This window comes from Sciurus vulgaris, assembly GCF_902686455.1.
Source record: "Sciurus vulgaris genome assembly, chromosome: 5".
In the NCBI taxonomy this organism is placed as follows: Eukaryota; Metazoa; Chordata; class Mammalia; order Rodentia; family Sciuridae; genus Sciurus; species Sciurus vulgaris.
The window spans coordinates 120,301,755-120,440,158 of NC_136465.1; the positions used below are offsets into that span (position 1 = coordinate 120,301,755).

The following is a 138,404-nucleotide window of genomic DNA, read 5'->3' on the forward strand; positions in this document are numbered from 1 at the left end:
GATTATCCACTGGAATCTGTAAAATGGTAATATCTAATATGGAGTGTTACTATGTGCCAGGTACTGTTCTAGGCATTTTACATATGTTAACTCATTTAATCCTCACAACAATCCAGAATTTTTAGAGGTGTGTTGTTAAAGTAAGTGTATCGTTATGTTTTACAGATGATGAAATAGGGAGAGTTTAAGTACCTAGCCAAAGGTTAGTAAGTAGCAAAGTTGGAACCCATGCAGTCTGACTCAGTGAGACTATATTGCTTAGGCAACATAGAATCTAAATACACACAAATCATTCCCACTAAGACTGCTCCTTTCTCCTGGGGCAGAAAGGGGTTATGCCTTTCCCACCCCATGAAAAGGAACGTGTGTAGGCGTGTCAAAGCACTTATGCAATAATAGACAGTTATTGACCAACCATTGTGCCCATCTCCCAAGTGAAACTGTGGAGAATCCTCTCATATTTATTCATATTCGCCCTCCCCAAGCCCTGGATCAGGCTTGCAAGACGCCCAGCACACCCGTGTATGTACCTGTGGCTTTGTCACACACAGGAAAGCACCGGCCTGAGGCCGCTGTTTTTCACGTTGACTTTCTTGCGTATTCACACCCCGCTAGTCAGGGATATGGAACAGAACGCGGGTGCTGTGGACACAGAACGTGAGTATTTGCTGGATGGTGCTATGCCCAACCCGCGGCCTGTGTGGCCGGGCTAAATAACCCAATATTTGTCTCCTTTGGGCGTTCCCCAGTGTGACTCAATAACAAGACGATGGTGTCATCATGAGGTCACCGCAAGACAAGGGGAAAGAGGCGGGGGAAAGGCTCTCCTTCGAGGGGAAGACCCCTTTCGTCCAGCTCTCGAAGCCCCCTTTCTTGCTCTTCACCTGAGCTTCTCCAGAACCTTCCACCTCTGATCAGCCCTCTCTAACCCAGACTATAGAAAGCTCCGCTTTCAATCCGGGCCTTTGAAGTTTAGGTTCTGGTGGCTATGAGACTGTCTAGAAACCCGGCCTCCAGTTGTAAATTTCATCCAATGAAGAAACTAAAGGAGGGGCTAGGAGGTGGGTCGGTGACGTAAAGCAGATTGATTGGCACTCAGGCCATCAACGTCCTGGATTAGCCTCGAGCTTCGCCAATCCAGCGATAGGGGTGGGTCTGTGCAGGCGCAGAGAATTAGTTTGGCTGTCCTCGATTTAAAGAGACAGAAGCTATCCGGGTCCTTGAAGACGGTCCCCCAATACCCTCCCCCTAAGTCCTTGGGACCACTTGGGTCCCCAGAGCTGGGGAGATGGTTTGCGGAGGCTTTGCCTGCTCCAAGAATGCGCTGTGCGCTCTCAACGTAGTCTACATGGTGAGATTTTTGAAGTGGGGGAAACTTCGGGGCGGAAAGGCGAGTGGGTTGAATCTCTAGGGGACTTCCGGTGGGGAGAGGGGTATATTGGGGGTTCCGGGAAGATTCCTATGAACTTCCGGCGAAGAGGGGATTCCTGTGGAAGAGCAGAGACTTCCGGCGATCAGGGGCCTTGACTGAGGGTGGAGGGAAAGAAATGAAGGCTGGGGGCATAAAGTCCTATCCCTCACTTCTGTGAATCTGCCTCTTTCAAAACAAGTGGTGGACAGCGCTAAGGATTCAATGTGTATATTACTTCCCTTGTCTGCCTACCCCCATCCCAGTCATTCTGACTACTTTGGAAAGAGAACCCAGGAATTCTGTTCCTATAGCACCTCCCCCCCCCCCCCGCCCGCCCCCATTCACGCAAATGAATTGTCCTATTTTGCCAAAGTCCCTTTGTGATAGCCTTTGACCGTGCTGCATTCCTGAATTCTTTGAGATGTATCCTGCTTTGTTTCCTATAGCTGGTGGGCTTGTTGCTCATTGGAGTGGCTGCTTGGGGCAAGGGCCTGGGTTTGGTGTCCAGCATCCACATCATTGGAGGAGTCATTGCTGTGGGAGTCTTCCTTCTCCTAATTGCAGTTGCTGGACTGGTGGGTGCTGTCAACCACCACCAAGTCCTGCTATTCTTTGTATCCTGATGTGAAATGATAGGGGTACCTGGGCTCTTGGGACATCTGTGTTGTCTAGGAATAAGTTAGAAAGGGTGTGGGACTTGGATTGTAGGGCCATCTCTTTGCCCTACATAATCTTTACCATAATCTGCAAAACAGCAAAAGCTGATGTTTTCAACTTGACATGATTGTGTAATTCCTATGAACACGAGACCAGGTGGTTATTTTAAATGGAACATGAAAGAATCTGGATACTGGGGCAGGGGTTGTAACTCAGTTGTAGAGTGCTTATCTAGCACGAATGAGGCACTGGATTCAATCCTTGGCGCCACATTTAAAAAAAAAAAAAAAAATATATATATATATATATATATATATATGAAGATCCTTTAAAAAAAAATCTGGTTACTTTATTCCATTAACTCTTCCTCAGTACATGATCATCCTTGGTTTGGTCTTCATCTTCCAGTTTGGAATCTCTTGCTCATGTCTGGCTATTAACCGAAGCAAACAGGTAAGGGAATGCCCTTTCAAGTATTTGCTTGCCTTTTCCCACCTTGCCAAGTAGGATTTTCATCTCTAATATACTGGTCTGACTCCTAATCTGAACTGTGCCCCTAAATCATCCAAGACTATTACTTCTACTTGAGCCATGTGCTTCCTCTGAAATATGGCTAATTCTCCATGAAGGGCGATCTAGAGGGAGGACCTGAGAAATCAGACATTTATCATTTTAATGTGACACACCTTCGTTTCTGAAGGATGTTGACTTCTTTTGCTAGAACAGGGAAATTGAAGCACTTGAACCAAGATCAGGATGTAGGGGGATAGGGATAACTTCCCTTTGCTTGTATTCTCTAGACAGATGTCATCAATGCTTCTTGGTGGGTCATGAGCAACAACACCAGGCATGAACTGGAAAGAAGTTTTGACTGTTGTGGCTTGTTCAACCTCACAACCCTGTACCAAGATGACCCCTCCTGCAATGCAGTGAGTTGGTGGGTGGGGGAGAACAGCAGGGAGGAAAGCCTAGGTAAAGACAGCACCCAAATTGGCTGATTTAATTGGAATCTCATTGTCTCTCTCTAGCAGCTTTTATTGGTGCTCTGCTGGCACGAGAAATGTACGTAGATGCTGGGGACATAGCTAAGTGGGATGTCTGTCTCTTAAGATACTAGTCAGATACTAGGGACATTCACCATAGGTATTTGAATGCTTTGAATTATCTGTAAACACATTTTTTATCCTCAGATCTGCAAGAACAGGAGTTCCACATGCCAGATGTGTGGAGAAAAGTTTCTTAAGCATTCAGATGAAGCCCTGAAAATCCTAGGGGGTGTTGGATTATTCTTTAGCTTTACAGAGGTAACATTCTCCAGTTCCCTCACATATACTTTCTCTAGTAAGTATATCCCCCAAATTTCAAAACTACCTTGTGTTTCTCTTTTTTTATTCCCATAGATCCTTGGCGTTTGGCTGGCAATGAGATTTCGGAATCAGAAGGATCCTCGAGCCAACCCCAGTGCCTTTCTATGAGACTATGGACCCTTCTGACTTTTCCCTGTTTTCTCTCAGCTTTTTATTCCTCCCTTTGGGAAAACCGAGGGTCTGTAGCCCTTTTTGTTTAAAAAAAAGGAAAGGCCCTTTGCCACATCCCCTAAAACTAATTGAATGGCTAGGCTTTATGTCCTGATGTATTCTGGAGCAAGATTAAAGAAGGAAGGAAAAAAAACTCCCTGTCTCCCCAAGTGGATATAAACAGAGCCTGGGAGTGCATTATGTGGGGTGGATTCATTCATAGCTGTTTCCCGTTTTCACTCTTCTACATGCTGGATGACCTCAACATGCCTTGCCCTGGCTCCAAGAGTAAACTGGATAAAGCCAGGGAGAAAACCAAGAACCCTTGTAATGTGCAAGACCCAGTTTGAGAAAGCTTAGTGAACATAAGCCACCTTAATCTCCAAAGGGCTCCACAGACTGCCGAGGCCCCGTGTAACTTAAGGAAAGAGTCTTTATGGTTGTGCAGGGAAGTTCCTTCTTTCAAGTGGTTTTTCAAATCACTTAATGGCAAAATCAATCAGAGAAAGAAACATTAAAAAAAGATCATATTTCTTTGTCTTGTTTTGTTTTCCTGTATAAAAAAGGACCCCAAATATCAAGGTAGGGAGGGGGAGGAGAGATAGACCCCTTAGTGTATAGAAATGGGGAGCGGGGAGGAGGATAAGCCTCAAAAGGAGGGGTAGGTGGAAAATGTCATTAAGGCAGCAAAATATTCTCTGTAAAAAGTTGGGGGAGTCTTCACTGCCTCAGAGAGAAAGGCAGAGGTCGCCTTCTCAATGGGGTTCTCTCCACTCAAATGTCCAGAAGGCGGATAATGGCAGCATCTCTTCCTTCTGTGGCAGCCACTCCAGTGCTCACTCCGGATCCTCTTCCTTATGTAGATAAGAGTGCTGCAGGGCTCGGAAGGCAGAGATTCGCTTGTGTGGGTTAAAAGTCAGCATTTCCTAAAGGGAGAGGCAAAGGTCAGAAAACCATGGGGGGAAAACCCTGCACCTCCGACTTCCCTGGGTTGGGCTACTTCTATGTCCCTTTCTGGCCAATCACAGCAGTAATAACTGCAGCCCACCTACTCACCCACCAGGTCTCATGAACTACAATGATCTGGGCTCTTTCCTACTACCACATTTCTCATCCCAATCCCACCCCATGCCTGTTCCTAGTACCAGGAGCAACTGAGCTCCAGACTCTTCCATCTCAGGCACCACTGACTGCACCGGGCGAGGTCCTCTGGGGGGAAAGGCTCCTCGGGGTAGAGATACATCTCGGGGCCAGTCATCCTCTGGAGGCAGCCCGATCAGGCTGTGGGGACAGGGGAACTCTGGTCAGGACCTTCTCCAGTTCCTCAGGGGAGGAGCCTGTTGCCATTGAAAGCTCAGCAGAAACAGGACTCAAAATGGGAAATCCTTTTCCCCCTTGTTGGACACTTACTCAAAGATTTTGCCCAACTGGTCAGCTTCAGAGTTTCCACAGAAGAGAGGCCTGAGGTGAAAAAACATACAAGGTAGTGGTCATTTTCAAAGGCAGTACTGGAGTGACTAATGCTAAGTGATATAATGAGTATGGAGAACAGTGATACTAAATTACTAACTATAAGAAATTTCAGTGTCTCTGATTATAGATAAGGTAATACTGAAGTAAAACAAAGGGCATATTGGGCTGGGGATATAGCTCAGTGATACTGCTTGCCAAGCATGCACAAGGCACTAGGTTTGATGCCTAGCACCAGTGGGGAAATAAGAACATGGATAGATAATGGCTGATGAATAAAAGGTCTGAAGAATTCAAGATGGTTTAGGGCTTTTGGGTCCCATACTTCCGACGAAACATCTCTGCAAAGATACAGCCAACGCTCCACATGTCCACAGGGGTTGCATATGTAGACTGCAGAAGAACTTCAGGAGCACGATACCAGAGTGTAACAACCTAAAGGGAACAGGAATGGGTGAGGGCACTCCCAGTTATCATGAATCACAGTTATTTGACTGAAGACATGAAGCACAGGACTTCTCAAATACTATAGGCAATCACTCTCCTACCACCAAGCAAAACCCATTTGGGCTCTCATCTTTCTACTGACCACAGGTGTAAGGGCCATCTGGTAGCTGTATATTCTGGCCAGGCCAAAGTCAGCCAGCTTGACTGTACCACCACTTGTCACCAGAATATTTTCTGGCTTCAGGTCCCGATGAACGATGCAATTGGCATGAAGAAAATCCAGGCCTCTTAGAAACTGGCGCATCAGATCCTGGTTTGGAAGGAGGTACAGACTTACTGGAAACAGGCACCATACCTGAAATCCCAAGCTCTATTACATAGATCCCAATCCACATTTCAAGTTCTACCCATAGTACTCACTTTGATGGTCTCAGTTGGCAAGCCAGGTGGCGGTGCCTTGTCCAGATAAGTCCTTAGGTCTTGGTCAACATGCTCAAACACTAGGGTCACCTTGATTTCCCGGTCAGTCCGGGAAGTGGCACAAACATCCATCAGCCTGGCCAGAATAAATGGTCACATACTGTTCAATCTCCTTTGTTCTGATACAGTTTCCCATATTTTCTCAGGTTGTCCACTCCTTTTCAAAGCACACATCCCACTTATAGATTATCTTTACCCATTACTCCCCACTCCCACCCTTCCACCTTCTCACCGGACAACATTGGGATGTTCAAAAGCCTCTAGGCGCCTCAGTAAGGCCACCTCACGAACTGTGCTGATGGGAAGGCCCCCTCCAGCTCCTCCTCCATTGGGGACTCTCACACTCTTGAGGGCCACAAAGTGGCCACTGTGGGGATCACGGGCTTTGTACACCGTCCCGTAGGCACCGACACCAATTTCCGCCACTGGTTCATATCGTGAGGTAGCCATTCTCAGATCAGGGAAGACCCTATAATCACAGAGACTTCTACCACCAAAATTTCCTTCCAAAGATAGGATGGTATGAGAGTGCATTAACAAAGCGATTCCCACAGAGACACCATCATCAGCATCCCATTCCCTTCCCAACCTTCCAGGGGCCGCGCTCAGGAAACACAATGACTCCACTAGCAACCCCTCTAGCCACAAGAAGCTCTGAAAGAAAAAAATTGCCTGTTTTCCTTTGGGGCCATCGTGCCGTGCACAAAAGAGATCACACATGGCCCATCTAGCATCGAAGATTTTACACCCCACCTTCCCACCACCACAAAGGCCCCACTTCCCGCCCTTGGGCGACCCTTCCATAACCAGCCCGCCTGGCGCACGCATGGGAAGCCCTGGGGGGCGGGGACTGGCACCCATTCCTGGGAAAGGGCTGCACTTACTTCACACCAGGCCGAGAGCTGAGGGGACAGGCCCGTTATCGGGACCCCGGAGCCGGTTCCTTTGGCGCCATACACTTGAGCACGGTCCAGGGCAGCTGGACGTTACGGGCGGGACCATAGACACAGGCCGCAGGCTAGAGAGGCCCCCTCACCCCCACCCTCACCATGTGACCAGCTGCCAAATAGGCGCGCGGAAACGGGGAGGGAGGGACGAACGCCGGACGTTCGGGACACGTGACCACTACCCATGCGCAGAGGGGCAGTCGGAGCCTCTGACTGAAAGGAGGGCGGTGAGGGAAGGGGGCCGAGGGGCGATAGCAGCCACGTGATCTGTTGCTATCACACGTGACCGCTTGACATTGCTCTTAGGAGCAGAGGTGTGGTTACGCAGCGAGACATGTGACTGACTGCCAAACCCGGGCTGCGGAGGGGGGGCGCTTGGGGGCGAGGGAGGGTGGAGCGGAAGGCGATGCCATGGCAACCTGGGCCACCCAGCTTTCGACTCCCGGCTGAAGGCCGAATCCCAGCGCATCTCCAGTCCCTTGCATGTCTCTCAGTCTCTTCCGTTTTGGTGGCCAGGTTGTAGTCAGGGTGAGGGTGAGAGTACCAGAGGTGGTGCTGTCATCTTTTCGCTCCACCGCCATGGGAAAACATATTCTCATTTGTGTCTTTGTTTCACTCATTCATTCAACAAAATTTTGCTAAGTGCTTGCTTCTAATTTGTAGGTGGTGTTTTTGTTTTGGTTAGGTTTTGGCATCTCAGTCACTAGCCCTCCGAAGTAGTGATAAGGCTGTAAAGATGTATAGCCAATAGTGTGATCTTATGAAATAGAGTAGACAATTCCCACGTGAGGACCAAAGTAGGATTTAAAAATGGACAGAAGGTAATACAACAATCTAACGGGAAGAGTGGCAAGGTAATGCCCTCCCCTCTTCCCAGCTTCCAAATTTCCCTGAGGGTTTTAAAGCGTTTGAGACCAGATGTCATTTTGGCGGAGAAGTTATTGATGAGTAGGAGACAGGAATATTTGACCTTAAAAGTTCTTTTCGGCTCTGAGATTCTGCGATTCTGTGATGCGTGTGTCGTATATAGACAGGTAGATGTAGAGGTGAGCATGCGAAAGGAAGTCACTCTCCCCACACACGACTACACTATGTGAAATGACTTGGGCCCCTCTGCAAACCTCATGACTACTCATTGAGCTCATTGTGCTTCCCTCTCTTCTTTCAGTACAGCTTTCTTAGCCTTTATCCATGCCCAGAAGTAGTAGTTGTTTTCAAAAGGCTTCAGTCTACAGACACCTAGATAGAGGTAGATTTCTCTGACTTCTCTTGTGCTATTGGTTCCAACTTTATTACCTCCCAGCCCTTTGGAGGTATGGGAGTAAGGGTCACTATCCCTTTTGTGGGAATTTGTCTAAAATCTGAAGCCATGTAAAAAATAACATTTTGGTGGGCTGGGGATGTACCTCAGTGGTAGAGCACTTGCTTAGCATGTGCAAGGCCCTGTCCAATCCTCAGTACTAGCAAAAAAAAATTGGGGGATGGGTGCTGGGGAATTGAATCCAAGGCATAGTGAATGGTAAGCATATGCTCTACCACTGAGCTGCACCCTCATTTTATTACCGCTTGCCACTTCTTTTATCCTAATTTGTAATTTCCCTAACTATCTGGCTAAGAATGTAAGAGTTCATATGAATAGAAATCATGATTCAGGGTAAAATGGAAGACATGTAAGTAGATCCCCCCCCCCCTTTTTTTCCATCTGATTCTTGTAGTTCTGGGTCCTTGCTAGCAAGGGCACCTAGGACACTCCAAAGTAAAACCTCCACAGTGGTATTACAGGGGTTTGCCACAATGCTGAGTAGGAGGATGGCAAGTTTGAGGCTAGCCTGGTCAACTTAGACCCTGTCTCAAAAGAAAATACACACACACACACACACACACACACACACACACACGACTGTGAATGTAGCTCAGTGGTAATGTGCCCTTGGGTTCAAACCACAAAAACAAACAAAAACACAAAACAACAACAAACACCTCCATGCCTGGGCTGGAGAGGTGACTATTTTATTGGCTACCTTGCTAGGGCTGGTTGGTTTGTATGGCTTCTGGAAGACTAAGATAAATGTGATTTTTTAAACTCCCTTCCTATATTAGTTCCCATTTCAGCCTTCCCTTCCCTCTCAGACTACTGCTGCTTACTGTCTCTAAAACAAAAGCTATCCTCTATATCTGTCTGATTCTCAGCCTCCTTTTCCTGATTCATTTATTTGTCCATCCAAAACATCTGAATACTTCATAAAAACATTGCCTCTTATCTGTCACTTTCTGTTGGGAGCCTTAATTTGGCAGTCTGTCCCTGGCTCCATCTCCTCCCTTCTCCTGTTAATTACTCTTTTACTAATTAATTTTTTCCCAGCATGTTTGACCCAGTGGGCTCCCCTGAAATCTCTTTTCCCTCAGCTTTGCAAAAGGGATGAGAGGGAGGATTTTAAGTGTAAGACAGAAAAAAAAAAAAAAAAAAAAAGAAAAGAAAAAGTAAAAGAAAGAAAAGAAAAAAGAAAGAACGATTGGGTAGAAGTGGTTCTCAGGCTCTAGACCCCCATAAAATCAAAGAGCTAAGTATGTGTGTGTGTGTGTGTGTGTGTGTGTGTGTGTGTGTGTGTGTATGTGTGGGGGGAGGGGGCGCCTTTAGTGTAGTGGAGGTGAAGGCAAGAGGGTACCAGGAAAAATACTACCATCCCTTTGGCACTCCTATTTGTCTTGCTCAGTCACCTCCCTCACGCGTTACAATGAAACGCTTCTCTGACACAATCCGATTCTACTCCTTATACACACACCTCTCTTTTACAGTCCAATGCCCAGCACACTTTTCAGTCTTTTGTGTAAGAGTGTCTATTGCTTGAGTCAATCCCTTGCTCAGCTCTTTGCACACTCGCATTTCGCATAAACCTCTCCCCTGGTACACCTGCATCCTTTGACCACTTACCTTCTCTTACATTCTCTCTCGCGCACACACACACCCACTCCCATACACACATCTATTCTCCTACCCAAGTGCACACTCCCCTTCTTCGGCCACTCCCCTCCCTCCACCCTCCCGGGGCTCGCACGCTTGCCCCGCCCCTGGGGACACCTGCTCGTGTAGGGCAGGGCGGGGATGCGCAGCCGCGGCCCCTTCTCCTCCTCTCCCCTTCCCCGCCCCTCCCTCCATCCCTCACCGGCTCCCCGGCTCCCGCCCCGCCCGCCCCGCCCGCCCGCCGCTCCGGGGGGGTCTCCGCCGCCGCCGCCGCCGCCGGAAGGAGCCGCCATTTGCCACCGCCGAGCGCACGGGCCGAGCCGAGCCGGATCCGGGAGCCGGAGCGGGACTGGGGCCCGGAGGACGGCGATGGGGGGCGGCCCCGCCGCAGGAGGACCCGGGCGCGTAACCCCGGGGGCCCGGCCCGCTCCGGACCCGGACCCGCGGGGCGCGGCACCCTGAGCCCCCCTCCCCGCCCCCTGCCCCGGCCATGGTTGTCCACCCCGCCACCCCTGGGCCACCAGCCCTCTCATCCTCGCGAGTCCCGGAGCCCGGGTGGTGTCAGCAGTGAACGGTGTTTGCAGGCCCCGAAGACCCCAGCCCGGCTCGGCTCTCCAGCGCGCGCCCCCTTCCCGGCCTTGTCCCTTCCCTTCCCCCCGCCGCCCAAAAACCCCCCTTGCACGCCGCCCCCCGCCCCCCGGAGCCCGGACGATGCTCAAGTCTCGGCTCCGCATGTTCCTGAACGAGCTGAAGCTGCTGGTGCTGACGGGCGGGGGGCGGCCCCGGGCCGAGCCGCAGCCCCGGGGGGGCGGGGGAGGCGGCTGCGGCTGGGCGCCTTTTGCCGGCTGCTCCACCCGGGACGGCGACGGCGACGAGGAGGAGTACTACGGGTCGGAGCCGCGGGCCCGGGGCCTGGCCGGGGACAAGGAGCCGCGAACTGGACCCCCGCCACCGCCCGCGCCGCCGCCACCGCCCCCGGGCGCGCTGGATGCCCTGTCGCTCAGCAGCAGCCTGGACAGCGGGCTCCGAACCCCTCAGTGCCGGATCTGCTTCCAGGGCCCAGAGCAGGTCAGGCCTGGGCACCTGGCTGGGCAGGGAGGGGTGGGGGCGCGCACCTGGGCTGTCTACAGAGACCGCGATCAAGGGGCGGGGCTTGAGGAGACTGGGCGGGACCCAGGACCCGGGTGGGAATGGGGTGAGGTGGGGCAGCCGGCAGGAGATTCCTGGAGCGTGTTTTGGGGTTGGGGTGTCGGGGGTCCTTAGGAAGAGGTGGGGCTTTTTCCTGAGAGGGCTCATGATTCCTCTCACCCATTAATGGGGACAGCATTGTCTCCTGCTCCCCTTAGCCAGTATCGCCATTGACTGAGGGGACCTATTCTCTCAGAAATGGACAGAAGGGAGAATGCACCCGTACCCATCTTGACGGGAGGGACCCAGCCAGAACCCTGCCTCACTATTTCTCCCGCTGGGGCACTTTTCACTTCATATTCTGCAACTTTCCATCTCATTCCAAAGAGCCGCCTTTGTTACATTTTATGGGCAAAGTTGTCCCGGGATGGTGCCAGAGGGTGTCTCTGTGTAGTGAGAAATGATTCCTTGACTAAAGGGGAACATGCTTCACTCCCACCTCCAAGATTTCCCCCCTTTTTTAATATGTGGAAACAGACTAGTAATCCATTCTAGTCCCCATCAGATCTATGAAATACTGTACTTTACAATGATGGGATGGGGGAATGAAGCCATGGTTCAGAAGCTCTCACCCTCCTCTCCCTCCACATCCTAGGGGCAAGCCTTCTCTCTCAGAGGTATTAAAAAGTACCTTTTCCAAGTTCTAGGGAAAAAAAGGCCCAGTATTCCCCCCAAGCCCCATCTCGCATCCTTTTGGTATGGGAAGTTTTTCTTGAGCTCTAACTTCCTTCTTTTCTGCTGCTGCCTTAACCTCTTGTCAGGGTTGGGTGAAAGACCTGAGGGTTTTTGTCTTTTTTTTTCTTTCCGGTTTTGGGGATCAAACCCAGAGCCTCGCACATACTAGGCAAGCGCTCTAACATGAGCTACCTCCCAAGTACAGGTCAGAGTTTAAGAGAATGACTGCCCTAAAGAGGTTTCCCTCACCAGGAGCACGGCAGAACGAAATGGGATGGTGATGACTGACAGGGCCTTTCCTCACACTTCCTCCAGGGGGAGCTCCTCAGCCCCTGCCGCTGCGACGGCTCCGTGCGCTGCACTCATCAGCCCTGCCTCATCCGCTGGATTAGTGAGAGGGGCTCCTGGAGCTGTGAACTCTGCTACTTCAAGTACCAGGTCCTGGCGATCAGCACCAAGAACCCATTACAGGTGGGTGCAAAGAGTGGACTCAGACTGAGGGCCTTTCTGCTATAGGGATCAGAGCCCCCCCCCCCCCCAGGGAGCCTATTTTATCTCATTTACTCATTTTCCAAAGACACCCCTCCCCATTTTGGAAGTTTCCTGTCTGTAAATCCTTCCTTCCTTTATTTATTTATTTGCAAAGACATTTATTGGGTGCCCCTTGGATCCCAGGCCCTGTTTAGACACTGGGACAACAGAAAAGGAAAAGATGAGAATATTGTTGATGATGATGATCATGATGATATCAAATGCAGTGTTTTCTGTGTAGCAAGCTTTGGTGAAATCAACTCTTTAACTCTTTTAATGTTCATAATAATCCTATTAGTTACATACATTATTTCCCCCATTTTACAGATGAGAACACTGATGCACAGAGGGATTTAAAAACTTACCTAAGATTACTCAACCAGTAAGGGATGGAGTTAAGTTTGGAATTCATATCTACATGTTTTGGCTTTATGGCACTTGCCTGATTCTGCTTTTCTAAGACAGACAAATAATATCAGACAAGTATCACATTTTAGGTTTGATCACGGCACTGGGAAGACAGGTGTTAATCCTGTGTAAATGATATGGGAAGGCTCCTGGAGCCTCCTCCTCTTCAGGGTTGCCCATTACCCAGTCCTCTGTCCCTTTCTGTGACCATTTGGAGTCTTTTCTCCTACACAGTGGCAGGCCATCTCCCTGACGGTCATCGAGAAAGTTCAGATTGCAGCCATAGTTCTGGGCTCGCTCTTCCTCGTCGCCAGCATCTCCTGGCTCATCTGGTCCTCACTCAGCCCTTCAGCCAAGTGGCAGCGGCAAGATCTGCTCTTTCAGATCTGTTACGGCATGTACGGATTCATGGATGTTGTCTGCATAGGTGAGGGCACCTCTCTCTCCCTTATGTGCTTAGCATCTTCCTTTTACTCACCCCCTTAACTTCCCTGTCCATCCCCTCAGTTTCATGGTTTTGTTTTCTGCTATGGAAGTCCTTAGAGGTATTCTGATATCCCTCCCTTACCTGCTTCTTCAGGATTCTTTGCAGCTATATCTTCTCACTCAGTAATGTGTGTTTAAGGACCTTTGGCCTCAATCTCAACAGCAGTTGATCCCAGATTTCTTATCCTTCTTGCTCAGGCCTCATCGTCCATGAAGGCTCTTCTGTCTACCGAATCTTCAAGCGCTGGCAGGCTGTGAACCAGCAGTGGAAGGTCCTGAATTATGACAAGACAAAAGACATAGGAGGAGACGCAGGGGGAGGGACGGCAGGGAAACCAGGCCCCAGGACCTCACGGACGGGCCCCCCCCACTGGGGCTACCAGCCGTCCCCCAGCTGCCCAGCGCATGCGGACGCTCTTGCCTCAGCGCTGTGGTTATACAATCCTGCACCTCCTTGGACAGCTGCGGCCACCAGATGCCCGTTCCAGCTCCCATTCTGGCCGAGAAGTTGTCATGAGGGTCACCACCGTCTGATCTGGATTCCAGGAGCAGGGATCTTAAGTCAATGCATCAGCCAGACATGAGCTCTCATGGCTGCTGGAGGTACCACCTGGACAAGGTGTTTGGGGCAGTGGCCCCCACCACTGAGGATCTCTGTGGGCAGCCTCAGGCTGGAGACATTGTCTGTTCTCTACTACCCATTGAGTAGAGACACCTGGATGACATTGTAGCCACCACTGACAGCTCATACTCATCCTGAGATGGTCAGTGGGCAGGTGGGGAGAGCAGCTTTTCTTCCCTGGAAAGAACCGTCTTTACCTCAGCTCCTAGGGCCTCCAGCCCCCCGCCCCCTCTAGCTCCATCATGGGGACTTGGCAAAGGGGGACCAATGCCAGAAGAAAGGGGTTGTAGACCCCCATTCCCCATCCCATGGCCATAGGGCATCTGGCAATAAGACTAGTATACATTGACCTCCCGTTCCCTGCATGAGGGCGGGGGACTTCCCCCTGCTCCATCCCCCATTGCATGGGGGAAGGGCATAAAGAATCATTTATATGCACGTGGAGACTCCTTTCTCATCTGGGGGTTTTCTGGAGGGCTGGGAGGTTTTCTGGAGGGCTGGGAGGCTTCTCTGCACAGGTTGCAAATCCCAAATGCAGCAGTGGGTTCTGAGTTGTGACTCCCGCTTGCTAGAAAAGAAGTCACTTTGGCTGCTAGATGGCAGTGCTCAAAGGCATCTAAGGAGGGTAGACCTGCCACCTTTGAGTTGTGTGATTTAGGAAAAAAATCTCTAGAGTTTTCCTGTCTACCTCATAGAGTTGGAATGAGGATAAATGAGGGACAGGTTGGATGCCATTGCAAAGAAAATCACTAGTGGCATAAACATTTCTAGACTAGTTGATGGTTCATTTATTTCAACTAGTAACTGGTATTTCAAAAATTCCAATGTGTTTTTCATCAGGAGTTGCACAGAACCTTGGAATTTTGTTTTGAACGATATAATAGATATGGAAATATGAGGGGTAATAGACACTGAAAATGTGAAGGATGGTGGTTATCTGTAAGAATGAGAACTCTTTGGGCCAGGGATGTACTCAGGGATAGAGCACTCGCCTGAGAACTCCTCAGACCCTCTGAACATTAGAGCCTGGTGGATGGGGAAAGGTTGGAGATGTCCATCTTGCTCTGGAGGTCATCTGAATTTTATTCTTCCCAGGTACTATGCTTCTCCAGAAAAGTGGTATGAAGCGAATATGGACTCATGGAAGGAGTCCCTCAATATTAGGAGTCTCTGTCCCCAACCTAAGCTATTTTTATGAGAGTTCAGGGTCACAGGTCTGATCCTGGTGTGCCCAGTTAGTAGTATTAAGTGGAAAGTATTGTGCTTGGAGGCAGAAGCATAGAGAGGGCTGCTGTTTTTAAAGAAAAGTTTGGGAAGGACTGGTTGAGATGTGGGCCAGAGGGGGTATAGCTGAGTGGTAGAGCACTTGCCTAGCATGCACAAGGCCTTGGGTTCCATTCCCAGCACTGAAAAAAGAAAAGAAAGAGAAAAAAGAAAAAAAGAAAATGGGTCAGTCTAAAGCCTGATCCCTTTCTCCTGAGGCCTGGGGGCTGTGTATTATATGAATGATGGTGTCTTTTAAGTAAACCATTCATCAATATTAAAATAATTCCTTCTTACATTGCTAAAGTCAGATCCAGAGACCTTTCTTATTATTGATCCTTCTCTTAGGGAAGTTTCTGTTCTTCCTCCTCACTGGGGGTGTTCTGGAGAAAAATCTTTTCTAAAGGCCCACATATCCTTGGGCAGGAAACCTTGATCCTCTTTCCAGAAGGGGGTCCTGGGTGCTGTCCATGGTGCTGGGATCCAGACACACTTGGGAGTATAGGAATTAAAGCTGAATTGGGGTCTGATTCACCTCAGTGTGGAAGCATATCACTTCCAAGTTCTGAGGAGATCAGAACAGAGAGAGTACTGAGGCTGAGCCCTCCATCTTCCCAGTGGGAAGCTTTCCCCAGGGACATATCCCTCTACAACTCCACCTGGGGGAATGAAGGGCCAAACTTTATACATTGACCATTCACAGAAGAGCTGGTAGGGGCCAGATGGGAGATAGCATATCAGAGTGACTACTAATACCCATACTGGCCAGTAGGGCTCAGGTAGGTAAGGCATACATGGAACTTCTGTGCAGAGCCTGAGCCATGTAGAAGCTTAGACACATCCAAGAACACAGACATGCTCACACAATCTCCATTTCCATTCTGGGCCCTATAGCCAGGCCCAGTGACAGTACTTCAGCACCGGTGGAGGTCTGTGGATAGGGGTTGGGACCAAGTCAATGTGGTATCCTCTCCTTCCCTCTTTTTTTTTTTTTTTTTTTTTTTTAAATTTAAAGAGATCCTTGTCCAGGAAAAGGGTCATGAACACTTCTTCATGAACCCTCTTCAAGTGGGCATTCTTTCTTACCAGTGAAGGAGTATGGGTGGGTAGGAGTCTTATCACTGATTCCAGGGCAAAAGGCCCAATAGTAGGCTGGGCTTTATTCTCCCTTATAGTTCAAATCTGCTAAAAATCAGTTCATTTTAAGTTCAAGTTGAGCTTGGTGATAGGGGAATATAAGTGGAGATTGTGTTTAGTGAGGTGTCTCTTGGGTGTCTGCACACGATATTGGGCATGCCGTGCCCCTCTGTAGATCTCACATTGTTCCCTCCACAGAAGGTCTTATGGTTAATGGAGTTTCCGTGGTCAGGGAGCCATGTCTAAGATGGGAGAGAGGTAGGACAGAGAAAAAAGACATGTGAAATGAAATCTCTACCAACACCCTGCTAACTGGAATCAGTGGCGGGGGGTGGGGGACAGGAGGAAGGGGCAAGCCCTGACAAGGGAGGGTAATCTGGGATGCAGAGGGAGATGCATAGGGTGTTGAGAGATTTATCTGAATGGAAGATGAGTTAACATGTATACATTACAAGGGAAGTACTGTGTCCAGCCTCTCTGGGCCAGAGTGCTGACTCAGAAACAGAAGCTTCCTTTGCCCACCCCAGTGCTCCTACCGCAGTGCCCTGGGGCTTCTGACCACCCTCACCCTAAATTTTTATGCTGTCAGATTCCACACTTTCCTTCCTGTGACCTTCTTTCTCTGAAGGAAATTATCGTGTAACTTTTTTCTGGAGAAGGCAGAGTAGCCATTCTAGGATATCCTTCAATTCTGGCAGATCAAATTCCAAAAGACTTCTCTGACCAGAGTCAGCTGCCTCTGCCCATCTCTGCAAATCCCTAGCTCCCCAACCCATTTCCGACTCATCTCCTACAATTACTTTTCACCACCACCCCCTTAATCTCTCACATGAAGCAAGACTAGACTTGGCTGTTCTCACTACAGACAGAAACAAGTCTGGCTTTGGGTCGCAAACCACTCTTCCAGGCACCCAGACCTCCCATTATTATGGCAGTCACTCCCAAGATGTAAGAATCCAAGGCAGGAGATGGGGGTTAGGGTCTTGGCAGGAAGTGGGAGTAAGAGTAAAGTAAGACAAAAAGTCAAGGTTAAAACATTTGGATTTTTTTATTCCAAAACCTAAGAATATGGGGCTGGGAATATAGCTCAGTTGGTAGAGTGCTTGCCTTGCATGCACAAGGCCCTGCATCCCCCCAAAAATCCCCAGCACCACCAAAAAAAAAGAAAAAAGAAAAAAATCATATATACACACAAAAAACCCAAGAATATTAAAAAATTTCAATATAAAAAAGAAAACAAGGCCAGCCCAAAGATACCTCTGCCTGGGAATTAAGTGATGACCAGAGAGGCTGGGCATGGTAGTGCACACCTGTAATACCTGTGAGGCTGAGGCAGGAGGATCATGAGTTCAAGGCCTGCCTGGGCAGCATAGTAAGATGCTGTTTCAAAAAAAAAAAAAGTGACCAGAGAGCCTAGAATTTTTTTTTTTTTTTAATCATAAACCAGGCTAGCACAGATTCATCTTCTTGGGGCAAGATGAAAGAAGGAAGGGGGGTAGACATAGCCTGGTAAGGAAGTTGTTAGTTGTTTATCCTTTGTGCTACATGGTCCAGTTTTAATCTGAGAATGTGTATGTTGTTGCCCAGTTAGATAGGCCCTGATACAGAATATTTAGACCAAATAAAGCCTCATCCCTGCCTTTTGAAGAGTTCACATATTTAGAGGGAGACCAACCAGGTGCAGAGCAGATGCACAATTACTTTGCTCGTGTTGTGAGAAATGCTTAGGCAGCAGCATCAGTGAGCACTGTGGAAGCACCAAAAGAGCAGTTAGTTGAATCCTCCCTCAGGCCACCCAGCATTACCTGTTAAAATCTGAGTTGGCCCTAAAGGATTTGTATATGACCAGGAAAAGAGCAAATGGAGAGATCATGGTTTTCTCAGGACCTATTGAGATAGGCCAAGTGCATGGGTCAGCTCTTGAGGCATGAGGCAGCTCTTGCACTTTGCTATGGTCATTATATTCAACTAAGTCAGGCCTTGTTCTCGAGCTGGTGTGTCTCTTGGTCTTCTGCCCAAAAAAAGCCCTATGATGAGAGAAATTTGTTGATGAGTGTCTCTTTCCAAGGACTATCTGTCCACAAACTGTAGGTTAATGCTTCTCTCAGGCACCAGCACAGTTCGGGTCATGGGTCTGACTGGAGGAGCACCTGGCTCAGGCAGCACCTCAAAATGGGTCAAGATCTGGAAAGGGAAGAAGAGGGCTATCACCATTGGGGGGATCTATAATGGTGGAATTAATTGGCAAAGGGCTTTATTAGTGAGAGAATGGGTGGGGTGGCACCTATGGCCAGTAGGACCTTCTTGGTCAGTGAGGGTAAGGGATTATAGAAGGGAAAATGATAGTCCAAATATCCTTGCTTACACTTCAGACCTATAATGGGATTGTCATATTTTCAAGGATTAGGTCTGTCAGGTCTTCCATGTTTTCCTGTGCTTACAGATGATGAGAGCTCACAGTTTAGAGGGTTTAGGTTTCTCAGGTTGGGGATAGAAGGTCTCTACCACTTACCTGGGCCAAAGCCATTTGCAGCTCAAGTTCAGCCAAGCGTCTCCCCATGCAGCTGCGCTTGCCAAAGCCAAAGGGAAGAGATGCAAATGGGTGGGGGGCTGGGCCCTCCCCCAGCCAGCGAGCTGGACAAAAAGAGTTCGGCTCTGGGAACTGTGCAGGATCCCTTGAAGTAGCATAGTGACACAGAGAGACCAGTGTCTGGTGGGGGAAGGAATCAACTGTGTCAGTTTGGACTCAGAAGCAAAGACTTGGGGTGGGGGGTGCTGTTATGAAAAAGAAAATCTACGGACTGGGTCAAAGTCAAGTTTCTTGTTGACTGGGAAGTTTTCTGGGGCTACTTTTGGAATGATTTCTCTGCTGCCCCACTGTACCCTAGAGAGGAATTCAGGTCAAAGGAAGGGTTTGAAGGCATATGAGGAATGTTTAGGGACAGGACTGGGGTCCAAGATAGTAAGGAATGGCTCAGCCAGAGGGCTCCATAGGCTATACTTACATTTGGGGGGATAATATAATCACCCACACGAATGTGTTTGTCTGGGACGCGGGAATTTCCAGGTACTACGGGGTACAGTCTAGGTTGCAAAGCAAAAGATAGGGGCAGCGAGATGAGGCCAGGGGAGATAGCCTCTTTCTCATTGCCTCCAACTTCCAAACCCGTTTCTGGCTAGCCATAGAATACCATTTTTCTGCCCTCTCCCTCCCTGCTTCCTCAGTCTTTCCTCTAGTTCTTCATCTCCTCTCCCCTCACCTTAGTACTTCCTTGAGCACAGCCTTGAGCAGGGGCAGCTGGGACAGAGCAGTGGCTTGCGGGTGGGCACTGGAGCCTGGGCCCAGGGCAGTTGTGATCTCAGAATGGAGTGCTCTCTGGACTTCTGGGTGCCGGGAGAGCTCATATAGAGCCCAGGAGAGTGTGTTGGACACCTGAAGGGGCAGGAGAGAGCAGCTTAGGAGTTAGGCATGGGATCCAGCAGAGGGGGCAGAATATGAAGCAGTCTGAGGCCAAGGAGGTGCTAAATCAAGGGATTAGTTGAGCCCCTACGTGGTAATAGGGGGGTCCCCTGAAGCAGAAAATTGGCCCGGAGACTGGGGAGGATAAATTCCGGAAGTGGGTCTTAAGGCCTAGAGGGAGAACCTCACCGTGTCCACTCCAGCCAGTAGCAGCTCGGTCACATTCCCCAGGATGGACTGGGCAGACACTTTCTCCCGGAAAAGGAAGTGGGTCAGATGTGCCCCAGTTGGCATGCCCTTTTCAGAGTTTCCGTGGTTCATTACCTCCTCGGCCTCTCGCTGCTCCACATGCAGCTGGGCTACATGGGGAGAAGACACGCTGATGCCTCACTACCCCTGGGAACTTGTGCTTTTCCCTATTCCCAACACTTTTCTGTGCCTTACCAAACGCAAACATCTGGTCCCAGTCTCGGCAGAGGCGTGCCCAAGGTCCTGGCACTAGGCGATGCAGCCAGTTGGGCATCGCCATGGTTAACAGCGTGGACACAAACACTGAGCCTACAGCGCGGATGAAAGTCTCGGTATCCGAGGGCACTTCAGCCTCCAGGCAGCCCAGGCGCGAACCCAGCAGCACTGCGGCTATGCCTGGCCGGGAGGGGGAGCTATAAGGGCACCAGGAGAGGGGCCGGGGTGCCTCCCACGCCTACCCCTATTTCTGTTTTGGGACTCACCCTCCAGTCCAAACTTGTAAAACTCTCCCGCCACATCCCGAACCAGGGTGGGCGGCCCGGTGCCACGTCCCCGCTGGCGCCTTAGTAGTCGCACAAGATCACCGACCACTTTGTCCAGGGTTTCGGCATAGCCCGCAGCCGCTTGAGGCCGGAGGAGGAGCGGGGCCAGAAGACTACGGAGCTTCTGCCATTCTTCGCCTTCCCTGCAGGAGTGCGGAGAGAGGGCTTTTCAGGGAGGTGGGGGTATCTGAAGATGGCTCAACTGGGGTGGCCAAGTGAAGTATTGGGTCTCCTTCTTCCAGGTTCAGAAAGCTGCCCCTCCCTGTGCCCATCTTCTATGTTCCTTCCTTCTTTACTCATTTCCCGCCCCTCCCCCCACGGCCCCCCGGGAGGGGAATGAATTCCCGGGTAACCTGAGCAAAAAAATCTTATGTTCTATCCAGATTCTGGTACCCTCGCGTTTTTCACCTGTTACCTCGGTTCCCTGGTTCTGGTTTCTAAGGAGTATGAGCTTTGGGGGCAGAGAGGACTCACGCGGTAAGTAGTCCACAAGCTCGTTGGTGGCGGCGACGGTGCTCCGCCCAGGATGAGAAGCTGCAACGCTCTGGCAGAGGACCCTCCTGTCTCAGCAGCTGCTCAACGAGTGCAGGGGCGGCCACATACACTGTGCGCATAGTCCCGAATCTGGCCAGCCACACCGGGCCGAAGCGCGCAGCGCCCTGCACCTGGAAGAACCCACGCAGCAACTAGGATACCCTGGACGAGCCCTGAGTTTGGCTTGTGCCAACACCAAGGCACTTGACTAGGCTTAGGACCCACGAGCTTCTCGAGTGCCCAACTGGCATATGGGCCCAATGCTTTGAATTCTTCTCTACCGCCTCGAAAGTTTGTGGTCAGCAACACGGAGGGACTTTGTGTAATACACAAAAACCTTCAGGGCTCTTTTTGGTCATCTGGGCAAAACCAAGGAAGACAAATCCCTAAAGCTCCCCCGACCCCCAACTGTCTTTCTCAGAATAAGTCCCCAACGAATGAAAAAGAACGCGTAGTTTTACAGCCAAATGCGCACGGAGAGTCCCCAGAGCTTCCTTTTCTGGCGTTCTTATCTTAGATGTACAGGGTCTTGGAGACGTTTGTACCGAGAAAAGGCTCTGAGTGCAACCCCTTGATTCCCCACCAGTCGAACCACCTACCCCGACCCCAATCCCAGCGAATCTTTTCTATAATTTATGGGCATCCATTCTCACCAATTGTCCTATGCTCTGGATTAGTCTGCCTTTGCTGGCGTTATCAAAGCCAGTTCGTCCAGCTTAGTCCCAGGAATAGGAGGTCCTTCCTTCCTACCTGCAATTCGTGTAGTCTAGACAGTCCCCCTTTGCAGAAAAGTTCAGCCAGGAAGCTAGGCATGGAGGGGCCGGGCATGTCCGCCAAGCTCCGGGGCATTGAGTCCGAGCCTTCGGAGGCACCCAACTCAGAAGCCCAGCGGTGGCGATGGAACACTCTGGAGGTGAACTTGAGGGTCTGCGTCATGGTGCAGTTCAGAGAATCCACAAGAGAGCCCTTCTCTGGAGAATCTCGAATGCTCGCCTGAACCCCTATTTAAGCCCTGAGCAAGGTAGTGGCAACACCCCTTCTCAGAGCTCCTTAGCCAATCCCTCTTTACTGAGTGTTCTGTTTCAGATTAGCACTCAGTAGTACAGTAGGCTGGGTCTGGGCTGGCTCCTTTGGAGCTCATGGCTGCAGTGACACTTGTGAGAGGGGAAGCCTGTCTCAGTTTCTCCTTGATAGTTAGTACCCTAATCCAATAGGTAAAGGTCTTTTTTGGGGAAAGGCTATTTAATATTTATTTAGATTACAGGAGAAAACCTTGGGATAATTCCCACTTCTCCAAGGAACCAAGTTCCTTTAGGTCCATCCTCAGTTACTCCTCATTCACCAGTTCCACCACAAAGGAAAAAGAAGAGAAATCTGGTAGAGGCATGGCTGCAACTGTCCCCACATTCTTGGCTTGCTGGGCTGCACCTTCTCTGTGCAGATGGGCAGAATTTCCCTGCACTAGCCAAGTCTCCCCTTCCCACTGTACCACACTTATACTGGGCAGGTGGCAGGTGGGTTAATAGGTTAAATTGGCTTCAGGTACCTTCATCTGTTTTTTTCAGGAGGGGTCTCTTACATCAGTAAGCTCCCTCCTTCCAGTCTTGGAAATCTGGGGTTTGAGGAACAAAAAAGAAAGAACTTTTTGCTCTGGATTGTTGGATAGAGTAAAGGCTTGATGCATGCTCTGAACTCCTATTGGACTCAGTCTCCTTGTGGGGCAGCTATCTGGTCAATTTCCCTTTTCCACTTTTAGCCTTATAATTCACCATAGTTTAGATCCTCACTCCTTACATCTCACTCCCCTTGCCATCAGTGTCTGGCATTGTGCCAGTCAGTCAGCTCTGAAGTTCTGGAATCAAAGGTCTACATGGAAAAGGAGAGGGTCTCCACCCCCTCACCCCCAGGAATTCTCCAGAGACAGCAACAATAAAGGGAGTGGAGATTGCCCAGGTCAAGTGTTAGGCAGGGAGAGGATGGGAGGAGGCACATGATACACAACCTCCCCAAGCCTTTCCTGAGAAATAGCAGCATGGGCATGTGTGAGCGCAGGCGCGCACGCGCATGCATGCACACACACACACACACACACACATTATTCCCCAGGACTGCAAAGTAAACACAAGTGGACAAGTAATTTAAGCTGAGTAAAGAGTTTAGACAGTGGGACATTGCATTCTTCACTCTAGCTGAGGAGAGACCCCACAAGGAGAAGGGAGTATTACAGGGAACAAGACCCCGCACCCTTCCAAAGTTCTCCTATGGTCCAAGGTCCTTTGTCCTTCCCAGTCATCTGCTTTTGCTTTCTGCTGGCATTGAAGGAATGAGAAAGTGAGAAGAGCTGGGGTAGTTGTGAACACAGGCACCTCCCCAACTTCTTGGAGCCCAGTCCCACCAGGTTCACCAGGCCCCAAAGGGCCTGATCTTCTTTCCTGTCCCTGGAAGATGGGGTCCAGCTAATGCAGGGTAGGTATTCAGTGACCAGGCAGGGTAGGATTGGGGGTCATTGTCTGGAGGGTGGGATCCTGTATTCTTCGGAAGATGGCTGGGAAATTCTTTCCTCCATTGCGTAGAACTTTCTTTCCCTCCTCTGTTGAGGTTCCTAGATGTCCTATAATGGGATCTTCACTCTGGAAGAAGGAAGGGTTCAATAAGTCTGTGCCCACCTTTCAGACTCCCCCAGATCCCCAGATTCCTGTCCCATCCTCCTGGTCCTGACCTGGGTCCAAAGAATATAGAAGCACTCTGGAAAGGGCCTGCTTCCTTACAATTTCCCCAGGCCCCCTACTTACCAGCTCCTCCAGAGGCACACGCTCGAACAGGGGATGGCCTTCAAAATGGGTGCACATCCAGTGGTGTAGCTCCAGCACATCAGTTGTGGTATATACCAGCCCCTGCATAGGCAAAATCAGCCTAGACAGGAGCTGCATGCAACTGAGCAGCAAAATGATGGGAGTGATGATGGAAGTGTCTAAATGCATTTCCAATTAATTCTTAGTGAAGATTCCAAGTAAGCCACTCACCCCTCCTCCCTCCCAACTCACCCCAACTCTTAGCACGTAGGCATATTCTGCCAGCAGTGTGGGACTGATGATTCGCCACTTGTGCTTCGTTCGCTTGAAATGTGGGTCAGGGAAGAGGAAGAACATCTTTGTCAACTGTAAGACAGACAGGCACCAATAGGGTTGAGACCTGGCTTCCAGGCCTGGCCTGCCTACCAGCCTAACCCACCAGGTCCCCTCCCCACCTGGCCCTTGTGGAAGAAGTTAGGAAGATGCTTCATGGCATTACTACGGAGACAGGCGATATTCTGGAAGCCACCTCCAGGAGCTGTGCGTAGGGCCCGAATCCGGTCTTGTACATAGTCTGAGACCTTCACACGTATCTCCAGACCCAGAATCAGAGTGTCTGGGAACAGTGGTGATAGCTCCACTGGGTACAGAAATAGCAATAGGATCATCAACCTCATACTATGGGAATTCAGCGGGGTCAACAGAGGAAAGGAGGACTTGATCTGCAACTGTCAAAATCAAGAGTAGGTATGGCATACCTATAAAGATCATTCTCTGGTGGAGGTGAGGTGGGGAGATACAAAAATTGTCATCAGGATTACAATTGGAAGGCTGAGAGTACATATACAATTTGCACTTCCTTTAGCATTTTCACAGTGATTTCACACATGGTCTCATTAAATCTTTTTTTTCCTCAGTTAATCTTTATAAGACTTTATGGTAGAATGTGAAGATGAGGACTCTAAGGGCCAAAAGTGCTCAAGATCATAGAGCTAAGAAGGAGTAGGTTGGAACTTGAACCAGGGTTTTCTACCTCTAAGTATCATGTCCTTCTCCCTGTCAGGCTGTTATCTGTATGGGAAGATCTAAAACTAGACCTAAAACTAGAAATGCATACCTGAAACAACACAGATAATATAAGAGGAACCCAAAAACATGAGCATGGAGAAGAAAGAATGTGACTAGTGAAGGTGGGGTGGGGGTTGGGGAAAGCGGTGGAATCCCCAAGAAAGACAGTTCAGGATCACTGGCCATAGCAGCTAATCTCTGACGCTTGTGCTGACCAGCTCACTGATCCAGCACCTGGCAGGTGAAATGGGGCTCATGTAGGGACTGAGGCCAGACAGAACAAATGAAGTTCTAAGAGGCATTTCAGGTGACCTACTCCCTTCTCCAGGGCAAAGGCCACACATCCAGAGTAGAAGGGAGGTGGGAGGCCCTCCACACTGATGTCACCAATGTCTGGAGGGGAAAGGTCACCTGTAGCCCCCATCAAACCTGCTGAGATGGCAGAACCTAGGCCTCTCCTCAATCCAGAGAAAGAGCCAGTGTTACCTAACAGGCCACCATAGCCACAGCCTATGTCTGCGAACTCCACTTGGGCCTGAGTTCGCTGTTCTTTCTTATCCTTTGGGTCATCATGGCTCTGATTTTGAGTGAGTGGGGCGAAGAACTCTGGGTATAGCTCAGACCAGTCCATTTCCTCTGGCTTCACAGGGCTATTGGAAAGAAGGCATAAGACATGTAAGAAAGTTGATCATACCATTTTTCAGAAGTGGTATTGCATGTGCGTGGGTGGGTGTGGGTGGAAGGTGGGTGGAGGAGGGTTTTTCAAAAATTCTGTAACACTGGGCTCTAGGAGGCACGATGGAAAGCCCCCTCACTCCCAATGTGAATCACAGGCCCATCATGAGACCCAAAATTGCTGACCTGCCCATCTCCACTTCTGGAGTTGATATGACCCTGACTGGGCAGCTCTCCTTTTTGGGACACAAGTTCCCCTTCTCCCAGTGACTGACTAAGGCACTGAGATACTCCTAGTTTGTGTGCTCTGCAGAGAGAGGGTAAGATAAGGAGTGTAGGATTGTGTATATCTTTTTTTTTTTTTTAATCCATCAAACAAAACTGAAAGATGGAAACGACAGCCTGCTTCTTCACTCTAGTTTCGGTAACTCTCTTCCCAGATTTGGCACCGCTACTAGGACGCCAAGCGCTCTTTCAACTGACCAACTCAGCCCTGTGCCAAATCTCTGATTCACCCCCAACTGACGTCAACCAGTCGGTCCTCCTGGGTCGATCCCAAATCCTCCCGACAATCCCAGCACAATTACTCTCCCGGGCTGCTTGGAGCATTCTGCCCTCTTTCCCTTCCCCCTGCCCCTCTTGCTCACTAGCACAGCGTATGATCCGCCATGGGGTTGGAGTGGGCACGTTGCCGGTAGTAGCGCTTCTGAGGCTGCGGGGCCTCAGCTCCCACTGGGTTCCCAGTTTCTACTCCCGCCATGATGCCGGGTCGCGGTTTCACTGAGTCCACGTGGGGACCGAGGCCCGAGGCGCAAGATAATGACGCAATCTGCAAGCCGCGAGCAGGTCTCGCCCCTTAAAGACCCAGGAGCAAATTTGACAGGACTGAGCAGGGAGGACCACAAGGGTCGAACGCCGGAGGTGACCTCCGCACCACTGGTTTCTAAGTTGCTTGGCAAATCCAGTCTCAGGCCATCCTCTTCTCTTGGGTTGTTTCTGCGTGGTCTGGTTGCCATGCTGGTTGCAGGTACTTGTGCACCCCACAGGTAAGAGGAATCTGGGAGCCTCGTCTCCTACGGTGGAATCAAGCACGTTTCTCTTTCCTCTCCCTGGTTCCGAGACATCTGGTGGAGATATATATATATGTATATATATATATATGTATATATATATATATATCTCTTCTACGTGGGTCCTGTTGGATATAAACTAGGGACCAGGGCAGGAGGGGTAGCTTCTCGTTCCACCTCCAGGAAGTCCATCCGGAGAAAGGAGGGCAGACTCGGGGAGGCGGGGCTGGATGCCACTGGGAATCTGAGACTCCGGGCGGCCCTCAACCTCTACTCCGCCACAGACTAGGGATCCGAGCACCCGCCGTGGCGCCGGGGTACAATCTTGGCCGGATGGCGAACTGCCGCCGGGATCCTGAATCAGAGCCGGAGTCAGTGTTCCCTCGCGAAGTCGGGCTCTTTAGCGACTCTTACTCGGAGAAAAGCCGGTTCTACTTCTGTGGGCATGTACTGAGCATCACGCAAAATTTTGGGTCTCACCTCGGGGTGGCCGCAGGCGTGTGGGATTCGGTGAGAAAAGGGTTACGCCGGTTGAGGGTACCTGGGAGGTCCCGACCCTGGATTCACAATCTGCCATATGGAGCCATCTCCGTCATTGTCTTTTTTCTCCACCGCCCCCCCGCCCCCAATCAATAGGCTCTGAGTTTGTGCAACTATTTCGAGAGTCAAAATGTGGATTTTCGAGGCAAGAAGGTGATCGAACTGGGCGCAGGGACGGGCATCGTGGGAATCTTGGCAGCGCTGCAGGGTGTGTGAGCTGGCATTGCGGAGGGAGGGTTTGGGTAACCGGAGTGTGGAGAAATCCCACTTCGTGGATTCTTGGGAGAGGGCAGTGCTTTGGATTCAATTCAGTCCCTTCTTTTTAACAACCCCGACCCGACCTGCATCCTGCCTGCTTCTGCGTCGCAGAAAGCGCTAATTGACTGTCAGAACACCCAGGATGGTGACATTCTGACATTAGAGGGCAAGAAATAAAAATTGGGCAGGTCTTATAGAAGTCGTTTTCCTTTTTTTTTTTTTTTTTTTTTCTTTTGTGGTACCGGTAATCGAATTCAGGGGTGCTTAATCACTGAGCTACATCCCCAGTTTTTTCTATTTTGTATTTTGAATTTTGATACAAGGTCTCAATTTGCTTAGGACCTCCCTATATTGCTGAGGCTAACCTTGAACTTGGAATCCTCCTGCCTGAGCCTCCCCAGTCACTGGGATTACAGGCATGTGCCACCAAGCCCACCTGTTTCTTTTTGCTCTCTGTAATTTCATGCTCTCTTTAATTTATCACTTAAAATTCCCTTTGGGCAGGGCATGATGGCCCATGCCTGTAATCCCAGTGACTGAGGAGGTTGAGGGAGGAGGACTGAAAGTTCAAGGCCAGCCTTAGCAATTTAGTGAAGCTTAAGCAACTTTGCCAGACCCTGTCACAAAATAAAACATAAAAAGGGCTGGGGGTGTGTGGCTCAGTGATAAAGCACCCCTGGATTCAATCCCCATTACCAAAAAAAAAAAAAAAAAAAAAAAAAAAAAAAAAAAAAAATCCTCTTTGGCTTGGATATGGTCTTCTGTCAAAATGCATATGTGGAGGTATCATGTAGGAACATGACCCGTGGGTATTAAATCTCATGAATGCATATGTTAGATTCCTTGGGTGTTTGGGAAGTGGGAGTAGGAATTAAGCATGGCAGACTTGGAAAAGGAAAGGGTAAGGAAAAGTTTGTTTTATCAAGAACCAGAAACTAAAAAGAGTCTTTTATAATCTAAGGATCATACAAACCCTATACTGAAAGCACTTATTTAAAAACTGTTTGTTTGTTTGTTTTGGCATTGGGGATTGAACCTAAGATGCTTAACCACTGAACCACATCACCAGCCCTTTTTTATTTTTTTATTTTGAGGAAAGGTCTTGCTAAATTGCTGAGGTTGGCCTTGAATTTGCAATCCTCCTGCCTCAGCCTCCCAAGTTGCTGGGATAACAGGCATGGACCACTATGCCTTCCCCAAAGGGAATTTTAAGTGACAAATTCCCCATGAAATCACAGAGAGCAAAAAGACAAACTAACTGCTGGGCTTGGTGGCACATGCCTGTAATCCCAGTGACTGGGGAGTCTGAGGCAGGAGGATTCCAAGTTTGAGGTCAGTCTCAGCAATTTAGTGAGGCCCTAAGCAACTCAGCAAGACCCTGTCTTTAAATAAAATACAAAAAAGGGCGGGGGCAGGGAGGAGTTGGGGGATGTAGCTCAGTTTTTAAGCACCCCTGGTTTCAAACCCTGGCACCAAAAAAACAAAACATTCATGAAGTCATGCAAATTAGCATGTCTTTGTTCATAAGGACAAAATTAAGTTTTGAATGTGTCAAAATGCATTCTACTGTCATGTATAACTAATTAGAACAACAACAACAACAACAACAAAACAAAAACAACTAGGCTTGGGGAGCCTAGTTAAGGTCCCTACATTAAGGGAAGTCTTCCCAGAGGCAAGCGTTCCTTCATCCAACCTGTATTCCAAGTTCCATAGTGCCAGAAATCATGCTAGGTATTGGGAATTCGACAGCGATTTCCTCTCCCTAAGGAGCTTGTGGTTTAGTGGAGAAAATGGGGTAAGATGCTACTGTTCAAGAGCTATGGTGAGGTATGCGCAAAGCCAGTGAACTTGCTCTGGCCATGTCTTCCTTGATTCCCTGAGAATCCATCAGGAGGAAGCTCTGTCAGGTGAGGAGGAGATGGACATTGTGAATAGAGGAGGCTCTAAAAACCAGGGAACGTCAATAGCAATTTTTCCATGAAGGATGAATGGGTAAGAGTCAGGTAGTTATATGAACATGGGAGAAAAAGCCATGCATATAATGGGAACACTTAACTTCACTTGCTACCAAACTGGCTTCTTTGCCTTTGATCCCTATTTACTTGCCAACTCAGAAATCTGAGTTTATTTATTTATTTATGTATTTACTTATTTACTTTTGGCATTGGGGACTGTACCCAGAGGCACTTAACCACTGAGCCACATCCCCAACCCTTTTCATTTTTTATCTTGAGACTGCTCCCTAAATTGCTTAGGGCCTCTCTAAATTGATGAGTCTGGCCTTGAACTTGCAATCCTCCTGCCTCAGCTTCCCTTGCTGCTGGGATTACAGGTGTGTACCACCACACCCAGCTCTGAGTGTTATCTTGTCTCTTTCCCTTTCCCTTCACTTCCTTGTAATCAGTCAGTCCTTGAATTATATACCCTTAGCACTTCCACAGTTATCTGCTCTTCTTCCTACCATGTTTTGTTCAGGCCATTACCATTTCTTGCCTGAAAAGCCTTCATACTTCCCCTCAGGAAAGTATGGGGAAGATTTTGTGATCCTCCCTCAGGCTTCCCCATCTTGGTGAATCAAACCACCATCAACCCAGTCTGCCTAGATATCACCTTTGACATGTCCCTGTTTATCACCCCCATATCATTATTCAAGTCCTATTGATTTTATCTCCTAAAAATCTCTTGAATTTTCTTATGTTTTTCCATCTTCACTAACAGCTTCTCAGTCCAAGCCACCATCACTTGCTTGGACTGCTATATAGTCATACTGGTCTTCCTACATTGACTTTTTGTCCCCACTTAGACTTCTGCCCATTCTACCTGGCAGTTAGAATGACTTTCAAAAATACAAATGTAATCACACCCCACCCCAGAATTTTCAGTGGTTTCTTATTGTTTTCAGGATAGAACAAATACTTTTAGTATGGCCTCCAATGCCTTACCTCCCTCTCCAGCCTTTTTCTTTCTTCCTCTTTTTTTCTTCTTTTATCTTTTTTTTTCTTTTTTCAGTAGGGAGATACTGGGAATTGAACCCAGAGCTTTGCATGTGCTGAATGAGGGTTCTACCATTGAGCTAAATCTCCAACTCTTATTTTATTTTGACCTTGAAGTTGTGGTCCTTCTGCCTCAGCCTCCTGAGTAGCTGAGATTACAGATGTGCACCTACCTCTCCAGCTTCTTTCTGTGCCTCTCTCCCATCTGTCCTCTTTGTGCTATTGTTGGTTCCACAAACCTGCTTTCATGTTCCCTTCCTTGGGAACTTTGCACAGGTTGCGCTTTCTGTCTGAAACCCTTTTGCTACCTGGTTAATGCATATGCATTCCTTATTGCTCAGCTCAACCATCACTTCCAAGGAAAGGCTTCCTTGATAATTCCACCCCAGGTCAGTTTAGGCCCTCCTAGTACATATCCACCTGTTTCTCATTGGTCTCATTTTAAATTTGTTTTGTTGACAGGTGGGTCTTAAATGCTAGCCTATGACACTTCCCTTTTTCTGCTTATTCTTCCACTCCCCTAAACATCTGTTTCTTACTTCCTTGTTCTTCAAAACTTTAAATGCCTCTTCCACTATCATCACCCTCAGGTGATGACTTTGTTTCCTATCTCCTGATTGCTTATATTTTCTCAGAAAATGTCCACATGTTCCTGTCACAACATCTGTTCTCTTGTGTCTGTGTCTGATACATTGCCTTCTGCTTTGTTGTTGTTGTTGTTTGTGGTACGAGGGATAGAACTCTGGGGCCCTCTACCACTGAGCTACATCCCCAGCCCTTTTTATTTTATTTTAAGACAGGGTCTAACTGAGTTGCTGAGGCTGGCCTTGAATTTGTGATCCTCTGTCTCAGACTCCCATGTAGCTAGAATTACAGGTGTGCACACCACATCTGGCTGCCTTCTGCCTCTTATCATGGATGAACACACTGTGCTAGCTATAATCAAACCCTCCATTTGTCTCAAGATTCTAAATTTTCCCACCAGCTCAAAGATACTGTTCCAGCAACAGCCCCCACTATCTCCTGCATTGATTTTTCCTTCTCTCTGGGTCTTATTCTCTTCCCCTCTCTCTATATAATTATATCTATTACACATAATTATGTCCATATATCATCATGTCTATCTATACATATTTTATATTATTAGATACACATACACATAAATATGCTGTAATTTCTCTTATTTCAGAAAAAAAATACTCTGATCCTACATCTTCCTCCAGTTACCAAGCCATTTCTCTTCTCTGCTTTAAAACAAAGTTCCTTGAAAGGGTTATTGTCCACTGTCTCTGCTTCCTCCACTCCTATTCTTTTTTCCATTCATTCCAATCCAGACTTTGACTCCACCATACTCTCTATTCCAATGGCTCTAGTTAAGGTTATGAGCTTAGGGGTTGGGATTGTGGCTCAGTGGTACAGCACTTGCCTCACATGGGTGAGACACTGGGTTTGATTCTTAGCACCGCATATAAATAAAAATAAAGGTCCATCAACAACTAAGAAAATATTTAAAAAAAAAAAGGTTATGAGCTTCACTTGCAACTTCGTGTTGTTAAACCCAGGAGTCAGTCATCAGTCCACCTCGGCTGACTCTGCATTTGACATTGCCACTCCCTCCTTGAAACTTCCTTTGCTTTCTAGAGCACCACATCTGGCTTCTGCCTGCCTCACTGGCACAGCTTTCCCTTCTCTTCTTTTAGTTTCTATTCATCTTCACAACTAAAATTTTGAGTACCCAGAGCTCAAGTAGTAGTCCTTTGACCTTTTCTTTTTTCTGACTACCTCCTGAGCACTCTCAACACTTCGTGGCTTTGAGTGTCCTTTTCATGCTTATGACTATGATTCTTCCATTTTTTATCTCTACTTGTTTGCATAAATGACTATCTATTTAGTATTTATGTGGTTGTCTGATGGTCATCTCAAACTTAATGTGTCCAGAAATGATATCATAATTTCCTATTCAAACCAGCTCCTATAGCACTACTTGTTCAAATGAATAGCAATTTGGTCTTCTAGTTTGTCAGGACAAACATCTGAAAAACATCCTGAACGTTCCCTCTTTCTCTGTTATATTTCATATTCAATCTGTTGGCAATTCCTGTGGACTCTACCTCCAAAATATATTCAGAAATATATTCTTTTGATATTTGAGCATATTAAAAATATATTCAGTGGGTACGTGCCTGCAATCCCAGCAACTTGGGAGGCTGAAGCAGGAGGATCACTTTTTTTGAGGCCAGCCTGGGCAACTATAATTGCAGCAACCAGAATTCGTACTTTAAAACATTAAATCAGTGTATGCCTTTCTTCCATTTAAAATCCTTCCATAGTATCCCATATCACACAGATTAAACGCCAGATTTCTCACAGTCTTCTTATAAGGCCCTTACTATGATCCAGTGCCTACTATTGTCCCCTTCACTCTCTGCTGCAGCCACTGTCTTCCCTCTGTTCCTCACCTATGTCAGGCAGCAGAGTCCTTCCTCAAGGTCTTTGTGCTTGTTGGTCTGTCACTTGGTAGACTTTACCCTGAGAGATCCACGTGATTTGCTTCATGCTGCCTTCAGGTATTTGCCCAAACATAATCTGCTTATGGAGACTTTCCCCAATCATCCAATTTAAAATTACATTCCCTGTTCTGACCCTTAAGCAGTTCTTATTCCCTTTCTCTGATTTGCATTTCACCATATCACTTATTACCATTTGACATACAGTGTATTGTATTTCATTAAAAAAAAATCTGTTTCTTGCCACTAGACTGTAAGCTCCGTGGGGAGGGGACACTCCTCTGGCTGGTCCACTCCTCTATCTCAACACCTGGCATATAGGCATATGATAAAAATGAATGAATGCATCCTTAGTACTTCCTACATCTCTTTCTATAATACTCATCATGATTATAATTAAATAATTATTTTAAATATATAGTTAGTTATTTTTGCACTATCTAGTGCATTTCTACCTCTAGAATGAAACTCAAGGAAAGCTGAGGTTCTGTTTTGCTCACCACTGTATCCCTAGCACTTCTAGTTTCTCAATTTATTGAATGAATGCTTTCTGAAATGCTAATCTGATCTTCACCCTGTTTCTTGTCTTTTTTTTTTTTTTAATTGGGGATTGAACCCATGGGCACTTAACCACTGAGCCACATCTTCAGCTCTTCTCAAACATTTTTATTTAGAGATGGGGTCTTGCTAAGTTTCTTAGGGCCTTGCTAAGTTGCTGAGGCTGACTTTGAACTCAAGACCCTCCTGCCTCAGTCTTTCAAGCTGCTGGGATTACAGTGTGCACCACCATGCCCAGCCTGCCTCTCATCTTAAACCCTCTTGCCCTCTTATGAAACCTGTATCTCCTTACCATGTTATGGCTCTCTTTTCTCATGTCTTGACACTTTTCTCTTCCAAAGCCTTTAAGATACAGCCTTCTTTGAACATGTCATACTCTTCTCTTGCCAGGCCTTCGTACTCACTATCCTCAGCTTGGAAAACTACACCTGACTAACTTTCTACTTGCCCTTTAGAACTCAGCTGAGGTCATGTCTTCTGGGAAGCTTTCCAGACCCCTGAAGGCAGGCTTGTGTCAGTGAGGGTGGGTGCATAGCCCATCTCCAGCTTAGTCGTGCCCAGGCTTCTGCTGACATCTGATTGTTGTGTTTGGCAGAGAGGTTGAAGATTAGCTCAGCGGGAATGTTGATGTTGTAGAATGTAGAGTAATGAGAATAGCAGTGGATAAGATGGATGTTAGGGCAAGCTAAAAGTCAAATGTGGACTTTGGGCTGTTGAGACATTGCCCTCTAGGTATTGAGGCCTCTGGACCTTCCAAGCAGGAGCCAGGAGCCCTCAGTTGGTCTCTCTGACTTGCATTTCTCCTCCTTGCTCTCTCTCAGGGGGGGATGTTACCATCACTGACCTGCCAATGGCCCTAGAGCAGATCCAGGGAAATGTCCAGGCTAATGTGCCAGCTGGAGGCCGGGTCCAGGTCCGTGCTTTGTCCTGGGGGATTGATCAGTATGTCTTCCCTGGAGACTATGACCTGGTGCTGGGGACTGACATCGTGTACATGGAGCCCACCTTCCCACTGCTACTGGGGACCCTCCAACATCTGTGTGGGCATCATGGCACCATCTACCTGGCCTCTAAGATGAGAGAGGAACATGGGACAGCAAACTTCTTTCAGCACCTTCTTCCCCAGCACTTCCAACTTGAGCTGGCCCAGCGGGATGAGGATAAGAACGTCAACATCTATAGAGCCAGGCACAGGGAACCAAGACCTGCTTGACGTCACTCCATTCCAATAAAGGAACTGCTATCTCCAAAGCTGTATCACCAGAGCCATAAACACGACGACCAAAATTAATAATAATAATAATTTCCTTGGTGTCTCTCTCTTCCCCTCTTCTTTCTATGTTCCCCCAGTTATGCTTGGGCAGATACAGGGTGGGTGTCTGCTAAGAATTCTAGAGCCCTAGAAATACTGGTTTGTAGAGCATAAAGGGGTTTTGCACAAAGGAGTTTGGAAGGGTTCCTAGGATTTTTGGAAGTAAGGAAGGTAAATGGGATATGAGAACAGTTGCCAGTCCTGCAGTTGTCTGTTTATACATAATGGACTTTAAAAAAAAAAAAAAAAAGATCTAGTTGGGCATGGTGGTGCATGTCTGTAATCCTAGCAATTTGGGAGGCTGAGGCAGGAGGATTGTAAGTTCAAGGTTGGCTTCAGCAATTTAGCAAAATCCTGTCTCAAAATAAAAACCAAGGGGCTGGGGATGTAGCTCAGTCATAAAGTGTCCCAGTATCAAAAACAAAACCCCAAATCTAAAATATATGGAGGGTCCCCCCACCCCTGAAGAGCTGGGGATAAGCAGCAGAGCTCTCTTTTGGGCTGTAACTTCTTTATCCTTTTCAGAGATGGAGCCCTAATCTCAGAATCATGCAATGCAGAACACTGGACTAAGTACTAGGTTCTTCTCACCTTTGTTTTTTCTTTCCAAGCTCCATTAGTCATTCTTTTCTCATGTGTTTTGCTTCATTTTTTTGTCTCTTCTCACTCTGGTTTCTCTGGTTCAGGATCTCTTTACTTACTGCTAAGGCACATAGTGACCTCCTCTGGACCCTCTGCCACCTTCTTTTGCCTTCAAGCCAGTCTGAAAACTTGCAATCTTCCAAATCAGCTCTTAGCTTCCATGGCTTGTAGAAGCAAGAACAAACTCCTTTGCTTGGAACTTCCATCTAATCCTAAATTACTCTTTTTTCATTTTCTATTCTTTTCCTACATGTATTGGGCCTCTGACCAAATTATAAAAGGTCTACTCTTCCTTCTCTAAATCCATACTTGGGTTCCTGACTTCTATCCTTTATGATGATTCCCTGCCTGGAAGAACTATTGCTATCTGTCAAAAATCTTACTCTCTGCCTCTTTCCTGAAAATGTTTTTCAACTGCTATTTGAATGTGATTTTTCCCCTCTGAGATCCTTTAACTGTTCATTTTATGGGACCTTACTTTGACTTGTGCGGAGATTTGTCTGATCCTTATTTTCCCACTATGGGATTTCCTTGGAGAGTAGAACTGTGGTTTATTCACGTCTAATTCCATGAAGCTTAGCACAGTTCCCAGCACACAAGGGTTACACAGATATTTTGCTCAGTTAACAAATAATTACTAAGTTTATTGGAGTTCTACCCACCTACGGGCCTCAGCGAGTCGTGGGTCATAAATGGATAATGAATACGAAAGTACATTGGAAATAAAAAAAAAAAAAAACAAGTTTTAACCACTCGTTTTTTTTTTTTTTTTTTTAGGTTTTTTTTTTTTTTATTGTAAACAAATGGGATACATGTTGTTTCTCTGTTTGTAACCACTCGTTTTATACTATTATTTTGTAACACCTTTATCCCTTGGTTTCTTTTATTTTTCCTGTGGCGGGTAACTCCCCGGTGAAGTGTCTGGATCTATATGTTTCCATAAGCCGAACCAAGGCGATTGTGTCCCTCCTGCCAGCAGGTGGAGCCCCCTTGTTTGCCACGTCCTGGGGGAGAGTTTTGACCCTTCCGCCACGCCGTAGTCGGTCGCTTCACCTGTGCGTCAGCGGGCGGGAGTGAGTTAGGCTAGAGAGATGTCGCTGCTACGGTCACTGCGCTTGTGCCTGGACGCGCGGACCGGGGGCCTCCCGGTGAGGACTCCTGGCCCGGGTGGTGACTCTGCCTTCCTTGCGCCTGGAGCGCACGCCTTACTTAGCCCAACCCGCGTTCGACTCGGTTCCACCTCCTCCACAGGCATTGACTCTTCACTGTCCAGCCCTGTCACTGCCCTTTCCACATCTCCCCAGCCCTAAGGCCGCCTCGCAGCTGGTGGGCTCTCCTTCCTCTCCCCGTGTCCTAGCTGCTTCCGGATTCTCATCCCTGTCTTCTTATCCGCTCCAGGCCGGGTCCCTTCTGCTTCAGTCGCTCCAGCCATGGCACACCATTCACGCAGGGTCCTGGCTGTCTTCCTCGGCCTCCAGAAAGGATCTCCTTATGAAACTGCGGCAGAAAACCGGCTACTCCTTTGTAAATTGCAAGAAAGCTCTGGAAACTTGCGGCGGAGATCTCAAACAGGTGGGAAGGGGATGCAGGGTCAGGTATTAGGGTTCGACTTCAGTTTGTTGGAGAGGGATACTGGGGAGCATAGGTAAGACCTGATGAATGGTGGTCCATAAAGGCAGAAACCTAGATGGAATTCTAGCTTAAACAACCACCTCAGCCTTTGTCTTAGTGGGAAGCAATCGAATCAGGATCCCAGGGTTAACAAACCCTATACCATGCAAGACTGCTATGGTGTTTTCTGCTGCATGGACCTGTGTGTGCTTTGGCGTCAGACCCTCTAGGACTCAAATTATGGCGCCTTCACACTAATACTTTGTGGACATTTAAATTAATCTTTCATAGTTGAGTCATTCTTGTCTGTATAATGAAAATAATACCATCTTCTCCGTAGGGTTGTGAGGATCAAACTTAACCAGAGCATCAGTTTCTGCAATGTCTATATTCAGCATTTAGTGGTACACTGCCACTAGAATAAAACAATTTAGAAGAAGCAGAAATAATCAGGGAATTGAACATATTTTAGAACACCATTCAGTTCTAAATTCTGTGACTTCATCATCTGCCCTTTTTCTTTCCAATTTATAGGCAGAGATCTGGCTTCACAAGCAGGCCCAGAAGGAGGGCTGGAGCAAAGCTACCAAGCTCCATGGGAGAAAGACTAAAGAAGGCCTGATTGGGCTGCTGCAGGAAGGAAATACTACTGTATTAGTAGAGGTGAGTTGTTGAAATTTCACACATCAGTGTAAGGCTTGTGGTTGACCTTTTGCATTCTTAAATAAGAAATTTGTTTGCTAATCATAAAGGGTATTTGGAGTTAAACTTGAAAGACCTCAGTGATTAGCTATAGATTCATTTAAGTATAGAAAAGCACAGGTATGTTGATGACAAATAGCCTCCTAGTCTAGAATATTAGTCCTAAATGTGAGCTAGTACAGTCTGCACCTTGTTATTGTTTTCTGAAACAATTAGATTTTAAAGTAGTAATTATATTAATTAGTTGATAGTAGAGAATATCTGTTTTAGAGGAGATGTGGGGGCCTTAGCTAGTGAAGAAGTAGATGCAAATTAGTTTAGAGTAAGAAAAAAGGATAAATAGGGTGATAGCAAATGTGGTTTACAGTTGAAGGAGGCTGGAGAAATGAGGTGTTTATGGTGTGCAACCAAAGGCGGGCAGTCAACTTGTAGTGAGCCTTTCAGAACATCATGGAACCCTCTCTGAATGTGCACGTTCATGCTAACTCATTAGTACAGAAAGAATCACTTCATTAGTTTCTGGCCTCAAGTGAGAGGAACTGCAGCTTTAAAACTCTGGGGTCATTTATGATGAGTCTGCTGATGATTCTATCAACATCTTGGTTCTGCACAACCTAAGGACACTTTTGGAAACAATTGGTAAATAACTTATACAACAACATCATTTATCCCTACAGGTAAACTGTGAGACAGATTTTGTTTCCAGAAATTTAAAATTTCAACAGTTGGTCCAGCAAGTAGCCTTGGGAACCATGTTACATTGTCAGAGCCTAAAGGATCAACTCGCCACATACAGTAAAGTGAGTTTGAAGGTTGTCTCCTACATGCTGCATTTGTTCCTTTTTGGTGCTGGGGATTGAGTGTAGGGTCTTGTGCATGCTAAGTATATTTCTACCACTGAACTAGATACCCTGCCCCTGCTGCTCCCCTCCCTCACCCCCCAAAACTCTGGTTTCACTCTCTTGCTTCACATTTCTGCTTAAATGTTATCTCTTTGAGGGAGGTTTAGTTCCCTTTTGTTTTTCTTTCTCCTTATTCTGCCTTATTTAAAAATTTTTATTATAGTACCCATATGTTATATTTGTCTACTTATATATTGTGTGTCTTTCTCTATAGAATGTAAGCTACACGAATTTGTCTTTTCACTGCTCTATCTTTGGTGAAAGAGAAGTTGGGGCAGCATTCAGTTGAGGCTTAGTAAATCTTTGTTGAATGAATGAATGAATGAATCAATGGCCATTGGTTGGAATCACCCAAGTTGAGTGAAACCATCTGAGGCTTCCTGTTCAGAAATGGGGAAAGTCCTATGGAAAGTGTTTCCAAGTAGGGAGATTGGAAAAGGCACAATTCGAGAGAATAATCATATTTTTTTATCCATAGAAGGGTAAAAGAAGGAACTAATCAGTCTGCCTTTGATTCAGTGTTATTGTCATGACAAAAACAAACCAACCACTCGATCACAACATTTTTGATGTGTTTATTACCCCTTTATTTATTTTTTTTATATTTATCCTTCTCTTTAGATTGTGTGGTAAATGTTAATTATTACAACATTAAAGAGTGATATTAGATAGGTTTGGTGACGCACACCTGTAATCCTAGCAGCTCAGGAGGCTGAGGCAAGAGGATCACAAATTCAAACCTTGGTTCAGCAACTTAGTGAGGCGCTAAGCAACTTAGTGAGACCAGTCTCAAAATAAAAAATTAAAAAGGGCTGGGGATGTGGCTTAATGGTTAAGTACCCCTGGGTTCTATCCTTGGTACAAAAAAATCAAAAAAAATATGAGAAACGTATGTTAAAATTATTATTTGGGGGGGTGGGTGGGTGCTAGGGATTGAACCCAGGGCATTATATAGGGTAAGCTGGTGCTTTACCCTCAGTCCCCTCCCCCTTTTTTCAGTACTGGGATTGAACCCAGAGGTATTCTACAACTGAGTTACATTCCCAGCTTTTTTATTGCTTTTTAAAAATTTGAGGCAGGGTCTTAAGTTGCTGAGACTGGCCTCAAACTTGATCTTCCTGCGTCAGACTCCCAAGTAGCTAGGATTACAGGCATGTTCCACTGTGCCTGGCTGACAACACCAGTCCTAATTTTTTTTTTTTTTTAATAATTGTATTGCCTAGATGGATCACTTGAAGTATAAATTCTTATCCTTTTTAGGGATGTGGGTACTGGGGATTAAACTCAGGGTCTCACAAATGCTAGGCAAGTGCTTTGCCACTGAGCTATGCTATGAGCTATACCCCCATCCCCATTAATTCTTTTTTTGGGGGAGACAGTATTGGAGATTGAACCCAGGATGCTTCAACACAGCTACATCGCTAGTCTTTTTATTTTTTATTTTGAGATAGGGTTTGCTAAGTTGCTGAGAATCTCACCAAGTTCCTGAGGCTGGCCTCAAATGTGAGATCCTCCTACTTTAGCCTCTCAAATTGCTAGGAATACAGGTGTGTACCACCAACCTCGGACATCCCCCTAAATTCTAATCTTCATTTTTTTTTTCTTTTGGTCTAATTTTTTAAAAACTTGTATTTTGAAAAAAATTCAAGCTTGTATTAAAGTTTTCAGTATTCTGTGATAAACTCCAGTGTACTATTTGTTCAGATCACCATATTTTAGCATTTTACTGTGTTTGCTTTAATTCTTTATATACATATTATCCTTTTTTTTTTTTTTAAATCCTTTTATGAGTATGTTGTGGACATCAGGACCATTTATTACATGGACATTTTAGAAGACTACAGAGCAGTTTTGTATAATATCCTTTAATTTTACCTAAGGTGCCTTCAGATTAGACTCAGAAAATATTCCTTTTTTGTAGGAATATCAAATAGTATTTTTCTCAGGTTACCATGTGACAAGGCACATAGTGACTGTTGGGTTCATTATTGGTGATGTTAACTTTGATCTCTTAGTTAATGTTGTATTTAGCAGGTTTCTCCACTGTAGTTGCCACATTCCTCTTTGTAATTAACAAAATAATATGTATGAGAGATTCTCGAGACTCAAATGTTTCTCAAAAGACTTTTGGCTAATGCTGGTTTTAGGATTCATTGATGATTCTTGCCAGGATCAGTTTTTACTACAATGGTCATTTAATGGTTATTTTTCTCTTATAATTTCTTCTGTACGCAGTAATTAGTTGTATTCTATCATTAGAGTTTCCCCCTCTTTCCTCTTTTTTAATGATTTACTTAGTACCAACATTGACTCATGGATTCTTATTTTAATTTTTTAAATTTTAATTATTTTTGGATTACTGGGGATTGAACCCAGGGCCTTGCAGATGGTAGGCAAGGCCTCTACCACTGAGCTCAAATTATGAATTTGGCCTTTGCAAGCCAAACCTGTGCAAACTGTCTCTAGTGTCCTTCTGATATGTCTATCATTTTCTGAATATTTCCTTCTTTTTGGCATAACACAATATTCTGGGTTTATGTTGCACTTTCCTTGCCCCAGCCGTGGAATTGACCACCTCCAGGGAGTCCTTGTCTTTTTAATAGGGGAATGATTTTTAGAAGCCAAGGTCTGTAAGTTAGGTATGCTATTTCTATTGAGATGTCATTGTTTCTCTGTTCGGAATATCAATTTGAGTTTGTGTGCTTCACTTCTAATCCAGCACTATAGGATTCTTTCTCCAATCTTTGTGTCTTCCTTCTCTCATATTGAGAAAGCTGCCTTCCATCAACTTCAGTGTTACCTACATACTCAGTGTTATAATGTATACAAAACTGTTTAAGAGTTGCTACATCTGACTACTATGAATAACAAGACAACTAAGGATTTCAAGATTTCTTTGTAGTTCTTTTTGTTTATACATTGAAGTAATATGGTCAAAGGACTGTTTTGAAAGTTACTCTGATTAGTGATTGTAGCAGGGATTGTATCCAGGAAAGCTCTGCCACCAAACTACATTCCAAACCTTTTTAAAATTCTCCTTTGAGAGTGTCTCACTAAGTTGCCTAGGCTGACCTGGGGTTTGTGACCCTCCTGTCTCAGCTTCCCAAGTGGCTGGGATTATAGGTGTGTGCTACCATGCCCAGCAATGTTGTCCCCTCCTGCTTCTGTGAGGCTATGTTAGTCATTTGAAATACAGTTGGAATTTTCTGTTTGTTTAGTCAGTTTTTGTTTTCATCCCCAAATCCTTGTTGATTTGATTTGATTTTTGAATATAGAAAACATTAACAAAGTTCCAAAAGTTTAAAGTATTAAAAAAAACAAAAGCATATTCTTTGAAGTTCTACTCCCCATTCTATCCAATTCTCATTACTCCTGTAAATAACCAACATCACTGGGTTATGGTTATACTTTCAGTATTTGTTTTTGTAAAAATAAGCATGTATGTGTATATGTACACATATACATATTCACAGATATTTCTTATATGAATGTGATATAATCTGGATATATATCCTTTCTTTTTTTGGGGGGTGGGTGGGTAGTGGGATTGAACCCAGGGGTGCTTTACCACTGAGCTACATTCTCAACCCTTTTTATTTTTAATTCTGAGACAGGGTCTCACTAGGTTGCTGAGGGCCTTGCAAAGTTGCTGAGACTGACCTTGAACTTGTGATCTTTCTGTTTCAGCCTCCTGAGTTGCTGGGATTACAGGCATGCACCACAGTGCTCATCTATATATATTTTAATTTATTTTTTGGTAATTTATTTTTTTGAACCCATTGGTGCTTTACTACTGAGCTATAGATTCAGTCCTTTTTAAAAATTTTTTTGAGACAGGGTATTGCTAAATTGCTTAGGGCCTTGCTAATTTACTGAAGCTGGCCTTGAATTTGTGTTTTGTTTGTTTTTGCAGTGATAGGGATTGAACTCATGCATGCTAGGCAAGCACTCTACCACTGAGTTACATCCCCAGCCCTGGCCTTGAATTTGTGATCTTCCTATCTCAGCCTCCTGAGTTGCTGGGATTACAGGTGTGTGCCACTGGACCTGGCATTATATATACTTTTGATTTGCTTTTATTACCAATAATATATCCTGGAAATACTCTATAGCAGCTCATGGTGATCTTCCTGTTTCTCTTTTTCAATGGCATAGTATTTTGTTGTGTGGATATGCCATGGTTTATTTAACCAGTTTTCTTCTGTGCTTGGGCATTGAGGCTGATTTCAAAATTTTTCTTTTTTCCTTTTGGTACTGGGGCCTGAACCTGGAGCACTTTACCACTTAACTAGATCCTCTGCCATTTTTTATTTTGAGATAGGGTCTTGCTAAGTCACTTAGGGCCTCACTAAATTGATGAAACTGGCCTGGAACCTACTGTCCTCCTGCCTCAGCCACCCAAATTGCTGGAATTACGGTCATGCACATTGCATCTAGCTCTAATTTCAAAATTTTATGATTAGAGCTAGTGTGGTGGCACATGCCTATAATCCCAGCACCTGAGGCTGAGGTCAGCCAAGGCAAGTTGGTGAGACCCTGTCTTGAAATGAAAATAAAAAGAGCTTGGAATGTAGCTCAGTAGTAGAGCACCCCTGGGTTTAATTCCCAGCACTGCAAAAACCAAAGCAAAAAAATAAAACCCACATGATTAGAAATAATTGCTTAATGAAATATTTTGTATGTGTGTACTTATGTCTAGTTTTAAGTGTATCATCAAATTCCTAGAAATAGCCAGGCATGGTGGTACATGTCTATAATCCTAGCTATTAAGGAGGCTGAGGCAGGAGCATTGCAAGTTTGAGGCCAGCCTTAGCAATTTAGACTGTCTGAAAACTAAAAAATTTCAAAAGGGAATCCCCAGTGCCAAAAAGGAAAAAAGATAAACATGATGTAATTTTGTTAGTTATTATTCAATTATCCTCCATTGGATTTGAAACATTTTGCATTCCCACCAACAGTTTGTAAGTCTCCTAGGTTTAACATTTTATGCTTGTGTGGAAATATTGCCCTGGTTTTTAGGAAATTATATATTTTAAAAATTTTTAGTTGTTGATGGACCTATTTATATGTGGTGCTGAGAATCGAACCCAGTGCCTCATGCATGCTAGGCAAGTGCTGTAGGCGCATGCTCTACTGCTGAGCCAAAACCTCAGCCTGGAAATTATATTTTTAAGAAGTTAGGCTAGAGGATAGGAGTGGAATGGAATTGGGGGTAGTATAGTAATAAAATAATTCATAAAAACAGAACTGTTACCTTTTGTTGTTGTTGTTGTTTTTGGTACCAGGGATTGAACCCACTGAGCCACATCACCAGGCCTTTTATTTTTTATTTTGAGGCAGGGCCTTGCTAAATAGCTGAGATTGACTTTGAACTTGTAATCTTCCTCCCTTCACCTCCCAAGCCACTGGGATTACAGACGTGTTATCACACCTGGCCTGTTATCAGTTTTTAACATCTTTGGCTTAATGAAATATCATCTGTTTATGCTTAGTTATCTTAACCATTTTCTTAGAAATAGACTATTTTTCCCTATTAATAATTTTAATAGTGCAAAATTGGTTCATATTTGTTTTCTTGTACACTTAGGGCTTCCTGAATTCCTCTGAGCTTTCTGGACTTCCAGCTGGGCCTGACAGAGAAGGATCTCTCAAGGATCATTTGGCCTTAGCAATAGGTGAGTATTTGTAAGGATTTTGGAAACTGAAAATTAAAATCTTTTGGTATCTTTACTGCTCCTCCAACATTCCCATGGAGAACTGCAAGCTCCTCTGCCTACAAGGGCCAGATGATATGAATGTAAGAAATAGGTTGTGTTAGGTGTTAGGGAGCAATAGGCATCCTGAGGAGCTCCTCCTCTGCTGAAGCTAGCACCAGAACCAAACTCTAGCCCACTGTTATATTGGGGTAAATGGAGTTCTAGTGATTTCTAAATTTCTTTAAAGAATTTAGATTTACATGCAGAAATGTCAGTTTTTAACTGTTTGCAAACTAAAATTATTTTCATCACTGTGCCAACCAAACAAAGCATGTCCAACTTCCAGTTGACTACCTCTTTATATGACATAGGGAAAATAGTACCTTAAAGGTAATTCTCTTTTCTTCTTCTTCTTCTTTTTTTTTTTTTTTTTTTTTAATATTTTTAGCTATAGATGGACACAATATCTTTATTTTATTTTTTTATGTGGTGCTGAGAATTGAACCCAGTGCCTCACACATGCTAGGTGAGTGCTCTACCACTGAGCCACACAACCCCAGCCCTAATTTCCTCTTCTTTATAAACGGTTCTAGGGAATTTTAGGGTCATTGTTTTTAGGAATTTGATCTCAAGAAATCTGGTTCTGAATTTGTAGAGGTATGTTCTTTTAAAGCCCACTGGTGAAGGGAATAAAATCTAGATCATTATTGTGAGAGTAGCAGGGATTTTGCTTGTTTTCTGTGCCCTTTGATGGAGGGAGGAAAGCAGGTCTGGGATTGGAGTTGCTGGGAATTTTCTGCTCCTCTGCAGTTTCTAGTCAAGGCATTAGTTCTGTTTTTATCTGATCATAGTATTTATGATGTTTCAGTGAGTCATAGATGAGAAACCAGCAGTTACATATTAAGAAATAGGGCTTATTAAGAAATCCTGGAAGAACTGAGTGTTTCAGCCTTGCCAATTTCAGAGAATTAACAATTGGGTAGCTATTTTAAAATTTGTTTTGATTTCTGGATTCTCCCTTTTCATAACTTTTAGCTTTAATTGTGGTTAATCCAGACATGTCCAGATCACTTTGTTTACCCTCCTGCTCCTTCCTACTTTTTGGTTTATTTGGACTTCTGAGAATGGCAACCTGAGAAAAAGAAGAAAACTGGAGCCTGTTTTTGGTTCTCAATGTTCTGATAATATCATCCTTTTGTTTTTAAAGATATGAAGCCAAAACTATCAGATGACATGGATTTTGGATTTTCTGGGACTTTTAGTTGTAGACCTTTTCCTGATTACAGTGAATGATGAAGAGTTGTTGATATCAGTTATGGTTATATGGTAGGGATGGCAATTCAGTTGGGAAAATCACTTAATTGCTTTGGAGTCAGATCTGAGTTTTAATACCAGTTTTGCCATGTATTATTGAGTGGGTTACTTAAGCACTGTAAACCTAAGTTTAATGTATTAATAATAGCTAGCCTTTAAGCGCTCACTGTGTGCCAGATGCTATAATAAAATACTTTTACATATATCACCTCATTTATTTCTCCCAGTAACCCTGAAAGGTAGGTGATGTCAGCTCCATTTTAAAGACCAGGAAACTATGGCTTGATAAATTAGTAAATAGGGTTATGTCATGAAGTCTCTCGCCCAAGGTCATATAGCTAGGAAGAGGTAGAACTGAGACCTGAGTCTGTGACACCATAGCCTCTGTTAAATACTAGAGTACCTGGCACGTAGTGCTTCTTAAAGTACTCTCCCACCATACCCCATTCCTCTTTAAACAAAACTGAAACTTATATATCTTTGAGGAAGGATCACCTTCCAAATTTGGACTCTTTTGTGCATACATTGGTATCACCACAGGTATCATATTCTGATGGCATGTTGGTTTTTTTTTTTTTTTTAATAGGGAAACTGGGAGAAAACATGATTCTGAAACGAGCTGCATGGGTGAAGGTGCCATCTGGGTTCTACGTTGGTTCTTACGTCCATGGAACAATGCACAGTCCTTCACTCCACAACCTGGTGCTGGGAAAGTATGGGGCCTTGGTCATCTGTGAGACATCTGAACAGAAAGCAAACCTTGAAGACCTTGGCCGCCGCCTTGGGCAGCATGTGGTGGGCATGGCCCCTCTCTCTGTTGGCTCCCTGGATGATGAACCTGGGGGAGAGGCAGAGACCAAGATGCTGTCCCAGCCATACTTGCTGGATCCCTCCATCACATTGGGACAGTACGTGCAGCCCCATGGGGTATCTGTAGTAGACTTTGTGCGGTTTGAATGTGGAGAAGTTGAAGAGGCAACAGAAGCTGAATAGGTTCTAGAGACTTTTGGCCTAGGAAAAAAAGGTTTATTTTTAGTTCTGGACATCAAAATAAAAAGAATTTGCCCAAGTCTCTTCAAACCCAGAATTTGTTTATCAACTGAATTTTTAATGAAATTATATAGTTCATGGGTAAAGTTAATAAATATATAATAGTGTAGAATTTTTTCCTTGTTTGCATAATACTAGGTTTGTTTGTTTGTTTATTTATTTATTGGTATGGGGGATTGGACTCAGGGCACTTAACCACCAAGCCACATCCCTAGCTTTTTTTATTTTTATATTTTTGGATAGGGTTTCACTAAGTTACTTAGAGCCTTACTAAATTGCATAGGGTGGCCTCAAACTTGTGATCCTCCTGTCTCAGCCTCTTGAACCATTTGAATTACAGTCATGTGCCACCACCCCTGTCTGGGTTTAGCTGTTTATTTATTTTTTTTATTTTAATTTTAATATTATATTGTATGTGGTAATGGGGATTAAACCAGGGCCTCCCACATGCTAGGCAAGCACTTTGCCACTGAGCTACATCCCAGTCCTTTTAAAAAATTATTATATTTTGAGACATGGTCTTGCTAAATGGTCCAGACTGGCCTCAAAGTTGTGATCCTCCTGGCTCAGCCTCCTGAGTCACTGGGATCACAGATGTGTGCCACCACATCTGGTATGCAAGGCAGATTTTGATATTCTTGTACCAAAGACAGTTACTACAGTGGTCCAGTTGTTGAGAGAGTTCAATCAACACTGCCTCTTTACTTACCCTGTACTGAAACATTCTCTGAACATAATATAAAATTACCATGACAAGCACCCAAATACTGAAAAGAACTCCATTTGCTTATGCAGGCTATTTTTATTTGAAAAGTTAAAAATGCTGTGGCATGTAATGGATCTGGGAATTTGGATTTTCACCTTGGGATATATGTGCAAATAACTTCAATGCTTTGTGGGTTAAATAGACTTCAGAAGTACTGATATTGAAATTTAAAGCAAATGTAGGTCTTTGATATTTTAAGATTAATCTTTGGTTCTCTTTATTTTGGTTTCTCTAAATTCATGCAGTTGTAGTGTTTTCTGCTAAGTCTATAACCAGAAGGCCACAAAAGCCAAAAAGTGTGTAGTTAACATTTTAGTAATAACCAAGAGATGCAAGGAAGAGAAAAAATGGAGAACATGCTGTGATTTTCAGATTCTATTCTTGTATCTAAATAAATAGCAGGCAGAAGTTGGTAGGTAAATTCTTTCCCAATATTGGCACTATCTGCTCTATGTGTTCTTGCAATAGGTCTTCTTGCCTTAGAAAAGCCCCTTTTCTTTCTTCATTTGGAGCTGTTTCCAGCCAGGAAGAGCAGTAAATTGCCCTCTTGTGATGCCAAACACAGACACAAAGTCCTGTTCAGAGAGGTAATTCTAAGAGAGAAAACAAAGTTTCTAGTTAGAAGGAAGATACAGTATTTAATGGTGTCAACAGAAGTGGGGAGAGTGGGGGTAAGAGGGAAGCCTATGTAGATCCTTGGAGGGGGAAGTAGAATGAATTGTCAGGAAGGCTATAATAGACTTACAGTATTCATGGCCAAATAGTTCAGGTTGTAGAGCCCCAGTGGCCTGTGGAAGAAACTGGATTCCCTGCTTTCATGATTCAAGTTTCTTTCCAGAAAGACAATAAATGGGTTATATAATATGAATAAGTTATAGAGATTATATTTTGGCAGAATGGAGAACTAAACTGAGTGGTGCTTTTCCTTATACTATGTCCTTAACTACCCTTTTTTGGGAAGGAGGGGGTTTACTAGGGATTGAACCCAAGGGTACTTTACCACTGAGCTATAGCCCTAGTCCTTTTTTTGAGATAGGGTCTTACTAATTGTGGCCAGGGCTGGCCTTGAACAAGGTGATCCTTCTGCCTCATCTTGCCAGGTCACTGGCATTACAGGAGTGTACCACTAGGCCCAGACTTAATCAATTTTGTTTTTTTGGTGCTGGGGGTTGAACTCAGGGTCTGATGCATGCTAAGCATGTGCTCTCTCTACCTATGAGCTACATCCTCAGACCCCTCAGAATATTTCAGGTGAATCTTACTGAGAACCTATAGTTCTCCTAACATTTATTTATTGATGTAATGATTATTTTGTATCCAAGTAAAGATTATTAATATGTGGCCTCTACTTTTCAAGAATGTTGTGGTCCAGAGACTTAAGACTTAGGACATTATGGGAAATCCAAAGCCCTTTCCCAAATCAACTCTTTCAAGGGGAAGATAATTAATTCAACATGAACATGTTAATTCATTCATCCAAAACTTAACTAACACCTGCTATCTGATAGGCATAAATTTAGGTGCTGAAAAGTTGAGAATATGACTGGGCATGGTTGTGTACACCTGTAATCCCAGCAGCTCAGGAGGCTGAGGCAGGAGGATCGCAAGTTCAAAGCTACCCTCAGCAACTTAGTGAAGCCCTAAGTAACTCAGCAAGATCCTGTCTCTAAATAAAATGTAAAAGGGCTGGGAATGTTGTTCAGTGGTTCAGTGTTTGAACCTGAGTTCAAACCTCGGTACCAAAAAACAAAAACAAAGAATATGATGGCGAACAGGACAGACAAGTTCCTTCCTTCTAAGGATATTACTAGTGGGGGATATAGACAATGAACAAGTTAAAGGGGACTGGAGGGGGTGAGGGAAGCAGTGTTTGATGGGGTGTTCAAGGAAGGTTTTTCCGGGGCGGCGATGTGTGAGCTGAGATATAAACAGTGGGAAGGAGCTGGCTTTGTAACTCTCTGAGAGAATATTGATTCAAGCAGGAGCACTAAAGCCTCCAAGACTGGGATAAGTATGTTCAAGGGTAATAAGTAAGGAGGGTAGTGATATGTAAGGTGAAATCTCAGAGGGAGGTGAAACCCAGATTATGTAGGCCTTCAGATTCTTTTTAAGACAGTGGGGATCTATTCAAGCTGTTTCAAACAGGGCAGTAGATATGTGCATTACAAAGTCCCTTTGGTAGCCAGGTATGGTGGTATACTCCTGTAATCCTAGCTACCCAGGAGGCTGAGGCAGGAGGATCACAAGTTCTAAGCCAACTTGGGCAATTTAGCAAGGCCCTGTCTCCAAAATAAAATTTTAAAACGGCTCCAGAGATGTAGCTTATGGTAAAGCACTTAGCCAGTATGTGTGAGGCCTTGGGTTTAATCCCCAGTACCGCAAAGAGATCCCTTTGGCTATTATTAATAATTACAATCATGTGGAGAACAGATTATAGGGATGAGGTGGAAATCATCTGGATTATAGTAGTCCATGATGGCTATATTAGACCAGTGACAGACAGATGGACAGAAATGAATAGAAGCTATCTGATGGATTCATGTGGGAGATGAAAAAAATCAAGAAGGAGCTCTTGGTTTGAGCCACTGGGTAGTTCCAGTGTCCACTGAGTGCCTACAATGTGCAGAATGTCCTTGGCCATTTACTGAGATGGGTTCTTTACTGACAGCTCCACTTATGCCAGACACAGTTCCTTTAGCCACTCACCTCCTTTTTGGCAGGGTTCACATCCTCAGGAAGCTCCTGATTTTGATTTTTCAATAGAACTTCTATAGGGTAATATTTTGGCTCATTGACAGCAGAATTCAGGGAAAGGGTTGCATTCTTCATGTCCTAGGCAAGATAAAAGTATAGACATAGGAAACACTGTTCAGTGTCTGGTGATTACAGTTTGGCATGTATATAATATTTAACATTTTGTTTTATACCACTTCATAGTCATCTTTGTCCCCAAACTTGGCTGCATGTCAAAATCATCTGGGAATCAAAAATACTCAGAGTTTGGATTCTTGTTGGGGAAGTTGATTCACTAAGCCTAAGGTGAGTCCTCATGGCTAGTCTGGCACACATACTGTACTTAAATCTCTTTTATTATTATTTTGAGGTACTGGGAATCCTACCCAGAGCCTAGTGCATGCTAGGCAAATACTCTACCATTGAGTTTAAACTTCAGCCCTAAGACTCTGAAATATTATAATATACCTTTTCTTGGCCCTACATTTCCAGTCCTTTTTTTTTGTTTTGTTTTTTGTTTTTTTGGTTTTGTTTTGGTAATGGGAATTGAACCCAGGGGGCTAACAAATGAGCCACATCCCCAGTCATTTTTATTTTTTATTTCGAGACAAGATCTCATTAAGTTGCATAGGGCCTTGCTAAGTTGCTGAGGCTGGCCTCAAACTTGTGGTGCTCCTGTCTCGGCTTCCTGAGGTGCTATGATTACAGACTTGCTTCATTGTATCTGGCTTACATTTCCAGTCTTTAAATGCCTTCAGATGGAAGTTTTACTTTTCTTAAAGACAATTTAAAGACACTACATCACCATTACCTTTGGAATTTGACTTTGAAGAGCAAAAAAGTCACTACCATTTCCAGTTTGTTGTTTTTCATTCTTTTTCTTTCAGTTGTTTTCATTTTTTAATTTTTAGACAGGGTCTTATTCAGTTGCCCAGGCTGGCCTTGAATTTTTGATCCTCCTGCCTTAGCCTGTTGAGTTCCTGGGATTACAGGTGTGCACCACCTTGCCCAACCACTCATCCTGATATTAAAGAGCTGTTGGATTCCTGACTAGAGTCTCCACTTATTTTATCTGTTGAAACAGGGCTAAATGACCTATGTTTCTGTGGGCTCCACTGTCAGAAACTGATAAAAATATAATCTGAATGATAAATTTATTTCCAAAAACTGCCAATAACTTTAATCTCTCCTGAATGGCAGAGAGGTAAATAAAATTAGTTTTATTTTTATTATTGTTCTTTTTTAAGCAGCAAGTCTATTCCAAATTATGGAAGGCAGTAAAATAAGGAACTTAGCTCTGAGATCTGTTTTTCTATCAACTAAAAAAACCTTGGGCTGGGCACCACCAATTCCAACAGCTCAGGAGGCTGAAGCTGGAGGATTGTGAGTTCAAAGCCAGCTTCAGCAATTTAGCAAGGTGCTAAGCAACTCAGTGAGACCCTGTCTTGAAATAAAATACAAAAAAAGGGCTGGGGATGTGGCTCAGTGGTTAAGTGCCCCTGAATTCAATCCTAGAATGCAGGGGGGGGGGGGGGGGGGCAACAACAAACAGATCTTGGGGCCAGGCTCAGAGGCATAGGCCTGTAATCCCAAGCAACTCAGGAGGCTTGAGGTACGAGGATTTCAAGTTCAAGGCCAACCTCAGCAACATAGCAAGAACCTGTTCCAAAATAAAAAAATGAAAAGGGCTGGGCATGTAGCTCAGTAGTGGAGCATCCCTAGGTTTAATCCCCAGTACTGAATGAATAAATAAATAAATAAATAAATAGGAAGGGGTGTAGCTCAGAACACTTGCCTGGCATGTACTAAGTCCTGGGTTTAATCCCCAGTACCATAAACAAAACAAAACGAAACACTCTTTGTCAGGATAGACAACGAGGGCAGTACTAAGACATGGTAGAGCTTTGACCATGTAGCTTTTGCTTTTTCTTTGGCTCTGGGGCTCCTCTGAGAGAAAACCCAACTCACAGCAGAGATTTGCATGATAGTAGCAGCATCTCCCAGTTCTTCCTTTAATTGTTCATATGATTTTCCAGCCTGAGGAGAGAAAACATAGGATGAGATAATGCTGATAGGGGAGAAACATGTTAGGCCTGGTCTGTACCTTCAGGAAAAGCAGAAAGTCTGGAGAATCAGATAGTAGATAAGTAAAACCAAACATTTTGGTTTAGATTCATGCAGGGTACAAAGATGCTTTCATTTACATTCTTTGATGGTACTCCTTCAATCCTCCCTGTAAGATTTAAGAAAGAGCAGTTGACGGAGTTAGAAAGCCTGACTTCTTCCTATTGACTGTGACTTTGAACACATAACTTGTCCTCTGAGCATCTTCGTCTATAAAATAGGAAACAATACCTGCACTGGCTATCAGGATAGTTATAAAGATAAAAAAGTTGATGTATGTGAACTTTATAAACTATATTACTTCACAGTGCCTACTGCTGAGTCAAGCTGTGAATGATCTAACTGGACTTACTGCTATGGGGGTGACAGGGAAGAGAAGAAAAGTAAAAAAGCAGGGAGTGGAGTGGTTTTACTTGGCCCCAAAATCTGTACCCCCACTTCCCTCTGAGCTCTTATTTCTGAGCTCTCCAACTTTAAGAACAAAACAATTTTCCCAATCTCTGTTCTTACACTCCAAATGTAAGGGTCCCAGGCCAGGAACCAGCCTGTGAAGATGGGAGGCTCAGATCCCTGTTTGATGATCAGGATGGGTGTATGGGTGTCTCGTCCACTGGGGTGAGTATGCAGGTACTCCTGGGCAGTAGCAAGAGCTCTCTCCTTCTCTATGGCATTTGCCTCAGCTCCAATCCACAAGAACACCTGTTGTGACACAGATTTAATATTTGTTAATGCAGTCAGACCAAAGACTAAATACTAGATCATATATACTGATTATCTATCCCCCTCAGCAATTTACAGCTTCAGAAAATGTCTCAGCCTGATTTATTCAGCAGAAAGGTTTTCCTAGAATCAGCTTGATATTTGTGGTTTTAATTGCTATGTGTATCTCCCAAATCTACATCTCCAAATCTGAGCTCTCACTGAAACTCAGCTTCCTAAATCTTACTTGCAAAACTCCTCCTCTTGGTTGTCTCCAATTTTCTCAAATGTAACCCTCCTAAAATACAGCTCCTCTTTTCTAAATGTGTATCTGAATTTCCACTCTAGGTAAATGGTATTCATCCATCTAGGGCAGAAATCTGGGAGTCATGTCCATAACCTCCATATCCAGTGAGTCACCAGTGCTGCTCAGCTAGACTTCCTCTGCCTTTGTCATTATCCCTCTATCCCTATTCCACTGCCCTCTGCAGGCCCACAGCAGCTCTTCCTTAACCCTCATCTCCTACTAACAGGAAATTACAGGGGTGATCTATCTAAAGCACAATTTGACTGTCACTCACCTGCTTAAACTTCAGGATAAACTTCTTGACATGGTAGGTCAGGCCCATACCTACTTCTTCAGCTTCATCTCTAGGGTGCTCCTTAACTCTAGCTTACATTCTGATAATATTTCATGTCTTGCTTTTATGTGTGCAATATTCTTTTCCCACAGGCTTCTCTATTCTTTGCCTACTCATCCATTGAGATTCAGCCTGAGTCCTCTCTTCTAGGAAGTCTTCTTAGTGCCCTTAAACTGTGTTGAGTGCCCTTAATTGGTACTCCTGTGGCTCCTCATCATGGTTCAATCAATGATGTTGCTCTGGCTCCTCCCACCAGTTGGAAACTCTGAGAGTGGGGCCTTTCACCTTGATGACAACCACCTGGCACAGTGACTAACATGGAAGATGGTGCTTAAAGTGTGCTGAGCTGATCAGAAGAAAATGGTATGTGGAGGAGGGGTTGCCTTGAAAATACCTATTTGTACCCTTTGGTCCCCTAAAGGGCCACATTCTCTGGATTTGGAATCTGTTGCTATTGATCCTAAGAAGGCAGGATGATATGATGATCAGATTTTCCCAAAGCAAGGTGGGAAAATTTCCTAGGTGGTAAGTTTTGAACATCTTTCTGAACTGTGACTGTGGCAAAAAGCAGGCTCTTTATTTGGTCTCTACTAACAAATGTTGATTTGGGGATGGTACAGGGCTACCCAGGGCTTATTCTGAGTGTGGACAAAATAACTTAAACTGTGGGTATCCTTGTCCTTTGTTCTGAGTTTTGTGGCTATGTCTTACCTGATCCCAGGTATCCAGGAGCATCACGTCACCTGGGTTCAGGTCATCCTGGGTGAAGTCTGTGATTTCAGTGACAATGAACCGGCCAGTCTTATTAGAACATTCAAAGAGACGGGATTGGACATCTAGGGTTTCCTGCTGTAGTCTACAACACAGTCCATTTAGAGGCACCAATATGTATAGAAATCATGTTTTTAAAACTGAAAGGAATCTTAGAGTTTGTGGAGGCAGAGAGAGTCAACAAGAGTGGAATACAGTGTTCCCATACCTTTTGTCATTTGCATAAGGAGTTTTACCTCCCAGTAGGTCCCAGAACTCAGCTGATTCCTGGCCCTCTGCCACAGTGTCCTCAGTGCCATCACAGAGAAGACTGGCCAGCGCTTTAGCCATTGCCCGCTCATCCCCACTAGAACCCTGTGCAAGAAAAGCACAGATGTTAGTCAACATGAACCCATTGATGTGAACAGAGAAGCTTCTAAGACTAACTCAGTGTAATCAGGATTAGATACCAAGATACCTATGCCTCAGAATAGCGGGGATCAATTTATTCTAGTGGTGGGGAAGAGGGGAAGGAAGACAGAGTGTGCTGGCAAAGAACAGGACTGGACTCTGAAATCTGTAGTGGATGTAAACAAGAGTAAGAGTCACCTTTGTTTCAGCTTCAGCTAGAATTTTTAGCATCTACTTTTTTTTTTTTTCTTTTGATGCTAGGGATTGAACCCAGGGTACTTTACCACTGAGCTATAGCCCCAGCCCTTTTTATTTTTTATTTGAGACAGGGTCTCCCTAAGTTTCCCAGGCTAATCTCCAAGTCAAAATGCTTTTGCTTTGGCCTCCCAAGTAGCTGGGAGAGCTGGAATTACAGATGTTTGCCACCATACCCAACTTCATTTCTGTGTAAAACAATTACAGTGTTTTTTTTTTTTTTTTTTTTTTTGCTGTTTGTTCTTTTCTGGTGGTGCTGGGGATCAAATCCAAGATTTCATGAATGCTAGGCAAGCACTCTACCACTAGGCTACATCCCAGCCCCAATTTCAGTGCTTTTTAAGGCACTAATGCAATACGAATTATGACATCATCATATTTTTTGTTTTTTTCTTCTGTGTTAGCACCTTTCCTGTTATAAGCCAGCAAACTCATGTGGAAAGACTGATTTATCTATGTGTGTAGTTGTTTATGGGATGTCTCTTGAGTGTGGGCAGTACTATCCATGATTTTCTAGTGGTGGCCTGACTGGGGAATGTTGGTGCTTCCTTTGAAGATTCTTCAGGGAAAAGTTTCCTCTTTTTGAGGACTGTACCAATTTACTTTTTAGTTCCTTTGACATTGCTGACCAGGATCAAGGTCAGGGGGCATAAGGCTGTGCTCCAAGGGGCTAGTGTGACTGCTGGACCCAGCCATCCTACCTTGCCATACCACAGGTAGTGCTCCGCCTGGGTCCTCAGCAGAAAGACATCATTGGAGTTTAGGGAAGAGGCAAAGGCTGGAACCTCCACTGCCTTGGTGTTAGATTTGTCATTTCCTTGAATCTGGAAGAGTCTTACTGGAGGGTCAGGCTCGGTATTTCCCTTCCTGGAAGTTCCACCCTAGAGCAAAGAGGAAAAGCAAAGTCCAGAATCTTGCACTAGACTGGCTGTTGTGGGAACATGGATGTATTTGATGCCATCTTTGTCCTTCCAGAGCTTCGAGGCTAACAGGAAAGGGTTAAAGTGAGCTGGGGCTATGGCACAATAATATTAGCTTTTGTTTTTTGTCATAAAGAATAAAGTTTTGTCACTGTGTGTGGTTAGTGATACCCTCTCTAAAAAAATAAAAGACCTGAAGATGTAGCTCACTGGTACAGTACCCCTGGGTTTAATTCCCAGTACTGAAAAAAATAAAATAAAAATAAAAAGGTCTAGGGATGCAGCTCAGTGGCTGAGTCCCCTTGGTTCAATCCCCAGTACCCTCCCCCCCACACACAAGAAAGACAAACAACAACAACAACAAAAAAAAAAAAAAAAAAAAAAAAAAAAAGGAGGAGAAGGAGGGGAAGAAGAGCTTTGTTTTGTCCCAGGCTCCACGATTAGTGCCTTACTACTCCTTTACTGATCCTGATTCTCATGATAACTATGAAGTAGTATGAAGTAGGCATTGGTATTCCATGGTGGAGACAAGGAAACTGAAATTTAGAAACCTGGCTGATAAATGACAAGACTAGGACTTGACCCCAGACTGATGTGACATTACACAGGGCCTGGAAGTGCTTCAGCCAGGGCTTCCTGGAAGAAGTGGGACTTGAATTTGAAGGGGACAATTTAGGGGTTGATAAGGTGTGGCACATGTGAGGCCTAATGAGGAGACCCACCTAACTGGAGCAGAGGGTACAGGTTGGGGAGCCGAGGGTGATGCACCTGCACAAGTTATATGGATCAGATTATGAAAGTCCTTGAACCTGATTTAGGTTGGACTTGAAACCCTAGGCATTTGGGATTCCCTCAAGTGTCTTAGACTAAACTCTTCCTTTGTCTATGTCTAATCCAAGCCCTACTGTCCACTCTACACCTCTGCACTTCCTGGTATCCCCCCTACAATTTTGTTAGTTCTGAGCATTCCTGCTGCTGGTGTAATTTATCCAAGGTTCCTCACCTCATAGATAACCAGCTTCCCTTTGAAGATGGCCATGAAGTGGCGTGGCTCCTTCCCCATGCTGACCCGAACCTGCACAGGGGCCCCATCAAACTGCTGATCCAGTTGCACAGCCTGGTATGCTGAGGCTGCCAGCTCATCCTGTGAGGCGTGTCGCCCCTGCAGCAGTGAGAGGGGAGTGATGGACCTGCTTCCTGCCCCAGCCCAGTGGCCAGGGGAAGCATCTGGATCCAAAACTGAGCGCCTGTGCTAGACCTACCTGCCAGATGTACAAAATGTAATGTGGCTTCCTGTTCACCTCATATGTATAGAGAACTAGATAGCAGTCTCCTCCATAGAAGAAGCCATGCCACTGACGTTCCACAGGAACTAACTCCAGGTTCTCAATTCTCCAGACCTGTGAACAGAAGGAAGCACTGTTCCTTAGAGATAGGTGTCCTGTTCAGAGAGCACTACCCAAAGGGAACTGGGCCATTCTTAGTGGGGTACCAGGTGGGTGAGGTGCTGACATTCACTCCAAGTACCCCTTCCCTCTCTGGTCTTCTCAGTCAGTGGTGAGGTCTTGTCACATTTGCATGATTTGAATCCTGAGAACTGGATCATGGGGCTAGAGGTGTGTACTCAGTGGTAGAGCGTTTGCCTCTCACACATGAGGCTGTAGGGTTCAATCCCCAGCACTGGCCAGGTATGGTGGTATAGCCTATAATTCCAGTGACTCAGGAGGCTGAGGCAGGAAGGTTGCAAGTTCGAGACCAGCCTCAGCAACTTAGCAATACTTTGTCTCAAAAAAATAAAAATAAAAAGGACTAGGGATGTAACTCAATGGTAAAGTGCCCATGAGTCTAATTCCCAGTTAAAAAAGAAGAAGAAAAAAATTCCAAGCACCACAAATAAACAAAAATCTGGGTCCTTATCAGGTATATCCTGTCACAGCTGGGTCTTTGCAGGCTAGGCAAGCAATGATGTGAATATATCTGCCAGGTGAGTTACTGGAAGCAAATTTGGGGATGTGTCTTTCACTTCCCTGAAGCAGTGTGGGGGAAACTGTCAACTCTCAAGCCTCTTACAGAATACTGAGGTATCAAAGGGGAAAGGAAAAGGAAAGGAGACAGAATCACCTGCCTCCTCTACAGCAGGCAAGAGGGCCAGTGTTGCCCTCATTGGGCTCACCTCGACTTTCCCACTGCCATCATCTACCATTCTTTCCTGGGCAGCTACCTCTGGCTTTGTGTGTAGCAGAGTCACATCAAACTTGTCCTGGAAAATTTTAGCTGCAGAGGAAGAGTTGGGAAAAACAGTGAGAGAGGAGTACCCGTGCCTGGCTTTCTAGTAGTGAGAGGATGCTCTGGGGGCAATCTCACCAATTTTACCAATGTTGAATGCTTTCCCCAGGCCTGTGGTCTGGTCCTTCACTGACCACTTCTGGAATAGCTGCTTGAACATGGCTGACTCGGCACCATCATTGACAGTCTCCACGTTGGTGCTGCTGGGGTAGCCCTTCATTCTGATGAAGCTCTGTAGACCCACCCCAATACAAAGGCAGGTCAGTTGGGGAATACATCAGGCTCTTTGCTTCTTTGGTAATTTACCCCTTTGAAGTTAGTTGTTAGTATTCCTCTTCTCTGGGGGTCAACATTCTAACTTACTTCTGTCTAAGGACCAAGTTACTTGCCTCAAAAAGTGCCTTGTGGAACCAACCTCTTGGCATCTCTTCATTGTCCTGTCATGATTATGATGTGTTTTTCAGCACTTACATAACTCTACTTTATATTACTATCATTTGCTCACTTATTGCTTTATAAGTACATCTTGTCTGCTAGGTCTGCATGAATATCATAAGCTCCTTGAGGACAGGACCATTAACCTTGACATGCGATATTCCCTTCAATAACAAGTCATCTTTTATGGAGCAGGTGCTGTGTGCCAACTACTGTCTGAGTGCCTCACAAATAGTATTTAATCCTTACAACCATCAGGGAGATAGGCATTACCCCTGTGTTAGATATTGGGAAACTGAGGCTCTGAAGTGTTCAGTGTCTTCCCCAGAACACTCAACAGAAAAAAGTAAAAACCTGGATTTGAATCTTGGTTTGTCTGTCTGACTCTGAAGCCCATGTATGTTGCCTCACTGTTGTGTGTGCAAGTGCCTAGCATGGCTCTCTGCACACATCTGAAGTGATATTGGCAGAATTATCACACATTTGTAGCTCCTACCAGGGCTTTAGACATGGCCGCCTGCTTCTCAACCTTTGTAGCTCCTTTTCCTTTCCACACGTAGATCTTGGCTCCATTTTGGTCCACAATGTAGCAGTCCTGAAGCAGTCAGGAACAAATGTGGTTACTGCTGCTTAAGACCAGAATAAAGGACTTTGCCCAGGGTCTGTTTTTTTTTTTTTTTTTTTTTTAACCAGGGATTGACCCCAGGGGTGCTTTTTGTTGTTGTTGTTTTGTTGTTTTTATTTGGTACCAGGGATTGAACTCGGGGGCACTCAACCACTGAACCACATCCCCAGCCCTATTTTGTATTTTATTTAGAGACAGGGTCTCACTAAGTTACTTAGTGCCTCACCATTGCCGAGACTGGCTTTGAACTCATGATTGTCCTACCTCAGCCTCCCAAGCCTCTGGGATTACAGGCATGCACCACTGTGCCCAGCTGAACCCAGGGGCATTTAGCCACTGAGCCACATCTCCATTTTTATATTTTATGTAGAGACAAGGTCTCACTAAGTTGCTTAGGGCCTGGCTGAGTCTGGCCTTGAACTTGTGATCCTCCTGCCTCAGCCTCTGAAGTCACTGGGATTACAGGCATGTGTCACCATGCCTGGCTCCAGGGTCTGTTTTTGAAGCCAGGTCTGGCTACCTGGGCTAAGCCCCTGCAAGCTCTACTTACGTCATGGTTCAGTAATTCCTGGACCAGAGGTCTTGTTCCTACCTCTGTGACCACCAACTGCCCAGCCGAGTCTGAGACACTGGAGAAGAGGAGAGGTTAGTCTGTACCTTCACTTCTACAAAGAATCCTATAGTCAACTTGTTGTTTTAGTGGGGAGTTTCTGTGTAGAGTTTGACTTCTTAAGATAGACATGGCTTGGATGCAGACAGGAATGTATAGACTCTGTTCTCTGGAGGAGACTTCTCTCCCAAACTTTATTCCTTCCACATCACTGGGCATGTATATGCCAGTGTACAAGAAAGGTCTCCCTAAGAGATTAGGACTTAATTGCCAAGGAGAAGATAGCTGCCTCCTTGAGAGGCAGGTCTCTGAGCTCTTAATGGGGGTTGCATTTGCAAAGGACAGAGAAGAAAACCAGGTGCCTGTATTAGGACAAAGAGCAAAGTTGAGTCCTGGCTTTTTAGGGGATGCCTTCCACCACCCAGTCTCCAGCCAGCAGCCAGGTTTAGCTACTCACTGATATAACATGATATTTGGCTTCTGTTGCTGATCTTTGATCTCATCAGGAATTGCAGGCTTGATAATTGAGCGTGGACCAAGGGTGTCCTGAAGAACCTTCATCAACTCTGGGCTGGCTGCCTCCTTGTCTCCCTCGATCACTCCTATTTCAGCACGGCCCCCTCGCTCCCTGTCCCGAATGTCCTTTGCCAGAAGCATAGCCTGTCGAAAAGCCCAAGGAAACACTCAGCTCATCTGGAACCCCTTTCTGCCCGATAGGCTCAGAGGGAACAAACAATTCTAGACACAGGAGTTATTCTGATGCCAAGGAGTCATATATTTTGCCTGGACTACTCAAGGACAGGGGTCCAGCCAGGCATACCTGTAATTCTAGTTACACAGAAGGCTGAGGCAGGAGAATCATAAGTTCAAGGCCAGCCTCAGCAACTTAGTGAGACCCTATCTCCAAAAAAAAAAAAAAAAAAAGGCAGGGTCCACTTTGAATCTTAGGGATCAGACAGCATGGAAAGAAAAGGATAAAAGCATCTAAGGGGGCCCAGACCCATAATCAGGTCTGAGAGAGGAGAGAGCTCTAAGACTAAAATGGTCACACCTTCAGGCGCTCTCCACTGTTGCTCTCTGGACCATTCCATTGGATAATGACCTTCCCAAGGTCCAGCAAGAAGACATCACCTTGGTTAAAACTGTCCCAGCTCATTTCCACCTGCAGGTGAGAGGTGAACATTGTTGAGGAGATATTCTTAAGTGCCAACTAGGGAAGCCTTGGACTCAGGATAGTCAATAGGCAGGACTCACCTCAGTGGCCCTGATATTTCTCTTCCCCTTCACGTGTAACAGCCGCTTCACATCATATGTATTAGTCTCCACATGCTTCATCCCGGAGGCCACACCTCCCTTTTTATAACTGAGAAGATATCCATGCAATTATTTATTGAGCACCTGTGCTAGGTTCCTCAGAGACTGCTGTGAATTATACAGATGCAGCCTCTGCCCGAATGGATGGCAATGAATGAGCTAGGTAAATACAGATGGCAGTAGCTGCTTTCCTACAAGTGACTGACTTTCTGATAGGTCAGGGCAAATGTCTCTAAAGAACTGACATTTGAGCTGGAATATTACAATTAGAAGGAGCCAACAACATGAGGTATAGTGTTCCAGACAGAGGGAATCTTCACTGAAATTCTTTATGTTTTTCATGTTGCGTGCAAAGTTTTGAACTAACTCCTTAGTTTATGGAACATTATCATCATTGGCCTTACAAACCCCTCTCTTGTGTTAAGTGTCTATGCACTCCCTTTTATCTGTATGCCCCGTTCCCCTTTTTCTCCCCACCACACACTTCCATTCTGACAGTTGAACAGCTCTTTTCATTTCACTAAGATGTGTCCTGTTGCTTGTGTGCATTTTTTAAAAACAAGTTGGGATTCTGTTATGTACTGGTCTGTTTCATACTGTGTTCTCTAAGCACTATGTCTGTGAGATCTGTCCATGTTCTAGGTGTGTAATCTAATCTGTTGCTTCTGATGCACATGCTCAATCTCCCAGTTAATGACACCTACATTGCTACAGCTTCCTACCACCACTGACACTTCTATGAACATTCTGGTTCATGTGCCTTTATGGTTCTGAGTATGTGAAGATCTCTCCGAGGTGTATACCCATAAGTGAGAATTGCATTAGTACATTGACTATTCTCCAGAATGCAGTGCCAGTCCACACTGCCACCAGCAGGCATGAAGCTCCATTTCCTCATGGTTTCACCAGCAGTTGGAACCACCCAGCTCTCTAATTTGTGCTAGTTTAATAGGTGTCAGTGGTAGCTTTGTTTTGCTTTGCATTTCTCAGATTCATCCTTCCCTCCCTCCCTCCCTCCCTCCCCTTCCTTCCTTCCTTCCTTCCTTTTCTTCCCCCGGTACTGGGGATGGAACCCAGGGTCTCACACATGCCAGGCAAGCTATCTACCACTGAGCCACATTCCCAGCCCCTCAGATAACTTTCTTCATGTGCATTGGTCCTATGGGTTTCTTCTGTTAATGGCTGTGTCTGTCCTTGTTCTGTGCCAATATTACTACTTACATGATGCCCTGTTTGAAGTAGCCTCGGAAGGTGTCAGACTCATGGAACTGAACCTCTCGGTGCTGTACAGGGCTGCCTCCCAGGTAGTCGTCCAGCTGTATGGTATAGATGGCTGCACAGCTCTGCTCATCCTGGGAGGAGTCCTTCCCGATCCAGAAGTGGATGTTCTGGGAGAGGAGACTGCCCGATCTCCGCGTCTGGGATGTAGCCAAGGAGAGCAGGTCAGGGGCCCCTTTGCTGCTGGCCCCTTTGGCATGGAAGAATGTGGCTTAAAGTTGTTTGTGCTCTGCCCTTGGCAGAGTTGGGTTCCTTTGCTGTCCCTGAGGTGTACTAGGGCTGCCTGTCCTTTTTGCAGACCTGCTACAGTGGCTCAAGTTTTGACCACCCAGATTCTTCCCCACATTTGGGAAAGTTGATTGACAAGCTTGTTGCTCCCAAAATAAATGGAGACCAATGGGGATCTTTTCCCAGTTGAATTATTATGGTTTGGATATATAGGTGTTCCCCCAAAACTCCTGTGTTAATGTAGGGATGTTCAGAGGTGAAATGATTGGATTATGAGAGCTGTGACCTAATCAGTCCATCCTAGTTTGAATAGACTGACTGGGTGGTAATTACAGGCAGGTAGGGCGTGTGTGACTGGAGGAGGTGGGTCACAGATGGGGAGGCATCCTTCCAGGGATCATTTTTCCTGCAGATCCTTCCTTTCACAACTTCCTGGCTTCCATGATGGAGCAGACTCCTCCACCATGCCCTTCTGCCATGTGATCTGCCTCCCCTTGGGCCTAGAGCAATGGATTTGGCCAACCATGGACTAAACCTCTAAAACCATGAGCCATAATAAACTTTTCCTCCTCTAAATTGTTCTTGTCAGGTATTTTGGTCACAGTAACACAAAGCTGACTAAACACAGATTACAGACTTGCCTTACAGGTCTCCTTGTGCCCCTTTACCTAACCTCCAATCATGTTCAGCTGACCTGTGTGTCTGTGTGGTTTGTCAGGGCTGCTCATGTGGGATATTGTGTCCTCTACTAGAACAATGGGCTGAGTTAGGCCTTCTTCTATTTGTCTGACCTTCTGCCACACCACCTTAGTGTGGGGTCTGGGTCTCCAGAGGAAGAAGTGTTGCTTGTGGGCAGATTCTGAGGTTTATATTGAGGGCCTCATACTTGCCTCTTGATGAAAAATTTAAAACCCAGGCCTACCAATGGCCTTTCACAATCAAACTGGAGGCCTGCTCCCACAACACTGAGGGAGAATTAAGGTGGATACAGGAAACCCCATTTCTTTCCTTCACCAGCAGATCTCTTGACAAAGCCCAGGAACTGGCTCTCAGGGGAGAAATTCACAGGAATGGGGAGGATGGTGCTCACCGAGAGGATGATGTAGCAGTCTCCCTCATAGAAGTTGCCATGAGCACTCAGGGGCACCAGTGCCAACTCCATTTTCTGGAAGGACAAGGTTATAGATAGGCTGCATTCCCTCCTCCTTACCCCAAAGCCTCCTTCTTTTTTGTTTGACACAGGTAATAGGGGAGAAGTAGATGTCTCCATGACCTTACAGGGTCAAGTAGCCAGCACAAGATTATGTGGTCACCCCTCTAGCTTCTGAGAGTTCTACCTGCATCACCCTGATCCAGTACTGGTTTCCCTGGCCCTGTTTTCCCCATGTCCTGCTTGGTCTTATCTCACCATACTGTGAGGAACCTTGTGAGCCCACATGCTGCCCTTTGCAGGGGACAGTTGGATATAGATTTTGAAGCAAAAACTCTCAGTTGTGCTAGTGCCTCCAACACTCTTGTCAGATCACTCTGATTACCCAGAGCCAGCCAGGCCTGCCATGTAGAAAGGATGCTGGAACTTTGTGGAGGTGAGGAGGAGGCTAACAGGCAGTTGAAAGTGCCACTGGGGAGCTGAACTCCAAGTTGACTGTCCCATATTTGGAGTTTGGGTTGGGCCCTTGATTTGTCACTGCATGTACTGCTTGTTCCCAGAGGGCTATTCACATAGCCTCTGATGTAAATTTTCATTAGTCTCTTCAAGTGAGGTAAATCTGTTTGTGTTCTATGTAAGACATGTCTATTAAAAAGGTTAAGTATATCATAATTCTTATAACTCCATTTTAGTACCAATTTATTTTTTAAGTAAACTGGGAGCCGTAAAACAATGGAAATGGCATGGGCCTCTCACAAACTCTGACTTTTGGTTTTTTGTTTGTGGTGCTGGGGATTGAACCCAGGGCCTTGCACGTGTTAAGCAAGCACTCTACCACTCACTCTACATCCACACTCCCTTTCAAAATTTTATTTTGAGGCAAGGACTAAGTTGGTCAGGCTGGCCTTAAATTTGCAGTCCTCCTGCCTCAGCCTCCCAGGTATCTGTGATGACAGGTGTGTATCACTGTAACTGGAACCTGTGGGTTTTATGCAGCAGTAACTGACTGGACTTGGGGAGGGTATCCTCACATCTGACAGGCAGAGCTACCCAGACCAGAGCTTGGAGCTTAGTCACCCAGAGGGGCACAAACCCAGGGGTGGGGTGCAATGCCCCTCTGTGTAGTGCCCCTGCCACCATCCTTCAAGGCCAGAGTGCCCTGTAGAAGACATGTAGACATCTTCTATTTATCTGATGGGAGCAACCAGGAGTCTCCAGGAAAAGTCCCACCCATCTTTCTAGGACATTTATGGGAAGTGCAGACTCCTAGGAGATGAATGGAAAAAGAACAAGCTAATTTTCGTTTGGAGTTCCATTTTCCAGGACTAAAAGCATTTCTTCCTCTTGCCATCTACCAGCTTTAAGCATCAGGGAAGGAGCAAGGATGGGAAAATGTGCACTGTTCTCAAACCAGAGGATCAGGAGGATTGGAGGGCTGTCATTTAGCAGATCTGGGAATCAGTTTGCCCGTAGATCCCAGCAATCAGGAGTAGGATGTGCCTCCCACCCTGCTCACCTCTATTCTCCAGGTGATGATCCCAGGGTCGTTGCCCACAGCCCTGAAGGCGCTGCTCAGAGACATGGTGCTTGTCTTCCCAGGACTAAAACATCACAGAGCAAGAGGTGATACCCGTTGAACTGGGGATCAATTCAGTTTTTCTTGGAAATCATATCCCAATTCTGCCATGTCCTTGTGGTACATTCCCACACCATTTCATCATTATAGAGGAAATGACTTATTCAAGTTCATGTGGTGAGCCTGGCTGGTCTAGTCCCTACACACAAATCCTGCTTCCTACCTGCCACTTCCTTTGTTAACAACTTTGGTAATAGCTATGATTATTTTCTAAAGGGGTGATAAATATTTTAAGTCCTATGTTGAGTTACTTTGCATATACAACCTCATTTTATTCTCAGTGTTTTTTCTTCATCTTGTAGCATAGTTCAGGTTTAGAGAGGTTAAGTAACTTGCCCAAAGGTACATATTAGAATGAGACCCATATCTGATCTTAAAAAGCTGTGCTTTTGTCTATTTTCACATATAGCAAACCTTCCAAAATTTATTGAAATTTAGTAGCTTGTGGAAGGAAAACCTGGTTAAAAAAATTTTTCCCCCAAAGTTTTCTTCTCACTCTGAATCTTCCTAGATTCCCTGCTTGAAGGTCCTCTTCATAATCACCTTTGATTCCATCCTTCTGCTTTTAACTTTCGTCTTTTTTTTTTTTTTTTTAAGTAAACTACGCTGAAACTCAAACCACCTTTCCTCCTTTTGTTAAATGACTATATATCTATATATATATATATTCTGGGCCTTGCAGAAGGGAAAATAAAATGGCACAGCTGAGCCTAGGTCAAAGGATTCAGCACAAGCAGAAGGTGGTGGGTGTGGCCTGTCTTATCTGAGGGCAGGAGGCTTCCTTGTCCCTTTCCCACACAGATTAGAGCTGCTCCGGATCAGTTCCTCCAACCCCAACTGAGGTCTCCAGTTCCTTCAGGACTCAGCAATGGGAGGAATGGTAAGGAGTAGTCCGTGTGGATCGCTGGTTTTCTGAAGTCCAGGCATGGTTTGGGTTATTATGTACCTGCACATGACCAACGTCACCTAGAGGCTTTAAATAACACAAGTGCCTTCCAGGGTTGTTCCTGCTCTCAAGGAGATTGCAGTCTGACAACATGACAACTAATGAATGTTAGATTCGTTTCTCCCAAAAGGAAAAGGAAAAAGGCTGAGATTGATGGATTTACGTAGGGAAAAAAAAAAAAAAAAATCACCCAGGAAGGACCCATTTTTGCTATTTGGAGGCATACTGTGTTTGTTAAGAGGAGCATGTCAGGGCCCGAGTGTTGCTCAGTATTAGACCATTTGCCTAGCATGTTTGAGGTTCCAGTTAGATTTCCAACACAGGCGCGTGAGCGTGCACACACACACACACACACACCTGCCTACCTGCCCCCACCCCCCAACAAAAAGAGCCTGGCCATTCTTCTCTTCAGTTTTGAAGGATTAAGTTAGGTTTGGAGACTATGTGCCATTATCTAGTATAGACTTTGGCAAAGCAAAACAAAAAGAAAAAACAAAGAGCAGATTTGTTTTGAGTACTGTTAGAGCAGGACTAAAGCAGAGCAATGATGCGGAGCAGCCAGTGTTTGAGGATTTAATTTGATAACTTATGCTGCCCCACCCTCTGCTCAGAATTGCCAGGAAATATGTGTGAGCTTTCTTCAGACCCTGGATTTCAGTCATGAAAGGCAAATGCATGACCCAGCAAGGGAAAAGGGACCAGGGCCAAATTCATTCCTTGGAGATAGATAACTACCAACCTGGTAAATGTCAAGCTAATTGACATTAATTTGGACTGAGTCTCAGATCCCAAAATCAGTCCCATTTCCCAGCAGGGACTTCAGAACTGGGAAGGTGCTCATTGGACTGGAGACCCTGAATGCAGGAGATACATATGCTCCAAGAACGGACTTCTTGTCAACCGAACACCCCAAAAATCTAATTCCATCTGCAACAACAAAGTCCCCACAAAGCTGGATCCCTCTCTTTCACCCTTCCCAAGTCCTAATTTATTAATTAATTCAGTATCCTTTAAGAGGACTGCAGAGATTCCTTAAATGGGATCTGAGTTTTGAAATTCCAGGTTAAAAGCCAGTGGTCTTGAATCTCACAGAAATACCCTGATGGAATTACCCCAAGTGGAAGAAGCGCGTTTACTTCTGCCTTACCCCATGCCACCTTCCTCAAAAATAGAGGAATGGGGTCTGCATCTTTCCCTGCTTTGAAAATGTGCCCTGTTTAGTGGTCTTTAAAAAAGGTCTGTTCATCCCAACAGAAGTTTGTAAAACTGGTCACAAACTCCTGATTCAACATATAAAAATTCTTATCCCAGAAGGGAATTTTTATCTCTTCTTTCCTTTCTGCCTCATTTAGTAGGATTTTCACTAACGAGTATACGTAAGCCAGAGATCTTACCTTGCCTGGTGTTCCCAGTTTTCTGGTGAATTAACAGCAGCAGTATTGAAGAGCTACCCCAGTGCAGGAGGCTTCACGTCCAGTGGACTTAGCAATGGCTGCACAGACTCTGGATTATATTTGCTTGTGTTTGCATCTTAATTACATTTTCCTAGTCCTGGCCAATCACAGCCAACCTAGCCCTGGGTTTGACTTATTCAAATCAGAGGGAAAGCTTTATTTGTTCCTATTCAAAACAGCAAAAACAAGAGCAGACTTTTAAAGGCTTCTTTTTAACTCCAGCTCCACGCCCTGATCTATTGATTTTTTTAAAGTGCACAACCCATCAATAATGCAGGGAAGAGGGAGGGAGGATATGAAATTTGCCATATTGTAGATATGAATGCATTACACTGATGACAGGAGGCAGGGTCTGGAGCTGCCTGCTATATGCCTGGATGTCCAGGCTGGCAAAGCCTGAGAAGCTTCTGGCATTTCTCAAAGGGAGGGGCAGCTTGGGAGAGAGGTCAGTAACATTTTGCTCCTTGGAGTCTCTACCAGTCATCCATCAGTCCAATCAGTATTTGAGTGCCTACTATGTTGCCAGGAATGCTGGGCTCTGAATTTCAGGGCTTCTGGTTTCGCTACATGAGGGAAGGGCAACAGAAAACTCAAGCCTTCACTTTCCTTAGGGTTTCTGGTTTGAGCCCAGCAGTTAATAGGACACCAAGCATAAGCTTGTCAAATATCTGGATGGCAATGGAGTTGGTTCCAAAGGAGGGGCAGGGAAGATCTAATGTACTCCCACTGCTGTAACTTTGAAGCCCAGTGCTTGTTCCACTTCATCATGATTGAGGGGTTGCAAGAAGGGTGATGCCTGCTGAGTGCCCAATCAACAATGGCAAGTTAAGGAGGCAGCTCCCATTCCCAGGTAGGTTTTTAAAACCTGCTTTTATTAATGAATTGTAAGTAATACAAATATTCCAAAAATATAAACAGACACTTAATGGCGTCCTACATTTCAAGTTTTTGAATACAACAAATTTATCAAATCATGAAGCAAGGTAGTCAGAATCCCATAGCCCAGTCACAGTGGGAAGCAGACCTCCCTTCAAATGGCATCTCGAAACAGGAATGTGGCAAACTTGGGGTAATTACAAGCAAAGAAGCTTATGGGCCAAAGAAGAGGGTCCCAGAACATTAAAGGAGGGGGCAGATGGCTAGAGTTTTGACCTCCTCCCAGTTGAATATGCAGATATTTACTGGCATTAAAAAAGAAAGAATAAGGAAAAAGAAAAGACTAAGTCCCCATTTCACAAAAAAGGTGACTTAAGGACAACAGTGGTTAAATAACCAACTGCAGATCTGAAGGGAAAATGGGCTTACCTTTCTCATTCACTTGGCCTGGCAGGGAAACTATGCATAAACAGCCATTCGTGGGGCTGCCCTACTAATGAGGGCTCAGAACAGGACAGGGGCAGCAGAATTGCATGGGATCCATTTCCCAGGGAATGACTGCCTTGAGACTCCCATGCTTTTAGTATAAAGAAGTTTCTGGGCCACTGTTAAAGAGGTGAGCTTACACATTTACACAAAAAATCTTTGGGAGGCAGGAGGGAGCTAAACAGAAGGTCCCAAGTTAACTGAAGGCAAATTCACACAACCTCTCTAGTAAGGGACCCATGGGCCTACAGAGTGTCCCCTCTACAATGTGCAGAGTGAAAACCCTTACCTGACCCTTTACCAAACTGGTCCTGTGTCCAAAGCTCCCCCTATAAGAGGGACACGAACATCAGGCTTTTGATTTAGAAGCCCAATCAGAGAGACACACTGTGTCCCTGAAGAGGCACCTTAAAGAACTGAACCTGGCAGGGGGCAGATTCCTGGCATGGCTTGAGTTCATGCTGACACTAAGCATGGTGGCCTGACTCCTAAAGACCAGTTTCGACAGATTGCGGGATGAACTGGCTGGCTCCCTTCCAATCTTGCCCTCTTCCAAAAACGAGTCTGCCTGATTCCTATAAGGAATTGCAATCACTTGCCCCTAACATACTGTGGAACTACAAAGTGGATGGCAATGGCAGCTTCAGGCTGGCTCTGGTCCACACGGATGGCCTGTTGGGTCTGTTCAAGTTGCTTTTCTGGGAAAGTTAAGAGGTGGGGGTGGAGATGGCATTTCTATGGAAGTCCTATGTGTGGGCAAGAAAGTTCTATAAAGCAAGGCTTCATGCAGGATACTCTCCCCAAGCCAGCCTGGGCTTTGGTCATGGGTAATGCTCTAAGCACTCAGATAAATCTGATAGGAAAGGGGGTGGCACAGCCTCTTCCTCCATGTGGAAAAACATGGAGAGTCAAAGGAGGGCAGAAAAGTTCCCTAAAAATTCAATTGGTTTTGAGCTTCTTATTGCTTAAATAAGGAAAGCGTGGCTGGGTCAAATGGCAGAAGACCTGGCCACAGGGTTAATCCTCAGGGTATGGTTTGGAAAGAGGCCCCTCCTGTCTCCAGGCAGGAAGCACTAAGGCCAGCGCCTGGATCTGAAGCCATAACTGGCCTTAGAGTCCAAGCTTCTACTTTCCATCAGGAGATAGCATTCCTGACTAGCACCTGGAACACTCTTCCCCTCAGTTGTGTCAGGATCCCACAGGGATCTGGGAATGATGCTGGGGGAAATGACCACATAAACTTTGGGGATTCTGTTCCGTTCTGTGATGCTAAAAGACAAAGTCTCACAACCTTGGGACAAGGAGGGATGGTGGCACTGGAACACTGCAAAAAGAAGCTAGCCAGCCAGAACAACTCAGAACCCTGAGCTGTTGCTCCACCACCTGGCCTTCATCAGATTGGTTAGTTTTTCAGGGTAGACTAAGTGTGGGGAAACTAAAAGAGGATAGTAGAATGAGTCCTGAGTGGGCGGTGTCCCTGCACCTAAAGCAATTCACAAATGATTGATGACACCTGCCTCCAGGGAAAACAGAGATGGGGATAGGAACTCATTTCCACCCCAGGGGAAGGAGGGAAGAGAGGAGAGAACCCCACCCAGCCCTGGGGAGGAGGCCAGGATTAAGGCAGTGATGCTGAGGTGAGGCCCTTTTGGGGGGCCTCCTGTGCTCCTAATTGCAGCAGCACTTCCCCTTTTGTTTTCTGCCCTGGGGAAACTTCCATTTTGTGGAAGCATTCATGATTAAGAACCTTTGAAAGCAAAAGACACCCAAAGTGCAGGAAGATGACAAACCAAATGACAACAGACCCCTTTCCCCTCAGTCCTGGAGATGCAAGAATTCTTAGGCCCAGGAGAGGAAGCGTGATAGCCAGGATAGATGAAGGCTGGAACACACAGAGCTTGGCACAAGACAGGTCTCAAGAGAGAACAATAGGAAAGAGCACTGCCCAAGCAATGGGAGGGGCTGGGGCACCTTAGAGAGTCCTTCCTGGCCTTTGAAACAGAAGTGCTTTTGCCAGCACCAACAGAGAATCCCTGAAGAACAGACTTAGGAAAGAAGTTCAGCTCCTCTACAAGCCAAGGGGATGCACATTCAGGCTTTGGGGGTTAATCTTTCACCTCCAGCACCACCCCATTCACCTCAGGTCCAGAACTGTAGCTCCAGAAACAAACCAGGCCCAACTCTCCATGTTTAGAAAGAGAATTTTAAAATGGAGTCAAGAACGGAAATAAGTTATATGTCCTCTTCCAGGGCAAGGAGAAGACCTCCTTCCCCACAGGATCAAGACTATGGCTAGGTGGTGAGGAAGGCAGGCCCAGAGCTTGAGCCTTGGGGAGACATAGAAAGGGCCCACGGCAGGCACTCAGCTGGAGGCAAGTGCAGCTGGTGGGCACAGGACCTGATGATGGTCGCAGGGGTACTGGTTCTGGAAACGAGTTCTCATCTTCCCAGAAATGGCATCTTTTTGTCTGCAGCAGCTGGCTGGAGAAAGTTTTTAGGAAGTGTGCCTGGGGCATCCATAGCAGCCTCTGGCCCTTCCTTTCTCCTTGGCATAGGCCTTACAACACTAAGGGAAGGCCGTGGTTTGGCAACGGAGCCTGTGATAGTCTTCATTCCTGTAAAGCTCAGTGGCTCATGTGGTGACAGGAGAAGAGATGAACTAACTTGGGAAGAGTCTTGATCTCTCAGCTTCTCCTCCACTGAAACACTGAATTATCCCAAGGCCACAGTTCACCGCAAGACACACCTGCACACATACACTCACACTCAAAAAACACACACACACACACACACACACACACACACACACACACACACACACACACACATCTTGGAAACCCAACTCAGGAAGCAGGTAGCTCTAGATATCGTTGGTCTGATTTGCCCATTCGGTACCTAACCTGCCCTAAAGCTCTTTCCAATCAATTTTCCCTATTCCAGGCCCCATTTGGTGAGGTGCCCCAGCTTCCACTCAGTCTGTCAGGCTGATCAAAAAGGCACAGTGTAGCAAAGTTCCCTACTGGGATGGCCGTTGCTTGGAAGCAGGAAGGCTAAGGGGCCCGCAGCTGCCCAAGGCTGGTGTAGACATCATCTGCTCCACTCAATTCCTCAAAGATTGGGATCAGGTTCAGTAACTCGGTATCTGCCATGTCATCAAACCAGGACTGCACAGGCACCTGGAGCAGGAAAAAGGTAGTGTCAATCTCCTGGCTACCACTTCTTCCTTTTCTCACTGTGGATCCCCTGGAAGCTGTAGGATTGGCCTGGGGTAGTGTGCTCTTCTGGTGAAGACCTCAGTCCCCCAGCCCACTCCCTCTCCCAAGGCCTGCCATGTATGCCTGTCTGGACCACTCACTGCATTCTCTGGATGGAAGATGTAAGAAGCAGGTGAGTTGTCCAGGATGAGGGTTTTCCTCAGGTCCCTCCCCAGGCGGCTGAGGTCCTTGACATAGCAGCCCTGGTGGAACACACAGGACTCACGGAACAGGCGGGCCCGGAATACCCCACACCGGTCCAGCAGGTCGGTCACAGGGTCGGCATACTGGAAGGAGAGAGGATGCCTTGGTTTGGATGCAGTCCTGGTCCCCCTGTGGCATCCTGAGAACCAGCAGGCAGCTGCTGGACCATGCCTATAGCTGCCACACTTATCTGTTTTTTCCTCCCCTTCCACCCACAGGTACCTTGGCTAGGCTGGCAGTGAAGAGAACACATTCAAAGAGTTCCCCCATTCGTCTCAGGAACTCATCCACGTAAGGCCTCTTGAGCACATATACCTGAGGAGAAGCAGAGCGGCTTGTTGGAGATGTCCTGTGAAGCAGAAGCCGCACGTGTCGTTCTCTTTCACCACTGATACAGAAAGTAGTAAACAGGTCAACTTCCCCCATCCCATCTCTTGGGCCAGTGGGCTGAAACCTTTTGCTCCAGCTCAGGCTAGCATCAATCCCTCACCAGGATTCTGCTGGTTCAGCAGTCCCAATCTTAACCCAGCTCAGAAAGAAACGCATACACCATGTCCAAGGAGCCATCCCTGATTCTGGCGGTGGACCATTAGCTGCCTCCAGAAACAAGTAATCAAGAATAGGCCTCACGGATGGAAACAGCCTATCCTGGATTACTTGAATCCAGCCACAGCCTCTGTGGGAGCTTTCTGTCCTTGGTTCCAGCAGGACAGTCCGTCTAGGTTCCCATCAGGCAAGGACACAGATACTTCTTAAAACCTCTTCACTTGGTTTCTCTGAACTGTACCAGAAGAAGTACATGATGACCACAGTTGCTGTGTCATGCTGTAGCACACTACTGCCCCCTTCTATGCTCACACCTCTCAGCTAATCCTAACACCAGTATCCACCTTTCATGATCTTGCATGTTTTGCTCTAAAAGGTTCTTTGGCTACAGGTTCCCCATCAGTCCGTGTCCTACTGCTTCCTACCCTGTGTCTACACAAGTGCTTCCAGAACTACATCCTCAAAGTCCCTCTTATCCACACCATTCCTTAGTTCAAACAGTATACCCTAACTCCCTTCTAGAGCTGGCCCAATTTGGCCATCAACTCACTTGACCTCTCTTAACTCTGCAAGAACCCTCTCTTCCAAGCATCCACAACTTTGTTCCCATTAGTCTCTCATTTTTTCAACCTCCACAACAAGCCCCTCCTTCTTCCTGGGTTTTTATCAAGCTTGGCCTCCCCTTACCACTCTTTGCTCAAAACCCACCTTGGGTAGGTGGTAGTCCATCCTCATTTTAATTTCATGCCCCTTTTGTTAAAATATTCGTTTTAGTTGTAGGTGGACACAATGCCTTTTTTATTTATCTTTTTATGTGGTGCTTCACACATGCGAGGCAAGAGCTCTACCACTGAGCCACATCCCTTTTTTATTATTCATGCCCCTCCTCATTAACCAGGAGGTCACAATACATATATGCCTATTTGAAAGTATGCCTTCCTCCTTTCTCCACGGATCTTACATATTTCATATTCTCAACTAGACTGTAAAGGGCTGCTGGGTCTGAGAGAGCCCCTTAGTTGGGGTGGTGATGTGGAAACCTTCTAATGGAGGAGGGACATGATGACAACCCATGGAAGTCTCAAACCTCCTCTACTATTTGACCAGGTCATGTAAACAAGTATATAGGTTACCAGGTTCCAATGGCCTCTGATGTGCAGGCCAAGCATTTTGGGTAAACGGTCTTTTTCTACCATTTCGTTTTTCACATGATCCTCAATCCCATACAGAGGAGGTTATACAGGGTGGGAGCCTACTTCTACTTAGAGTCAAGTGCTCTATGACAAATGTCTAAGAGCAGTTACTTAGGCAGCAGACAGTATAGGAAACCAAGAGGAGGGAAATCAGAGAAAGTTTCATAGACAATGAGATGCTTATACCAAGCAGACACACCAATTATTCAAGAATAGAGACAAATGTAATAAATCCCTAAGTGCTGGTCACACGAAAGGATGGTGATTAATAAATAATAAACATTAGTGTTATTAAATAAGTTGTTCTTTCAAACATCCTGACTACAAAGATAAAAAGGGTGACAGCTAGAGGGGCTGAAAGGTTTTTGTTTGTTTTTAAGATGACAAAGCCTTGAGTGTCAAAGATACCAATGAAATAGGAGTAGCTGAAATTATAGAAAAGAGATCAATTGATGGAACACAAGCCCTGAGGAGGGTAGAGAACCCCAGTGTAGGTGAAGCAGAAGGCAGATTCCCTACCTTCTGTGCTGGGTGTGACCAGGCAGGCAGCTTACCTGGTGAGTGGTCCCCTCAATCTCTACAGGCACTATGAAATCAGCATTGTTGATTGGCTGGAAGGCAGAAAAGTTAATAATATCAGCATGTGAAATATAGACAGGAAGCCCCACCATACCCCTGGGAGGGGTGGGGAGAAGCAGATCTTGGAAGACTTCAGGAAATTCCTTCTGGCCAGTCCACTAAGGGTCCCTTCTGGTTTTCTCTATTACTCAGTACCCCACTCACCAGCCACATTCTACCTGAGTTCAGTTTCAGGGCTTCACTGGGTTAACAAATATCCTGATAATAAATACCAGGGCACGGCCAAAGCTGAATGAACGATGTTTCTATGTCTCTCCTGTGTGGAGTACCGGCAGCTATCTCTGCTATGTGGTTGGAGGCAGATGCAGCTTGTTGGCAATGATTGGGGGATAACATTTTTAGATATCCGTGACACTACAGTGACCTGGCCTTTCCCTTCTAGTCACAGCTATTCTCACCTTTAGGTTGCCTCACAGCAATTGTTGGGTTCAAGGATGGGCCCGAGATGGGTATAGGAAGAGTGCTATATGTCACCTTACCTTAAAGGAGCTATGCACAAGGGTTTCATCCAGGTCAATGACCACACAGATCCTTCCTTGATCTTCCTCTGTCACCTCTGGGAGCAGGCAGGTCCCAGGGATCTAAAACCAGAGCCAGGTTGCTGAGATGTACCCATCAAAAAAGCCCCAAAATTCCCTGCTGCAGAACTGTAGGAAGAGCAGGGTTGTTTTTGGAGCCAGAATCACCAACCCAGGACAGGGACCACTTAAAGGCAGAGAACAGAGGAGGTGGAGTAGAGTTCTTGGTTTTAGCCTCCCAGTGGGCCTAGTAAGTGAACTGGACACTGGAGGTGGCAACTAGGGCTAAACACTGCAGGAAGAGGGTGTGTAGCACCAGCTATTCACAAAACTTAATGGTGGGCTCTTAGCAAATATTTAGAATGAACGGTTTCTCAGCAAGGGAATAAGGGCATTGCCCCACCCACCAGGCTAGCCAGAGATCACAGGGTCAGTCAGATTCACATACCTGATAAAACTGGTACTGAAGACACTGGAGCAGATCCGACTAGGGGAGAGAAGGAGGTGATCAGTGCCAACTCACCCACATCCAAACCACTGCTTCTGGCTTCTCAAGAACCAGACACCTGGAAGCTCTTCACATAACAAAAGTGACTTTTTTTTTTTTTTTTTTTGCGGTGCTGGGGATTGAACCCAGGGCCTTGTGCTTGTGAGGCAAGCACTCTACCAACTGAGCTATATCCCCAGCCCAACAAAAGTGACTTTTTTTAAGGAGCTGGTCAACAAAGAGGAAAGGTCAGAGCTTCCTTTCCACATTAGACCTGATCAGAGATGGAAAACACAATGTTCCTATTCTTGGCTGTCACCACCTCTCAGCTGGACAAAATAAGAAACAAGGAACTTAAGTGGCTGTTGCAGGGACATAAAGTTAGAGGCAGAACCAAATCCTGAACTCCTATTGTGGCTATTCAACCACTTGCTTAGTTCTTAAACCCAGCCTCTCTTCAAGAACATGTGGGTTGTATGCCTTCCTTGAGGAGATGGGGAGGCATACTGAGGTGCCACAAAACATCCAAATAAGCCAATGTGAAGCCATTATGGTACCCAAAATGTGAGGAGAGCTGGAGTACAGATATCAGAAAGATACCCCCCCACTTTTTGCCATGATATGGCTGTAAAAATTGTTATAACTATTCTTAATGAAAACCTCAAAGAAAAATTAATACCTAGCATTTACAAAAATCAAGTATTAACATTTTAGTATGTTTCCTTCAAGTATGTTTTAGCAATCTTTTTTTTCCATAATATTAATACTACATAATTTCACAATCTGCTTTTTGGTTTAATGTTGCAACTCAACAGTTCTTCATGTTACTGAGCACTCTTCACAAAAATTAATTGCTTAGTAATACTGTCATGTTGCACTTCATGTAACCATTTCTCATCACTGGATAATGAAATGATTTTTCACTGATAAACATGTCTTTAGTGTGGTTTTCAGAGAAAGAAAGGACAGCTAGACCTTGGTGTTTTATAGAGATGCCATTGGCAGAGTAATATTTGTTGGTCAGGGCTGGCTCCACCCTCAAAATTTCAGACATATCATCTGGTCATTAGACAATCAAAAATACCTACATATTTTCAAATGCCTCACCAGGTGCAGGTGAAAACTCCTGGAAGGGTTATTAAGAGCATGGCAGAGTTGTCACTCTTTAATGCTGGTACCATCTGGAGTTCACTGAACTCCAGCTGAAGGAAAAGTGGGGTAAGGAGATCTCTCTACTACGGTATGTACAAAGCAGACAGCTTACAAGTCGACTGGTAGTAAAGCTCTCAGGCAACAACTGTTATAAAAGCCACTCTAAGAGTATGCCCTTTACAACATTGTTACAGTCTGGTAAGATGGCACTCCGTGAAATTGGATGTTATCAGAAGTCCACTGAACTTCTGATTTGCAAACTCCCCTTCAACTATCTGAATGCTCCCTCTTCAAAACAGATCTCTGCTTCCAGAGTGCAATTACTGGTGCTTTGCAGGAGACGAATGAGGCCTATCTGGTTGGATTTCTTGAAGATACCAACCTGTGTGCTATCCATGCCAAATATGTGACAATTAAGCCAAAAGACAACTAGCATGCTGCATACATGGAGAGTGTGTTTAAGAATCCACTGTGATGGTAGACCACTTGCTAGCATGACTGAGGCACTGGGTTCGATTCTCTGTACCACATATAAATAAATAAAATAAAAGTCCACTGACAACTAAAAAATTTTTTAAAAAAATCCACTGTGATGGGAAACATTTCATTCTCAAAAAAAAAAAAAAAAAAAAAATTTTTTTTTTTTTTTTTTTTTCTCATTTTCTTCCTGTAATTGGCAGTTCTGACTAGTAGATTTTTCCCTCCATGGAGTCAAAAACCACCCAAATATATGATTACAAGTGGAAAAATGGAGGACAGAAATCAGGTACCAGGAGTTTTTCCATTTTCATTTGTGTGAAGTTTTAACAAACACAGGGATGTAAAAGATTAAGACAAGTCAAAACGTTCCAGTGAATAAATTTCAGCAGTTCAACATTATAACAATTATAAATAAACCTGTTAAGATTTTTATGGACAATGCCAGCATTTGTATTATTTCAAAACAAGTAAAATTCTTATCGATGGCAACTAAATGTTGTATCATTTTTATCATACAGAAGTTTCCATTTATTTACTATACTTTCTGAGTGGTCCTACAAGCAAATATATATTTTTAATATTGTCTGTCTCCTGTGCTGTTCCTGTAAGTTTGTTATTAAAATACATTAAACTATTAAAAAAAAGCCCAACAATAACAAAAAAAGAGAGTATGGCGGAGTTTCAATTCCTTGGTTCCCTGCAAGTCAGGTAAAATAGTGATGGCAGCTTTGCCTAGCAGAAAACAATAAACATATGCTTTACAGAAAGAAAAATCTAAGTTTGAATTCTGATACTACCCCTGATTAGCCATAAACTCTTCTGAGACTGCATAAACTCCAAGTCTGTTTCCACAGCTGCAAAGTAGGAATTCCATGAATTCTCCAGAGTTGCTGTGTGGATCACATGAGACAATACATGCAAAGGATTTTGCAGGGATCTTTAGAAACCACAGGGGCATCTGGATGGCATAATCACAAACAGGAAGCAAGAGAAAGGAGATAGAGAGTGGGCCTCTGAGTCAGAGATCTTTACAAACTCAAGCAAGGCTACTCTGCCCACTTGCTGTGGTCTGCAGGAATCTTCCACCAGCAGACCCTTCCTTGTTGTATCACATCACCCTACCCAGCTACCTTGGCAATGGTGTTGGCTTCCTCCTTGTACGCAGCAAGCTCAGTTGAGGAGCTTGACTGGCCAACATGCTGGGCACGAAAACAGCAGAAAAGGGCGTTGAAGATGTTACATCCACGAGGCTTCTTAGGAGAAGACTTGGAGACCAGGCCTAAAGAGGAAAGAATGATAGAGGCATCAGTTACACACCATTCTCTGCCTGCATCCCTTTCAGTCTGTACTCCACCATGGCACACAGTATATGCCTGGTGAACAACCACATACAGTTAACAGTGAAACATGCATGTCTGTATTTCACTATTTCCACTTTACAGCAGAAATGGCAGGAAACCCCTGTTTAGTTTGGGCAACAGGAGACCATAAGCTGCAGAGAATTTGTTATTCATCCCATGGGCAGCAGTGGGGGTGAGGGGAGATGAGCCAGGTATAGAGCCTAGATGTTCTGTTGCTTTGGTTGCAACACACTGAACGTGCCCTAAAAATAATTCTCAAAGATATAAATCTTCCCTGGCTAAAAGTAGGTCCCAGCAATACCATTTTAGACAAGGAAGTAGTCCCCTTTGAGTTAGTGGAGCTGCAATGTTGGCTTCTGTAGATGCTGGGTAAGTGGCAGTAGAATTGAGTCTAGGTTGCATAAAAAACTCCAGACTAGAAACTCCAAAGTAGAAACTCCTGAACAGCCAAAACCCCAAGAAAAAAAGATACATTTTTTTTTTTTAAGATTCACACTCTATCTCTATCCTATGTTCTAGCCACTTTCCTTAACGCTCCCTTCCGTCAGAGACATGGAGTTTGATTGGTTAAACACATGTGGATTAAGTCCATGGGATAAGAGCATTCAACCCCTGGTCCTAGGCTAAGGTCTCAGTTTCTAGACTACAGCTGCTTAGCCCTACTTTGGCAATTTGGGCTTTGAAAATGAGGCTTTGCAAAGCAGCCCCAGAAAGGCAAAGCAGAGACAAAAAAACTATGGCATTTGTAGGACTGACCAGAAATGGACTTCGAAATATCTTTTGCAAGTTCATTTTTCTTTAGACGGACTGTTCAACTATTGTGCAAGGCTGGGGAGACACAATGGGTACTGTGGTCAGGAGGTGGCGCTGCACAACCACTCTCAGAATGGTCCCTGCCACAGGACTCTCCCAGAGCCTGAGTGGAGATTGGCCTAAGAATTAAACCCAAGCCATTCCAGTTTAAAACAGAGGGCAAACGCCTGCGTCTTTGCAGGGGGAGCAAAGGAAACAACATGCCACTGAGGCTTCCATGTGTTCTTCCTTGGGAAGGCAATATGGTGGGGCCACTCAGGAGCCACTTGGAACTCCTGCAGCTCAGTTCAGTCCTCAGTCTTCCCTGAGGTAGCTCTTGTACACATGGGTGATGGGAGAGCCAATGAATATCCAGTTACTGGGCTGCCTGTGACCCTGAACAGGAGGAGAGAAAACCAAACTTTTCAGGACCAAGGGGAGGAAGTGTCCTTGTATAGCAGTAAAAGTAAGTCACCACCACCCAAAAAACAACAGATTTCAGCTCAAGAGAAAGGCAAAGACTTTTGACAGGTGCAGCACAAGCTTCTTCAGTTGGGTCCAGAGGTCTTGCCCTCCCTTCCCTGGTTAGGCCAGAGCCCTTGACATTGGTATGACTGCTGGGAACCTTTTAGAAAATGATAGTCTATCCAGCAATTAACTCCAAAGCCTAGATGTCACTCTTAAGCTCCTGGACCTGAAAACCCAAGATTTGGGGTGCAGTGGGGTGGGGGATTTTGTCATAAAGATGTGCTGGAGACAGTCCTCAAAGCTCCTGATTCAGAGACCAAATTCTGAGCACAGCCCAGTCCTTAAAGACATGTGAGGTTCCTTGGACTGCCCCCCCCCAACACACACACACACTATTCTTATAAATCTATGCAAAAACCAGAGGGAAAGGGCAGCTTCCCCACCTGCCTGTTGGCCCACATTAAATTTCAACTTCAGGAACTCAGGCAGACACTGACACAAAGCTCCAAGACCAAAGCTGAACCATAGCTTTTCCTTTGGTTTATGGTTTCTTCATGCAGAACCACAATTGGAGGCTTAACCCAGCACGTAACCTTTCTTAAGAGGCCACACAGCCGGGTTCTTTCCTGAAGAGAGGCTGTCAGGAATGCACTCAGCATCTTAGTGACAGACACTGTGAAGGCTGAGTAATCCTGAGAGGCAGCAGGGTGAAAGGGGAAGCAGGCTGGGGCCATGGAGAGGCCTTGCCTGCATCCACTGCAGGAGGTCCAACAGGCACAAGTGCCTCGGTCTTATACAGGGAGCTTAGATTCTGCGGAGCATTAAATGAGGGTCTTCTCAAAAACACAATGTGACTGGGAGCCCCTGTGCCTCAGAGATCACAAATGTTCTGACCTTGGGGGCAGGCGCTTAAAGCAGAATACTCCAGATCCACAACAGCAAGGTCAATACCCCCATTATCCCTCACTCCCATTCTGCTATGGGCCTCTCTCCCCTCCTTTCTCCAGACTGTATGTCCTCCTTACCTTTACAAACACCACTCCTGAGAATTCATCCAGGTCTACTTCAGCCTCCCACAACATGGCTGCCTTCCCACAGGGCCTGTAAGAGCCTCACCCCAGTATATGTCAGTCTCTGACCTCTATGTACCAAGTGCTCAAAAACTTTTTGATTGGCTGTATGAGTAACTCCAAGGGTCTCAGGGTCTTTGTCACTTTAGAGCTAGGACTTGGGAAATCTCTACTAGTTTGCAACAGCCCGGAAGAGCTGGAAACAGAAAAAAAAAAAAAAAAAAAAAAAAAATCCTTGAGGAAAGCGGCACTAAAGGAGATGAGTCCCTGAGGGAAGTCACTGAGTCTTTCTGGGCCCCAGTCATGTTTACTGAGCACTAACAATGTGCCAGACCTGTTTTAGGCACTTGTTGGGCAAATGTGTTTCCTCATTTAATCCTCAATACAAATTCATTAAGAGGCACTAATGCTCCAATTTACAGAAGGGAAGCTGAAGCATTGACAGGTTAAGTAATCTGCTCAAGGTCATGCAAGTAGTTTAACAGGAGAGCCAGGATTTGAACCCAGATCTGCCTGAATCCAGTCAAGACTCCTAACCATTATCCTATAGGGCCTTTGACAGTACAAGGACATTATGCACATTACTCATGCAACTACTGGGAAGTTTGGGAGCACTTTTGAGGTCTTTTCTTGGGAACTTTTGCTCTATTCCTCTCTAGGATGGGCTGAGCTGGTAAAAGATCAGTTTGGGGTCCCGCCCCTTACTTTCTTACATTATCTTAGGCAGCCCATCAAAGGCACAGGGAATAGTACAAGTTTCTGGAATTCCACTCCAAGGGAATCCACTCCCATTCCTTCTCTGTACCTGCTATGACCAGCAGATACTGGGGTTACAATGCAGGAGGGTGGAACCAGGAGCTCTGACCCAAGACCCACTTTGTTTGGTGGATTTGGAACCACACACCAGAGTGGGATCTGAAACTTGTTATCAGTGTTTAATGGCTCCTTTCAGCCAACACTCAGCATTGTATCCCTGAAGCGAAGTGCAGGCCACTCTCTAACCTCTCAGTATGATGAGGAGAGGGCACCGGCCTCCCTACCCAGAAAAGGAACACTGGACACAAGAGGATTTACAGGCCTGAAGGCATTTCATTCCATATGGCTTTCCCAATGAAGGAAGGCAGGATTCCAGTGGGTACCATGAAGTTCCACGGTCAGTTGCTCTCCTCCTTTCATCCCCCTGCTGCTACCCTCTTTGTGGGCATTCAGTCCTTCTGTCTGCCCAGCTGATGTGCATCTGCTCTCACTGCTCCAGATATCTGGTTTAGAGCTAAATGTCTAAAAGAATCAGCATGGACTTGATGAAGAAGCCAACTCTGATGCAAGAAGAAGGTGGGCATTACTGCTGGAGACAGGGAAACCAAACCACAAGCTTACTGCTGGAGACTTCCTACTGAGGAAGGATGCAGAGAATAGGGGGATGCAAGAGTGTTCCCTCTACTCTGATGACTGCCTGGGCTGAGGTCCAGGTTCTGCCAGTTACTAATTCAACCATACAGCCTCTTGGAGCCAAGTTTCCTCATCCATAAACTGGATAACAGAAAGACCTCACTCAGGACTGAAAGGATAAACAAAACTTAAGAGTGAGGCACTGTGCAAACTCTTGAGACCAAATGCTATGCTTGGTTTAATTATTATCTAATTGGCAACATCCTGCACCTTATTCATGGGACTCACCATAGATCACTAATTGGTGACATCATGGGTCTTATTCCAGGGGACCAGCAACAGTGAACTAGAAGCTCTCCCAGCCCATCATGGGACTGAAGTACAAGAACACAAGATAAGGGAAGATCACCTGGAAACTCTCATTATAAGCAGATTTTGAAAAGTCAAAACAACCTCTATACCTTCTCCCAAATCTACCACAATTTGTGTTCCAGAAATATAAAACTCCTGACTAGTACTCCATGAATGTAAGGAAAGCAGGTAAGGCTGTCACATTTGATGTGAACACTGTCCTCTCCCTGTATATTCCCCTCATTGCTTCAAGAAGCACCAGATAAGGACACTATTATTGATCTCTGCCTCAAGGAAGCATGTGTGGTCCACCAGCACGCACGCGCGCGCGCACACACACACACACACACACACACACACACACACACACACACACACACCAGCCTTACCAGGACTACACTATTTTTAACCTTCTTTTGAAGGTCAGGTCCAGGTTCACATATCACTGTTTGCCAAGAACACAGCTTGGTATCCCAATAAAGGAACTCCTCACAGGAAATCCGCTCAAGACTGGGCAGAAGAAAACCTCAGGCTATTGAATTTTAGCAAGCCCATTTACATCCAAGTATACTTTCCTGGTTTACCCCACAGAAAAGTATTTCCTTCCCCACTACCTCCCATCTCTCCACAGCAAAAGGTTTAGTCTGGCTATTGCTATAAAATGGCCTCTCCGAGGGGCCTCTCTCCTTAGCTATTGGAGGAAGGAGAGTTATTTGGAGCATTTCCGGCCCTTCTTGGCCAGCTGCCTGGGCCCTGTGGCCAAGACACATCTGATTGGGGCTCCCCGTGGAGAGGAGTCCTCCCAGGTTCTTGGCAAAGGGCATCTGTGCCTTGGCTAAGGGCAGGAGCTGAAGTGCCAGGTGGATGGAAGGGCGTCTTAGACCAGCAGGTGAGTGGGCAGGGAGACAAAAGATGGTAAGAGATGCCTAGTCATTCCCCACACAGGTTAACACTGGCAACAACAGGGAGAACGGACCTCTTTTCACAGTGCCCAAACACTGACACTGTTCTTTTCAGCTAACAGGCAAGCAGGGTCTCACCCAACTGAGGCCCAGATCCCAAAATTCTAAAAAAGTAGCTGTGACTCTGACTGCATGGACTTTTTTTTTTTTTTAAAGCAGGTTAAGCCAAACTGTTTGGTTCATACCAGCACATTCTACACTAGTGCTTTCCTTGTGGTCAGTAACTGGGACAGTCCTGCTCCCTGAATGTCTTCTTTCTAAGAAAGGACTTCTTTGAGACCTGGATCCTTAATGCTACCTGTGGAATGAGGTTGGGGTCACAGGTCACATGCTACCATGCCTCCTGTCTTTTTCCTGTACCCTTTAGCAATCTGGTCGCTGCTCTCAACTTTAGGGACCTTCTCTCAAGGATTCAGTTTTGGGAGGAAGGGACTCCTGGCAACTTCTAAAGCATGATCAACATACTCTGTTGATTTCAGAATTGGCTCAAAAGGAGTTACTGGCAAAACAGCCTACTAGGTAACTCCAACATTCTTTGAAAATGTACTGGTGTGGGGTCCCCTACTTTCTGGAGACAGAGAAGTTTCCTCACAGATATGTTAACAGCAGGCACAGTCCTCTAGCTCCAATTCAGAGGAGTCCTGGGGGGAGAACAAACCTAAGATGCCATCCAAGAAAACTCTAAAGGCTGGTAGGGTAGGCATGGTGGTGTATTCCAGCTACTTGGAAGGCTAAAGCAGGAGGATCCAATCAAGGTGAGCCTGGGCAACTCAGTGAGACCTTGTTTCAAAATTTAAAAAAGGGCTGGAGATGTAGCTATCAAGGGGGTGGGGGGCGGATTCTAAGGATTAGATCCCACCTCTGCCTCTGAGGATACCCCAGCCCATGCAGCACCAGCTACGGCAGGGGCAGTATTGTAGGGGATTAGAAATCAGTCAACTTGAGCCTGTTTCCTCCTGAGGAGGTGCTGAGCAGGTCCCCGAGAGCTAACAGAAACCTGACACGTTGGACACAAACACCCTTGTGATGGCTGCTTTTCATGCCTTGGTTTTCTGCCCCTGACTCCTAGAATGCTCTAGTCAAAAACCAAGAAGAAACCAGTGCCTCTTTCTCCTCCAGCTATGTAAGCCTACATGCTGCATGAGGGTGAGATGGAGAAAGGGCAACAAAGACACAGGCAAGTAAGGGAACCCTCTGACCAGTGAACAAAATAGTGGTTATCCAAAGTTTTAAAACCTGGCTCTGGGGCCTAGGGATGCAGCGCAGAGGTAGGGCACTTGTTTAGCATGTATGAGATCCATCCCCAGCACTGAGACAAACACACAAACACACACGCACCAAAACAACAACAACAAACCTCAGTTCTTCTATGCATAAGCAATGCAATTAGGGCCTCAGTTTCTTCATTTGTAAAACATTTCAGAACATGAGAATAAAAAGGAACTCAAGGAGCATCCTGGCACTAATAACAGCTCAGTTTCAGCTGCCAGTCATTAAGAGCAAAGCACTTCCATACTCAAAATTTCAATCTCAAAACATTCACACTAAAAGGGACAATAGAGATTTTTTCTTGCTCATTTCAGAGGTCATGCAGAGGTAGTGACAGGACCAAGCACTGAGATTGGCCTACAAATTCCTTCCTCCTGTAGCAGGCCTCTGCAAAAGGACTAAGAAGGCAGTGCCATGCTAAGAGTGTGCCAAGGTACCATCTACCTCCAGGGACACTCACCCACTCCTCCCACACTCCTCAGCTTCACCTAGGTCCAGCCAAACAGTATAGCTGTGTCCACCTGAGAGAGCACTGAGCTGGAAATCAGGAAAACTGGTTTATGCCCCAGCAGCTCTAGGGCTCAGTTTATTCACAGGTCAATGGGAAAAGGTCTCCTCTGCCTGGTCCTTTATAAGGTGGCTTCAGATCACCTGGGGAGTGAACTCAAAGGCACTCCAAAAAATGGAATGCCAATGCAAATGAGAGGCTTGTGGGGCTGGTTAAGGTTGGACTCTTATAGTCCAAAGTCTGGATGACTGTAGGGTTATGCCCTCAGGTAAAGGTCTTCTTTCATCTGTCAAGTAATTGCTACCTCATAAGGTTGCTGAGGTGATTAAATGAGGTACTAGATACAATATTCTAGAAAATTCAGTGTCTTGCCCATGGTAAGTGCTCTATAAATACTGGCTGTGACCATTACTGGGTAAGTAAGGATCATTACTCTGTCCATTCACCCAGGAAACTTTATGACTCCCTTTGAGGAACATAGGATCTTTAACAAACAGTAAAACTGGACCCCCAAGGGGAATCTTCCTGCTCAGGGCTGAACAGGCATTTGGAGCCACTGCTGTGCTTACCTGGCTCTTCTCCGAGGACACCTGTCAGAATCACAGGGAGCATTTGGAACACATGCATGCCTGGCCCACCTGTCATGCTCTGATGATTCAGTAAGTCCCAGGTGGGGGTCGGTAATTTTAGCAAGTGTCACAGGAGATTCTGATGTATGTACCTGGCTGAGTGTCAATGTCTAAAATTGCCAAGGGTCTCCAACCAGCCCTTCCAAGACTGGAACATGATTCAGCCAAAGTCCTGTTGGCCCCTCTCCCCACCATATCTGAGGGCTTAGAGTATCTGCAGGTCTCAAAGAATCCATGCCCAGGGCCTGGTTTGCCTTTCTAGGGTCACTTGTTCTATTCCCTACATAAATCAAAAGATCCGAGTCAGCTCTCCCTGCAGGTCTCTGCTGCTGTGGGAGGGGATCCACCCTATTCTGCTATGGAAACAGAAGAGCTGGGATGCAATGTCCTTTCCCATAGGTCTGTGTTATGCAATTTATGTCTTCCCATAAGTCTGCTTGGTTTTCACTGGGGTTGGGACTATGTCTGTTCCCTGGAACAGGTGGGAAAGAGCAAATTTGACAGAATGGAAAAACTATGTCAAGAGACAGAAGAGAATCAAATGTGGTAGTGCATGTCTATAATCCCAGTCACTTGGGAGGCTGAAGCAGAAAGTTCACAAGTTAGAAACCCTGTCTCAAAAAATAAATAAATAAATAAATAAATAAATAAATAAATAAATAAAAGAGGACTGGGTAGATGTAGCTCAGTGGTAGAGTGCCCTGGGTTCAATCTCCAGTATTGTGGGGAGGAGACAGAGATAAATGATTAAGAGCAAAGGCTGGTTTGGGGGCGGGAAAGGGGGTGGAGCTTAAGAGCTCCTAGGAGGGAAAGGAAATGTCAGATCTATTGAGAGATCAGCTAACCAATAAAACATGGCATGTACACCTCCGCCCAGAGGGAAACTGTGGTGCCCCCTGGAATACCCACTGGTGCAGGCACATCCAGACCTAAAGGGCTAGGCACTTTGCTGACAAAGAAACTCTATTTTAGTTGATCTCTGGTCCAGAGAGGCTTCCAGTTCTAAGAAATCAACTTTTCCACTTTGATTTCTACTACTTCTTTCATAAGATTTGCATGTTAATGTGCTCATCTGCATCCCAGTTGGGAACTATCCCCCACTTCAGAAGAAGGAGAGAATTATGTCAGAGCCACACCCCATATTTGCCCCCCACACATAAGTGAATTAATTTCTAAGCTTCCTAGATCTGGCCAGCCTGAGACAGAATGAAAAGCAGTTTAATGCTACTTTTGTGCTCTCTCAATGTTCTATCTCCAAACCAAAGCTATGAAGGCATAGCTTAAGAAAAAATATTTCTCTTCAAAAACTGTTTCTTTTTCCTGTTATTAAGATTCCTTAAAAGAAATCTGAATTTCTCAGCGCTCATTAACTCTCAAAGCAAATGCAAACTATATGAGAATGTGGCACATAGTCCTCTTGAGTATTGTTATAGCCATCTTTGGGAGGTACCACAACTGCTGTGAAGGTTTAGTTAAGACTTCAGAGACTTATATAAGGCATATAACTCACTGGCCTCCTCCCAGATGCCCAGGCACCAGACAAAATGACTTTAGTCCCAAGGCACAAGCGCTACTCAAGACACATGCAGATAAAATTCCATTCCAAGTCACACTGGCATAAAGAAGGGGTCTGTGCAGGAAGGATGTGTGTAAGCCTTAGAGGTTGATTCTTCCAGAAGGCCCAAAACCCCACATTGGTGTACCCTCTGACTACAACAGTAAATCCCACATGACTGCTGTTTAACCTATGTGTCCTTGAAATGGAAGAGGGAGAACTGTGTGGCAGTCTAGCTACATAAAAAAAAGGACATTAACATTTACCAATCATCTACTAAGTAGCTGGCACTATAGAAAGGTAGATCTTATTATTATTATTATTTTACAGATAAATTGCTTGGAATACTAAAGTGATTTGTCAAATCTCATTGTCAACAGGTAGAATAGGGTCTGAACCCAGCCCTGAAACCACCTATTTTGTTACAGGAACAACTATTCCCCAATAATAATGAACACTTTTACTGCCTCTGCACACTACCTTGATATTATTTTGCCCAATCCAAGATTCAAACTTCCCAGACAATAAATAAGAGACAATTATCCAAAAGCTAGCAGGAAGAAAGTTGAGGGGGAAAAATGAAGGGAAGATGTGTGTACATATACAATGCCACGTATATTTACATACTGTCTTTCCCATATTTAAGAACATTTCTATTAATTCTCCACAGAAAAGTTGGGAACATTGATTCACCTGGGCTAGAAATGTGACTTCTATAGTTTTTACCATTTTAACAAACTCCACCCTAAAGTATTTGGGAAGTTCACAAAAAAGAAACAATCACTTCATTTCTTTAATTTTTCTCAAGCTGTCTCTAGCTGAGAGGGAGGAGACAAATACCACCACTATGCCGTCTCCCTGAGGAAGTTTTCACAGGAATTCCCAAGTACTGCTCAGTGACTCTAAGTCAGTGGGGAAGACATAGCTCCAGATGCTGAGCATTTACAAACTTTGTCGCCGAGTTAGAGGAATTCCCCTAAATCAGAAAACTCAAGCTGAAATATCCACGCAGGCCCAACCCAAAGTGGAGAAAAAGCTCCAAAGGAGACACAGGGGTAAGCCTCAGTGGCCTGAGATGGTACAAAAGACCAAAGCTGGACTGGAGAGAAGAGCAAGCGTAAGCATACACCCTGCCCTGCAGCTCAGCCAAGGAGCACTCCACCCACAGAGACAGCTGAGGAAGAAGGGCCAGCAAGACTCCTTTTTCAGCTTTCCCCATTAAGGGCTTAGCTACCTCTATATCAAAAGGTGTTTGGACAGTTTCTTGAGAAAATGAGGCAGAATTTCTTCCTTTTGTGGAGAAAGCAGGAGCTACAAAACCTTGCCACCACCCTAATTTTTAAGGATGTCAGAGAGTCTGAGAAGAATTCTTATCATTATCTATCAGAATCTGTACAGTTTCACATGTGAGAATCCAGGGCTTCATCATCCCTCCCTAAGAAGGGGCATCATCAAATCTCTCCCACAAGGAACTATCTCCAACTCCCCCAAAAGGGCTGCAGGTCACCGAGCTGGAGAAGAGGTTGCCTATCCATTTCATCTCAGGCTGGTAGGTCACAGGGTGGGTCCTGTTTTCTTGGCTTTTTCCCATCAAAGCACAGAACCTACAGCACAACCTCCCAGTAATGGGGTGACACACTCCTATGGGGCTGCAATAAGTGGCCATTCTTGCCAAACTGCTATTAACTTTTCTCTTTTATTTTTGATGTTACACACAATCCCATCCTTGCTGTACCAGGAAGCCATTTCACCCATCTGTCTGGGAAGATGATCCAATTTTGGTGCTTTTATCATCGAAGCTTTCAGCAACTTTGTTCTACTTCCCCTACTGTAATTACTTTTGAATCATCAGCACAACCAGACAGCCTTAAAGCTCAAAGAATGCTAAAAATGAAGGGGGAAAAAGTTGTGATGGAAAATAACTTCACTAAAAAGCTACTCAAGCTAAGAGCAATTTGTTTCTTTCCAGAAACTTACTTATTAATAAATTGCTTTACACTCCTTCCCCTTTTTCCAAAGGTAGACAGGGCTTGGGGATGGGATGTGGTGGAGAGGGGGGAGGGTAGGAACTCTTAAAGGAGCTAAGTAAAACAGCCTAGTTTTGGTTTTAAGATGCAGTTCTGTTTGTAAATGATGTGGGGTTCAAAAAGTTGGCTTGGTGGTTGCTGAGTGCCCAAGCAATCCAGAAAGAGGTATGCTTTCTCTGGAATGCAGTCAAATTTCACTGGGAGGGGTGGGTAAGACCCAGTTACTGGCTTAAAAATTTAGATTGGTCCAAGGATAAATCTGAGGGACAAATCAACCCCCCCCCACACACACACACACAGAAAACAAGAAAATCCAACCAACACCAGCAACTTGACACTGTCAAGGAACCAGCTGCTTTGCTTTCTGCTGTTATCTATTTTGTCTCCTGCCACTTGCCCTGGTGGATGAAACTTCCAGCTCTGCTTTGTAAGATCCCACTTCACAGTTCTGTTTTCCCTCCTCCTGGTGTGTCCCCGCCATCCAGGGCCTGTGCATGACAGAAGGATCAAGGAGGAAGCACAGGGTTTTTCTTCCTGGCATCTCACCACCGCCCCATTTTGTATCTTCCACATCTAGCTTTCTTCACCACTGGTTAGTGCTTATGGTCCTTTCCTGGGATGAAGCTGGGAAGCGTGGGAAGAGTCTGGCAGTGAATTATAAACACAGGAAGCCTCCCCTTCTAGGCTCAGCACAGAAGAGTAGCCAGCAGAGGCGGTGAATTTGCTGCCTGGGTCACACAGCCAGGTCTGTGATACAGCCAGGAGAGCAGGGATCCTGGCAACACCAAGATCAGGCAGAAAGGGGCCTTCTTGGGGTAGGGGATCTGAGTAGGCAAAGCTCCATTCCTCCTCGGGATAGGCTTATTTAAAGGGGCAGGGACGCAAAAAGCAAACAGTGCCCCTCCCCCCTCCACTAAGGGAATTCCAGAGAGGCTGACACACCACCCCAGCTGCTTTGCCTCTAGGCAAGTTGGGGGGAGCTCCTTGGGAACATGAACCCCGGGAATAAGGTGACCTGCTGATTAATGCTGCCAAACAGGGATATGGAGCGACACCAGTAAGGCCCTGCAGCTGGCTGCCCACCAGCCTCTAGGCCTCATTTTAGCCCGGGTCCTTCATGCCCTGTTGGAGGGGGTTGGAGGGCAGGAACGCTCTGGAGCGTGCTCTCTCCTCAGCCTCAGCGGCCAAGTGGTCCCAGTCCTAGGAGTTCTCCAGAAAAAAAGAGACACTAATCCTTATTCCCCAAGGAAATTCTACCCATTATTTTGGACACATTCCTCGAGGCCAGAACAACATGGGGGAGGGGGAGAGTTTCAGGGCTCCCACTGTGACCAAACACTCGTCCCCATCTTCTCCTCGCCCCCGCAAAAGGCCGAGGCCTCACTCCGCTCGCGTCCCCAAGCCCACCCCGGAAAGGGCCCGTAATCCCCTTGCGTCTCCACCTGACCCTCAGGAAGGCAAGGGCAGCGAGTCGTTGCCCACAGAGAACTCGCACTTTTTCGCTGCGCGATTCAGAAACACGCCGGGTCTGATGCCATTCGGCGAATTATGTAACCAGGGACACCGCTCCCGGGCTAAACAAACGCCGCTCTGTGTGTGCAGCGGCGGCCCCGGGGGAGCGCACCGGGGCAGGGAGGGGCTTCGGCCGGGCTTCGGGTCGGGCTTGTTTGCTCAGCAAAACCGGAGTGGGCAGCCGCGCAAGAGCCCTGAGCCGCCTAGGTCCTGGGCCCGACGCTGAGCGGTGAGCTGGCCAAGTCTGGTCCGCCAGGGCCCGAGCCCCTCCCCCATCACGGCCGCCCCCGCCTCCAGACCGTGAACTTGGTCCCAAGTCCCACCGGACGCCGTCACTGCCTGCTGCCAGAGCGACCTCACGCTTGGGGGCCCTGGCAAGTGATGAACTCCAGTGCCATTCCAGCTTGGGACCCCTCTGTATCTCTCCTCACCCTTTCCTTCGTTGCTGGGGCAGCTGCGCGCAGCGGTGCAGGAAAGTGACTACCCCCACCTCCACCTCAACTCTGGAGGGGGGCGGACGTGGTGGGCTCATGTTTGGAGCTCTACCACTCGGTCTCCGCCCGGGGGGAGGGTTGCAGGACGCGGTGACAGCTGAGCGATGACACCCCTCCCCCTTGGGTGCGGAGAGCTCGGGCTCTGCGCGGCCCCCACCGAGTCTGAGTGCGGACCAGGACGCGGGGGCAAAAGAACCAGGGTGTCAGGTTGGAATCGCCCGCCCTGAGCCCTGAGAGGTGAGGGGCCAAGACAAGGGTTCTGGGATGTGCTAGCCCCCTCCCTGCCCGGGGGCGACGCAAAGTTTTGGGAAGTTGCTACCCCTACCTTGCTTGGTGAGCACCAGGGCGTCTTCCCTCCGCGCCTGGGTGATGATGGAGCCGTGTTCCATCTAACAATTCCGCGGGCCCGGGCTGGCTGGGCGGGAGGACCGGCGGGCACGCAGGCTTGGCTGGGCTGGGGGGCCTGGGCGGGGGCCCGCTCCGGCTCCCAAGACTCCGACTCCCACAGCTGTTCACATCCCCCCTCTCGTTTCCTCCCCGGGCCGGGAAGGGAGGCGGCCTGTACTGAGGGCGGGCGGCCCGGGCAGCGGCTCCCCCGGGTGCCCCCGGCCCCGATCCCCCGGTGGCAGCTCCGGGCTCCTCAGTTTGGGTCCAACATGGAGAATCCGGAGCGAAAACAAGAGGAGGAAATGGGACACGGGGCGGTTTCCAGGCTCCCCCCTCCCCTCCGTACTCCAGATAAACAACCCGCGGCTGCAGCGCCCACCCCCGCGCGACTCCTGGCTCTTGACCGGGTCTCTCCACGGCCTGCCGGCGCTTCCCACTCCAGGCCAGCGTCCTAGGCCCGGGGACCCTCCACCTGTGAGCGGCCTGGACTGCGGACGGTCCGGAGCTTTGCTATTTTGTTACCGAAAAAGCGAATCCCCGAGGGGGGTGGGGTGGCAGGCGGGCAGGCTGGCGGGGGAGACTTGAAACCGCTCCGGCGTTCCGATTGGTCCTCTCGGAGAAAAGGGGCGTGGCCCCTCTTTACTATGCGGTGCGAAGACCCAACAACATTCCAATCGCTACGGCCACGCCCCTGGGCCACTCCCCCCTCGCCCGGCTGCGGCCTCCCAGTCTCCTCGGCCACACCCCCTTCCCAACTACTTAAAAGGCCACTCCAAAGCTCACGTTTCCCTGCTAGGTGCTGTGGTGTTCATGTCACTGCTCTTCTCACCAGAAGAAGAAAGGCGGAATGGTTCCGCCCTTTCGAGAGTAACCAGGGCTAGACGAAAAGCCTAACGTGGAACGGGCCGTGGTGGGAGAGATCTGGAGCAGTTACCCTACTTCCTGCTTAGCCCTGCTTAGTACCTACTGATTCACACAGAAGAGTACAACCATCAAATTCCGAAAAGGATGGGGAGCAGGTGCGAACCTAGTACTCCAGAGTATCAGAGCTGGAACTGACCTTAGACTGTGTGACCGCCACATTCAAAAGAGACCTGAAGTGCAGGGCTTTACTCAGCCATTCACTTGTTCCTATTCAGGCACCTCATCCTCCCAACTTACCCACTCCCCAATAGCCTCATCCTCAGCTGAAAAGAGGTCTCTAAGGGAGGACTTCTGCTCTGTGAACTCAGGCTGCCCAACCCCCTTGCTCTTCAGACCCCAGGACATTCTCTTGGACTTTAAACTCTCAAGAGATCCTTGCTCAAAGTTGTAGCAAGGGATTTCCATTGGTCTCCAAGACGTGGTAGCTCCAAAAAGGCAGGTTTCAGCTCAATTTCAGGTCTTTCTGTTACCTCCACGGGTGACATGGGAGGAAGGGAGCTAGCTTTCAAGGTGGGCAAGTCTGGGGTAGAGTGAGATTGCAATGAGTGACTTCTAAGTACTTCCAGCCCTAATGTGCCTAATTCAGTGGAACTCACCCTGCTAGGGAAAGGACTTCCAGAAAGGTTGGAATCTCTCTGTTCCCTGGGAATTGGGGCAACTGATGACCTTCATACTGAAGTTCTCATTGCCCAACATGCATGGGGTCTTACTACTGATCAGAGGACAAGTCGGTCAAAATTTAATTTGCCAAGTACTGTCGTGACATGTATGTGCCTGTGCGCCTTACCAGTGCTCATGCTTTCCTGTTCCTGCAGTTTCTGAGCACATACACAAAACCTTTTTATATAACACCATTTTAATGGAAATGCTGCTTTTCCAAAATGAAAGTGGCTGTTACAGAAGATCTGAATGATGCTTATGTAACTTTAAACACCGAATTTGGGTAGATTATAATTCATTAACAGAAGGGAAAACGGAGGAGTTATGACATATTTACCTCCCACCATTAAAACAATAAGATCCTTAAGGTAAATCTTCAATAGTCAGGTTGCCAGGAGGCCTTTTTGGACCGTGCCTCTGCTCTCTTGCAAGGTTAGTTCAGTTAGAGTGGGAGCAGGATAGACAAGAATAGAGGACTGAGGACTGAGGGGGATCTGCTACCCATCAATAATGTTGGGTAGGTCTCTTTACTTCTTTGTTTTCATTTGTTCATACACAGAGATGGTCTGTCTCCTTTTATAGCTTACAACATACTTTCGTATGCATTATCTCATTTGATCTCTCACTTCTTTGAGATTAACAGAGCAAATATCGTGCCCATTTTGTTGATGAAGAAAAACAATCTGGAAAGGTTAATTGACTCATCGGCACCCAAATAGCTTGTTAAGAAGAGAAGGCAGGACTAAAATTGTCTTTGGACTTTCAGACTTAAACTTTTGGCACTTTCCACTGTTCTCTTCCTACCTATAATATGGAGGCAGTACTAGAACTAGTCACAGTCTTGCTAAGAACTCTGCACCACCTCCTCTGGGAAGCCCTCTCCAGATTCCCCTATCACATAAGGACTTTTTGGTCTCCCGCATACTCTCTTGGGCATTTAGCACCTTGTCTGGGAACTCTTTGCCTTTTGACTTCCCATCAAGAAGATACATTGAGATTAGGGGCTATCCTGCTTACTAATGGATCCCTTGTGCCTAGCATAGTGCCTGACACAGAACAGCCTTTATGTGTTCACTATATGCATCTTGACTTCACTGTCTTTACCAGTGTTCTTTTGTTCAGGGATTCAGTGGCCCATAGCAAGAAACACACATTTTATATTGTGAAGATAACTGAAAAGTTTCACAGGGCAATACTTATCCTTGCTATGTGCATATACTCTGATATTTTCTATTGCATGAATTATAGTCTATTTCATTTTTTAAGGTGCTCTCTAAATTGATCTCTCCACTTCTTGCTGTGACTCAGAATTAGAACAACACTGGTTTCACCTCTTATATGTTGTGGTGCCTCCTGTATGTTTGTAGGGCTCTGGTTGTTCCTGAATGATGCAGAGATGGCCTCAAGCACCTCTTGCTCTGAGGTCAAAGAAAGATTCCTGTATAACAGACAGAGATCCTTCCAAAGACAGACACAGAACACTGTAATGAGAACCCAACAAGGAGGGGTGAATCAAGGAAGAGGTATGGATGAGAGAAAGTTCCTGAGAAGCCTGGTAAAGACCTTCCTTGGCTTAGGTGGGATGGGTGAGGGAAGAAGACCAGTAACAGTGACTGAAGCTGTGAGGGGAGAGGGGACACTGGATGCTGAAGGCTGGGGAGAAGGGAGGAGTTAGTGACCACTGTGGGGAGCACAGTTTCTTGGTGGAGCAGTCTGGAAAACCTCACAGGGGCTTCAGATTCTGTGTGATTCATTCGGCAAAGTTCAGGCATGCTCATCATCCCAGCCTGACCACTTAGTTACTCAGTTGCCCCACATCAAGTTGCAGATGACAGTAGTACCTACTTCATAGATTATTGTGAGAATTAAATGAAATTAATCTTACTTAAAATGTTATTCAAGTGTTGCCAGGTGTGGTGATGCATGTCTGTAATCCTAGCTACTTGGGAGGCTGAGGCAGGAGGACTGCAAGTTTGAGGCCAGACTGGGCAACTCAGACACTATTTTTTAAAAAGGGTTGGGGATGTAGCTCAGTGATAAAGTGCCCCTGGGTTTAGCTTCCAATATGGGGTGGGGGTGGGGGGTGGTTTAGTGCCTGACATGCTGTAAGTGCTCAATAAATATTAGTCTCATTGTTGTCAAACCTGTTATTTGTGCACCCATCATCTGCCCACTCCCCCAAGCCAGAATCCGAAGTCACCTCAGTGTCTCCCTCCCTACTGGTGCCCACCCCCAATGAGTCCTGAACCCAATGAGTGGCTTCTCCCCTCTGAAGCATTTTTCAGGCCCTTGTTTTCTTCCCATTTCCACTCATGCTTTCTCAGGGGAAACTGGCAATAGGCTCCTAAGCAACATTTTTCATTCTCTAGGTTCCAAATCCAAATCCATCCCCGGCTCTCCTATAAAATGAAAATCTGACTCTGTCTACATGGAATGATTCAGCAGTTCCCCAAGCCTATCTGGATGAAGCTCAGATGCCTAGCTGGGCACACATGGCCCCAAAATCTAGCTCTGTTGGTTTGCCCACTCGGTCTCTTGTGCTTTCCCTACACTTACCTGTGCTGCTATCATGAGGAACTAAGTACCTGGGGCTCTACTTCTGACATCCTGTGCCTCCACACTTTTATACAGGCAGTTCTCTGCCTGGATACCATTTGTGAGGCACTTCCCACCCTTGAAGGTACAATTCAAGTGCCACTTTCTCAAACCTTCCCAGATCACAGCCAGTCTGACTTAAGAGCATCTCTGGTTCCCATATTGTGTCTTCCTCTGGTTTTTACTGCATAAGCTTCTTCAGGGCGGTCACCACCTTGTTTTCCCTACCCACCCCTGATGCCTCTCACATAACCCGCATCCATGGCTCTGCTGGAAGCCAGTGCCAGTGGGCACCTTCCTCTCTGGGAACTGCTGGTGAACCTGGGGCACTGAACCAGGGAGCTTGGGAGACACAGGATGCCTGCCCCCTGGGCTTTGCCTCCCCACCCAGGCCAGGGAAGCCCCAGCCCCAGGGCCTAGCTGCCCGCATCCGGCTCATTACCCCAGGCACAAGAGCCTGGAGGCCCGGGAGTCAGATTTACACCGGGCTTCCAAAACAAGACTCAAGTCAACTGAGACTTGGCCAATCGAACTGACACACCACGCCTGAACATTTAGAAAAAGCGCGTGGCAGATCCCGGACCTTCCCACCCCCACATTCAGTGTGTGGTGTGGGGTGTGTGTGAGACAAACATAGAACTATTTGGGACGGGATCCAGCAGGGCTGGCCCCTTCCCGCTTCCAGATCTCCTCTCCTGGGAGCTCAGCCTCCTTGGTCCTGGTAGATCACGTGACCATAGCCCCCAGCAGCCACTAAACGCGGGGCTCCAACCCTTCTCCTAAATAAGGCAGCGACAGGAGCAGATCGAGTTTCCCAGTCGGTATTTACAGGTTCCCTGGACGAGGCCAAACCTCCCTCTTCCCGTGCTCCTCCCCGCTCTCGCGGTGGTGAAAGGGAAAGAAGGGGCCCCTTTTGCGCCCTACCCACCCCCTCTCCAGTCCCGCTAGCCCCCAGTGCGGCCTCTCGCTCCCGGGCCGCTCCGCCGGCCCCTCTAGGGGCACCGCTTAGGTCGCTGCATTCCAAAGCCCTGGCGGCTCTTTGAGGTCACGTGGCGCGGTGGGGGTGGGGAGGCAGGACGCCCCTGACCCAGGCAGGCGACCTTGAGGCGTTCCAGTGATGTAGATTCTGGCCCATCTCTTCCTGCCTTCCCAGAGGCTAGCTTTGTACTGGCCTCGAGAAGCTTCAGTAGAGCCACAGCAGGTTTTTACCCTCCAGCCTACAGTGTGTGTGGCCAGCCGCAGCTAAGCATGCCGGCTCCTTACCTCCAAACCTTCCAGCACCCCAGGCGCTGGCCTCATACTTTCCCATTCGAAGACATTGGCCGCCAGTCACGAGTCAGGAGGGTATGGCAGCTGAGAGGGCCGGAATCTCGGCTGATGGCCTTCAAAATGGACAGAGAAGTGAAAAGACTGGATAGGGCCAGCCGCTTAGTTTAGGCCAAGATCCATCCTTGTCAGGCAGACCAAAATCCAGAGCTCAACCTGGTCCCTTCTGTTAAGCTAAGGTCCTAGACCTCTAGCGCTGTACTTTGGGCCTGGGGACAGAGAATCTGAGAAGTAGCTGATTTTCTTCCTAACTGGACGGACAAATACTCAGAAGCAGCTCATTTCAATCTAGGCGTAACTCAGAAAGTCCTGTACTGGAGCTAACCCAGGTCACAGGAAGGGGCTCTCGCTTCCATATGGGGTTGAGGCTGGAGCGCAGCGACTGGGAATTGAGCCCTGGCCACAGCTAAGTTGTTTGAGAAGTATGACATTGTAGGAAGGAGGAAGAGTAGACAGTGGAATGAAGAAGGGAGACAAGGACTTAATAATTAGAATGGGTTGGAGATCTGCATTTTTTTCATGAATCATTAATTCATTCATTTGAATGTTTATTGAGCCTTTACTAAAAGTGAGTCATGGATTCATCCTGTTCTGTGATTACTGACTTCTTACCGTGCACTGGCTCTGTCTTGGGGATTCAGGGAGTAGTCAGCTCCCGCCCTCATGGGACTACTACCATCCAGTGGGAGAGGCAAACTGAGGATAATTTATAATACAGAAAGCTACAGCTAGAGGTAAGGAGGGGACACACAGTGGAGTATTTGCCCCAAATTCGAGGGGAGAGGGAAAACTGGAGGAAATTTTCTAAACTGAGACATGAAGTAGAAAATAGAGTTCATCAGCTGGGAAGGGTAGCCTTTCAGATAGAGGGTACAGTGCATGCATAGCCCCAGAGGTATCTTTGGAAACTAGCATGTTAGTACAGTTAGTAGTATGGCTGCCAGAAGAATAGGAGGAGGGGAGGACATTGTATCTGACAGGGGAAAAAGGATGAGTTGATGAATAGAGCCCACTCTGGAGGGGATGAGGGTGGGGACGTCCCTGCCCCTCTGAATTCACACTGACCCCTGCAGGCTTGCCATAGGGAGATGTGGCACCAACTAGAGTTGTGTTATAAAGTTAATATTTATCTTGTCCAGATAATACACATAGCCAAAATTAAAAAATCAAATAGTACTGAAAGGGTTGTAACAAAAAGAAGTCGCCCTGGCCCTTTTCCCATCCCTTATGCTAGTCCTCAGGGGCCACCACTTTCAACTCTAGCTGTTTCTTCTGGTATTTCCTTCCTTATTTCTAAGTAATATATGTACTTCCAATTTGGATTCATCTATTTAATTTGTTGACTTCTTGTTTTGGAAGAGGAGGATTTTGATCTCGGCTCGCCTTTCTCTTCCCTCATCACTATTATGTTTTTATCATAATTTAGGGCTAAATCTATGTTTGATTATTTCATTATTGACTTTGTAAATATTGTTCATTCTTAAGGCAAGTATTCAGATTACATTTCCTTTTCTAATATAACTTTTTATTGCCTACTCTGTGTACGTTTTCGTTCTTATACTACACCCCCTACTTAATTTCTTCTTTTTTGTGTGTGGTTTTCCTTGAGTATCTGACTCCATTTCCCACACCCTTTAACAGGTCTGCAAAATGCCCTCTCATCAGTACAATTTTGCATATGGCCAAACCGGTTTTTTTTTTTTTTTTTTTGTACTGGGAATTGAACCGGGTACTTGCTTTACCACATCCCCAGTCCTTTTTGTTTTTTTATTTTAAGACAGGGTCTTGCTAAGTTGCTTAGGGTTTTGCTAAGTTCCTGAGACTGGCCTCCACTTGAAATCTTCCTGAACTTAGAATCCTCCTGCCTCAGCCTCTCTGAGTCACTTGGATTACAGACATGTGCTACTGTGCCTGGTCTGTCATAGAATTTTATTGCTACTACTTTTCCCCCCTTGGAGACATGTGTCTCAGGGTGTTTCATCCTGGCATTTTTCTCTGGATGCGTTGCTTACTAGGCCTGTGGTATTCCTATCATTCTGGACTTCTCATGGCCAGTAGTGAAGAATTCCCTTTGCAGCCTGCCCCTCTTCCTCCTCCTCATCCTCCTTCTCCTTCTTCTTCTCTCCCTCCTCCTTCTTCTTATATTGGAGATTGAACCCAGGTCCTCATGCATGCAGCTGGGCAAGTGCTCCTCCATGGGGCTATGCCCGCAGCCCATCCCTTTGCTCTTTGTAGGACCCAATGTTTTCTTTCTTGGTTTGCTCCCTTATTTTAAAGAATCTTATCCTTCAGTAGCTTCCTGAGAAAGAGTGGGGGGGGGGGTGAGGAAATATTTTGCAGACTTTTACACACTTAAAATCGTTTTATTCCACCCTCATATTTGATTGAAAATTTTGTCTAGGTAAGGAATTTTAGGCTGAAAAAATTTTCCTTCAGCATTTTTAAACCAAATATATATATATATATATATATTGTTTGTGTGCGTGTGTGTGTAAATTTGAGGACTGGACCCAAGAACATGCTCACTTGCTGCCCCAGCACCTTTTGTGTGGTTTTGTGGGGGAGGGTGGCAGGGAGTCTTAGGGATTGAAACCAGAGGTGCTCTACCACTGAGCTACATTCACAGCCCTTTCTACTTTATTTTGAGACAGGGTCTTGCTAAGTTGCCCAGGCTGACCTCATACTTGCGATCCTCCTGCTTCAGCCTCCCGACTCACTGGGATCACTGCCCACGTATTCCTTCAAAAATTTAAAAATATTGCTCCCTTGTTTTCCAGTTTCTCATTTTGCAGTTGAAAAGATTTTGCCATTTTGATTCCGGAGACTTTGAATTCACCTCCCCCCTACTCTTGCCCCTGCTTTGAGGATTTTTTCTTTTATCTCTGATATATGGAAATGTCACAATATAGTGGCTTGGATCATTTTGCATTAATTTTTCTGGACATTTGATAGGTCCTTTTAATCTAAAACAGTGGTTCTCAAAATGTGGCCCCATAGCATTACTATCACCTTAGGAATGTGTTGGAAATGCAAATTCTGGGACCCTATCCCAATTTGTGCTTTAATAGGCCCCACGACTTATCCTAATGCTTAAAGAACCTCTGGATTCTAGGCAGAAACTTGGCACAGGCCTGTAATTCCAGCTACCTGGGAGTCTGAGGCAAGAGGATCACAAGTTCAAGACCAGCCTGGGCAACTTAGTGAGACCCTGTCTCAAAATAAAGTGCTGGGGCTGTAGCTCAGTACCACAAAAGAACCTCTGGTCTAACATGTTATGTCCTTTAATCTGAGGAATTTCTTCATTATTCCTTTGAAATTTCTTCCATCACCATTTTCTCTTTCATTCTTTCTGCAACTTCTGCTATTTGGATACTGACTGTTTGGATTGGTCCTTTAATTTTCTTATTATGAGCAATAATAAGTGTTGGTGTGGATGTGGGGAAAAAGGCACACTCATACATTGCTGTTGGAGTTGCAAATTGGTACAGCCACTCTGAAAAGCAGTATGGAGATTCTTCAGAAAGCTTGGAATGGACCCACCATTTGACCCAGCTATCCCACTCCTCAGTTTATACCCAAAGGATTTAAAATCAGCATAGCAACTCAATTCACAATAGCTAGATTGTGGAACCAACCTAGATGCCCTTCAATTGACGAATGGATAAAGAAACTGTGATATATATATATATATATATATATATATATATATATATATATAATGGAATATTACTCAGCCATAAAGAATAGTAAAATTATGGCATTTGCTGGTAAATGGATGAAGTTGGAAAATATCATGCTAAGTGAAATAGGCCAAGCCCAAAAAACCAAAGGCCAAATGTTTTCTCTGATAAGTGCATGACAATATATAACAATGGGGGTGGTGGTGTGGGAACGAGAAGGATGAAGGAAATTTGGATGGTGTAGAGGAAACAGGGGTGGGAGGGGGTGGGAATGGAAAAACAGAATGAAACAGACAGTATTACCATATATATATATATATATATATATATATATATATATATATGAATGATCACATGAATGGCATGAATATATATTGTGTACAACAATAGAAATGAAAAAAATTTCCTATTATGTTTCTCTTATAAACCATTTCTTTGTTTTCTGGGAGATATCCTCTCTGTTGTACTCTAATCTGTTTCCTAAGTATATTGTTAATGGCCCTTTTACTTTTCTTTCTTTAAAATTTCAGAAGTGTTTTCATGTTCTCTGACTTCTTTCTTTAAGAGGTAGTTTTCACATCCTTTGGATATATGCACTATCTTATGTCTCTGAGGATATTATTTTGAAAATTTCTTTTCCTGATATTGTTGCTTTTCCCTCTGATTTCATGTTTTCTGTGGCTTGGATTTGTGTAACATTGAGACTTTCCTCTGCTGTGTGGTGCGTCTGGGCTATCCATTCTCTCCATTCATCTTTGAGAGGAAGGCTCTAGAGTGTCAGGTGGAAGTTCTCCATGTGGGCTCAGGGTCAAGTGATGGGTATGGGTTGGGGTAGAGGGTGCTGGACTCTCACTGAAGAGCATCATTATCTGTGTCAATAGCCACAGAGTTACTTTAGATTAGGTAGAGGGGATTGAAGGGAGGGGAGGGGGGGGTACATGGATAGGAAGGATAGTAGCATGAATCAGACATTATTTCCCTGTGTACATATATATGACTGGTGGGATTCTACATCATGTATAACCAGAAGAATGAGAAATTATACTGCATTATATATGATGTATCAAAGTGTATTCTACATGTATAACTAATTAAAACAAATTAAAAAATTAAAAAATATATATGTATATATATTTAATAGTAGATGGACACAATATCTTTGTTTTATTTATTTATTTTAATGTGGTGCTGAGGAACCCAGTGCCTTTCATGTGCTAGGCAAGTGCTCTACCACTGAGCTACAACCCCAGCCCTGTCAACAGCTTTTTTCCTCTGGCAGTTTCATTTTTTCCAGAAAAAGATCCTCTAGTGTATTCTTCCTGCTCCAAGATTGTAAGCCACTTGCCCTGAGTCTCAGGGCTAGATATAGTGTGGGAAGGGAAGAGGTGTGTGGCAGGGAGACTGGATGATCCTGCTCAAGATGCTGACTTTCACTTTTTGATCCCACTCCTTTTTCTCCATCCCCACATCCCCAAGAAAAGTCCAGAATTTCTGATTCAGTACCTCCAGAATGGATCTTTCTGTCTCCTGCATGAGTCGGAAAGAGGACAGAAAGTCCCCTGATTGTGCTGGGTGTAACTGAGTTTCCTGACATTCTGATTGCTTTTTAAGGAGATCGTGAAGAAAACCCCAGATTTCAGACCCTGCTTCACCCTTGCCTTCTTGGCTTAATTGCTGCTTCTGATCCTGAGTTCTCTGAGGTCATTCATCACGCTCCCATCTGCTTTCTGTTTTCATATCCTGGGGATAAGCGTTTTAAATGTCTCATAATTTTGTTCAAGATGGATTTAAGGTTTATTTTCCTCGTCCTTTTGAGGGCAGTTTTTGAGAAAGGGGGTTTTGCTCTACCCTCTTGTGACCAGAAGCCAGAGATGTGTCTTCTTGTGGAAGTATTGAGCCACATGCCAAATAATGTTGCTGCTCTCATAAAATGGCAGGGAGCAGGTTATCTCTCAGGGACAAACTGGGGAGGGGGAGGAGAGGAGCCTCTGGAACTTAGAAAAACCACTGTGGGGAGTTGAGTAGGAGTCCTCTTAAAGAGGACAAGTGTCATGAGGCCTAGTGCAGGTGAGACAGAATCAGCAATGAGTGCAGCACGGACAGTGGTGGAAGCAATGAGCTGTGAGTGGTACCCTCTAGGTCAGATATGGGCAGGAGGGGGGTGGGGGCTGTTCTAGAGCCAGAGTGAGGGGCAGTGAAGTGACCAAGTGCCTTGAGGCAGAAGAGGGTGGACAATATTGACAGTCTCTGATCCAATGTTGATTACTTGCCAGTCACTGAACCAGGCTCTTCAGAGCAGGCCAAGTGTGAGTGGGGAGCCAGGAGGAGGAATGAATGGGATTCCAGTTCAGAGAAGGAAGGGCAGAGTCTCACATTTTCGGGGGTGAGGTGGGTAGGTCTGAGTGACCATGTGATCTCCTTATTCAGAGTTCTCCTCAAGTGCAGAACTGTGTGCAAAGCCCCAAGGAGGGTGAGAAATGAAGTGTGGAAAATGGTGGTGTAATGGTTCAAGTCTTCCACAGGAATGGTGGTAGGTGAGAGAGGCCTATCATCTAGATGATAATGGTTGGCTTCTTGGACATCATGATAGAATTTTTAAAAGGGAAGGTGGGGGGCTGGGGATGTAGCTCAGTGGTAGTGCGCTAGCCCCACAAGGGCTCGATTCCCAGTACTGCAAAACAAAACACTAAAAGGGAGGGTAGTCACTTCAGTCCACTTCAATCTTTATGAACATCCATGTGAACTGCCTGCAGTTGGTCACCCAGCCTGTGGGTAGAATCATCACAACGTTCCCTGAAATCACAGCCTTAGGTCTCTAAGACCTGACAATCCAGCTTTCAAGCACACAGACTTCCTGAGGTCCTAGGGTTGTTTGGCATCTGTTTCTGTGTGGCCATTCCATCTTATCTCAGGGATACGTGCTGACATCACTCCTCCTGGCCATGACCGATGCTCCTGTCATTCTTATTGCATAGCCTGAGAGTGAAGATCAGCCAGAGTTCTGTGGTTACAGGCCACAGAAACCAACTCTGGCTAACTGAAGCAGAAAAACAATTTATTGGAAGATTATTGGACAGCTTGTTGATTTAACAGCCACTCCGTGTGTGTGTGTGTGTGTGTGTGTGTGTGTGTGTCTGTGTGTGTGTGTGTGTCTGTGTGTGTGTGTGTGTCTGTGTGCGTGCATGCACACGCAATCTGGTAAAGCCCTTGATTTTTGTCCCGGAATTTACTTTCCCATTTTTGAGGGAAGGAGGTCCTCTCCTCAGCCACAGAGTCTCAGTCAACTAGGGTGCTTCCTACCTCCTGGTCCGTGATTGGTTTAGGCCTTGGCATATGATGCAACCCTGGCCAAGGAGTCCTAAGGGGAAGCCCATGAGGTCACAGATTTTGGAAAGAATCACAGAGAATTTGACTTTATTGAAGGATGGAATTAACCCTCTCTGTCTATGAAAACAATAGACTTGCTCATTCTTTCAGCTGTTTTTACAATTAAAAAGTTCTAACTAATGTGTAAAGGTCAGCTCTCTTTCTTGGGTAACCTGGTGGAGTAAAGGAGGGGAAAATAAACTGATGGAATTAACCATCTCTGCCTATTAAAAAATAGAAGCAGTAAAATAGGTAAAAAATCATATAAAAATAAAAAGACAGAAACAATAAAATAGTTTGCAAAATAAAGGAAGCTCATTTTTTTTTTTTTTTTGAGACAGAAGAATTCCCTAGTAGAAGAGTTGGCTGAACTCAGGGAGAAGGAAGCCACCAATCAGTAAGCAGGCATCTACTCCATACCAGGCATCATGAACAGTGCTGAGATACAGTGATGGTTGGAGACACAAGGTCAATCTGGGTAGGGTAGACAGATGATGAGCATGTATTTAAACAGAATAAGGTAATGGAAGGCAATTTTATGGGATGGTTAATTTTGATAGATGGTGGTCAAGAAAGTCCTCTCTGAAGAGGAGACCCAAGGCTTCATGAGCCAGCACATGAAGAACCGTAAGAAGCCTGCAGAAGATAGCTCAGGGCAGCAGTTGCTGTGCTCTGGCTAGCTCAAGAGAGAGCAGTGCTCATTCAGGGAAGGGAAAGAAAGGACAGAACAGTTTGAAGGCTTCTGCAGCCAGGAGTGACAGAGCAGCTGAAGATACTATATTTCCCAAGGCTAGCATGAAAATCACCTCCCCTGTGGCAGGGCATGCTGGGAACCCTGACTTTCTGGAATCACTGACTTTCTGGAGGCTGGAAAAGTTTGAATAGAGTATTTGGATGAGTTGAAGGGCAGATACCTGGGGCTAGCACCAACTGACCCCCAAGTGCTCAGCTGTGTCCTGCTTCTCCCTGTTCATCCAAGTTTGGAGTTCCAACCTGCTTCCTTTTAATATAATAGCTCAACCAATTGATGGAAGCTTTTTTTTCCCTTTTTTTGTATTGGGGATTGAACCCAGGGGTCTTAACCACTGAGCTACATCCCCAGCCCCCCTTTTAAAATATTTTATTTAGAGGCAGTCTCACTGAATTGCTTAGGGCCTTGCTAAATTGCTGAGCCTGACTTTGAACTTGTGATCTTCCTGCCTCAGCCTCCTGAGCCTCTGAGATTACAGGCGTGTGCCACCACACCCAGCTCGATCACACTTCTGAAGTCTGCTTCATGAGCAGCTTCTGCTGGGTGTTGATATGCAATGGATACTATGACAGAAAGATGAGGATTGGCCTCCAGTAGCTGTCTAGTCAAAGTTCCACAATGCTGCATCTGAAACAGAAAACTGTTTGATGGTAGAAGATCAAAGACACTCAGCAGAATTACAAAGGACAGCCATCACAAGCCACCTGCAGTACACAGTGTATTGGTTTATCTACTGTCTACTGCATTGGTTACAACCTCTCAAATGGCCAACATAATCATCCTGTGCTCACTCACTTCTCCCTTATAACCCCCAGATATATAGAAGGAAGTCGAAACTTGATGCAAAATTTCTGCTCATCCTGTGTGGTCTTCCTCCAGTTTCCTGGGGATGTGGAGAAGAAGCAGGGAGGAACCAGTCAGCTGAACTTGCCAAAGGTGACAGTACCACAATGGGGCTCTTCAAAGACAATCTCTTTGAGAACCTGCCCAGAATGATGTCCTAGTTTTGAGGATCCTGTAGCCTCATAGATAAGAAAATATTGAGTACTTACCTTGTGCCAGGGTCTGTTGAAGAGGCAGACCACTGGCACCTTTCTTGTATTTTCTCATTCAATCCACATAACAATCTTTTATGGTGGGAATTTTATTTTGTTTTATTTTATTTTATTATTTATTTGCAATCCTGGGGATTTGAACTCAGGGGCATACTACTACTGATCTCATCCCCAGCCCTTTCTTATTTTTTATTTTGAGACATGGTCATTAAGTTTCTGAGGTTGGCCTCTAACTCGTGATCCTCCTGTCTTAGCCTCTGGAGTCACTGGGATGACTGGATTATGGTGAGAATTTAAAATATTCCATTTTTACAGCTGAGAAAGCTAAGGCACAAGGAGGTAAAGTCCTTTGGCCTAGTCCAACAACTAATAAGTGGTAGAGCCAAGATCTGATTGAACCCAAGCAGACTGACGGCAGCATCTCCTATTGACACCACTGTGCGCACTGCCAAATTGCTTACTTTAGGAACTTCCCTTTTCTGTGCAATAGCATATTAAGAATTAAGCTAGAGGCCATTTTGAGCAAAGACCAGTCCCCCAACCCACCCTCAGGCCAGTGAAAGAGAGGTAGGATCTGAGAGAAGAGGAATTCCAGAAGAGACACTGCCACTTTGGCTATTTTTCCTGAATGTTCCCCAGACAGAGAGCTCTAGCTTTGATTTGCCAGGGTCTCTCTGTTCTTCTAATTAACACCAGAGTCAGCCTTTAGCAGAGCCCTGCCTATAGCTGGAATTCATAACCCTGTGGCTCAGGGGCCAGAACTCTGCTGGCCAGAGAGAACGCTGCGAGTACTCCTGGGGTGGAGTTTCCTGGGATGATGCTCCCTGTGCTTCATCCAGAAAAAGCTCAAATGTGATCCACCCCATTTCTGGAGAGGCCAGGATGGCAGTGTGCAGGAGGAGGAAGAATCAGGCTGAAGCAGCTCTTCTTTGCCTCCCTGGATTCTCTTCCAAAATGCTGTCAGCACTGCCAGTTGGAAAATATTTTTCTCTCTCCCTTTGTCTTCTTTCTTATTAAAGAAAAAAAAAAAAAAAAAAAGAAAAAGAAAAAAAAAAGCCATCTGGTGTCAAATTCACTCCTGGCACATCATAAAGGGTAACACTAAAAATGTCCCTGAAAAACTAAAAGCAAAACCACAGCAGTACACATGGGATTTAATCTCTGCATCGTAGAATTTCAGAGTGGCTAGGGTAGCCTCAGCGATCAAACCTTTCCTTGTACACAGGAGGAAACTGAGGCTAGGAAGGATTAAGTCATTCTATCAAAAAGGTTTTCTGAACGCCTACTATGTTCAAGGTAGACTCTGCCAGAAGTAAATTGTTAACATTTGAGACGAAAACTTGCTGAGCATGCTTGTAATCCCAGCGACTCAGTAGGCTGAGGCAGGAGGATGGCAAGTTTGAGGCCATCCTCAGCAATTAACGAGATCCTGTCAAAAATAAAATAAAAGGGGTTGGGGGTGTAGCTCAGTGGTAGCGTATCCCTGGGTTTAATCCCTGATATGGAGGATAGGAGGGGACAAAACCCTGTCTTCTCAGGGTTTTCGATGGGACGCTGCTACACCTCCATCCTTGGGCCTGCCTCTGCCGCCTTTCTCAAACAGCCAGGAGGCGGGGGCCTTGGCTTGCCTGTCCTAGCCATATGCCGCACCCCGGCCACGTGGCTGCACCCGGGGTCGTAAGCCGGGTCCGGCACCGTCGGTCGCCCCGCTGCCACCGCCCGGAGTTACTGTTTACGTGAGGGCGAAGCCTGCTGCGCGCGACCCCCGCGCGGTGCCCGCCTGCCGGCCGCTGCAGTCTCCCGCGCTTCCTCCCGCCGCTGCTTTGGCTCCGCATTCCTCAGGGTTGAGCAACAACTTTCCCTCCGAAGGAGGCTGGGTCGCGGCCAGACCCAGCGGTTTGCGCTAGGCCCCTCGCGGGGTGCGGCAGGTCGCCGGCGGAGGTCCTCTTGGGGGCGCGAACGGGTCTCGGGTGGTTCCAGTGGCACTGCTGGGAAAGAAAAGAGCCGCCGAGAGCCCCTCTTTCCCGAGCCACGTCGGCTTGCTGGAACTCAGGGTCGAGGTGTACCATCCTGTAGTAGAGGCAGAACGGCCAAAAGTCCAAGTGGGTGTGTGGGCCTGACTCTGATCTTGATCTTGGAGTTGGTCCACGCAGACCGACCAGCCTGACGCCCTGCACTGGGTGAGCACACAATGTTTGCTTCAATTTTTTTTTTTTTTTTTTTTTTTTTTTTTTAAACTCTGATCCTTGGGATTCTTTGAGAAGGAACAGAGGAAGGTTTGTAATAACTCCAGAAGGGGGTTCCTAACTAAATCTAAATATTTACCCTGATCATATTAATACAAGCACTTTTATCCTTTCAACACACTCTTATGCCTACTGAATTTCAGCATATCTCTGGGAGAAAGTTCATTTCTAATTATGTTGCTCATTTTATGTATGAATAAGCCCAGACATACAGTTCTATGAGGACTTCGAAGCCAAGAAGGAGTTAACCTGGCATCCTCTGGAGTCACCTCAAGTCTTCTGATTCTCTTGGGTCAGTGATAGTTCTTCCTGGACCCTGATGTAACCCTGAGAAAACTGGCTCCACTTTCAGTCCTGGGAGGTGTGTGCTGGATCCTGTAGGGTAAAGTGGGGTTAGATAAGCAGACTAAGGTCTAGATCCCCCAAAATGTAAGTTCTGGAGGAGCGGGAAATTTGTCTCCTGGTGCCAAATCATTTTCTTTTTCTTTTTCTTTTTTTAGGTGATGCTGGGGATCAAGCTCAGGGCCTCCCACATGCCAGGCAAGTGCTCTACCACTGAGCCACATTCCCAACCCTCCTGGGGATTCTTTGAGAAGGAATAGAGGAGGGTATGTAATAAGTCCAGAAGGGTGTTCCTGCCTAAATCTAAATTTTTACTCCAATTTTATTAATACAAGCACTTCTATCCTTTCAGCACTCCTTTGTTCACAGTTGTATATACTGCTCTGCAAACAATGTTTGGTCCATAACAGATGCTCAATAAATATTTGTTGAGTGGATGAATGAATACAGTAAGTCTTCACATTCTTAACCAAGAATTAGAACTGCAACCTCTCTTTTTTTCTCCCTTTACCTTCTGTTTAAACTTATATCTTCTCTCTTGTCCTGGCTCTTAAAATTTTAAGCTTAGATTTTGAAAGTTTTTTTTTTTTTTTTTTTTTTTAGGTTTTATTTGAATGTATAAATTTTAGACTTACATGAGAGTAGAATGGGTAATATAGAGAGTTCTGGAATTCCCTTCATCCATCTTCCCCTTAAGGTGACCTCTTATCTAACCGTGACACAATTGCCAAAATGGAGAAATCAACATTGGTTGATTTTTTTTTTTCCCCCTTTTGGTACTGGGAATTGAACCCAGAGGCACTTTACCACTGAACTACATCCCCAGTTCTTTCTTATTTTGAGGCAGGATCTTGCTGAATTGCTCAGGGCCTCATTAAGTTGCTGAGACTGGCCTTCAGCTAGTGATTCTATTGCCTTAGCCTTCTGAGTTCCTGGGATTAGAGGCTGATGCCACCTTGCCTGGTGGTACAACATTATTAACCAAACTACACAACTTTATTTGGATTTCATGTTTTTCCACTAAGTCCTTATTCTGCTTCAGGATCCAATCTGAGCAATCACATTTTATTTAGGACTTGAAGCCTTTTACCATGTAATCCAGATCTCATTGTCCAGTCTTTCTCCTCAAGAGTTGAGGCAGGAAGCAGAGTCCTTGACACTGACTGAGCTCCTTGTCCTGGGGAGTCTTGGAACCCTTGAGCTCTGGATTTCCTGCTACGGCTGTTAAGGGATTCCTGATGGGTCTGCCTGCTGGCTCTGGTAGACCCTGGTTCAAATCTAGATCTCAAGGCCTGCACTAGGTCTTCATCCCTGTCCCCTTCCTCCAAACATATGTTCACCTGAAAGGAGACTAAGATACTGCTCCTGATGATCCAAACCCAGTCTGCATTTCCTTCAGGACCTGATTCCTCATTGGCACTCATCACCTGTCTCCCATTCCTTGATCTTCATAAGAGACAAACCTCATTCACCTCTCCCCAGCATTATGTCTTCTTTTTCTCTGTCCTGGAATCGTCTTCTTGCCTGAAAGCCTCAGGGAAACAATCTCTATGTTGGACTAGGTTACTTGGTCACAGATCACAATTGAGTTAGCCTTGGAACTGGAGATGAGTGAAGTGAAGCACAATTCATTTTGTCGCTTTCTAAGATAAACAATTATGGCCTGTGCTCTCTAGGAGCTCATGGTCTAGAGGGAGTCACGAATAGTGCAAACAAATAATTGCATATGTGGTGGGATATGCCATAATGGAGGTAATGTGTGTGCACAGTTGTGTGGCAGCACAGAGGGCAGAACCTGCTACTGGGATTGTGGAGGAGCACAGGGACCACTTCTCAGATGAGGTCATACTTGAGTCCAAACTTGCAAGATGGATAGGGGGTGCCAGTTGCACAAGAAGGGACCAGGATGAGGAGAGAAGGGCATTCCTGGCTTAATCAATAGAAGGTATAAAGATGCAAGAGCATTTGAAGGCAGGACATGCATGAGACATGTGGAGTAGCCCAGACAGCTTGAGCCTGTGGCAGGAGAGAAAAGAACTGGACAGGTGGTAGTCATGATTTAGGTGCCAGTAAAGAGCTGGAACTTGGTTCAGCAGGTGGTGGGAAAACACTAAGAGCTATGAACCAATTTTTTCCCTAGAATTCCCACCTAGGCAGCTCTGTAAAGTGTGGACTGGGGGTTGGGGACACCTAGTAGTAGTTGCATACATGAGAATCCAGGTGAGATATAGTTGAATCTGGACCAGGGCCATGGGATTAGGGTGCAGGGGACAAACTCAAGGAAATGTAGGAGGCAGGACTTAGAGATCAAATAGTGGTGGGATGTCAGTAAAGGTGAGAGGGGTTGAATAACTTCAGAGTTCTGGCTTGCAGGAAGAAGACAGAATTTGAAGGGGAAGTGGAATGAGGTAGAATTGTCCAGTTCCCCCCTCCACTACACAGAAGAACACCTTGAGTAGGGAGGGCATGGGGACAAGGTGTGGCACAAATGGGCTGGCTGGCCCTACCTTCACTGTCCAGAGGAGAGAGGTAGTTGCAGGGGGTTAGGCAGGCAGAACAGGTCAACTGAGACTCGTGGCTCCAGGGGTATGTGATTGGGAAGCATTGATGGGGCACCTAGGAGTGATGAAGGTGGGGAATGGAGAAAGAGGCAGTTTAGTCCTAGGGAACCAAGGGGAAGGCACTGAATCATTCCAGGTGCAGAAGGCAGAGCAGAATTCAGCATCCTCCAAGCTGGAAGGAGATAAGGAAGTCTCTGGGATTCCCATGAAAACACCTGGAGCCGAGAAGGTGAGCAGGCACATCCCTGTCTTTGGGCATTTCAAGACCTGCTAGAATTCTGGATGGCTGGAGTTTCACCAGAAATCATTTCTCTCTGTTGGGTTGTGGGAGGGGTCTGGGTGCCGGGAGGCACCTGTGTGAGAAATTTCAATAGCTAGGAAGGGGTCAAAGGTAAATTTCTAATAACCACCCCTGTAGAAATCCTGATTTGTAGCCAAACACTGACAAGGAATGTGAAGGGCCTCAAATTTTATCCTACTTGTAAGCTAACAAAGTAGCTGACCAGGGTCATGGCTGCTGATAGAAGCCAAGACTCCTGGATCAGAGACAAAGGACAGTTTATTAGGCACAGCAATAGTAGTAGCAAGAGTGTCAGTACCCATTCTCACAGGGCTTTGCAGAGAGGGCCAGGTCACACATAGTGGATTGCATTTCGGGAGCGGAACCCTGAATGTAGCGAACCCAAATCTTTTTTTTTTTTTTCACTAGGGATTGAACTGAAGGGCACTTCACCACTGAGCCACATCCCCAGTCCTTTTTAATTTTTATTTGAGACAGAATCTTGCTTAATTGCTTAAGACCTTGCTGAGTTGCTGAGGCTGGCTTTGAACTCATGATCCTCCTGCCTCAGCCTCCCAAACTGCTAGGATTACAGGCATGTGACACTGTGCCTGGAATTGTGTAAGTTTTATAATGGGCAGCATGCCTGCGCTTTCCTTTGGAGGGGGACACTAAATAGCTTCCAAGGCTATTTGGTATATCCTGGAATGGTAAACTGGAACAAAAGACAGTCAATGCCTCACTTGTAAGATGTGCAGAAATGGAACAAAACTATGGAGCATTATCTCCCAACAAACACATGGTCATGTAAAACCAACGTTACATTTCCCAGACCCTCCTGCAGCTAGGGGTAGCCAGGTAACTAAGTCATCATCTGTTAGGGATAACCTTTTGTGTGGTAGCGTCTGGGAAATCTCAATAGCTGCATCAACCCTGGGCACGTTCTTCCCATCTCTGTTTTTCCTGATGGCTGGAATGTGGACATGATGTTGGAGCTTGAGCAGCAGTTGATATTGGGCCAGGAGCAACATGCTAAGGACTAAGGATGGCAGAGCAGCAAGATACAAGGGGCCTAGGTTTCTGAAAGTGGGGGAAGTGACAAATGAGTTGTGTGCTGATAATCTCTGGATTCCTTGAGGAGAAAAGAAATTACCATCTTTTTTTTTTAATAACTTTTAATTTTTTGATATATATACCTAAACTTAAGCCTAGCTGACATAAAGCTAGAGCAGAGGAGGATCAATGGAGGGTTAAACCCATCAGCAGAGAAGAGGTTCCTTCTTTCCTTCTCCCCTTTCCCCCCACCGCAGCCGCATCAGCGATGGGGGAGGGGCGAGCCATCTCTGGCTTGTTCACCACCCACCGGTGATGCCTCATTCACAGGGGGCCTGACTGGCCACGCGACCCAGCAGCATTCATTTGAAGGCAGTAAGCAACAAACTGGCTCCATTCACAAACCCTGTCCTCCTTTGAAAACCAATCACCATGTGAAGCGTGACTGGGTGGTGGCCAGCGTCGGCCCATCTGTCACGCCCTTTCGGAGAGCCAGGCAACGGCAACCGGCTTGAGCGGAGCCATCCCCTTTTCCTTTGTACCCCAGGGACATGCACTGTAACGAGATCACAGCGCCTACTGAATTATTCAGAGCTGCCCTGAGTGCCAGTTTTATTATAAACATGCAGATTGCTCCAGGCTCCAAACTTCCAAACCTCCAGCAGCCATCTCCCTCCAGGATTTTGTACTGGCCTCTCTGGGCCTGTGATTTGGATGGCCTAATTTGCCTTTGACTGATTTCTACCTGCTGCTAGGCAGGAGTCCTCTGCTCCCTTTACCCAGAGCATGTTCAGGCCTCATTCTTTGCTCAACACCTGTCCTGCTCACACTGCAGGAGTCCTGTCTGTGCTTATACTGTCTCCTCCTATTTTTCCTCACCCCAGTCAGTGAAATCAACCTCTCCCAGTACCTGCCTTCCACTGATGGGGACTTGTTAACAACAGTATGCTCCAAGCCTGTTGCCCCACTCTAACCTCTAAGCCTGTTAGGTCTCCCCTTTTTCCTATCCCTGTTCCAGCCCCAACTCAACCCTCTGCCCTTTCCCACAAGTCCCATATCCCCACTACTCTCCAGAGTGGATCTGGAGAATACCCCCCAGCTGGTAATGAAGCAGAGATGGTAATGCACATTTAAGAGTAATGAAATGCAGTGATATTTCAGGCCTGACAGACCTATTTCTGGCAGCCTTAGAATTAAAGTGTGAGGCTTTGTACTGCAGCTGCTACTAGGAGCCTTCAGAGTTTTTCTAAAGATGTGAATAAAGCTTCCAGGGTTTCAGCTCAGATCACTGTGGCTATTTATCCTGCTGCTGCTTTCATTGTACCTTTTTATTTGAAATTTTAGAGCTTTTAGATGAAGGAAACGCAGCAGCAAGTGCAAAGCCTACAAAATATCCTGGTGGGGGAGAATGTCCCCATTTTTCTCTCCAATTGTTCCTGACAGTTCTGGGGAGGAAGAGCTGCTCACAGGGAGCATTGCCTCTCTCTCCCCTTTGAGCGGGGCCCCTCTTGGATTCTTGCCCTGCTGTAGCAGGATGTGGGGCCTCCTGAGAAAGCACTAGGAGGGAGTCCTTGCACCAAGATGCATGCTTGGTTGGGACAATGGGGTAGGAAGGAACACTCTGGGCCAACAGTGAGCACTCTCTCCAGTACTACAGCAAGGAAAGCTGTCTTGCTGATTTTCATCTCCTCACCTGGCTCCATCTATGGCCTCTTGGAAGGTTACAGTCATCGATGGTAGAAACCGTACGGGGTGATGGGTAAAGCATAGGCTCTGCCATCAGAGACCTGCATGTGAAACTTGACTTTGCTCACCAGTTAGCCTTTCTGGACCTTGGTTTCCCCACTTGCAAAATGGGTATAATAATAGGTCCTTGTGATGGATGTAGGGTACCTGACACATATAAAGTCACAACATCTGTTACTGATATCAACTTGTCCCTGGACTCAGAATAGCTAGGCTTCCTTCCCCTGGTACTCAAGTGCCAAGCCCTTTCTTGCTGTGGGTCAGGGCAATACAGTGAAGGCACTAGGTTCCAATCCTAGCTCCTTCATTTTCTGGCTTTGTGAGATGGAGCAGGTTACTTTACTTAGTCCTACTTTCCTTCTCTGAAAGAAAAAATAGTGATAATTAGCTGGACAGAGTGGTGCACATAGGTGTAATTATAGGTAATTCTAGCAACTCAAGAGGTTGAGGCAGGAGGATCACAAGTTCCAGGCCAGCCTGTGCAACTTACTGAGATCCTGTCTCAAAAAAAATTTAAAAAAAGGCTGTGGATGCCGCTCAGTGGTGAAGTGACCCTGGGTCCAATTTCAGCACTCCAAAAATAAATAAATAAATAAATAAATAAATAAATAAATACCTTGAAGCATTGTAGTGAGTATTAAATGAGATGCAGTTGATTTTGATGAATAATTATTCCCTTCCCCACTCTCTTGTTCTACTCTGCTTTGTTAAAAGGAGGCAACTTTTAGGTCCTGGCACCAGTTTATGGGAAATGCAGGAGGATGACAAGCATATCGAATGATGACGGGGGGGGGGTGGGGGGGGGTGGGGGGGGGGCTCTATCAGCAAGGTCCAGAATTTTGGAAATTCTTCAGGACAAATGATCCAGAACCTTCAGTAAGTAATGACAAGAGGTTGTAAGAAAGAAGGAGAGAGGGTGAATCAAGTGAAATATGAGGACCTTGTTTGGATACTAATTCAAACAAACTAGCTGGGAAAAAATAAGGAACAGTTAGGGAAATTTTTATATTGATTGGATATCTGATACTATTAAGCAATTATTGTTAATATTTAGGTGTGATAATGGTAATGTTGTTATGTTACAAAAGAGTTTTTTAAAAAATATATTTTAGAATACTTCCTAAAGAAATTGTAGATTAAATACTGTGGTAAATGGGATTTGCTTTTCAATAATTTAGTGGGGTGAGGTGGGGTATAGACGAAGCAAAATTGGCTATGTGTGGATAACAAAGTTGGGTGATGGTATATGGAGAATTGTTAAATTATTCTCTCTACTCTCATACATGTTTGAATATCTCCATAAAAATGAAAAAGAAAAAGAAAAAAGAAAAAAAGATAGCGGTCCTTTCTTGATTGGAAGTGGCTTTCCCATCTGTCTCCTCTCGGCATCCTCCCAGCCTCTCCCTTCTTATCACTTGCCTGAACTATTGCGACAGCCTCTTATAGTCTCCCAGCCTTTGGTCTCTCTCCTTCCAATCTTCTTCCCATTTTGCTGCCAACATATCTTCCTAAAATACAAATCAGACCATGTCACTTTTCTGCTTAAAAACCCTTTAGTAGCTTCCTATTGCCAAAATTCTATTAGTGTATAAAGTCCTTGTTTTCTGATTCAGAGTCCTTCCCAGTTGGATCTCAGCACTCCTGTCCAGTCCTGATCCCAACCTGTGCCTACTTCTCAGAGGCGTGGTCATACTAGCCAGGCCCTTTTACACGGCCATGTCTTCTCTTACATAATTCTCTGGATTCTCTGGCAGGTCCTCCTCCCTGGCCCTTAACTTTATCAACTGAAGACTAAATTATTTTTCAAAGCTTAGTTTTAATGTCATTGTTCCTTGATGGTTTATAGAAGACTTTTTTTTTTTTTTGTACTGAAGATTTAACCCCCAGGGGCACTTTACCACTGAGCCCCATCTCAGTCCTTTTTGTTTTATATTTTGAGACAGGGTCTCACCAAATTGCTTGGAGCCTAGCTCAGTTGCTCAAGCTGGCCTTGAACATGTGATCCTCCTGTCCCAGCCTCCTAAGCTGCTGGGATTACAGATGTGTGCCTGGAAATCTTTTTGCTGTCCACCAAATATCTCTGTCCCCCTGCCTTCTAGCATATGGTAGGATCTGTCTTCCTGGCTCTCTGTGGTTGAACGGGGCCATATGGCCAATTTTAGCCAATGGGTTGTGAGTGGATGTCATACACTGGGCCAAGAAACCAATTGCTAATTCAAAATGCTTTTGAATACTCTTTCCCTCTGACTCAGCGATGGGCAATATCCAGATAAAAAAGGCTGTTCCATCAGGCTGGGTTCTGGAGAGAGCATGAGGCCCGGGTGTTGAACCTCCTGTGCATCTGTGAAAACTATGCCATGTGGGAAAATAAATCTGAGCAGCTTTTTGTTTCTCAGCATCACCTAGTCTATCCTGACCAGGTCATCCTTCTCTGAGTTGGAATCAACTGTGCTATCCTCTATGCCTTTGCGTGTGTATGAAATATAGCTTGATGATACCTTCTTCAGGTTAGGAATTCTAGGTTATGGTCTTGAATTCTAGCCTTCCATCTCCTAGCATGGTGTCTTGCAGAGTGGAGGTGTGAACTGAATGTGTAGCAACCCACAGCTGTTTGTGCAGGTGGGCAAACATGCAGGGGTTGAGCTGTGACATTCTTATGAGAGACCACACGCTCATTAGTCATGGTGATCATGATGGTTTGGTGACAGATCTAGCACAGGGCTTGATCTTCTCAATGGATGGCATGCCAGCCCCAGGGAACAAAGTCTGACTGGTCTAAGCAAATCATAATAATCCCTTTCTCTTGTGGTTATGATTAATTTATACATGGCACAAGAACCAGAACCAGTTCTGGACAGTAGGATATAAGAAGTCTTGTTCCCTCCATGAAAAATAGAACTAGAGATGAAAAAATGGCAGCTAGTCTGTTCTAGCTTGGATTTCCCTAAGAGCAGAGCAGGAGACAGGATTCAAAGGCTAACTGTGTATGTGGGAGGGAATTCCAGGGAGCAGGGAAGAGGAAGTAGAAAGAAGGGAGGAAGAAGAATGAAACAGGAAAGGAAGAAAGGCCAAGAGAAGGTGTACTTTAGAGCTTGTTACACCCTCCCCAGGGCATCAGCATTATCTTTCCACATGGCAGAAGGCGGGACCTTTATCCAGTGACTTTCACTAGTTACCAGTGACCCTTCCCCCTTCATTTTGCTGGAACTGGATGCTCACTGGTGACTTTCTAGTGACAAGAATTTAATAGGTGCTTTCTTGTCCAATTTCATCTTTGTTGGACCTGTCCCCTGCTTCCTTCTTTGCACTCTCTTCTGTCTTCTGTGATAATTCCCTCTCCCATGTTTTCCTGGGCTCTCTGGCCACTCTTTTTGCCGTGCTGGGGATTGAACCCAGGGCCTTGTGTTTGCAAGGCAAGCACTCTACCAACTGAGCTATAACCCTGGCCCCTGGCCATTCCTTTGTGTCTCCTTTCCAGGCTCCTTTTCCTTTTTCCATTCTAGATGATCTCCTAGATTCTATTCTGGTCTTCCTCACTTCTTTCCACCCTCACTGGGCAAACCATCCCATGGAATGGTTTCCACTGTTACTGTTGTGATGCTAGTTCCCAAATCTATATACCCAGTGATCTCTCTCTCTTTCTCTCTCTCTTTCTCCCCCACCACCGAGTTCTATATATCTATCTATCCATTCATCCAACAAATATCGATGAAGCAGTTTTAATTTGTTGGGAATTGGGATAGTGTAGTGACTAGGAACTTGCCTTTTAAGAGTGCCAGTAAAGATGGAGCTAGTGGACAAAATCCAAGGAAACAAGTAAACCAGATAGGTTAAAAAAAAAAAAATTTTTTTTTTTTTTTTTTTTTTTGGTACCAAGAATTGAACCCAGGGGTGCTTAACTGCTAAGCCACATTCTCAGCCCTTTTTATATTTTATTTAGAGGCAGGGTCTTGCTAAGTTGCTTAGGACCTATCTACATTGCTGAAGCTGGCTTTGAATTTTCAATCTTCCTGCCTCAGCCTCCTGAGCCTCTGGGATTGGACGTGTGCCACCACACCTGGCTTTTAAATTTTTTTCCTATCAACCAGATATTTTTAGATAGTGACAAATGTTAGGCACCCAGTAAAACAGGTTAGTGTGATGGAGAGTGTGAATATGTGTGTGTGTGTGCATATTATTTTAGAGTGACTACTTTGGGGGGGTGATATTTGAACAGAAATCATGCAGTTGCTTCTGTCAATTTTGACTGTGCAAGTGCAAAGGTCATAGAGGCATAGAGAACTTTCTAGTGTGTTTGATAAAGAAAAGGAAGACCTGTGTGGCTGGAGCAAGGTAGGCATGAGGGAATGTGGTGGGAGATAAATTCAGAAAAATAGCAGGAGCCAGGTCAAGTGGGGTGAGGTAAGCGTGCTTCTAACAAGATCCCCAGGTGATGCTTATGTAAGCTTTTGCACACATTTGAGAGCCACTAGGTAGATGGAGAAGAGATGAGAAGAGAAATCCCATTTGAAAGTTATTCTTAAAAAGTATTTTGGAAAGTCTAAAACACAAAAGTATAAAGTACTACCACAACCTCCCATGTACCCATCACCCAGCTTCAACACCATCAACTATGTTTTACAAAGGAAACTGAAAATAGTAGCCAGAAATGTGGGAGGGAAACCAGGGAAGGATTGTGTCAATAAAGCATGTCAAAGAGAGAGAGGTCAACAGGGACAAATACAGGCAAAGGGTTCTATAGGTTGCGCAGAGGTCTGTTAGACCAGGGGCTTCTCAGTAAAGGTGGGCAGCAAAGGGACCAGTGTTTCTCGATAGCGCACTCTTGACCTGCTTTTTATGTCCTCTATCGATGTGTCATGGTTCCTATGTGGGATGAAAGCAGAACCAAAGACCTGGGCTTGGGTTCAGGGGGTCTGTTTGGGAGGTGATTCTGGAAAGCAGAAGTAGGGGAGAGAGAGGAATGGGGCAGGCTAGGAAGAAAAGCCATGAAGTATGTGTCATACTACTGGGGACAACTGTGGCTCAACCTGGCTGGGGCCTAAGGAACTGGGTGGAACACATTTCAGATTGTCCCACAGAATAGGAGGCTAGGGCACTTGTTCAATGGTTTCTTCACTCTTTCTTGAGGGTTCTTCTGGGGACATTAACCTCCCTGTGTTTCTGGGCTCCCCTGCATGTTAACCGAAGAAACTAGCCATGTGGTGGCTACTAGGAGGTTCTCTGTCAGTAGATAGGTGGGTGGGGCTGTCAACTACAGCTGATGTTGGATCTGAGGTGTACAGAGTGTGGAGTGTTGGCACCTAAATCTGTCTCTTACACCCTAGAATCTAAACTCTTTATCATGACACCAGAATCTCTCTACTACCCAGGTCAGTCATTCTAAATGCTTCTCTAACTACTCTTCTCCCTTATTTATCTCTGCAGTCACCCACTTAGCTCAGGTGGTGCTGTGGTTGGGATCTGGAATGTCATCTTGAAAGCTGATGTTGGAAGACTGGTCCCCATGAAGTAAGGTTCAGGGGGTCAGCCTTTTAGGAAATGACTGGATCATGAGGGCTATAACTCCATTAGTGGATTAGTTCACTTGATAGATTAAAAATGTGAATGAACTTATTGGAAGTGGTGAAAAAATAGGTAAGTGGGGCATGCCTAGAGTACTAGTCACTGGGGGCATGGCCTTGGGGACTATATCTGCCCCTGGCCCCTTCCTGTAGTGCTTTCTCTCTCTGCTTCCCAACTTCCATGAACTGAACAGCTTTCCTTTGCCATGCCCTTCAGTCATGAAGTTTCTGCAATGGAATCAGCCAAACATGGACTGAAACCATGAACCAAAAGAAATCTCTCGGGGCTGGGGAGATAGCTCAGTCGGTAGAGTCCTTGCCTTGTAAGCACAAGGCCCTGGGTTCGATCCCCAGCACCAAAAAAAAAAAAAAGAAATCTTTCCTCCTCTAAGTTGTTCTTGTCAGGTGTTTTGGTCACAGTGATGAAAAGTTGACTAACACAGATGGTCATATCTGTGTTAGGCCATCTATGATGGCCTTCTTGTCTTTTATTAGGTACCAATGATACTGACCAAATGATGTGTATGAGAAGTGCAAGGAGCTAAAGAGTCAATAGAGGGACATGTAACTCAGTATTGGCTGCTCAGGAAAAACTTCCAGGAAGAAGTTACATCCAAGCGGAACTTTGAGGATTGAGTAGGAATTAGCTACACCAAGGGGTGTAATGAAATGGTTCAGTGAGAGAAAGCATGAATGGAAACTCAGTGAGAGCATGGCAAATATAAGACACTAACAAGGTCAGTTTTTTTTTTGTTGTTGGTACCAGGGATTGAACTCAGGGGCACTTGCCTCTGAGCCACATCCCTAGTATTTTATATTTAGAGACGGGATCTCACTGAGTTGTTTGGCACCTCACATTTGCTGAGGCTGACTTTGAACTCTCTATCCATCTGCCTCAGCTTCCTGAGTAGCTGGGATTACAGGTGTGTACCACCATGCCCAGCTTAACAAAGTCAGTTTATCTGAAGTATGAAAGAGGAAGAGAAGAGAAATTGGAGATAAACTGTGGCCAGATCATGCAGGACGATGCAAGCCTTATTAAGAAGTATTGCCTTTCCGCTAAAGGAAATGGGAAGCCAAAAGTATTCAAAACAGGACAATGAATGGCTGGAATCTCATTACTAGTAAGATCACTTTGGCTAAGGAATGGGAAAAAATTAGTAGATCACTAATATTTGGCTGTTCAGTTGTAATCTCTGGTTGGTTTCCTACTCAGTGTCTATTCCCTATCTCCTGCCATTGCATACAGTTTTCCCTTTTTAAGATTTCAAATCTTCAACCATATATTTGGGTGGAATGGATCAGCACAGAGGCTGGGTTAAAGTCTGGCACTTGACCCATTCTAAGTCAGGGAGACAATACATCTGAGGGATTGAATAGAAGCTCGTGTTATGAAGATATAGCGTTTGAATGGCAGTGGTCACTTTTTGACTGTCATGAGGGAGTCTGAAGCTTATTGAAACATGATTATGAAGTCACAATGAAAGGCAAATCTGGAGAAGGGGGAAACTGAGTCCTTGGTGACATTGTAAGAACTGTTGGATTAAGACTTGCTCAGAGTCACCTCTTGCTCTGGACTTTATAGTAGTGTATCAATAAATTCTCTAATGTTCAAGCCAGTTGAGTTGGCTTTTGGTTATTCCAAGTTAAAATTATTGACTGGTACAGAAACTAGTTTCTGAGTAGGATGTTTCAAGATATAGACCCTACAATTGGAATTGGTTCAACCAAAGAAGTAAGATAAAGGGCAGTAGGACCTGTGCATCTTGGTGAGAAATTGAAATCTAACATAGCTAGTTGTGCAGTTTCCTGTTGTATCTTGGGATGCAGATCATATGCCCATTGAGGCTGTAATAGAAACATTTAGAGTGTTGGATTGGGATGTCTCCTTCCTATTGCTATTAGTAAGGTACTATAAAAAGGTAAACTTATGTTCAAACTAGACAACCCAAAAACAGAGGAGGAGGAAAATACAACTTTGATAAGAGAATGCCTTTGTAAAAAATGACTGAGATCCTGAAAACTGGCAGGATTGGAAAAGCCCAAAAACTTTGACCCAAGGTATGTAGGTACCCAATGTATGTTATGCATACCAAAAGTAGGCAAAGCAGAGAGAGGGGAATGCATTACCCAAGGCAATACTGAGAGGTGGATGAAGCCTTCTCCCTATTCTCTTCCCAATAATTTCCTAGTTTTTACTCCACTCAAAATAAAGGAGACCATTACTCCCAGTAGGAATGTAAGTACAATACAGCCTACAGGCCAAAACCAGATTTAGGTGCCTCTCAGCCTGTTTCTTCAAATTGTTCTAAGGTACAGCTCAAGATTAAGTTTAAAGCTGGGCTTCTGAGAAGAGCAGTAAGGCCTATTGCTTAGAGAGGAGAGAAAAAAAAAAAAAAAAAAAAAAATTCCAGGCCAGACTCCAGATTCAAAGCAAGATTTCTGGTTCACAGAATCAATCAGAAACAAATAAACCTGAAGCCCACTAAGGGAATTATAGTGTCAGAAAAACTCCAAGCAAGATGACAAAGATTAGAGATTTTTGAATTCCTAACATTATTCTCAGTTTCCAAACATAATGAATCAGTCTTCAGAGGGTTGAAATATTAAATCAGTGATTCTCATACTTTTGTATACAGAAATTTATTTAAAAAATAGCTGCTTGGGCATACTTGTAATCCCCGAGACTCTGGAGGCTCAGGCAAGAGGATCTCAAGTTTGAGGACAGTCTGAGCAATTTAGAAAGACCCCATTCCAAAATAAAAAATAAAAATGGCTTGGGATGTAGCTCAGTGGTAGAGACTCCTGAGTTTAATCCCCAGTATAAAAAAACCAAACCAAATCAAAACAAACCCCATCCAAATAAATAAACAAAACCCTCCAGAACATTAACTGTTGGTCTTCATCTCCAACAAATCTGATTACTTCCACCTGGGATTAGGCTCAGAGATCTGCATTAGTAAGAAAAATTCCTGATGATTCACATGTAGGTGACTAGGGCACCTCACTTTGAGAAGCATTGCATTTAGGGAAATGCACAGACTGGGAGCTCAGGAAAGTCATATCTAAGTTTGGATTTTCAGAGCCAAAGTGGGTTGGGGAAGTACGTAACTATGATTCTAGGGCCTGACCTGCCCTGAGTCCATGATGCTCTCTTGGTTCCTTTGGTTCTGCTTTGCACCTACTGGGACTTCTTTGTCTAGACATTGAACTGGCACTGAGTATGCTTGAGATCCTCTGTCAGTGTCCCTTGTACAGGCAGAGAGTTCTGGATACACCTGTGGGAGGCAGGGAGAGTAGTTTACTAGGCTTTTCCTTGTTTGTTTTCTTCCTTCCACCACAGTTCAGGACGTGGAGTATTCTGAGAGCTTTCATGAAGCAATTACACTTTTCTGGCACCCTGGGTGACTCATGTGTCTCAGTTCCACACACCCTCCATCAAAGGCCTTGGGATTGTTAAGGTCAGGATATTTAAAGTCACATTCTTGGGAGTGCTCTGGACACTGCCAGCTCAGCACAGGGTGAGGGAGGTGCCCAGAGGACAGCTGTCAGTGTCAGTGCCCACTGTTCATGATAAATCTAATAGCACATATCAGTTACAGGTATGGCCTTATCATTGTTTAGTTCTAGCTGGTGATGGTCAAATGACCACAGGTTCCTTTTCATTCGTTCTTCTAAACATTTGATTTAGTATCTACATTATGTGACTCTACCCCAAAGGAGCTCACAGTCTAGGAAGCAATATAATGGCCCTTCAGAGAGAGACTCATGAATAATAATTATATCAAAGGCAAGGCATTATGATCTCAACATGGCAGGGTATCCATCAGCAGTGGTGAAATAGATGGTGGGGTAGGGAAATCTTCTGAAAGCAGGGTCCTGAACTGAATATACATATTTAAGTAGAAGTTACTCAGGCCAACTTGTTTCTTGCCAAGATGGAATAACAGATGGAATTTATCCTTCTACCTGAGGCAATTGAAAAGTTGTACAAAATATATTAGGTAGTGGTTTTGGATATCAGACAGTACAGGACAATTATCTCTAAGAGAGAGAAAACAAGTGATTGCTCTTACCTAATGTCTTAAGAGAGTTTCAAGGACATAGCACAAAGAGGGGGAAGCTGAGCAGAGTCCAAAAGCTTTGAGTTGAGGAGGTGGAGCAGGGAGTCCAGGGAGGATGAGTTAGCTAGAGTTTGGAGAGTAGTAGACCAGAGAGGAGAGAGATGCAGAGAGAGGAAGGGGAAGAAGGAAAAAGAGGAAGGGAGAGAGAGAGAGAGAGAGAGAGAGAGAGAGAGAGAGAGAGGGGGGGGGGGGGGAGGGAGAGAGAAGAAGAAAAGAAGAAGAGGAAGAAGAAGAAGAGGAGGAGGAGGAGGGAGGAGGAAGGAAGATTCTTTTTGTGTGGTACTGGGACTGAACCCAGGACCTTTTTGCTTGAAAGGTAAGCAGCCTACCAACTGAGCTATATTCCCAGCCTGAAAACAAAGAAGAAGAGAAGAAGAAATCCAAAAATCCTCAGAGGGTACCCTTGAGTACTGACTAGAGCAACTGTATGAGGAAAGTGTGTAAAGTATGTGAGTCTAGGGAAACAAACACCCAAAAGAAATAGAGGAAACAATCACACAAGGCACGGAGTAGTTTATGTTCTCACTGGTCAAAATGGAAAGACTCACAAGTCACAAGGCATCAGATAGAAAAGTCAGAAGGGTACTATCTTAGCAAGGCAAAATTAACCTTAGCCTAATGGATCTCCTGGTTCCAATTAACAGATCTTAAAAGAAAGCCTTGAAAGGATCAAACCATTTCTGAGTAACTAAAGTGTGTCCCAGAATAAAGCCCAAGAGTATTTATAGGAACACAAAAATATCCAGCATCCAACAAAGTAAAACTCACAATGTCTATCATCTAGTAAAAAATTACCAGGCATGCCTTTGAACAAGATGATGTAACATCCCCAGACATGCCCCACAGTTCTGTCTTCCACCCTTCCTGTTTCTCTTACTAGGAACACTTCCCTCACTTCCCTATGACTACCTTTTGAAGTCCTACCCTGTCCAAATTTTGGCTTAAATGCTGCCTTTCTCATGAAGATGCCTGTTAATTCCTTTTCCCCAGCAAAGCACAAAAACCTTTCTCTCAGTCCTATACACCTGTTTTGCATCCTCTTCCTTACTCAGTGCCCTGTAGCTCTAATGTTATCCTCTGATCATCTTTAAGAGCTGAGATGTCTTGGGGGAGGTAATGAGGATGGTGGGTAGATCAGGAAGAGTCCCTGACTTATATTGGAACTTCTTGAGATATGCCCCATCTGAGGGTCAAAAGAAATAGCTACTGAGTGAAAAAAGTCAAATAAAATTAGTTAACTACCCAGAGTATGAACAGGGAATAAGTGGACCTAGATTCCCTTCTTCTTATCCATACTTCAGGGAGGATATTAAATAAAACATTAAAAAAATTACCAGGTGTGCAAATAATTGGGAAAATATGACTCATAATCAGAAATCAACCAATAGAACCAGCCCCAGAAGTGACATGGAAGTTAGAAAAAGGATGCTAGTACATAGGGACATTAAAACAGTTAATGCGTGTTTAAGAAAGTAAAATATTAAGTATAATATTTAAATAATTTTATAATATTATGATATAAAATACAAATAAACTTCTGGATATAAAAAATATAATATGAAATAAATACAGTGAATGAGATTAATAGCAGATTAAACACTGCAGGAAAAAAAAATGAAGAAACAGTCATAAAGATTATCCAAAATTTAATGTAAGGGCTGGGGGGTGTGGCTCAGTGGTAGAGCATTTTCCTAACATGCATCAGTCCCTGGGGAATACCTGGGTTCATCTCCAGTACTTGGGGGGAAAAAAATCAAAGAGAGGATATTCTGAGGTTGAAAAAAAAAAAAAGAAAGATCAGAGCCTCCGTAAGAAAACTTCAGGTGACCTAATATTTGTATAATTGAAATCTTTCAAAGGAAAGGCAGAAAAACATATGAAGATGTAATTCCAAATATATTCCAAATGCAGTAAAGACTATAAGCACTCAAATCCAAGAAGCTCAGTGAACCACTGGCATAAGAAACTGAAGAACCACACCAAGACACATCATAATCAAATTGATTAAAAACCTGCGTTAAATAGAATATACTAAAAGCAGTCAGAGGGACAAAGGACACATTATTTAAAAGGAACAAAATTAAAATGACAACAGACTTCCTTCTGCAGGCAATGAAAAACAGAAAGCAATGGAGCAACATCTTGAAAGTGCTAAAAGAAAAAAAATTGTCATACTTGACAACACCCAACAAAAATAGCTTTCAAAATTCAGGTGAAATAAAAACTTTTTCAGATGTGCAAAATGTGAAGGAACTCATTGTCAGGAGACTTGTACTATAAGCAACGTAGACAGAAGGAAAATTCAAGCATAAGGAAAATTATTCTAGAAAGAAATTTGGTCTTCAAAAAGCAATTAAGAGTCCTGGGAATGGGGTATTCTGTTTAATAAATGCAGAAGAAATGATATAGTAAACTATTACAATTTTGAAACTCCTAAAAATGGAACTAGGCAATAATTAACAATGACTGATAATATGACAGAAAAAGAAACTAGATATTTCATGTTCTGATAGAGGCATGTTGTACCACCTTTGCAAAGTAATATTGTATTAAAAAAAAAGAGAGAGAGAGAGAGAGAAGGAAGGAAGAATTAAGGGAAAAAGAACAAAAAGATATTAACTATCATAATAATCAAACCTGAATTGTATTTCTGGATGTAACTACTAGTTTACTAGCTATACAAAAGGGAGAGAATCTTGTTCAGTGACACCACTTTGTTTTTATTTTTAAAAACCCAGATGTGGGAAATTCAAAGGATAAATATTTACATTTTGTTTTTTTCATAAAGTGCCAGGAGAGCAAGAGATTTACTTGTAGGGAAACTATAAATCACTTTAGAAACATACCCATCAATCACAACATACAGGTTTTGTTTAGACAAAAATACTAAAAAGAAAGGGAACAAATAAGATATTCAGGGAGATGTTTACTTTGGTAGCTATTTTATAATATATATATATATTTTTTTTTTTTTGGGTGCTGGGGATCAAACCCAGGGCCTTGTGCTTGCGAGGCAAGCACTCTACCAACTAAGCTATCTCCCCAGCCCCTATTTTATAATATTAAAGAATTATTGCACTGGTTGCGGTGGCGCATGCCTGTAATTCCAGTGGCTTGGGAGGATGAGGTAGGAGGCCAGCAAGTTCAAAAACAGCCTCAGCAACTTACTGAGGCCCTAAGTAACTCAGCAAGACCCTGTCTCTAAATAATATATTTTATATATATAAAAGGGCTGGAATGTGGAATGTGGCTCAGTAGTTAAGCACCCCTGGGTCAATTCCCAGTACAAAAAAAATAAATGAATGAATAAATAAATAAACAAACAAACAAACAAACTATTGGGGAAAACTAAGTCAAAACTAAGTCACCCAGGCAGGAAAGAAGGAGGATCAATGCTGGCGGTGGAGAGGGGGAGGGGTGTGTGTGCAGTGACAGCCCTGGCAGGTGTGACAGCTTGGCAGTGGCAGGGGAAGGGCTACTGCTGCACAAACAACCTCTGACTTCTCCAGGCCAGGGCTGCTGTGCTGCTCTGATTTCTGAGAAAGGAAAATGCAGAATATTGGCATGGAGATTTGGTTGACCTCTTCTGGCTTCCTTTGGTGTAGGGGCCACCTAGGCATGGGTAGGAGTCCTGCTAAGGGTTTTCTTTTCTTTTTCTTTTTTGGTACTGAGGATTGAACCATAGCATTTTACCACTGAGCTATACCTGCAGCCCCTTTTATTTTATTTTTTTTATTTTGAGACAGGGTCTTACTAAATTGCTTAAGATTATTACTAAATTATCAGGCTATGGGCTGGGGAGGTAGCTCAGTTTATAGAGTGCTTGTCTTGCATGCACAAGTCCCTGGGTTCAATCCCCAGCACCACCAAAAAAAGAAAGGAAAAAAAAAAAAAATTAACAAGGTAACCTGGTAGGCTGAGATTACATTGCTGAGGTTGGCCTCACACTTGTGATCTTTCTGCCTTAGCCTCGCAAGTCACTGGGATTATAGGCATGTGCCACTCTGTTGAAGGTCTTTAAGGCCACTCTTAGCCACAGGGGGAAAAGGACCCAGTGGTTTGGGTGGGACAGAATTTCCCAGCTCTGCTTCTGAGATTAGAAGACCAGAAAGGAGAAGGAGAGGGTTAGCATGCAGAAAAGAAAAGAAAACAGGGAAGGGGAGACAGAGGAGAAGGAGAGATAAGGGAAAAGAAAAGGAGAGGCTGAAGTTGGATTTCAAGGTGTGGTCGGCTACTGTAAGTACCAGTTGACTTAAGTCCCTGAACAGTGTATGTGTAGGGAGTTGGCACTGCACTGTTTTCTCCTTCTCCGTAGTCTAAGAGGCAAAGAGGGTAAGGAGGGATAATGGAGACTCTACGGTTATAGAGTTTAAGGAGTTTGCTCAGGGCCAACAGTCGGAGCCAGAGGACCTGGCCTTTGGTTTATCCATGTTGTCCCAACATCAACCATGTATGTCACACGCCCTGTCCTGTGGTGCCCTGCTGTACCAAGATGCCCAGTGAAAAATAAAACTAATCTCATTAGTTAACATTCTTGAGTGTTCACTATGCCAGGCCCTATTCTAAATGCTTTATGAATGAATTTATTTTATCTTTTCAACAAAACTTTGAGGAAGATTCTGTTATTATAAACCCATCTAACAGATGATGTAATGGAGTTCACAGAGGTTAAGTAACTTTCTTAAGGTCACACAGATATTAAGAGGCATTATTGAACATGCTTTTTTCATAGCTAGGCAGAATGGCAGTGGTGACTGGGCCAAATCTAGTGACCTCAGCTCTCTCCCTAGACAGAGCTTTATAAAGGCTCTCCCCAGCCTCACCCCCACCCCCAGAGAAGTGGGGCCCAGGACTGGATTCAAGGTTTCCCAGAGCTCTGAAAGAGACCCTGAACTGCACTGGAAAAGCCACCCTGTACAGGAAAGGCTGCAAGGGCCCCAAGGCTGGGGAACAGTTTGCCAAAAACAACAGCGTGTCTGTCCTAAACTGTTCGCAGACTGCACAGCCTGGACGCCAGGCTGGCCTGGCTCTGATTCTTATCAGTTCTCCAAGGAGTGAACTCTCAAGTACTAGCATTCCAACCTTAGGATGTTCTGGGGGGAACCAGGGAAGATGGTGTCCAAGGCAGCACCCTGGCATGGGGAGAGCTTGGGGAGGCCCGTATGTGAGTCCCAGCCTGCCTCTTGGTGGGCAGCTGGGTCCCCTCCCCAGGTTCTGGCAGAACACCCTTGAACAATTTAGCCTGAAATAGCAGAAGAACTTCTTTCCTATTTTTTCCAGGCTTTTGGATGAAATTATATTTTACAAATGACTCATTATTATATTTATAGCTTCTCCCCAAATGATTCAAATTGTGGTTTGTCGCCTCCCTGTCTCTCAGCTCCCCCCAGCTCGACAGGAAGAAGTGCTGTTTACTGTATGGCCAGGTGTGGCTGCTGAGAGTGGCTTTGCCTCTCCCTATAATTACGTTTGCCTAAGCCCTGACAAGCACCCAGCACATTTAGTCATGTGCAGCCTTTGTTCCAGCATGTTGTTGGGAGACAGTTCCGACTTTAACTCAGCTTGGAATCTGTTCCTGTAGGAAGCGCATGTGTGTGTGGGTGGGTAGGGGGGAAGAGTGGGTAGCCTGAGGGGGAGGCCTGTTCCTGGGGAGGCTGTGACAGAGGGGCCTTTGTAAGGGCAAAGACTGGAGATGTGGGAGCTGCTGTTCCTCAAAGCCCCCTGTGAGAAGGCTGGGGTGGGCCAAGACCAGCAAGCGCCTCTATAGGGGCAGTACTCCTCCCCCAGCCTCCATGGAGGAGGTGGTGGCTGGTGTCTTGCTATTGACCCTCACGGCACCTTGTGAGGAACTACGGGTGCTTTCAGGAATGGGTTGCTCTTGAATTCCCTCCTGCTTCCAGGGAGGTCCCAGCCAGAGGACTGCTCAGCAGCTCTCCACCACCACCACCACCTCTGTCCTCCCACCCTGGCTCCTCCCCGTCTCTCAAGGTGTGGTAAGTTTGTATGAGAGCAGCTTGCTCTTAAACAGTCCACCTTTGAGAGAAAGGGTGGCGAGGAGGCGGACGTGACGCCCATTTGCAGTAACTGTTTATGCCACGAAGATGCCCATGATCAAAGTTCTCTTGTTCTGCCCTGCCTGATTACCAAGAAAAGTGATAATCCCATAAAATGGGAAAGAAGAATGTTCTGGAACTCATGGGGACATTTTCAGAGCCCCATAACAACCCTCTCAGGGTCCTTGAATCTGGGGTGGGGGTGATCTGAGGAAGCTCCTGGCTGGCTGTGAATGAAGAGCTGTGGGGCTCAGGTTAGGAAGGCCACCTGGAGTATCCTAGGGCCCTGAGGAGAAAAGGGAAACAGCCATCCTGTGGGAGGACAGACGAATTCACAGGAAATCTTTCTATACTCCTTTCTTGCTTTAAGTGAAAAGCTGGCTGCTTATGTTATAGATCCGGCAGCTGCAGCGCAGTAGCTGTTGGGAGGCTGTGCTGTGCAAGGTGGGAGCCCGAAGTTGTGCGTGGTCCAAGCCTGAGGCCCTGCTTGTGTCCCGAGATCCCCTACTGGGTTCCTTTAGGTCTGCTTCCAGTTTCCCTTCTTGGCACAGCCTGTGTGAGTGGGACAGGGACTCAGAAGGAGGTGATGTGGGAATGGGTGTGGATAAGTATGACGTAATGACTGGTGAAGTCAGCACGAAGCCTTAGCTAGATGACTTCCATCTGGACTGAGCCGGGGCCCTGTGAGGTGCCTGAGACAGTTCTGAGTGTTAGGAGCTAGATGCTGGGAGTCCCTGGACTTCTCTTCTGGGTGTTCCCTGGAGGTGGAAAGGGGCCATTAACCAGTTTCTCCTCAAAGCGGAGGGCAAGGCTGAGAGAAGGACCAGAAAGGATCCTGGTGAGGCAGGGGTGGCCAAACGGTGGAAGGGTGTGTGCTTACCTGGGCCCTGTCAATCTGAACTTTCTTCTTAGGCTCGAAGGAAAGATGGACTCTTATTGGAGAGAAGTGCTGCCCCCTATATCCTGTGGAAACAGAGCCAAGACAGCAAACCCAGCTGGTGGTCAGACTGAGGGGCAGCCAACAACATCAAATGGAGCCACCTTTGGGCCACCTTTTTTTTTTTTTTTAAATGAGATTTGTGGTCTTGTAGCCACAGATGTGTGCTGGCACCTTTTCATTAGTCCTTTGACAGTCAACGTGTTAGAGTGCTTTGAACATTATTAGAAGGTGCTCTTTCTGACCACGTGCTCATGGGGTACACTCTTCTCTGCCCCCTCCATAGTCCCTATACTGCTGTGCGCTCCACTGTGCCTCATCAACACAGTACAGAAGGCAACTTGTGGACAGAGTTGGACACTGACTCTGAATCAAAGCTAATCGTGGAGAAAATAAGTATCTTGATAAAATGGGGGTTTCCTGGTACAGACCAGACTGTGAAGGGTTTTGCTTCATTCTACCTTTGATGAGGCTGATGACTTAGAGACGTTGGCCCAAGATCAGAGTTTTATTTTTAGGATGTATTTACTGAGCAATTTGGTAGCTACCTCCTTATTTTCAGGTAGCAATCTCCTTCTTATGTTTAAGATGCTTCTTGTTTGACAAAGTGAAATAACAGCTAATGAAACCAAGCCCATACAGTAGAACATGCCTATAATCTCAGCCACTTGGGAGGCTGAAGCAGGAGGATCACAAGTTCAAGACTAGTCTGGGTAACTTAGTGAGACCCTGTCTCAAAATAATAAAAAAGGACTGGGGATTGGTTCAGTGGTAGAGCACTTACCTGCTTTGTATGAGGACTTGGGTTTGATCCCCAGTATTGAAAGGAAAAAAAAAAAAAAAAAAAAAAAAAAAAGGGAGGGAGAGAGAGAGAGAGGTAATGAAGCTGGCTTGCACCTACTTCTCAAAGTGTGTTCCCATCTATTGAGATAGATTAAATAACTTGTCCAGTGCCACACAGCTGTCTTATGACTGAATCAAACCAGGTTTAGAAGGCTCCTATCCCAGGGGCCACTGTTCTCAGGTTCTTGGGTTTTCCATCAACTGAAAAAGGAGCATATGCCTGGAGCAAAATGGGCAGGGTCAACAGAAAGATGACAGACCACCAGTCCAACAGCAGGAGAGGGTGATCTCCTTAGCTTGGGAACTCTCCACAGGTGTTCACAGGTATCCTGTGATCCAGGGTTGCTGGAGGAAAATCCCCCATTTGTTGAATTAACTGCAAGTCCCTCTTGGGGTCAGAATGAAGGCTGCTGACTTTTAAAAAAAATGTGATGAAGTGTATATGATATAAAACTTACCATTTTAACCATTTAAGTGCATAGTTCAATGATATGAAGTAACCATCACCACCATCCCTCTTTTTCATCATTCAAAACTGAAGCTTCATACCCATTAAACAATAACTTGCTCTTCTCCCCTCATCCCAGCCCCTAGCAATGACCCTACTTTCCAGTCGCTGTGAATTTGACTTCTGTAAGTACCTCATATAAGAGGAATCATTTATTATTTGTCCTTTTGTGCCTGTTTTATGCTGATTTATTTTTCATTGGGCCACCATTTTTGACTACAATAGGGATGCTCCATACCTGCAAAGGAGAGAAAAAAAAAAAAAAAAAAAAAAAAGGAGCAATTTGGGGTGGATTTCCTGACAGTCTTGGGTACCAGATGTAAGGGGGCGATGGAGGGGGTGCTGCGCTTTATCATTCCAGGGGAGGGACTGGCATCCATCCTGGAGGTAGATGCCTCTTTGGGGGGGATTATTCCTAAGAGGAACACAGTGGGGAAGGCTCTGGTGAGAACAATGAAACCCTCTGGGCTTGCTGAAAGCAAGACAAATTGTTCTGCCGGAGAAATCCACAGGAACTTGGGGTTTGCATAGCAAGGTCTGGAGGAGAACAGAAGAGAAAGAAAAAATGGTATATGTTGGGACTTAGGGAACAGTGAGAAGATTTCCAGAGGTGGGATGGTTGATCAAAGTTTAGGAGAGTATGCATGTTAACAGTTTCTCATTTGCTTACTGAAATTCCCCTCTATGATCCCCCAAACCCAGAGTAAAAGCCTGCTGCTGTGTGAATTACGTGGTGACTAGGAAATGCAGGAAGGAAGCAGAGTCCAGAGTGAGGTGCTGGGAGAGGACAGCAGCTGTGGAGATGCAGTGTCCATGAAGGCTGGGGGAGGTAGGAAGCAGGAACTCCAAGTCAGATCACCAACAAAAACATAAACCCTCTGAGACTCTTAAGTAAATCAATGGGTGGGTGGGTAGGGTACACTGTGTTAAGGGCCTTACAGTGGGGGATAGAGCTTGAGTCATTTGCTAGAATATTATGTGGCAGGCATAGCAGTTAGCCTGAAGGAAGGAGTGGATGGATCTTCTCTTCCTGGAGACCTTCTGGCAAAATTTGGACAAGGCACAGCCTGGGAGATTTAGGAGCTCCCTTGAGCTGAGCTCACTGCCTCCAGGATTTTCTTAAACACAGAGAGCAGTACTGTTTTTTTGAGCAGAGATGGAGCTAGAACCAAAGCCAAGCACCAGAACATGTCTTGAGCTTTCAAAACAACACTCTCTTTAAAATCATCTGATAGCAGAGCTACCAGGCTGTGGCTGTCTCTGTCAGAGACATGTGTTTTTTGAATCTCCTAGGCATAACAGGAGCCCAGTGAGAGGGTCTGGGTGGGTTGCTCCTACTCAGAGACCCCAGAGGAGCCTGGCATGGAAAGTGAGCCGTGCTTCATGTTGCTGGGAATGTTTGGTGATTCCAGGGCCAGGTCCTGGGCTGAGTGTGGGCTGGGGATGGAACCCTGCCTGGAATCATTGATGCATCTTGAGATCTCTGGACCAAGCCTGTGTGGTGGTGGAGACCGCTGTGAGGCCGGCCGAGGACATTTCCCTCTGGTCCTCTCCAGCCTTGGCCCAGAGAACCAAGGCTCTGGACTTGTTTGGCAGGATCCCAATTTTGTCCCAGCTTAGCATCTCTTAGGTTCTGGGGAGAAAGGCCTGGTTTGGCTTGTCTTCAAGGAGGTTGCCAGATGTGTTAGTTGCCACTAAAAGTCTATAAACTGGGGTGTAGGATGCTGGGGTGGGCTGGCTGCAGGGTGTACTGTTTAGAAGTTCCAAAAGTTCCCTGCTGGCTGGGAGGGAGGAATGTCCCTGTAGAGTCAGAGGCAAGCCCGCACTGGGGCCTGGGCCAGCTTTCCCTCTCGTGGGCCCCTTGGCTATGGGGCGGCGGGGGAGCTGCATGTTCCCTTCTACTCAGCAGCTTGGGAAAGACCAGGGGCCCTTTCAGGGAAAGGAGAAAGAGGGAAGCAGGCCCCAAACATTTCTGAAAGTCCAATTTTGAGCTTTAGCTGCCGACCAGCCCTGAGCCCAAATGCATTTTCTACTTAGTTATGAGCTTAGAGAGCTTTCTAAAAGGTTGTTTAGAGCTTCAGAGCTTGAGAGCTAGGAGGACCTTAAAGATTAGTTAGTACAGCCCCTTCACTTTACTGGAAGACTAATTTGAAACAGTGGGATTTGACAGGGGCTGGGATACCTTTTTTTCTTCTGAGGCCCCATTTCCTGAAAGAGACAGTATCCATGATGAGCTGATTTCACTAATTCAACATTGAGTTCTTTGGTTCATTAAAAAAGGAGAAGGAGGAGGAGGAGGAGGAGGAGGAGGAGAAGGAGGAGGAGGAGGAGGAGGAGGAGGAGGAGGAGGAGGAGGAGGAGGAGGAAGAAACAACCACCAAAACAAAAACCCAACAAAACCAAACACCTCAGAGGTCCAGATTTGTCTTTTTTCAAAGGTAGCAAAGTTTGTGACTTCCAGGGTATTTTCAGTTTAGGGGCTATAATTTCTGTTTATTGATTTAAAATCCATGTTCACTACAGGCTTACAGCCAGGTTTCCCTTTGCACATTATCAGGCTGTACTCATAAAAGGCCAAGGGAAGCCAGAAATAGGAGAAATCTGGGAAATACTGATAATGACACTGGGACTAAGGCAGGGGCTGTCAGATCTAGGAGTGTTGGAAGAAGGACGTGGCCAGACTCATGGTTAGGAGTGGATTTGGGGGCACCCTTAATAAGGACGCCTTACACCAATAGAAGAGACCAAGAGATTTCCAGTAGGCCTCTGTGCAGGGTCCAAGGGCTCAGGACCCCCTGTGGAAGACACTGAGTTGCATTAGGAAGATGGTACCTGGATTCACCAGGGAGGGCTCTGAGATGGGCAGGCCCCTAGCACAGGAAGCTTAGGAAGGAGAAGCCCTATGTTAACAGTATTTTTCTTCTTTAGGATTTAAAGAATAACTAAGAAAACTCGTGTAATGTGAGCTTCCCCCTCCAGGAAGGGGCTTCTTATTGCTCCTGTGAGGGGGCACTCAGGCAGTTTCTGAAATGAGTTCGGCCTAAAGACCCTCCATTGGAAGGGAAAGGGGGGATGGGAGGAGGGCTGCCATGACCTCCCTAGGCCCAGCAGGCTGTGTAGGATGCAGAGTGGGCTGGGACAGAGGCTGATGGCAGAGGTCACTGTGAGATGATGCATTAGCAACTTGGTTAATTGCATCATGTTTTTCCTCCATGTGACAGCCCTGGGTTTATGCCTCATCCCCAGCAGAGGACTGTGGAGGAAATTCAAATGGAATTTAAACATTATCTCTGATAAGCTTTAACTCCTAGAATTGGTTGCTCTGAGAAGCCAGGGGTTTCCTTCCTGGGATACTTTCAGAGCCATCACTGTGGTTTATGGGAAGGACAAGGTGCTGAGAGAGAGACCCTGGTCTCTCCTTCCAGCTTTTCTCCCTTGAAAAGGCCCCTTGGATTTCTCAAACAATATCATTTTGGAAGGTATTGTTTTGGAAGATAATGCTAATCCTCTCCCCCATAAGAATATTCAACAATGGGGGTATGACCGAGATGACCTTTTCAGGTCCCTGTTACCCTAGATTCCCAGCAGGATCTGAGCATTTTCCTTTCCTTCAGGAGCTGTTAGACTTAACTCCATGTGTGCCTTCTCCCAGGGAACCCACCTGCCTTTAATATTGGAAAGATCTATGCTAGTTCTCAAGGCCTCCCAATCAACATTCTCCCTCTTGGCTCTGCCTGAAAAGGCCACATCAGTTTCTTTCCTGAAAGCTCCGTCCGTCCTCTGGCTAAATACATTTAGCTCTCAGATGTAGAAATGGCTGATTTTCATCATACCCTTTCCCATCCAAATTATTTCTCAAACTGCTCTGCCCTCCTGCAGGGTGCCCCAGCTCTCTTTTCTTCCTGAGAAGTTGGGGGAAGCCTCAGGTCCCCTCGGCATACTCTCGCCTGAAGTGGGCAAGCGGGGCTGGTCTGGGGCCAGGGGTTGGCGGGTAGCTACGTCCCCGGCTTTGTGCGACCTCAGCGGCCGCAGACCGCGGGGTCGTGCCGAGGACCTCCTGCCGCAAGGCTGTTTGGGACCAAACTCTGTTGCGCGCCAAGGCCGCTGCCGCCTCGGCCAGGCATCCGAGGCCCAAGGGAAGAGCAGCGAAGTGCGCCCCGTGCAGGCGGCTTTGTGCCGAGCGCGCCCCAGCCGCGCCGCCGCTGCCGCGGAGCCCAGCCCGCGCCCGGGCCCCTCGGGGAAGGGCTAGGAGGCGACGGGGGCGGGGGCCGGGAGGAGGGAGCGTTCCTGCAAATCACATGATTTTCCCGCTTATATAAATCACAGCTTGTTTTTCTCAACTGGCTGCAGACTTAAAGGTGCAGTGTCTTCTTTCTCTCCCAAGGGCAGGCTTCCCCTGGGTGCTTTATACTGCCCTGGAGCTGGGCTGCAGTGGCTTCACCAATGACCAAGTAAGGGTTCAGGGGTTAAATAACCCCCTCCCTCATACTTACAGATCTTTCATTGGCCTGGGCAATCCAGAGACAGGCAAGGAAACACCATCACCAAATCAGCAACCAGTACTGGCTCTCGGCAGCCTGGATCAGCAACCTTCCTGAAATACAACACCCTTAGAACCACTGAAGCTCAGTATGCCTGTACTGGACCCCGAACTGAGAGGTTAACATGAAATTGGCCTGTGGGAGATTAGTGATGACCAAGTCAGGTCTCCAAGGCCAGTGCTTACTCTTCTGACCAGCTGTGGCTGTTTGAGGCCTATATACGTGAGAAGAGAAGCAAAATCAAAATATATATCCAACACTTACTAGGCACAGTAGGGATAGACAGACTTCACCTTTTAGTGGTTTATACTGTTTGGGGTGATGAGATATATACATAGAGATAGAGATAGAGACTTGAGATAAAGAGATTAAATAGCACTAGTCAGTTTCAATGCCTGTTCCAGGCTAAACAGTAGAGAGTTACAAGACAGTGCATAATTACTGGGCTGATGAACAGTGCAGATAATGAGTCCTGCAGGCTTTGGGAGGAGGCCTCTGGAGGCCTTGACTGCAGGTGGGCAGGAAAAAGGAGGGGACAGGCTGCTGGGGGAACAAGGTGCCAGAGTGGGAAGGGGAGGAAAAGTATGGTGTCAGGGATATGCTTGTGGTGAGCAATCCTTTTGCCATAATGAGGAATTGGGAGGTGGAGGCTGAGGCTAAAAAGCCTTGGGAGGTCAGACACAGGCTTCTTGAGTGCAGGCCT

The 138,404-nt window shown here is 45.8% G+C and overlaps 9 protein-coding genes and 1 long non-coding RNA gene across 30 annotated transcripts; 5 read left to right on the forward strand and 5 right to left on the reverse strand.

The window, feature by feature from the left end:
• Nucleotides 1–1,136: 1,136 nt before the first annotated feature.
• On the forward strand, nucleotides 1,137–4,121 carry TSPAN31 (tetraspanin 31). Its single transcript, XM_079139150.1, has 6 exons — nucleotides 1,137–1,351; nucleotides 1,858–2,025; nucleotides 2,441–2,521; nucleotides 2,869–2,997; nucleotides 3,259–3,372; nucleotides 3,469–4,121. The coding sequence occupies exons 1-6, from the start codon at nucleotides 1,289–1,291 to the stop codon at nucleotides 3,541–3,543; spliced, it is 630 nt and encodes a 209-aa protein (XP_078995276.1). The 5' UTR covers nucleotides 1,137–1,288; the 3' UTR covers nucleotides 3,544–4,121.
• CDK4 (cyclin dependent kinase 4) lies at nucleotides 4,096–6,994 on the reverse strand. 2 transcript variants are annotated; one of them, XM_079139148.1, is made up of 8 exons: nucleotides 6,867–6,994; nucleotides 6,215–6,451; nucleotides 5,923–6,058; nucleotides 5,645–5,812; nucleotides 5,381–5,490; nucleotides 4,996–5,046; nucleotides 4,731–4,866; nucleotides 4,096–4,511 (listed from the first exon to the last, which is right to left on the reverse strand). In XM_079139148.1, exons 2-8 carry the CDS (start codon nucleotides 6,430–6,432, stop codon nucleotides 4,422–4,424), a joined length of 909 nt encoding a protein of 302 aa, XP_078995274.1. In that variant the 5' UTR covers nucleotides 6,433–6,451; nucleotides 6,867–6,994; the 3' UTR covers nucleotides 4,096–4,421. The 2 variants fall into 2 exon arrangements, with proteins under 2 accessions (XP_078995274.1, XP_078995275.1); XM_079139149.1 differs by lacking the exon at nucleotides 6,867–6,994 and having other exon boundaries at nucleotides 6,215–6,469.
• A 2,996-nt stretch (nucleotides 6,995–9,990) lies between these two features.
• Nucleotides 9,991–14,239, forward strand: MARCHF9 (membrane associated ring-CH-type finger 9). Its single transcript, XM_079139164.1, is given in 5 exon segments — nucleotides 9,991–10,959; nucleotides 12,070–12,225; nucleotides 12,928–13,120; nucleotides 13,378–13,541; nucleotides 13,543–14,239. Coding segments are annotated over 5 exon segments (1,041 nt in total). The 5' UTR covers nucleotides 9,991–10,602; the 3' UTR covers nucleotides 13,714–14,239.
• Nucleotides 13,978–22,549, reverse strand: CYP27B1 (cytochrome P450 family 27 subfamily B member 1). Of its 4 annotated transcripts, none has more exons than XM_079139161.1 (9): nucleotides 21,737–22,239; nucleotides 20,927–21,117; nucleotides 20,393–20,595; nucleotides 20,106–20,219; nucleotides 19,851–20,020; nucleotides 19,462–19,634; nucleotides 19,207–19,285; nucleotides 18,714–18,911; nucleotides 13,978–18,385 (listed from the first exon to the last, which is right to left on the reverse strand). In XM_079139161.1, the coding sequence occupies exons 1-9, from the start codon at nucleotides 21,920–21,922 to the stop codon at nucleotides 18,272–18,274; spliced, it is 1,428 nt and encodes a 475-aa protein (XP_078995287.1). In that variant the 5' UTR covers nucleotides 21,923–22,239; the 3' UTR covers nucleotides 13,978–18,271. The 4 variants fall into 4 exon arrangements, with proteins under 4 accessions (XP_078995287.1, XP_078995286.1, XP_078995288.1 ...); XM_079139160.1 differs by having other exon boundaries at nucleotides 20,106–20,306; nucleotides 21,737–22,238; XM_079139162.1 differs by lacking the exon at nucleotides 19,207–19,285 and having other exon boundaries at nucleotides 20,106–20,306; nucleotides 21,737–22,275.
• A 545-nt stretch (nucleotides 22,550–23,094) lies between these two features.
• On the reverse strand, nucleotides 23,095–26,300 carry METTL1 (methyltransferase 1, tRNA methylguanosine). The gene is made up of 6 exons (XM_079139177.1): nucleotides 26,169–26,300; nucleotides 25,333–25,496; nucleotides 24,234–24,418; nucleotides 24,031–24,144; nucleotides 23,779–23,880; nucleotides 23,095–23,616 (listed from the first exon to the last, which is right to left on the reverse strand). The coding sequence occupies exons 1-6, from the start codon at nucleotides 26,279–26,281 to the stop codon at nucleotides 23,461–23,463; spliced, it is 834 nt and encodes a 277-aa protein (XP_078995303.1). The 5' UTR covers nucleotides 26,282–26,300; the 3' UTR covers nucleotides 23,095–23,460.
• A 40-nt stretch (nucleotides 26,301–26,340) lies between these two features.
• On the forward strand, nucleotides 26,341–34,757 carry EEF1AKMT3 (EEF1A lysine methyltransferase 3; the record flags this gene model as incomplete). Its single annotated transcript, XM_079139176.1, has 4 exons — nucleotides 26,341–26,567; nucleotides 26,876–27,101; nucleotides 27,228–27,339; nucleotides 34,272–34,757. 4 exons carry the CDS (start codon nucleotides 26,341–26,343, stop codon nucleotides 34,661–34,663), a joined length of 957 nt encoding a protein of 318 aa, XP_078995302.1. The 3' UTR covers nucleotides 34,664–34,757.
• Nucleotides 26,475–58,509, forward strand: TSFM (Ts translation elongation factor, mitochondrial). Of its 10 annotated transcripts, none has more exons than XM_079139168.1 (7): nucleotides 26,475–26,567; nucleotides 36,381–36,552; nucleotides 36,803–36,976; nucleotides 37,550–37,678; nucleotides 38,395–38,529; nucleotides 44,207–44,294; nucleotides 46,216–46,701. In XM_079139168.1, the coding sequence occupies exons 2-7, from the start codon at nucleotides 36,496–36,498 to the stop codon at nucleotides 46,620–46,622; spliced, it is 990 nt and encodes a 329-aa protein (XP_078995294.1). In that variant the 5' UTR covers nucleotides 26,475–26,567; nucleotides 36,381–36,495; the 3' UTR covers nucleotides 46,623–46,701. The 10 variants fall into 10 exon arrangements, with proteins under 10 accessions (XP_078995294.1, XP_078995299.1, XP_078995292.1 ...); XM_079139173.1 differs by lacking the exons at nucleotides 26,475–26,567; nucleotides 46,216–46,701 and adding exons at nucleotides 27,229–27,339; nucleotides 58,374–58,509 and having other exon boundaries at nucleotides 36,384–36,552; XM_079139166.1 differs by lacking the exons at nucleotides 26,475–26,567; nucleotides 46,216–46,701 and adding exons at nucleotides 27,229–27,339; nucleotides 58,374–58,509 and having other exon boundaries at nucleotides 36,384–36,552; nucleotides 38,395–38,517.
• Nucleotides 46,500–66,832, reverse strand: AVIL (advillin). 8 transcript variants are annotated; one of them, XM_079139156.1, is made up of 19 exons: nucleotides 63,845–66,832; nucleotides 62,470–62,666; nucleotides 61,189–61,297; nucleotides 60,986–61,096; nucleotides 60,392–60,594; nucleotides 59,875–59,953; nucleotides 59,196–59,294; nucleotides 58,654–58,701; nucleotides 58,343–58,496; nucleotides 58,152–58,252; nucleotides 57,241–57,378; nucleotides 56,982–57,140; nucleotides 55,760–55,939; nucleotides 54,622–54,767; nucleotides 54,354–54,498; nucleotides 52,813–53,001; nucleotides 52,147–52,215; nucleotides 50,152–50,277; nucleotides 46,500–46,640 (listed from the first exon to the last, which is right to left on the reverse strand). In XM_079139156.1, the coding sequence occupies exons 1-19, from the start codon at nucleotides 64,022–64,024 to the stop codon at nucleotides 46,626–46,628; spliced, it is 2,448 nt and encodes an 815-aa protein (XP_078995282.1). In that variant the 5' UTR covers nucleotides 64,025–66,832; the 3' UTR covers nucleotides 46,500–46,625. The 8 variants fall into 8 exon arrangements, with proteins under 8 accessions (XP_078995282.1, XP_078995279.1, XP_078995278.1 ...); XM_079139153.1 differs by lacking the exons at nucleotides 46,500–46,640; nucleotides 58,654–58,701 and adding an exon at nucleotides 46,946–48,038 and having other exon boundaries at nucleotides 63,845–63,919; nucleotides 65,421–66,832; XM_079139152.1 differs by lacking the exon at nucleotides 46,500–46,640 and adding an exon at nucleotides 46,946–48,038 and having other exon boundaries at nucleotides 58,352–58,496.
• Nucleotides 66,833–68,791: 1,959 nt separating this feature from the next.
• On the reverse strand, nucleotides 68,792–93,065 carry CTDSP2 (CTD small phosphatase 2). The gene is made up of 8 exons (XM_079139178.1): nucleotides 92,488–93,065; nucleotides 78,906–79,054; nucleotides 76,105–76,143; nucleotides 75,618–75,719; nucleotides 75,054–75,110; nucleotides 72,983–73,075; nucleotides 72,658–72,843; nucleotides 68,792–72,478 (listed from the first exon to the last, which is right to left on the reverse strand). The coding sequence occupies exons 1-8, from the start codon at nucleotides 92,549–92,551 to the stop codon at nucleotides 72,353–72,355; spliced, it is 816 nt and encodes a 271-aa protein (XP_078995304.1). The 5' UTR covers nucleotides 92,552–93,065; the 3' UTR covers nucleotides 68,792–72,352.
• A 15,556-nt stretch (nucleotides 93,066–108,621) lies between these two features.
• LOC306661448 lies at nucleotides 108,622–109,931 on the forward strand. Its single transcript, XR_013763877.1, has 3 exons — nucleotides 108,622–109,086; nucleotides 109,354–109,513; nucleotides 109,653–109,931. It is a non-coding gene; the product is annotated as an uncharacterized lncRNA (long non-coding RNA).
• Nucleotides 109,932–138,404: the final 28,473 nt, after the last annotated feature.

Excerpts from the sequence above, each read along its gene's own strand:
- TSPAN31 (XM_079139150.1), top strand. The coding sequence starts at position 1,289 with ATGGTTTGCGGAGGCTTTGCCTGCTCCAAGAATGCGCTGTGCGCTCTC. Across the intron at positions 2,522-2,868 it reads CTATTAACCGAAGCAAACAG|ACAGATGTCATCAATGCTTC; the intron begins GTAAGGGAATGC and ends TGTATTCTCTAG. Across the intron at positions 3,373-3,468 it reads TATTCTTTAGCTTTACAGAG|ATCCTTGGCGTTTGGCTGGC; the intron begins GTAACATTCTCC and ends TTATTCCCATAG.
- CDK4 (XM_079139148.1), bottom strand. The coding sequence starts at position 6,432 with ATGGCTACCTCACGATATGAACCAGTGGCGGAAATTGGTGTCGGTGCC. Across the intron at positions 5,813-5,922 it reads TGCCAACTGAGACCATCAAA|GATCTGATGCGCCAGTTTCT; the intron begins GTGAGTACTATG and ends CTTCCAAACCAG. Across the intron at positions 5,047-5,380 it reads GCAGAGATGTTTCGTCGGAA|GCCTCTCTTCTGTGGAAACT; the intron begins GTATGGGACCCA and ends TTTTCACCTCAG.
- CYP27B1 (XM_079139160.1), bottom strand. The coding sequence starts at position 21,922 with ATGACGCAGACCCTCAAGTTCACCTCCAGAGTGTTCCATCGCCACCGC. Across the intron at positions 20,307-20,392 it reads TTACAAGTTTGGACTGGAGG|GCATAGCCGCAGTGCTGCTG; the intron begins GTGAGTCCCAAA and ends CCTCCCGGCCAG. Across the intron at positions 18,912-19,206 it reads ATTATATTATCCCCCCAAAT|ACACTGGTCTCTCTGTGTCA; the intron begins GTAAGTATAGCC and ends TTCCCCCACCAG.
- METTL1 (XM_079139177.1), bottom strand. The coding sequence starts at position 26,281 with ATGGCGGGAGTAGAAACTGGGAACCCAGTGGGAGCTGAGGCCCCGCAG. Across the intron at positions 23,881-24,030 it reads CCTACGTGCTAAGAGTTGGG|GGGCTGGTATATACCACAAC; the intron begins GTGAGTTGGGAG and ends TTGCCTATGCAG. Across the intron at positions 23,617-23,778 it reads GTGTGCCTCTGGAGGAGCTG|AGTGAAGATCCCATTATAGG; the intron begins GTAAGTAGGGGG and ends TCCTTCTTCCAG.
- TSFM (XM_079139168.1), top strand. The coding sequence starts at position 36,496 with ATGTCGCTGCTACGGTCACTGCGCTTGTGCCTGGACGCGCGGACCGGG. Across the intron at positions 36,553-36,802 it reads CGCGGACCGGGGGCCTCCCG|GCCGGGTCCCTTCTGCTTCA; the intron begins GTGAGGACTCCT and ends TATCCGCTCCAG. Across the intron at positions 36,977-37,549 it reads GCGGCGGAGATCTCAAACAG|GCAGAGATCTGGCTTCACAA; the intron begins GTGGGAAGGGGA and ends TCCAATTTATAG.
- AVIL (XM_079139151.1), bottom strand. The coding sequence starts at position 64,024 with ATGGAGACATCTACTTCTCCCCTATTACCTGTGTCAAACAAAAAAGAA. Across the intron at positions 62,667-63,844 it reads ACTGCTACATCATCCTCTCG|ACGCGGAGATCGGGCAGTCT; the intron begins GTGAGCACCATC and ends GCTACATCCCAG. Across the intron at positions 48,039-50,151 it reads TGAACCCTGCCAAAAAGGAG|AATTACCTCTCTGAACAGGA; the intron begins GTGAGTGGCTAA and ends TTTCTCTCTTAG.
- CTDSP2 (XM_079139178.1), bottom strand. The coding sequence starts at position 92,551 with ATGGAACACGGCTCCATCATCACCCAGGCGCGGAGGGAAGACGCCCTG. Across the intron at positions 75,111-75,617 it reads TTGTGCATAGCTCCTTTAAG|CCAATCAACAATGCTGATTT; the intron begins GTAAGGTGACAT and ends TCTGCCTTCCAG. Across the intron at positions 73,076-75,053 it reads TTGAGGGGACCACTCACCAG|GTATATGTGCTCAAGAGGCC; the intron begins GTAAGCTGCCTG and ends GCTTCTCCTCAG.